The 144179-nt window shown below is 46.0% G+C and overlaps 1 protein-coding gene, 1 long non-coding RNA gene and 1 other non-coding gene across 4 annotated transcripts; all 3 read right to left on the reverse strand.

Annotated features, from left to right (window-relative positions):
* Positions 1-7022: 7022 nt before the first annotated feature.
* Positions 7023-10066, reverse strand: LOC135920420 (uncharacterized). Its single transcript, XR_010570255.2, has 3 exons — positions 9561-10066; positions 7940-8149; positions 7023-7120 (listed from the first exon to the last, which is right to left on the reverse strand). It is a non-coding gene; the product is annotated as an uncharacterized lncRNA (long non-coding RNA).
* Positions 10067-33775: 23709 nt separating this feature from the next.
* Positions 33776-97095, reverse strand: LOC135920423 (venom metalloproteinase antarease TserMP_A-like). 2 transcript variants are annotated; one of them, XM_065454687.1, is made up of 14 exons: positions 96981-97095; positions 95397-95563; positions 90740-90832; positions 83852-83972; positions 81704-81769; positions 73635-73762; positions 69514-69585; positions 66250-66374; positions 66058-66107; positions 63782-63890; positions 63568-63699; positions 57736-57886; positions 36155-36265; positions 33776-33904 (listed from the first exon to the last, which is right to left on the reverse strand). In XM_065454687.1, exons 1-14 carry the CDS (start codon positions 97051-97053, stop codon positions 33866-33868), a joined length of 1437 nt encoding a protein of 478 aa, XP_065310759.1. In that variant the 5' UTR covers positions 97054-97095; the 3' UTR covers positions 33776-33865. The 2 variants fall into 2 exon arrangements, with proteins under 2 accessions (XP_065310759.1, XP_065310760.1); XM_065454688.1 differs by having other exon boundaries at positions 95397-95560; positions 96981-97075.
* On the reverse strand, positions 44622-44696 carry TRNAS-GGA (transfer RNA serine (anticodon GGA)). The gene has a single exon. It is a non-coding gene; the product is annotated as a tRNA-Ser (tRNA).
* Positions 97096-144179: the final 47084 nt, after the last annotated feature.

A 144179-nucleotide genomic window follows, 5' to 3' on the forward strand; every position in this document is an offset into this window, starting at 1 on the left:
CGCCATGCACAACACTTGAAGTACATATTACACATTTGTAGCTAAAACCAAATGGCAAACACTAGCTCTTGAAAACATCGGGTAGTCATGCCCACCCCACTTTTCTGTCTGATCTTTCACTCTTTTTAGTCTTTCAATCCAATGCGCTGCACTGTCGCGTTAATGTTGCAATGTCACTCCAAGACATTTTCCAGAGGTAACGCTCCATTTCATGTTGAAAAAATACTCGGGTGCCTATGGCAAGCTGCCGTGCCATAAACCTAAGCACGTAGTCCAGCTGACAACACTTGCAGTTGCGGCACAAAGAGACAAGCTCTTTCATAGCTTTATCCACGCTGTCTGTATGACAGCAAAAAATTGCCACGTGATGTGAGTAGGCGAAAACCAGTCTCGATTATAGACTCGATTCCTGCACAGATTAACCCACAAATAGAATAAACTCAGTAATTGTCAAAGAAAACGGCTCTAAATACAAGGTAAATAAAACGGGCGACAAACAGCATCCTTGTTTTACTGATGACTCCACTCTTATACTGGCGCCTATTCATTACTTTGCAGTGCAATCTTTGTACACCATTCTCACTCCATGTGTTATCACTGCACCGGCTTTAATATGTTCTAAAAGCAAGAATGTGACATCATGGTCGACTCCATCAAAACCGTTTTCAAGGACGATTCGCATCAGAGTGACTCTGTCATGCATTTCATCGCAACATTACAGTATGGCCCTAGCAGTATGTATATTCGAAAAGATTAACCTGTCTTTCATATTGCATGTCTGATAGGGGTCCATAAGTTCTTTTATAACAGTCTGCAATCGTCGCACCAGTGCTCTAGCGTAAACTTTACAGTCCGTATTTGTCGTGTTTATCGGCCTTCAACAGCCAAACGTCTCGCACGGCCTTTCACTTTAGGACTTAAAATAACGTGAGATGCCCGAAAAGAAGGAGGCGCTTCCTTGATGTCTACATCTGCCTTATCACGCCGTGTAATGCTACAGCTATTCCACTTTTAAAGCTCTTATAGAAAGCCCCACCAAGACCATCAGAACCCGGCGACTTGCCGGCACTTAGTTCGTCAATCACATCCCCAACATCCGATACGCTTTTGGTCTGTCAAGCACTTCACAGACGTGGTGTGATAATGTTGGCGGTAATGGCAAAAAGTAAGTCTTAAATACTTCAATATCATGTCTTTTTCCACAATAACTTTCATAATAAGACTCAAATGCGTGCTCTTTTATTCCAACATCATTTTTGACTTCCCCTTAAAACCTTATTTCTGTTATTTCTTTGGAAACCGCATGTTTCTTCTCGTCGCATATTGTTCGCTTGGTAGGCGTCTCTCCCATCCATAAACTCTTGGCCCGTGCCTTTAATGCCGCCACACTGTACTTTTCGTCATCGATGAATTCAAGCTCAGAAATAAGTTCTTTGATTTCTTTCGAAAATAATCAACGCGAAGAGCTTCCTGTGCAGAACATGTATTTTAACGTAAGGTGCAATAATTTTTCACCCTCTTTTTCTTTGGGCTGGGCTACGCATGCTCTTTCAGTTGCTGCAAATTAAATGTCTCTTTTGAAGAGTTCTAATTCTGCAATGATGAACGCTGACGTAGTTGTGCTGAGCAAATTTTGGAGCTTTTCTTGAACTGCACTTGGGAAAACATCGTCTTGCAAAAGTTAAACATTTAGCTTCGCTAAATCGCATCTGAAATGAGATGTTTTTTGTTTCTTTTCTATGGTTGACACAACCAGGCAGTTATCACTAAAAATAACGTGTAACACTTGATAAGCTGAAAATAAAGGTGCAAAGGTTAACGGAGCATAAATTCTGTCTAGTCTGCTATGACACTGACCTTGGTAGTGCGTATACATGGTATGGTTTTCTTTTGACACCACATAGCCAAATGTCTTCAAGTTCTTCCCTTACAATTGAAACACGGCACTTTTATCACAAACACTGGTCAGCTTAGACTTACCTTCTGGAAAGCAAACACAATGAAATCACCCAGTAAAATGACATGCCTCTAGCAATTCAAGTACTGCTGAACATCACCAAAAATAGCCCCCGTGCTACGTTCAGGGCGTACACACATATTGCCCTCCAAGGCATCTGTGAAAAAGTAAAATCACAGAGGACCATTCTGCCTCCCCGGATGACGTGACGGCTTCAACTACAGCAATGCTGCTACGCAAAAAAATAAGGCAGCCCCCAGACCTACCCGTCGGTTGTAATACACATATGTTATATCTGGGGCGGAAAACGTCCACCATTTGCTCCTTGTATTCGTCAGTCGTAACTTTTGTTTATTGGAAGGCCAATAAGTGAATATTATTTTCAACAAGAATGCGGTGAACTTCGCATTGCCTTCTACACCTGCTTTGTCCACGCACGTTGAACGTCGCGACGCGAGGACCACTCGAAAGGTTAGCTGCCATTTAAAGAAAGCAGAACCTAACCCATTACCGCGCATCGCATGTCTCACATCTGCTACGATGACTAGACGGTCAACTGATGCGAACCATAGTTTTCTGGACTTCAAAGCCCAATGACGACGGCCGACGCACATCCTGCCCTCAAACCCTAATCCCCAGACCTCAACAATACTTTTGCTCTCCCAAGCACGCCTCCGCTAATACAACGCAGACTTGGCTGTCGTGCGACGCTTGACTGGAATGCCAGACTTGGGCTTGAACGCCGGTCTGCGTCCTGGGGTAGCTTTCGGTGAAGGCTCGTCACTCTCTCTCTCTCTCTCTCTTGAATATTTTCCCCTTGCTCTTCCGCCTCTTCATGAAGCCTCTTACCGGGCGCTCTACTTCACGTTGGCATCACGGTGTCACTGGGTTGGCGTCAGTGTCGTTCTGTTCACTGGTCATCACTTCTGCTGAGGGGCAAGTTTCTTTGGCCTCTTTTACCTCGACCTCTATCGAGCTAGTTCTGCCACGGGTATATTCAGCCATTCAGTGACTTGGCTTCGTTAACAGACGTTGCCTTCTTCAGGGGTGGTAACACCGAAGATTGGGCATTTTTCTCGTCGCCCGCGGCTTCTACTGCCTCTGCCGCGTCCATCAAATGATCTGTGACATCTTCCTTCAATGCTGTGCCTGTCACTGTGGCGTAGGTTCGGACGCACTGGGTCTCGTCGTGGCCGAAACGGCGACAAAGCCCACAGCGTAGGACACGGCACTCGCGTTTTATGTGCCCGATGCCACGGTATATTGGAGGCAGAGGGGAGCTCTGCTTGGGACATCCACGAGCGCAACATCATCCGCTACTCGCCGCTGGTGGGGCAAGTCTGCAGTGGTGACGCCGACATTCAGCATAATAGTGACAGAGCGGGTGGTTGACCATTTGTCAATGCATCCTTGAACCCACCACTTGTTCCTGGTGATATCAGTCACCTTTTCAAAAGGCGACAATGCAGTGTGAACATCGTCGTCAGGTACACTGTGAAGAAGCCAGTAGAGCTTGATAAGGACGCCTCGGTCACATGAGCCAACGACCGTACAGCGGTGGTCGGTGGTCCTGGACATCAACAACGTCTACAGCGAGAATATTATATTTTCCTTCTCCGTCCTTGAAAGTCACCGCCCATAGATGGCTCATTTGATACGCATCCAGCGCAACCAGTTCCGGCATGAGAGTCTGTCGTGCAGAAAGGGGTCGAAAATGTTCCACTCTGTAAGGCCTGGCCTTTAATGTCACCATGTAAAAAAAACTGTATGCAGGCACATGTTGGCAGCGATGGCAAAATACTTGGTAGTTCTGGCCTGGGTTTTCAGTTGACTTGATACCGTGGTCCAAGTGGGTCGCTGAAAGCGCTGGTGAAGCGCCCTACAATTCACGTCCGCTCACCTCGGTGGCTGAAGAGGAAGTGACGCCACGGTGGCTCCACGGTTCAAGCTGACTAAAGGTGTGCCTAGTGCGTCCATCATTGCACACGTCACGTAGCAATCGTCTGGCTGACTATGGTGTGGCCTAGTATTTACATCAATGGGCTAGTGACAGCGCAACCAATGGAGAGGATGTGGCGCCAGGTCATAAGTGTATAACACGAGCGCGTTCATGCGTTCTGAGGACAACAAATGGTACGATGTGTTCGCATTCCCAGTAGTGCGCAGTGCTGAGCCTCTCTGCCGAATGTTGACCATATAATAGAAATTCTTTCTACATTAAATAAGAAAACAAAAACATTATTGGTGCTTTTACCAGGAGAGAGACGCGACAGCATTCCTGACAATAAAAATTATGCAGTGTTTTCTTTTCTTGTGGTTTTATGTGAGCCTCCAAGGAACTTGTGGTTGAATTCTCACTAAACCTTTACTCGTATAATTTTATGACATTCTCTGTTTGAAATACATAAAGCGTTTAATAATCATATAAGAAGTCAAGGAACAAAGACACCAAGGACAACACAGGGGAAATTAGTAGTACTTACTAATTCAATTAAAGAAAATGATCAATTATTGGAATTTAAAGTGAACGAAAAAACACCTTACCTAGGTGGGGAAATGATCCCACGTCTTCCCATTACGCGTGCGTTACCCTACCGATTGAGCTAACGCGGCGCTGTTCCCCCATGTACCTTCTGGGGTATTTATGTGTTACTACTGGAACCAGCCCTGGAAGTGTCAGCCAGCGCCACCACTCACAAACGTGGGCGGCGGTTGTGGAACATACTTTCTACCGCAGGCGTCACGAGTACATGTGCGCCCTGCTAAAAAATTCATATGCCCAAGCTCCCACATCCAATAATCTGTCATCATCTTCTTTTTCATCAGCCTATTTTATGTCTACGGCAGGACGAATGCCTCTCGCTGCGATCTCCAATACGTTTGTCCTGCACCAACCGATTCCAACTAGCGTCTGCGAATTTCTGAATTGGATCCCCCCGCCTAGTCTTCAGCCGTCCTCGACCACGCTTCCCTTCTCTTGACACCCATCCTGTAACCCTAATGGTTCATGGTTTATCTAACCTACACATTACATAACCTGCCCAGCTCCATTCCTTTCTCCTAATGTCAAATAAAATATCAGCTATCCCTGTTTACGCTATGAACCACACTGCTGTCTTCTGTCTCTTAACGTTACACATAACATTCTTCGTTTCATTGCTCTTTGCATGGTCCTTAACTTGTTTTCGAGCTTCTTTGTCATTCTCCAAGTTTCAGCCCCAACTGTCAGCATGGGTTGAATGCATTGTTTGAACAGCTTTCTTTTTATTGATAATGGTAAGCTTCCAGTCAGGGTCTCAAAATGTCTGCCGAGTGTGCTCCAACCCATTTTTATTCTTCTGTAGATGTCTTTCGCATGATCAAAGTTTCCTGTGAGTAATTAACCGAAATAAACGTACTCCTTCACAGACTCGGAGGCTGACTGGCAATCCTGAAGTCTTGTTTTCTTGCCCGGTTACAGATCATTATCTTTGTCTTCTGCATAGTAATCTTCAACCGCTCTCCTGTATTCTCTCTCTTAAGGTCCTCAATAAATTGTTGTAGCTCGTTCCCAGTGTTGCTGAACGGACCATGTCATCTGCAAATCAAAGGTTGCTGAGATATGTGCGTTGGTTCTTACTGCTAAACATTTTCAGATTTATAGCTTGAATGCTTCTTCCAACTACGCAGTCAATAGAATCAGAGATTCTGTCTCGCTGTCTGATCCCTTTCGTTATAGGTATATTCCCACTTTCCTTGCAGGAAATTAAGGTAGCTGTCTAATCTCTGTAGATATTTTCCCAGATATTTACGTAAGCATCTTGAACTCCATGATTACCTAATACCTCTATGACTTGCCGGTATCTCTACTGAATCAAATTACTTTTTGCAATCTATAAACTCCTTAAAGAGAGGCTTATTGTACTCTGCGGATTCCTCGATTCCCTGATCGATGACGTGGATGTGATCAATAGTAGAGTATCCCTTCCTGGAACCAGCGTATTCTCTGGGTTGACTGAAGTACAGTATTGCCGTTATTCTTTTGGAGATTACATTGCTGAATAGTTTATTTATTACTGGTAGTTTGCTAATGGGCTTGTAATTTCTATTCCTTAACGCCTCCCTTTTTGCGAATTAGTATAATATTGGCGTTCTTCCAGTCGTCTGGGACCATTAAAGTCGATAGACAGTTCGCATAAATGGCGGCCAGTTTTTCAAGCAATATGTCCCCTCCATCTTTGATTAAATGAACTCGTAGTCTCCTGCCTTCTCTCCTGCCGCTTTTCCCGTTTCATATCGTACAATGCCCTTCCGATTTCATCACTAGTTATAGAAGGAGCCTCTGTAGCCTGTTCATTACCATTTCGATGGAGCATTCGTGGCTACTTTAGGTACTGTACAGGTCAATATAGAATTCTTCCGCTGCTTTTTCTATATCTTCAAGTTTGCTGATAATATTACCTTGCTTACCCTTACAAAAAATTTTAGTAACATTTTATAAACCGTCTTTAGACAAATGTTACTAAAACCTATCGACATTCTATAAAACGTCTTTAGACACCGTAACAACTTCCTAGTAACCTCCTGCCGACTATTGGCCACCGATATTGAATTGAAAGTATAGATATAAAATGTCGATAGAATTCTTACCGACTGCTTATTATCTTATGTCGTTAGAAAGTGTCAACTGTGAAGCGACTATTTATTGACCACCTTTATACATCCTAACTACTTGCTAGTAACATCCTGTCGACTATTCGCCACAGATAGTTGACAGGATATTACTAGATAGTCGTTAGGATGTATAAAGGTGGTTAATAAATAGTCGCTTCACAGTTTTTAGAAAGTACATAAAAATTTTATCCAGAGGTAATTACTTTTGCAATTATATATTGCAAAAGTAAGCTTTGATTATCTCTGAATAAAATTTTTATTTGCTTCCTAAAAACTGTGCAATGACTATTTATTAACCACCTTTATATATCCTAACGACTTGCTAGTAACATCCTGTCAACTATCTGTCTTTGGCGAATAGTGATTGCCAAGTGGCTAGGTGTGGCATGCAACAGAAGAAGACGGGTTTCCATTTGTGCTTGAACACATCCATTTAATATCCCCGGGCTAGTAAGGGGGACGAGTTCTCCAGCTGCCCTGGAAGTAGGCTGAAATGTTGCGTTGTGTAGTCTAGAAACGAGAAGAAAAAAGGCAATATATTAGTTTTGCTACAGTGACATGAGACAAGAAATGCCATGAGAAGTGCACAAGAGACAAGCTTTCAATCCTGTGAGCTATAAACATCTCCAGCTGTTTTGTGCAAAGTCCTAAAAATGCATGAAATGACTGAATTCGTGCATTAAAGCTGGGAGCGTGATGGATGTGCATAACACCAACAGATGCACGACACATAAATTCTATCGTACCAATTGTCATCTACAAACAAAACCTGTAAATCAACTTCAGTTTAATGAACTTCGATATTCGTATTGTGACTAGTACATGGAAGTTTCATGTGTGAATTATCTTAGGAAAGGCAAGGTGTCAGTCATAACTATGCTGCAGCTTTGCTTGGGCACAGGTACATAGAAGAGTTGATTTTTATGTTGCACTTAAGAAACACGAAATGATACAAGCAACATGTAAGCAGTTGAACAGGCATTACGGACGTTCTACAGCAAGATTACAAAATGCCTTTGTTGTGCAGGCAGACATTGTCAAAGTGAGCTTGTTACTAAACATGTTAGCTTTCCACAAGACAGGATATTATATTATCAGTGCATTCACATGACCAGGGCCTCTATCACAAAAATACACATGCCAACAGTAATGACAATTTTCTAGTTATGGTGGCAAAGCTTGCATTATAATATGCTATTATAATCAGGTTAATAGCTATTTTAGCAGGAAAGAAAGGAGTATACCCTAAGATAGCATTGAAATTAGCATGAAAGGAGTTTTGTTGAAAACTGCACAAAGAATATTAAGATGCTTCTTTGTGACACATACCTACTATGGTGTTGACCTTCTTGGAATCCAACAGATCCTTCTGTGGAAGGCATTTGACAGCCGCCCAAAGAAGGACCTCCCTTCAACGTCTTCTATTGAAAAAGGAGCTTTAAGGAGGCCCTCCGCGAAGTGAAAGCCTGAGTTGTTAGCATCCAGGCACAGCCTCTTCAGCAGGCCCTTTTCAACGTATACACCGTCACCGATGTCTACCTGTGAAAGAATACAACAACCAAAGATTCATTTTATACGCATTTGATCAAGGAATGCTTAGGAAGTAGGGTAAGGTTTGCAAAAACGGAAGTCGCTGCTTCTTGTTGATTCGGTTTAAAGAACAAAGCAGCCTTACGTATACCATACATGCATTGTACTGAGCTGTGTACTTTTACGTAAGACTAGAAAGTATTGGGAACTTCAATGCGAAAGAAAGACATGCATCTGCCTAGAACTAAGCAAATGTGTGCCACCCCTTGACACAGAGTGAGATCTGGTGCTGTTTTAGTGATTAGCAGACATTGAAAGCTTCAAGCCTCATCGAGTATAGGGCCAAGCTGTGCTCGATTAGTGGCGCACAAGTGCTCAAGAACTATCAAACAAGATGCAATTGTCTTCAAATACAATTCTGACTTCCCCTTGCAGGCATGCACTTTTAAATTTACTGACTGCACTTGGGTGTAAAGATTTTGTCTGACAGAGTGAATAAACAATATACGCAAGCAGCATTTTCATAGTTAGCGTAGTCTTTAATAGGTACTGATACCTTCAATTTAGAAAGCGCTGTATATTGGGCCTCATCAAACTAATTTCACAAAAGGTTTGTCAAGGTAGAAGCATAGAACTTTAGTCATTAGAAGACAGGTGAAAGTAGTTAATTATTGCAATTATTACTGAAAATAAATTTCAGACAGCTCATCCCAATGAGAAATGGATGCAAGCAGTTTGTACATGCCACATAAGCATTTAGATATCAAAAATAGGGATTAGAGAAAACCTTCCCTTAGAGGTTCATTATTACAAGCAGCCATGCCCTCGAGTAAGACATAACTTCTTTTTCTGTAGGCAGAAAGAGGCTCGAGTATTTTATTGACACATATATGTGCCCATGCATATATGTCATCTCTGTTGTAAACCTTTTTTTCATGTACATGCAAGGTGTGTTTATAACATCTCATTGTGCACAAAATTTGCGTAATAATTTAAAGACCGCGATTTTGTAGCGATGGTATTCCTTTGCGCTATTCGTTAGTAGGCTGACCGACGCCCCGGCCCGTGCTACGTACTGCAGCTGCCGGCCGTTAGCGGTGGGCGAGAAGAGTGATATAGAATCGAGGGGTAAGTATTGCTACAAAATCGCAGTCTTCAAATTATTACGCACTGCCGAACGAACACAAACTTTCAATGTGTTTTCATAATTGTGTGCCCATTCAGGCATAGCAATCAAGGCGGGTAGCAGAATGCAAGTACGCTGTAACATCAGAGGAAGCTTTCGCGAAATTGCTTGCTAAATGTGCACAGCAACATGGCTAACATACGATAGGAAAGCGCTTTGCTCTAGCTAGTTACACAACGCTCATTACGCAAATCATAAGCTTCAAGAACGCGCGCAAGCGCCAAACTTGCTTACCTTTCAAGACTTGGCAAACGCTCCTTCGTCTAACAGGTACAGAAGCACCGACGTTTCTCTGGCGCAAGCACTGTAGAACTGCCGATGAACTCCAGCTCCACAAAAGCACAACCTTCAACAGTCTTCCAAACACTACAATTCGAAGCCCCAGTACCAGACTTTTGACGAGAGCGCCGGCAGAACAGCTCGGCAGAACAGCGCCGGCAGCAGCTCGGCAGAACAAAGGCAGTTCGGACGGGAGCTGTACTAGGGCACTCACTGACGACACTGGTGGATCGCTCGAAACACACGGCGAACTAATGGCGTTACACGAGTCCGGAGGGTTTGGGATGGTCACTGCACACAACAAGCAGCACGTTTTGTCTAGGCACTTCTAAAATTTACCTCAAATACCACCTCACTGCAGGGAGCACTTACGACAACCAACGTGGTGTGTCGACCAAACAAATACTACAGTAGCGCCACTCTGCGGTTTTTTAGAAAAATGTATCTTAAATGAAAAAATTGCGTGTTTTTTCCTAATAACATTTGATAGAGTCTTTTAATAAATTTATTTGGTCCAGAAGTGTGTACTTTGTACTTTGTGATACGAAGTTTAAGGAAATGTATATATAATAAAAACTAAGCGGATGTTGCCTTCAAGATTCGCAATTGCTTCAGGTGCATGCAGGTTGCAAAAGCATGGCCTTCGAGATCAGACTGTCACTCAAAGGAAGCCGTAGTAGGAGGCGGAGAGGCATTTAGGCCCCAATAATTGGGTTTACAGTGCCTAGGTAGGCTTCCTTATTTATAAAGTGTATACGGGGACTTCAGCCGAACCATGAGCGAGCTATACAGACGCACGCGGTACGATTCGGTGTCCGATCCGACGTGCGGCGCTGCATGCTACGGCATGAGCGGCGCGTAAGCTCCGCCCACATCCAACTCCCCAGCTTGAGTTGATATCCACGTCGAGAAACGCAATATATACAACTCTGCACCACACTGCTTCGCTTTACGCGAAGGCTGTCGATAAACTTATGCCCCTGTGAGTGACAGAACACTTCACGACGGCGCGTTGTCCACTGACGGCTCCGCTAAAGCCAGCGATAGGGCCGGTAGGCATAGCTAGGCGGACGCTGCAGCCGACGGCGCTTGCGATCCAGTCCGAGCTCGTCGAAGAGTGCTTATTTTTGCCAAAACAATGAACACTGTACACTTAGGTCGGCCGTAATTAAATACAATTGGTTTACTCGACGCAGTCGTTGCGAAGGGCAAACGTGCAAGCGGCCTCGCTCAGACGGTCGATGTGTGATGTCTGCTCGCGAAATGCCCTCGCGTCGCGGCTCCCGATCTCACCAGTAGCTTAGCGCTAGTGTACAAGGCGCTGGTTTGCGTAACAGGCACACGTTCGAGATAATTTTACTGAACTGGTAACTATTTCATGTCAGAAACAAACTGCAGCAGGCAAGGAAAAAGAATAACTGCGAGAAACCGGAAAGCCAGCACCGCCTCCGTGGAGGGAACGTCAGAGAACGTCACATGCCAGCCGCGCTGCCAATGGCTGCGGCCAGACGACGGTGCAGTTGTCGGACACGTCGAACGATGAAAATCTGCCCGGTTTGTCGCACGCCGGACGTCCGATCCGGCGCTTCGGCACGGCAAAACACCTCGATTCGGGCTGCAGTTTCGGCGCGTCAGACGCCGGATCGGACACCAAATCGGACCGTGTGTCTCCCGCTTTAGTTGGCGAACACGAGCCGATCAGCGCGCCGTCTAGTGCGGTGGTGCATGGCCTACGGGCTTCTTTGACACCTACTGAGCACAAATTCATGATCACCGCTCATATACACGCTTCCCATGGCACTAGCTCTCGTGTTTTCGAGAATACGTGCCCACATCTTGAATTGGTGAGACCATATTTTCTCTTAGCGTCCGGTATTAGAAGCATTTTTTTTCTGTGAACATTCTGCTATCATCTGTTACTAGGAAGTTGATTAAAAATTAGGAAAACAGTTACTGTGCAAAAAAAAACATTTTTTTTAATGCAGCCAGTCTTTGCATATTCATTTATAGTTCAGATGCTGTTATATGTTCATTTTTCACTAAATCATTTTTAACAACTTTGTAGTAACCAGTGTTACTAGAAAGTTGATTGCAAATTGTGGAAAGTTACACCTGTCCATGAAACAACACTGTCTTGCACCAGCTATGTTCACTGAATAATTATAACCTTATTGAATAATATTCATGCATGTTTTGTAACTTGGGTTATGTACTTTAAGAACATAATTATTTTTATTACCTTCCTATTGAATCGTGTTTTTAAAAAGTTAAAATAGTGTGTCTTAACTTTCTAGTAACTTTCTTTTTACATACTGAAGTTAGAAAAGAAGTAACCAACTTTCTTTTGACAAACGTTACTAAAAAGTAAAAGTCAATAGGATGTTACTAAAGTTGATAGGATGTTGATAAAAGTTCTAAAGAAAGTAAGGAAGCATTTTTGTATGGGTATATTTCAGTGCATACACCTTGGTTGGTCTGAGGGCAAGTTTTCGTTCTCACTGATTTCATGCGGCATCCATCCTTTACTGTTTCCTCTGTTTTCTTCACGTTACAATTTCGAGCACACCTTATTTTCTCCTTGTTGATCAGCTTTGACAGTCCCGCGAAATCTAGCTGGCATCTTGAGTTGCACGCTTGCATTGTTTGTCATTTATTTATGAGGTCCTTTGTTACTCGGAAGCGATTACCTACTGGTTGCCTTGGTGCCTTACCTCCCACTTAAATTGCATCTCAAGCCAGCCTAGTTACGGTTTCATTCATTGCCTCTATGTCATCTTGGCACCATATTTGTTTGCAAGTGCCAACCTGAATTGGTCGGCTTCTACTCTTACTGCGTCTAGGTTGGCCTGTTTCTTCTTGACCAATTTTACTCTTTCTGTTTTCAAATTGCGGAGAATGCTAGCCCTCACTAAGCTAGAATCACTGCACTTTACCTCACCTAACACTTCTACATCCTGCACTTTTCTGGGATCGACAGAAAGTAAGAATTCTATTTCATTTCTCGTTTCACAATTCGGGCTTTTCCACGCCTACTTTTAGATCCAACGTTTCCCGAAGAAGTCGTTCGCTATTCGCAGCTTATTCTTTTCCGCTGATTCTACAAACATCTCGGCTCTAGCGTTCCTAGAATCGGCGCTGAAGTTGCCAATTGCTTGTTCACCATCCTGCTTTTTCCCCACTTTTGCATTGAAGTAGGCCATGACTTGAGTACATTGAGTTTGAACTTTTCTCTTCGCTAATTCAGCATCTTCCTAAAGCTATACTATTTCACCTCTATCATGACTGGAAGTCGGAGCATCGGCTTGCACTGACTTTAATATAAACTTCTCATTAAGTTTTGCTACGACTACTGCTACCCTTTCATTAATGTTGTAGAATTCGGCAATGCATCCCACTACACTGTAAAAGGAAATAACTCCGAGGTGGGAGTATAATGCTTGTCCTCTAGCGATCCCCCGGTTCGGAGTTTATTATGCTCCGTATGATCGGAGTAGAATTTTTACTCCGTGCGAGCGGAATTTTTGCGTGGAATTATGAGAGTTTATTTTTCTGTCTTTTCTTTATTTTTTGCTTTGCAATGGACGGGGTTTATTCGAGGTGCAACGGGAGTATAAAAAGAGGCGTCGCGTGAGTTTGCGCGAACATCTTTACATGCAGAGGCTGTTGGTCAAATTTCGAAATACGCACACGAGACCGCGTCAAATTCGACAAGTCAATGAAAGCACATATATCATGACATACATAAACATTTCACAAATACCCAATGCAGAAATTTGAAAGACATCCTACGTACACGCGATACTCAAGAAGCAGTGGTGCCAGTATATATAGCCACGATACTGTGTGCCTCGAAACCGCCTAGGGAGCAGCTGTGCTGTTTTCAGAATTGCGACTCACATGCTCGTTCATACGAGATCTGCCTCGCTGAAATTAACAGAATACCTTAATCAACGCAAAACTGTTAATACAGAATAGTGAGAGAGAAAATGTTAATGGCGTAATTTTTCAAAATTATCATGCCATTCTATGGTGCTGAAATGACTTCGCACACTGCCGGCGTTCGCGGCCTAAAAAGTTGTGCGTTAGTTACCGTAAGCAAGTAAAATGTGTGTGCGTGTGCTTCATAGCAAAATTAAATTTTTGCGATATAGTGGCAGCGTAGCAAGAAATTATTACGTGTGAGCATGACCCGCAGCAGCCGACGTAACACAAAAAAAATGCGCAGTCATACATTTTATACACCGCACTACTTGCTCTGCGTCCAAGCAATCTCTCTCGGTTGTGAAAAGGAGCAACATTGCTGATCTGCCGAGTGAATCCTTAAACTCGGAGCCAGCAGGCATGCGTCTAAATCAGTGTCTCGGATGGAGCGTAATGTTAATGCAATATCGGAAGCAACGACGTGACAAAAACCTATATGCGCGTTAACAATTCGATTCACATCGCTCAATAAGAAGCTTTATTTACAGTACGCATACTTATGTCCTGCCGGTTTTCTTCGGGCGAGGATATCCGTTCACAGATACATAAAAACAGTTGCTTGCACTCCGGTCTTTCTCACTGGCAACACAGCACCGCAACGCACTTGGGGTACGCCATTCATGCGCGACTAGCATGGATGTCGTCGCTTGAACAGTGGCTGCTGTTGCCACTGCTACACGGTCCTTTCAAACATTACACCGGACATTGTCAGCATGTATTCACAAGGACATACAAGTCGCATTTCACGCACTGAAGAACCCAAGCCAGGGTCACGCAGCACGAAAACGCAGTCAGAACCTGAACCGACAACACGAGCCAGTCAGCAGCTTCGAGGTATACCTAAGCCTTTCTCCGCACTTGAAAACGTTGCTCTTGCATTCATCGTTGTCAGCAAAGTGATCAGCGCTAACGTACTTGAATCTGAGCTACAGTGAGCTTCAGGCATGCCTATAACACTTTCTGGAAGGAAATACTGGAAACAAATTGACGAAACGCTGTCACGGAACGACACTTCACAGATGTAAACAAACCGTCAGCCATGAGCACTGCCGGCTCCGCCGAACGCACCCGGTCGCTGGCAAGGCGCACAGCCTCATGGGAAGCGCCGCGTGACCAACCAGTTTCGGCGGAGGGGAGTTTTTTAAAACTCCCTGTCGGAGTTTCACGGAAGAACAAGATTTTGAAGCGGAGTTAAAAAGCTTCATGTCGCCTTAATACTCCCGCAGCTAGCCAGTAGAGTGAAACGAGGGAATGGCGCTGTTTTGCTCCCATACATCGGAGTAAATATTTCAGGAGGGAAGGTTATAGCGCACATCAGCTGTTAAAAACTCCAAGGTGGGTTTATTTTCGTTTACAGTGTATGTATTTATGAATAAGGAATATTACTCCGCACTGCGTCTTATCTGCAAGTCCTCTGTAGCAGAAGGCTTGGCCATTTCTTCGCACTGTATAAGCTTGAACAGTTCATGCAACCTTACTAAGGCCACTGTGGTATAAACTTTTTTAAACAGGGTTGAAGTACCTCAGACAGGCTGGCCAACGTTTCGATAGGTGGACCTATCTTCCAGTAATACACTCTCAGACAAAAGTACACCCTTTGAGGTGTATATCTGCCACACAACAATAATCGACATCTGCATTTTGCGTTTCCTTTCTTGAAAACGCCGCGCCCCATACTTTCCTGTCGGGAATGCTATGTCATGCTGATAACGCGCATGCCGTTCGTTACTGGGAAGTACCGGGCTCGCAACGTTAAAGGAAATAAATGCAGACAACACAGATGACGTTTATTGTTGCGTGGCAACACGCGACCCAAAGGGTGTAATTTTGTTTTGGAGTGTATCCCAAGCCATACCGCATAGTACCTCAAGGATTCATGCTAAGCTATAGAGTTCCGGTGTTAAATCTTGCCAGGGTCAGTTATCATGGGCGGCCTGTGTGGGTTCAGGTATTCTTAGCAGCCTGTGCTGCACGACAGGTCTCAGCGCTACGTTGGTCAGATGCTTCGCAACTGCTGGGGACTGAAGGCCATTGGTTAATCAAATGAGTCACATGGGAGGGGGTGGCCAAATACTATGGAGGCCAATTCCTGTTCTGGTGAGAGAGTGTCTTTTGTTGAAGCTTAGTGGGTCTTCCAGGGAGGCCAATTCCTGTTCTGGTGAGAGAGTGTCTTTTGTTGAAGCATAGTGGGTCTTCCTAATTTGGTTGTACCTAGATTAGCATAGCCCCACTGACTTTCACCATTTTTGCCTTTGTCAGGCGCCACTCGGAAGGCTAGAGATGTAGTGTAGGTGAATCAAGCTTCCCATTTGATAGGTATTTCCTGCTCGTTTGCTCATGGTGTACATTCAGGCAGTCACTGGACCGCGAGGACTGAGTGCTTAGAAAACAACTGATGCGCCAGGTAGGCATCCGGCAACTTTCGTGTTTGCGTTAGTTTGATCAGCCAAGGCCCGCACACAGTCGTTGCACGGTCTGGCCTCGATCATGCGCGCTAATTTTGTTGATGGCTACAGCAAGTGATTTGCAGGAACTGGGGGTCAAGGGTCCCTTCTGGATCGCTTCATATGGTTCCGGATGATTTGTGCAATTCAACGGTCCCAGAGATAATCTGAGTATATAACTGCTGCAGGCACTCATGTTCTCACGATGTGATCTGGCCCAGGGAGGTTGCTTCGAACATGCCGTGAAGGTTCCATAATGTAAACAGCAAGACTTCTATACACTTTCAGCACATCCTTCTGAAGGGAAAACTCGATTTCTGAGAAAACAGTATGGTTGAAAGTATTGTGGTGCATTTTCATGCACCTGAATGCCGTCTTCTTTCGGTTTGCCTCTGTAGTGCAATGTGTGCTTTTATTTGTTTTTTACGGTCTTCGATGAAACATTAGTATTTGTACCCATAGATGATATTCCTTAGTTAATTATTTCTATGTCATTACTAAGCCTAATACTTCTAGTATGGACTTATGGCTTTCTATACGTTCATAGCTGTTGAATATTATGCTCCAAAAAGAAGAGAAGACGATGTGAGAAACGAGCGTGGAGCCGAGCGCACCTGCATTTTTTTGTTGTTGTTTTTCAAGCGATGAATAAAGAAGACGTTCTCTACTTCGGCTCCGCTTCCTGGTTTTCAACATATGGTGCCGTGACCAGGATTTCACATTTACAGTTGAAGACCCCTGACGATGAAGCGAGCTACCTGAAGAGGACGACCGACCGACGCGATCAACGAGACGACGCTGCGACAGAATCGAAGAACGATCTACGTCATCACGAAGCCTACCATTCCCGACGTGACGACATGGAAAGACTACGATGGAAGCGTGCTACCGTGCGAGCGGCGGTCACCAGGATCATCAACGACATGACAACTCTTATGCAGACGGAACCAACGCCATATGGTGATCTGACCGACCATCTTAACCTATTGAAGATAAAGGAAACTATGCTTACGGACCTTGATAACCATGTAGAAGAGCAGGTTACCGATGATAACCTAGAGGGTGAGCTTCAAAGCGTCGGACAGTATCAAGAATCTATCGTCTTCGCGAAATCCCGCACTGAACGCATTTTATCCGATTAGCAACCAAGGACTACGCGCGAATCTCACGCTGACTTTCGTCAAGCACGCGCACACGTTAAGCTACCGAAGCTCGATGTGCCGAAGTTTCATGGTGACCCCATTAAATGGCCAGAATTTTGGGATCAATATGAGTCTACTATTCACCAGAACCGATATATTACAGACGTAGACAAATTGAAATATCTTCGGAGCTACTTGATGGGTAAAGCGGAAGGTGTCATCAGCGGCCTGTCGACAACTAACGAGAGCTATAGCACAGCTATAGAACTTCTCAAAGAAAGATTCCGTCAGAAGTCACTGATTGTTAACGACCACATGCGTCGCCTGCTAAACCTACGTAAAGTTCGTTCTTGCAAAGATTTCGAAGGGCTTCAAAGGTTGCATGAAGAAGTGCAGACTCGCGTAAGAACCCTGCATAGCCTTGGCGTCCAAGAAAAAGAATCAGGAGTGCTTCTGAAAACTGCTGCAATACAAAATCTTCCGCAAGAATTCGTACTCCGTTATAGTAAGCGCATCTTGTCTCCGACAAATAGAGGCGTTACTAGTGTCAGGCTAAGTGAAATGTCTGTTCTTCTAGACTTCTTGAGTCTTGAAGTAAGAAGCCGGGAACTCCGGGATGACTTCTGACAAAAGAGAACAAGTGTCAACAGCAAAACGAAAATCTAATGAGCATTTCCAAGGTTCTGCACCTATGCTAACTGTGAAACTGACTACAGAGAGTTGTATATTATGCGGAGACAAAGATCACTTGGTGGATGTCTGCCCAACGGAACTAACATTAGACGAGAAAAAGCAGAAACTACGGAAATTAGGATGCTGTTTCCGCTGCGCTAGACAATTTCACAAAGCTAAGGAATGCCGAAACTGGAAGAGACTAAGCTGTGAGAAATGCAAGGGGCGACATATCACCACAATGTGCGACCCGAAATGGAAGCAGAAGAATACGGAAACGCAGACAACTGTTTCCAGCTCGTCAACAGATTCGCCAAAGTGCACAGTTCTTCTGCAGACCGCCCAAGTTGGGGCTCTGGGCACTGGAAGCAAATGCTTTGTAAGAATGTTGATTGATGGTGGCAGTCAATGCAGCTTTATCACGGAAGAATTGTCTAGGAAGCTAAAAGCCACTGTGTTAGCCGAAGAGCAGCTCACAATCTCGGGATTTGGAAACGTTTCAGCAACGCGGAAATATTATCGGAGAGCACGAGTCACGCTGTATAGCCAGTACGACTCAAACTCACTTGAAGTAGAGGTGATAGAAGTTCCCGAAATATGCAATGACTTGTCAACATTGACAGATACAAATGTCCTTGCAAAGTTGAAAAGCAAGAACTTACGTTCGGCTGACGTCAACGCAGTTCAAGTCTCGCCTGAGCCTGGAATAAGCGTCCTTATAGGTGCAGACTATTACTGGCAGCTCATCAGTGCTAGAATTAATCGACTGGACGACTCCTTGACCGCCATCGAAATTATCATGGGATGGACACTTCATGGAGATACCAGAAGTCCACCAAAGTTCTACAAGCCGGAAACCGTAAGGAACTTCAACATATGCCTAACGGAAGCCAATGTTTCCCAACAACTGAGGTCTTCCTGGGAAATAGAACATCTGGGACTGACTAACGAAGACAGACTTTCGAAAGATGACGAACACGTCCTGAAGAACTTTGTGGAAACAACTATTAGAAGCAATGGTGGTGATAAAGTTGAACTGCCGTGGCGCAGCAATTGTTCCCAGCCTAAAAATAACCGGGATATCACGTTAAAGAGTCTGGAGTCCTTGCAGAGAACACCACATCGAGAACCAGTTTCAGAAGGAATATGGCACTGCCATTAGGAGCTACTATAGCAAAGACTACGCTGAGAAGGACCCAATGGACAGTACGAGTGAACATATCACGTACTATATGCCACACCGAGCAGTAGTGCGACGCGACAGAACTACGACTGAAGTACGGGTGGTATCCGAGGCCTCTTCTCATGCTACGGAGTCGTCTTCACTCAATGACGTCTTGTGTACAGGGCCGAATTTGAGCCCCAACATCCTCGACTTATTGATGAAGTTTCGCAGCTTCAAGATTGGAATTTCTGCCGACATCGAACAAGCGTTTCTTCAAGTATTCCTAGCGGAACATGACGAAGACGCGCTTCGTTACTTCTGGTTTGAAGAAGGGTCTGCCAATACTGAAGAACTGCGCATGACAAGGGTTCCTTTTGTTGCCTGCAACAGTCCCTTTCTCCTTGCTGCAACTCTGCGACACCACTTGCAACTGGTAGAAGACAAATACCGTTCTACTGCCAAACTATTGAAAGATCTTCACAGAATGGCGGCCACTAATAGTGTGTCGGATACTGAAAGACAGTCATGAAATTTTTGGTCCGCAACTATCTGCTTCAGGAGTCCAGAAAACGAAGAAGCTGATACAGAGGCAGAGACAGTCAAAAGAGAAAGGGATGCCATGAAATTAAGTAAAGAGGATATGAAACTTTTCGGATTTTGTCTAGCACGGGATGACTTATTCTATTTAGTTGTGTGTGAAATATGTAACTCAGTCACAGAACCACAGGCTCTTCGAAATCACTAGGAGCAGCGGCACAGGAGCATTGACACCTTTGGTCGGGGTGACCACACTGCTGACACGGCCGTGCTCCACCCGGCGGCTAGAGGGAAGTCGTCGGGGCACAGCTCCTTGTCATTGTCGTCATCATCGGCATTTTCAACGTCATCGTCTTCCGCCCCGCGACACTCGAGCGGGCCTGTCGGACGCCCGTCGTCAACAGCAACGGCTCCATCTGGGTCCTCACTGTCAGGAATGCACAGCAGTGGGGTGAAAAGGCTAAAACGCAACAACCACACACTGGCCCCCGTTGTCCAGGTGGAGCGAATGCCACTTCCACGACAGCCTCAAGCCATGGCCGCCCCCAACAGCTCGCCAGGCCTTGAAAATGAATTACCTTCACCCCAGCAGCCACCACCTTTAACCCCTGGAGGGCTAGGAATGCTGTCTGGGCCGGGGCCAGGGCAGGCCAGTCACATAACACCCGACGCATGCACCAGCAGCACGTCAGCAATGCTGGCTGCGAAGGCTTCCACTGCGACACCTGCGCCCATCAGGAAGACACTTGCCAGCAATGGTTCCACCACGAGCAAAGCAAAGTGCTCATGGTGCCAACGGCTTTGCCGACGGCAAAGTTCGCTCATGCAAAATGCGCCCTTCTAATTGCAACACGTTGTGGAGACCGGCACAGATGTTGTACCACCTAGAATCTGCTGGACAAGCTCCATCTTGAAAAGAAACAAGCACAGGTAAATTGTTCGGCCGGAAGCTGTTGAATATTATGCTCCAAAAAGAAGAGAAGAAGACGAAGTGAGAAACGAGCGTGGAGCCGAGCGCGCCTGCATTTTTTTAGTTGTTTTTGCAAGCGTCGAATAAAGAAGACGTTCTCTACTTCGGCTCCGCTTCCTGGATTTCAACATTAGCAGTTAAAAATAACCTTGTAGTTCCTTCGTCTCTTAAAGGTGGGTTTTTCTTATATTTAACGGATCTTATGTCATTCCATTCCTTTTATTCCTTTCCTGCTTTGAACTTCTTTCTGCTATTGGTACTGTTTTCACTATGCTATTTGTTATGCACGCTATGTAAAAATTCTCGCGTATGCCACCTCGCGCACGGGCCCCCAGGGACCCCAGATTGCATCTGGTCGCTTATCACTGGGGATGACCCACAACGAACCCATTATAAATGAAGTTGTAATTGAATGGCAAACATAGATCTTCAGTCTTGAACGATAAAATAGGAAGCTAAGAGGTGTGTATTACACTCAAGAAGATGTGCCACATGTAGCTTCCTTGTTAAAATGTTGGCTATTTCTGGCCACATTTTGCCGCATTTCAGGCAAGCGAAGTGGACAATGGACACAACCAGAGCAAAAGCTGATGGGCTTTATAGCTGTCACCGTCAATCAGACATCCTCTTGGTGGGCAAAGGAATAACAACACAGGTTGCACTCTAAGATAGAGGACTGCAGTCAAGGAGTAAAATCACAGAGGTGCTCCTCAAAGTACTATTTTGCTCGCTCATAATATTGCAACGCTTGAAAGGCAAGTTTAACTACTATTTAAAAGCGACATTGTGATATACGTCATAGTTAGTGTATCCAAGACAACGTAAGGGGCTCATTCTTCTCACCTTGCAATACAGTGTGAGCATTAGCGACCCACTTGTGTCGACATAGTAAATATCATTGCGTTTTTTTGTTGTGGTAAGGGCAAAAACAGACAGACAGAATATGAATATTTGTTTAAGGTAAAGAAGGTACTAGTCTTCAGCTTCAGTAGATGCCTTACATTCGTGGTAAGTACTTACGGTGACGTAATCGCGCCGTTTCCGCTAGCTGCAGGTATATATATTTTTGTGGCCCCGTGCAACAAATTGCATATCAAATAGTTTTTCGTTGCTCAAGGACCATCGCGGCCTATTGTATATTTTCACTGTCTGTTTCATCCTTTTATCAATGGGATGGTATCGGCAGGTCCACATTTAAAGGTCAAGCAGTGTGTTGCTTCGAACACGTTCCGTGTCTCATAGCTTGGCTTACTTGCTCATCAATGGTCATTGCTCCTCATATAAGCATGGATATTTTTTTCTCATATCTATGTAAACATCTACACAGCGTATTTACAGATGTGGGAGAGGAAGCGTTGACTAAGGCGGAGGTCAGCACGTACAGAATGAGCAAGATGTGTCTTCAGTTATGTGGCCTCCATCTAATTCAAGTCTAAAAAGCAGTGTAATCAAACATGTATTTGTGCCTGATTGCTGTTCCCGTTTGTCCAGTAGCCTACACGTGCATGGCTTCAGCACCCTGCGAATACATAGATCGGTAAAAAAGAATGTACTTCTCATAATAGGCAAAGTAAAGAATGGACAAGAGTAATCTTGATGCCACCTGATTTATTTCCTTACTGATCAAAGGTTCTGTCTTCTCTGGAGTTCAGAGGAAAACAGTATGTAGTTTAGCTTGTAGCTACGACCAGTGGTAATATCGACAGACTTCTCCACTGCATGTCTAGAATGCAGGAGAAGGACATTGTATTGGTCATAGCACAGCAACGCGAAAAATCTGTCTCTACAGAAAAAAAATTCATTCGAATTGCTCGTTCATCTTCTGCACATAACTCTAAAGATCTCGCGCCATATTTGTGTGTAGTCGTCATTAACGACAATAACATAAAAAAGCACCTATGAAGAGATGTCGTGTAGTAATGACATAGAAGAAGACAGTAGCGAAACTGTGAATGAAGTAACTAACATTTAATTTAAGTATTCTTTAGCGAGCTGCCCAACCCTGTCACGCGGAACGTCTAATGCCTTCTATTTGCAAATACATTAGTAATTTGCTTAGACGAAAAGTTAATCGCGACACTATTGCGTGTAAATACAAAATCAAATGCACTTTTCAGTGATAAGGAAAAGTTTAACGTAAAAAATGAAAACAGAATACTCATAGATACCTGGGCTCCTAAGAAAATGCATGGGGAAGCTCATAGTAGCTCTGGACCAATCAAAATTTGATGGTGGGTCAACTAGAAGTTAGGAGTTCGGCCAATTTGAAATTTTCTGTTGGGCCACCTTGAATTTAAAGCAAACTTAGATTACAAGTGAGATCATCTAAATTTCGTGGTAGGGACAATTTGAAATTTGAACGTGGGCAAACTTAAATCTGGCCGCACGTCACTTGGAAATCTGAGGATGGGCCAATTGACATTTCGGGTTGGATCAACTTCAATTGTGGATGAGAGAAGTAGAATTTTGAGGGTAGACCAACTAAAATTTGGGAGTGAGCCAGTTTAAAGCCTGGGTGTGGGACTATTTCAGATTTTAGGCTGGCCCAATGTCCAATTGAACGCTGGTGAGTGTCCTCACGAGTTATGGACATCCCGCGGGTGAGTTAGCACGTTGGAACGCTTGGTTCGTCTTCATTGGGCTTTCTGGGGCGCAGTCAGAACGCAAGCGAGAGCTTGTGTGGAAAAGGAATGACTGCATAACACAGACTTGCGATATCGACAGCGACGGTGACAAACTTCGTGGCGATGCACTGTCCCTTCGCGCAGCGCCTCACGTGATACTTCGGCAGCTGGCATTGCCTTTCGACTGCAATGCTTCGTCGAGGCGCGTTCGTTCCCGCCATTCCGGCTGAATTGGTACAATGGCAATACAGGGGCCGGATGTGGATTGTCTACTAAAGCCCAAGCATTCTTTGCCACCGGAAAGACCAGAGGTCTTTCCGGTGGCAAAGCCGAATTTAGAGTACTTGCTTAATCCGCTCACAACGTACCGATTTCCTACAACAGCGCGATGCAACCGCTGACTACGGTATCGGCGAGCTTTCCTCTCTCCTCTTGCCTATCAATCTGCTACACGTCCACGTACTCTCGCCGTCATTGGAGATGCCGTCTTACCAACATGCTACTTATCCAGAGTTCAAGTTGCTGCTTGCGGTGTCTACGCGGATAAATTGGATGTAATTTTTGAGAGAGAGAGAGAGAGAAAGCTCTTCATTGAGAATGCTGAAAAATGCTGAATGTTTAGCCAGTGTGTTTTCTCCTACATGCTACTCTGCAGGCAACGGGACGAAGGATACAAAAGCCCCTAAAAGAAGGTTGGCAGAAGGAAAAAGAAACTAAAATAACAAAAATGCAGGTCGTATTATGTTATCAGTAGTAGGGTGAGTATCCGAAGCGACGCATGTAGACGGTGAATGCACAATGAAATAATATCACAGTCTTGAAGACACGACCTGCGTGAGTCATAGTTTAGACAGTAAACATTTATTCAATTTATGAGGAAATGAAATCCCGGGCTTTTCGCTGTTTTGATGGGAAAGGCTAGGGACCCAACATCCGTGTCAATGTCAAGAGCCCTTAGTCGAGCTCCTCCATGTTCATCTTATATTAATGTCGCTCGTCTCTGTAAGCTAGGTCTACCACGTTACAGTTGTCAAACCATGGACTTGTCTGGCCTTTGCAGAAAAGAATGTTATTCTTGTATGCAGCGTTCTGTCAAAGCCGGTGTTAGAGAGTCTCCAGATGCTGTGGTAGACATTGTGGTAGCCTTGATAGGAGTTCTCGATCGATGTTGAATAAAAACTTGAAATGTCTGAAAGTGTCTACGCCGTTCACTGAGTAGATATCGCTTCGCCAAAGCAGCAGCTTCATGTTCAGTGAAAAAAAAAAAGATTTGATAAATTTTGTACGACCAAGGCCTTTGCGAGCTGCGTCATCCGCCTTCTCATTACCTGCTATACCGCACCGTCCTGGAAGCCACTGAAATGCTATTGCGTGTACAGGGTGATATGCCAAGTGGTGTAGGTAGTGGTGTAGTGGACGAAAATGTAATTGCTCAATTTAGTGCTTTTCGTGCAAAGGCTATGCAAAGGCTGCTTTCGAGTCTGTAGAGATTGGTCATTGTTGTCGAAGTGGCTGTAGTACAAATTTTAGCGTCTATTTCATCGCGTACAGCTCGGATTGATGACGTTACTCGCTGCAAACGCTATGAGGATGTCTGGTCTCTGGAAGGAACGGAAATACCACAGGAAGAACTATGTTGCATAGTGGAGCCGTCAGTAAATATGTGCTTCGTAGTGGAGTAGTTCTCGCTCATGTAAGTCAGTGTTGTCTGTAAAACAGTGGTTTGAGGCATGTTCTTTTGACTCTATTCCAGGCATGTGCTGTTGAAAGCGTAGAGGCAATAGCATTCACGGAGGGAACTGTAGTGGCATGATCTGGGGTGCCTGTTGGGTGATAATGAGTCAAATTTCGCCAACAGCTTGCCCGAATCCGGAATTGTTTTGCATTTTGATATTTCTCAACAAATAATTGTTGTTTTGAACCACGTGCCTTAAATATATGCGGGTGGTTTCCTGAATTAGTAATAGGTGAAGAATTAAACAGTGGGCCCCGGCTACTATCCTTATACAAGAATACCCCTTCGAAAGAGCGAGACGAATGTGCAGTCTATTGTTAGGTGCTATTTACAAGCTTTTCTTATTAGTTGGGGAGAGTCGCGGCAGGATAGGAAGGCAATGGTGCAGGAGGCCATCAACTTAAATATTGGATGCATCCCCGTCGACCGGCAGTCTCTAGCCCATCTGGGTCCAGAATGAAAATTATTAATTTGGGATACGCAGGAGATTTTCCAGCGTAAAACATTCACTTCCGGTGCCCAAGAGAGGTTACCATTGATCAAAACACCGAGAAAGCGATGTATCCGTAGGTTGGGAAGGGCTCGATCACCAAGAATCCGTGGGTAGCCATCCACGCGCTTGCCAGTAAATGCCATAGTAAAGCTCTTCTCTGGTGATAGACGTAGACCCCGCTATGTAAGGTACAATGACATGTTGAAGAGCGCTCTTTGTAGTCGCTGCTCAATTACTCGAATAGATTGTGACGCACTCTGTATACAGATGTCATCATCATAAAGCGTGATGTTTACCCCAATCGGTTCTCTTCATAGTTATGCTTCATAGTAAAGGGCTATGGACTGCCCCATGTGGAAGTCCTTTTCAACAGCATAGCAAGCTGTCAGACCTTCTGTAGTTACCATACAAACCTGCCTTCCTTCGAGATAGGTGGATAGCCATATATAAAAGCGTCATCCAAGGCCTAGAGATTCAAGGGCCTCAAGAACTGAATGATGTAAAACAGGATCGATGTGGGCTTTCATGTCAAGGAACATGACAATTGAAATATGTCCAGTAGTTAGATGCCCTTCTACGCAAGAAATCGCGGGTACTATATTCCAGCGGTGATCTATTCTGCTGGAAGTCATTTATTTCTTTTGGATAGAGGCCTCGCGTTTTAGGGAGCCATGGCATTCCCTTATGAATCATTGTTTCCATTAGTTCCCCAACAGAGCTGAGCAGCGCGATAGGTCGGAAAGATGCGTAGTTCGTGAGCTGTTTCTTAGGCTTGATGACAGGTACAAGTTAAGCGAGTTTCCGTTCGGCAAGCACTGTACAATTTGTCCACGAAGTATTGTATATTTCCAGCAGTCGGAGACGGCAGTGGCAGCAAAAGTGCGCTATAGCTTGATAGCTGACTTCGTCGAGGCCGGGAGAAGTCTTTTTGTTGATGTCATCAATGGCCATTGAAAGTTCTTTCATGCTGAGGAGGAGGACCATTGCATACATAGACGTACGCGGATGTTGTCTTTCAACTGTAGACACGCTGCATGTACCGTCATGCCCACATCCAGAAGTAAGCCTGCAGAATTCTTCTGCGGTTTCTTCTACGGTTACGCCTTCGTGTAATGAGAGACCGATGAAAGGGTATAATTGCTGGGCTGACATTCGCAATCGTCTGCTGACAGGACAGATAATAGCCACGGGTTTACGTACATCCCGCGTCGCGGAGAAATCTCTCCACTGTTGTCGACCCAATTTCGTGAGATAGCGACTTATTCGACGCTCTCCTCGTAGAAAAACGCACAGTTCTACAAGATTCTTAGTAGGCACTTCTTTTCGCTCCGCACGTCTTCGGATAGGGCGAAGGTGCTCATACTCCTCACCATTAGCAGGAATGTCAGTGTGCCGAAAGGTAGTACACGATGTTTTCTTCAGGCAACGGGCTATTGTCGGCACAAGTTTGCGGTGTCAAGTTGCAGCTGTAATACCTCGGCAAGAGGTATCTCTGGAAGCAACCCAGTCTTTGCGTTTCATTTTTACTTTTATTGAAGGCATTTGAAAACGAGAAGCCGACATCAGAATCGGGTAGTGGTCACTGCCCGTTGCCTGGAGGTCAGTGCACCACTAGACATTTGAAGAAAATACTTTGACACAAAGGACAGATCAATGCACCTGGTGACTCGTGGCCCCTTCAGGTAAGTAATGCTACCATGTTTCAATGGTCCGTGAGTAAATTAGCGGCCTATATCCTCGCCTACAGGTGCGCATACTGCCCGAAATTATTTTATGGGCGTTAGCATCACCAGAGATGATGTGTGCACTAGCTGTTGTTGAGATTAAATTTACAATCTTGGCGCATCAAATACTGTCCCTTGTTCCAACTAGGCAGCTATTAGAGTAAACATCTGCTTGCCAATGATTGTCTTTGCGCTGATGTACTCACTCGTATTATGTGAGGAGACAACACTCTTGGCTACATGAGCGTCGTTGCGGAAGCCATCCAGTGGCTGGCTTATACCATTCGTCGGCTGCGATTGGAGGCAATCATAACCACTTATCCGGAAGGTCTGGTCTACACGGGACTCGGATATTACCACAGAAGGGAATTTGTACGAATGTGCTCAAAATCAGAGTTTCGAACGCATACCTGGGGCATTCCACTGAAATACAGTACACGATTTTAGATGACTGTTTGTGGTAACCGCTGACCTGAAATTACTAACTGCAGGATTATCATGAACAAGAGCTTTGATTGCCCCGAATAGCATAGGTACAATCAAATTTCCGATATTAATTTTACTTGTTGTCGAGGGCGAAGGATGTATATACACGTCCCTGGTGTTCCGGAGTATGGTGGTAGGTTGGCTAGATGTTAGCTCTATTGAGGTCTTGTGCAGTGACTCGGTAGATTCTGTGGATGCCCGAACAAAGGAAGCATACTTCTTTTTTTGGCTTTTGTACACGTTGTGTTGTGTCAGAATCGACAAGGCTCTTTTTCCGTGTCGCTCCGCGGTGAGACAGGTTGTCGTCGACAGACGTCGGGGTCTTAAATGCTAGCTCTGGATTCGGTCGGGCTCTCGTCGCGAGGGGTTTTTCCTTGTACTTGCTCGACTGCATGTGCAAGTGTACCTGCCTTTTTCTATGGGCAGTGTCCGTACGATGCCGAATAAAGTCCACGGCAGTTAGCACATCGTGGTTGAGCAAGAGCGCAGTCTTTGTGTGAGTGTGAATGAGGTGCAGCACATACCCTGCAGCGTATAGCACTTTTGCAGTATTTTATAATATGAGCATGCCCCTGGCATTTGTAACATTGCGTTGCAGATCCCTTGTACGCAGTCGCAGAGTCGCTGCTTTATCCAAGACACACTTTTTTGCATGGGAGAATCCTTGGTGAATTCTAGAGCCACTCATCTTCGACTTGTTCCTGTGACGATTTCTTCCTTATTAGGGATGTAGAAAACTTGCCTACGAACTGACAGGACGCCTTGTCCCGAATACTCAACAGAGACTCCTTGAACAAATCCATAAGTGGCCGAATATGAAGATCGGAGACGAGTCTGCTCACTGTCCCTCCTAACGTAGTGACAGTGAGCAGGTGATTATTGGCGGTGAGCGACGATGCTCTCGCCATGCGAATACCGCCCCTATTTAGACAATGACTGTTTTTTTTTTCTTTTGCTGTTGACCTGATCGATGGTGCCAGAGTGATCTGGTTTAATTCCCAGAGGAGACACTCAGGTTGCATTGGCTGGAAGATTACCGGATATTCCAGCTGGTCGTTGTTTCTTGTACGCGATAGCCGTAGAAATTACCTGTTCGATTTCTACGGCAACATCATCTGTCGATAGGTTTCTATTCACCTCATCTAGTCGTGGACTCTTCTTCTCATTCGGGAGACAGGGCAGGCCCCGCTGTCGCCTCGTTTGTCATGGCCTTCATGAGGACTGCTTGGAGCACAGCAGATGGCAGCCCACCTTGAAGCTGGTTCTGTGTACCATGCCCACTGGGGTGCTTGAAGGGAATCACCCGGTTGTTTGTGATCCTGGAACGATCAGCAGTCAACAGCCTATATCGAAGGTGTAGACGACAAAATGTAGTGACAAAAACTATTCACAAACTGGCCGAGAAAAAGCAGCTAGCTTGATAACCACCGTCTTCTTCTTCCTTCCGACTGTTGAGGCTGTGCCTTCGATCGCTATGAAGAATAGTGTGCTCGTACTTCGATGCGTACTCTTAGTGACCCTTTGAAAAATACCGCGTATGGGATTCAAGTATCTCCTAATCTGGTGTACTACCCAGTGGCGTATGACTTGCCTTTTTAGAAGTCGATACTAGTCTGAACATGGATGCTTTAACAGATGGCACATCGCACGAAGCCCGAGTGTACGGTGCTCCATGAAGGCTAGTTGCCGTTTACAAAGCTTATAAAGAAGTTACTGTCTTCGTAGAAGCGTCAAGCCCAGGTCAGCATCCTTAGTAAACATGCATCATTGTTTTATTTCGCCCAAAACGCTAACGAAGATCGCGTTCCAACTTCATGGGCTCGCCGCAGAATCGACAGGGGTTCCACGTTGGAGTGCAATAACACTGCTCAACTATTCGACGACATGCTAGCGAACGACGTCCTCCAAGGTACCTCATGAGCTCGGGCTGCGCCGGTCATCCGCGTGACACAGAAAGGTGGGTCCTGGGGGTTTTACTTCGACTACCGTCGTCTTAATTCTATGACAAAAAAGATGCATGCAGTTACCCATCCCCCCTATCGATGACGTTATCGACTGTCTTCATTTGTCATCATACTTTTTATCTGTGGATCTCCGATCGGCTACTGGTAGATACCCGCGAATTCCGGCGACAAAGAGAAAACTGCTTTTGTGGCACCAAACGGCTTGTTTGAATTCAACATCACTCTGTTTGATTTGTATAACGCGCCTGCGACATTTGAAAAGTTTATGGATGCGGTACCGCGCGGCCTGAAATGGGTAATTTCTTTCTGTTACCTTGACGACGTCGTAGTGTTTGGCCTTACATTTGCAGAGCGCAACCATCGACTTGTCGTTGTTTTCACGGGCGTTGAACAAGCTGACCTTACACTCGACTCTCACTTTCGACAAAGAGAAGCGCTAGTACTTGGACATCTAGTGAACATGGAGGGTATGCGACCAGATTCACAAAAGGTTGCTGGAGTTAGCGACATTAAACACCCACAGTCACAACGCCAGCTGAGAATGCTTTTGGGTATTTGTTCGTACTTCCGACGATTCGTGCCAAACATTGCCGATACTGCCTACCATTCGACTTCATTGCGGCTTAAGGGTAATCCTCTCACCTGGATAGCGGATTGCATGTAATCGTTTCGTCAACAGAAGTTCCTACTCTCTGCCGGACCCATACTTCATCATTTCGACCCCTCAGCCGCAACAGAATTGCACACAGACGCAAGTGGAATCTGCCTCGACGCTGTCCTCGTCAAGTGTTTCGGTGAGGCCGAGTATGCCATTCCTTACGCCAGACGTTCATTGAGGAAGGTTGACGATTATTGAACCGCCACTCCGCAATATAGCCACAGTGTCGTTCTTTCAGTCCATAAGTTCTGCCCATATCTCTACGGGCGCCGCTTTAGGATCGTTACTGATCGCCATTCACTGTGTTGGTTGGTTGTTTTCCGCGACCCAACTGGTTGCCTGGTTCATGGGCGCAACGTTTGCAGGAATTTCATTGTGCAGTCCGCTACAAGAGTGGCTGCCATCATGCAGACGCTGACTGTCTCTCGAAGCTCTCTCTACCAACAAATACATGTGACGCTGACAATTTCGCTGAGTTTGTGGCCACTATTGACAACATTCTTTTTCCCGGCCTGGCGACCTTCCGGGAAGACCAGCGCAACAACTCATGCATAGATGTCCTCCTCGTCTCAGCTTCTCAGCGGGCAGGTAGCAATGGCTTTGTTATCCAAAGATAGCCTATCTACAAAAAGAATTACGCAGCTGCTGGTATCCGACTGGTGTCAGTGGTCCCCAAAGATTTGAAAACACACCTGCTCCGTGCTATGCACGATTACGCGAAAGCTGGGCACCTTAGTTTAACCAGAACCTACTACCGCATTCAAGGTCGATTCTACTGGCCTATGGCCTAGTATGCAACAGAATCTAGAAGAGTATGTGGACAGTTTGAACAAGTACCAGCAACTCAAGCGTCGTGATACTCTCCCGGTCGGACTCCTTGAAACTTTGGCACCATCATATCTCCATTCAAAACGGTTGGAGTGGAACCGTACCACCGACATTAAATCTTCACGTCGAGCGCACTAACAGCGCACTAAGTTTGACCAACATTCTTTCGACATACGACAATTCCAGATTCAAAAATTAGGATTTCATCATTCATTTTATCACGTACACTTACAAACACTGCAACATGAAACTACCAGCTACAGCTCCTTCTATTTTTTTTTAATTTTAGAGAACCAGCGTCTCTGCCTGTTGCTTCTCATGCTGACTCTTTTGTCACCAAGACTCTTTGCCGCGCTATAGAAGCACGCCGCACAGCTCAGCTCCATACGTTGGCTTCCCAGCACCGCTTCAAGATTAGCTACGATTCACGGCATACGAATGTGCCATGCGATAAAGAGGACATAGCATGGCTTTGGACACTACTTTGCAAGTGCGGCCTGTGCCACCAGTTTCCGGCGTGCTACACCGGACCTTTCCTCACCACCAGTCGCCTAAGTGATGTGACCTATTCGATTGCTCAAATCGTGTCTAATAAACACCGTTCTAAGAAGACGCAGCCTGTTCACGTCACCCATGAGAAGCGCTGTCACACCCGTGGCTCCGTATGCACGTCACCTGTGACCGTCACCGTGGCTTAGCGGCAATAGTCTTGCGCTGCTAAGCATGAGGTCGCGCGATAAAATGCCGCCCATGGCGGCCACATTTATATGGGGGCAAAATGCAAAAACGTGCGTGTCCAGTGCATTAATGGCACGTTAAAAACACTCTGGCGTTGAAAATTATTCCGGAATTCCCACTAGGCGTACTTCATAATCAAATCAGGGTTTGGCACGTAAAACGCCACAATTCTTTTCCGTGCACGCAACAGTTAGTCGTCGAGCGTGCTTTGCCTGTGAAGGGAAGAGTGCTGCGCTCAAATGAAACCAAGAGCGTAAGAGCACGAGGACGACTTGCGCTTGTTTTTGGATCGGCTCGGTGTCGGGGTGGCGACCCTATCCTCTTTTGATCAAATCATCTTCAATGAAACACGCCCCATCGTAACAATATAATATCCCGTGTAAATACAAGCAGTCCTTTGTTTCGGTGATGAAGCGCGTAAATATTTAAATACTGGGCTTCATGTGCAATAAACACAACATGATTATCAGGTGTACTCCGCGGAGGTGGCTCCAGATAAAATTTGAACACCAGCGAATTTTTGAAGACAAACGGCAACGAAATTTTGTACCGCGTAAAAATTCTAAGTAGTGAAGGATAGTTTAGATGTAGAGGGGGCCCCAGTACAGTAGCTCACGATTGAAATGCGAGTGCAAGCATCAGCAAAAACTCGAAAAATAGGCGTTTTTGATACCGGAAGTTACCCGCCGGGGTTGCTCAGTGGTAATGGATTTGGGCTGCTAAACACGAGGTCGCGGCCGCATTTCGATGGAGGCGAAATGCGAAAACACCCGTGTACTTAGATCTAGCTGCATGTTCAAGAGCCCCAGGTGGCCAAATTTCCGGAGTCCTCTACTACGGTGTGCCTCGTAATCAGAAAGCGGTTTAGGCACGTGAAACCCCATAATTTAATTTTAGTTTTGATACCGCATGTCAAAATTGCTGAGATGGCTGCTCTGCTAACGTAATAATGCATCTCAGCCGAACTGAGCTCGGCTGAGATGACCTATTATTTTAAACCACGTTGTAATAACCTTGGCTTTAACTCATATGGGTCCGTGGCATCACCTCTGCGATAAGGCGGCGCCCAAGGCTGCCCGGATTACGCCAAAAATCTGATACACGGCGTGCTCAGACTTATAGCGACATCCACAGCTTGCACGCGTCCTCTGCTTAAGGGCTGCTTAAAAGCTGCTAACAAGAAAGCAATACTATTACCAGCCTTGAGGCACTGCCAGTATTGCTTCGCCTTTATATATTATTCTTTTGTTACAAATTTAGTGACATTCAAATTTGGGTGGAGTACGCCGTTAACGTGCACTAAAATACACAACCATTATCGGACTTCGCCCTCATCGAAATGCCGCCATTGCGGCTAGGATCTGTGATGTACTTTCCTTAGATAGGTAGGTAATTGCTGCCTGCGATTGAAGAAATAGTTTCAGCAAACACTAGAATAACGTAGCCCTGAAATAAATATTGTTTCTCTCTTGTGGCGGTCAAAAAAAGAACATTTGTAGACATTGTGAAAGATAAGGTGACTCAGAGTTGGGGAAATAGGATAACGCTTTGTTCGCCATGGTAGAGTAACTTAAAAGAAGCTCCTAGAATTTCATGCGGCTGAAACAAAACTGCAGTTCATATGCAACACATCTTTATGCAGATCATATACTTAGCAGAAGTTTTCGCAGTACACAGTCTTCCAATGCCTCGGTTTTCGTTGATATTTGGATCATCGCAGCTGCAGGGATGTCTTCTTTACCGGCTTCCTGCTAGAATGTTTCACCACCACCTCTGAATGACTTTCCGTCATAATGCAATTTCTGGCACTGCGGCGCGTGTCCAAAATCACCAAAAAGTGCGAAAGACACTCGAAAACAATGGCGCGATTGTTTGCTTATTATAAAGCTATCTCTTGGTAGACGCATATTTTTTTTAGCTGGCCAGACTACGGCGAACACATCAGCGAGAACGAAACTCCTGGTGTGCATTGATTAGCTGCGAAGCCAAATCAAGATAAACAAGCAAAGTTGCTTTGAAACAATTTATTGCCGAAGGGCTGAACACGTAGGTTTGTAGAAATGACCAAGAAAACCGGTGTGTAATGGTGTCTTCAACATCTACCAGTTATAATTTCCACATACTCCTCTTCTGCAGGTCTGCAATAGAAGGAGATAAAATGGTAAGGCCGAGAGAACAGTAGGACGTAATAATCTGTCAGTGCTAAGAGATACTACTTAGACAGGCTGCAATTGGAAGACGTGATTACTGCAAACTGCTAAGAGCGAATATTTTCGGTATATAGCGTTCTTACCTGAAGTTAGCTTCACCAAAATAAAAAAGGTGACGCTAAATAACACTGAGTATAATTTGAGCTAAAAATGCGGCCGTTATACTGACGCAGCAAGTATAGAATGAACGCACGTGCTCATATATCTCCGACCCAGTCTCCCTGGCTATTCTGCAACTTTCTTCCTAATCTCACTCGGGTCTATGGCGCTGCCATCAGATGAATTTGCGCTGAATAATGCTTATAGATGCCGGGATATAGACAAACTAGCTTACACAGCGTGAATGGTAACTTGTGGACGGGAAGTTCCACATATCTTTTATGATTTTTCTTTATGAGCAAGACTTGCACGCTATATTGAATGATATCTTCTCATGTGGCAGCGATTGCGACCAGAAAAAAAGACTCGCAGCACCATCGACTGCGATAGCAAATGCGTATACAGGCATACGAAGTAAGGATACCAGTTTTATCGGCCGTATTCGCTTCGAAGCTTTCGCTTCCTGTTCAAGTTAACAAGAATGGTGTCAGCGCACACAGGCAAACATGAAGACGTCACATTCGATGACCGCGGACACTCGCTATCAAAACCCTCGCGTAAGGAAGCCTGGCTGTAACAGCGAGTGAAGTGACTCTCGTGCTCCGTATCGCTTCAGCGCAAACTAAGCGGGAAGAACGCAGCACCCACGGAGGTATGAGCCGCCGTGGCACCTAGACGCAGCCCGCGACGCATGTCGGTTTCAAGATGGGGCGCGCGCAGCAGCGCAATCGGCCATTGCTGCCGAAGTACAAAACCATCCTCCACCATCTTCCCCCTCGGTTGCATGCGCGCGGTGAATGATGGCGCGTTTCTTTACAGTTTCCAAATAATTTTGCTGCATTTGAAAGAAAACGTTCGACGCTATTGAATGTTAGAAAGCAAACCTTGATTCATGTCCTGAATCGTTTTACAGTAATTGCAAAAAGCTAATAAGATTGCAACAAAAAATAGAAGTACGAATTTTGCAAATCCCTAACTCTGCACCTAGAACACACACTGTACTTCTGTGATGTGATGTGTAAACTCTACACCCAGAACACAGATCCCAGTTCTGTGGACTGCCTCTGCCAGAGCATCCAAAGCCGAGAAGTTTCCTACAATAATTTATGTGTTATAGGAATCTTAACAATGTTTACGATTAATCTACAGAAATCCTAATAAAATATTAGTGGTGTATTTGACAGTCGCGTAAGATAGATCAAATTTGTCCGCTTTACATGTATTATTTATTGCCTGCATTTTAAAGAATTTCGATATTATTTTTATTGCCGAGTCATTGAGTTGTAGACGTGACAGTTTAGTTTTCTTAAAATTTGTCGTTCTGAACAATATTATTCATAATGTTGTTCTGAACAATATATATTTATCGAAAAGTTTACGGCATAGATAGTAAGTTCACTTTCTGGCGTCACTAGGTCATAAATTTTTATTTTACGTGCTACAACCCTCATCAAAGTTGGTGCAGTGGTTGCCAAGAAAGCGATTTCTCCTTTTGCATGTATTCAGATAGAAGGCCCCGAGCTAAAGTTTCCTCTGAATTGGGAAGAGAATTGGCAAAATTAGATCAAAATTTCTTCCTCTCTGGCTTGGAGCCTCGATCTGGCTCATTGTGACTTCCATTTTTGTGTGTTTACAGGATCGAATGCTAAGCCAGCAATAGCAGACAGCAGAAGTAATCCGTGCGGTTGTGAATGATTATGTAAGAAGGAGTTCTATCGCAGATGTATTGAAGATTCTCAGCCGGTGCGAAAGAACGTTTAAGTGGAAATTGGGAATATGGGCTATGATAGATGAATAAAGGAACACACAGAAAACAGAAGTGATAAAAAAAATCAGCAATGAAGCGCAATCTTGAAGAAAGAGTGTTTTTCATTACGTTCTCTATGGAATTCGGAATTTTCGCAAAACATGTGTTTTATGCTGAACAATCTTAGCACGAAATTATTTTCTCAACAACGATAGGGAGGCTTGCTTTGAGAGGAGCTGGAAATAAAGCAGCTTCGTAAATAATTTTGTCTCCTTATAACAATGCAGAGAAGCCTACCATTCGAAATTGAGCACTGAAAAAATTTGTCTCACCTTTCCTTTGGAACACTCCATGCCTTCCAGCATGTTTACCCTATTGCAGTATCTTCCCAACTCTCCATTCACGCAACAGTTCAGTTTGCACCGCCTGCTAAGAAACTCCGGCTGTAAAAGATAGACGCATTTTTAAAATTATTTCTTCATGATTTTGATAGCGCTATTGCCAACCCTACTTATTATTTGTACAGCTAAATTCCTTTAACCTGAACGTGCACAGTGCCATTGTGGAACAACATAAAGCGAGATTTAGAGAAAACATAAGGTGAAGCAATATGACTAGATCATTCGTCGAGAAGTTTTATCGCGTGCTGTGTGCCAGCATATCACATTGTTTTGCATACACTGTTACTCACAATCCCAGCAATGGTCCTCATTTTGAACTACCCGCACGAAACAGACCAGTTCGCGTTATTTCCACGAGACCTTTGTCTCCAGCGCTGTCTTTGAACCGGCCACTGCTGTCGTCAGTATCCGTATTCCACAATAGCTGGCACTACTCTGGTTCACATTTTCATCGTTTTCTCCCTTACAACAATTCTATTCTCGCTATGAATCATGAAATCGTTAATACAGAAATCAAATCTTTAAATACAGCTTGACGGAATATATTGATTTAGTGTATTTTAGTGCCCCAGTGAGAACACCACCACAGTGTTGAATTTTATGCCGGTATTGCACATGCAAAGGTTGTCCATCCAAGTGTAATATTGACAGGGGCGCTGGTTGAAATTCCTCCGGCGACCGCTTTTCATCGGCTAACAGCAGTAGATGTTGGTTTTCCTCGACGACGCCTTCGACGTGTGCCAGTGTTTCGATGCACACGGAATGATGACACTGCAGCAAGGCGGAATGACGACCTAATCTTCAGGCACTCTCAAGGCATAGGAGTTAGAGAGATCTCCGGCGATATCACATCGTCTTACAATTGCGTTATCAACTAAGGCTTCAGGGCGATGATTACGCCATGCTGGCTGAGGAAGTCTACGCTGAGAATTACGCCTCGCTAGCACTGTTGGAGGATAACGAGGGCCGCAGGGTACATCTGGTCATAGACCGTCATTCTTGCCCTACGAATTCCAGTCAGACTAATCAGGTGTGTTCCAGTTGTGTGGATTTGGGGGCTTTGCCATGCAGTCTTGACTCTTTAACTTGGTGGCCAAAGGCTAACTCAAGACGAAGTAGTCGGCTCCTTTGTCCACAGAAGCAGTGACTGTGTGGTCGGTGGTTCTTTTTCTAGCGTTACGCTCAGGTCGCGGCGCCGAACCGCGGTTGCTGCTTGTAGTTTTCTAGATATGGGCTAACTGCGTGGTCCCGTATTGGGCCAGTGTACTGTCAGTGCTGCAGCCAAAGGTGACGGCGAACGAGATGGTCCTTGAAGGCTCCACAAAGTGACGGCAATGTAGTCGCCAATATCACGAGGCCGTTGACTATGACTGTAGGCGCGGCGTGTTCACGGCGAACGCTCGTAGTATAATTTAACGTAGAAGGATCGACATTTGGGCGAGTTGGTACTGGCTGAACATCTTGAAGGGGCAGCGCAAGATGACGAAGACAGAAGGCAGGAACAAATAGAACAGCGCTGAACTCATAACTAAGTTTATTTGAATGCATACACAAACGTATCTACTACAACCTCTAGCCACGTGCTCTCCCATCGATGGTGTCATTATCAGTGCGCATTCACTGCATTGCTCTGAGCATGGGTGCACTCCAATCTACGAAGACACCACAATATTTTCTGCGCATAGAAATCAGACTACGAGGGAGATTATTCAGGCCTACTATATCAGGATAAAGGTTTGCGTTGTGGAAGCATGTCATCGTTAAATTTGTATGACAGTGAATTTGATTTTTTAAGCCGCCTCATAATGTAGCATTAGATTACAGGGTTTTACATTTTTGCCTGCGAGCTGATAATAACGCCATCGATGGGAGAGCACGTGGCTATGGGTTGTAGTGTATGAGTTTGCGCATGCCTTCGAATAAAGTTAGTTGTGAGTTCAGCGCATTCCTGTGTTCGTGCCTTCTGTCTTCGTCATCTTCCGCGTTTCTTCGCAGAGGTATCAGAGCGGGCAGTGGTCGGGGCCGCGCCAAATGTCAGTCGTTCTTGGAATACTGCGTTGGGAGACAGGTGGGCGTGCTGGCGGCGGAGGACGACGTAGTTGAGGCGTTTTGGGTCTCTGGCACGGGTGCGGAGCGAGACCATAGTAGCGGGCAACGGTAACGTAGGTCGTCGCTTCCAGCTGGGGCTAGTGCGTTCTTACCCCACACTTCCACCAAATATCACGTTGCAGTGGCGGTGAAGAGAACAGTAGTAAATCTGAATCACGAAACTAACTCTTCATTTGGCGAACATGTGCCTACAAAACAGGCTACGCTCAAATTATAATAACATGGCTCAGCACACTCGGTGACAGTCGGATACTGATCTGCGGGTCAAGCTCGTCGGCTTTTATACATGACTCGACAAAGGTTCCATTGTAATCACTTGTGCTTGCGTGCTTTCCATAAAGTGCTAAACAAGTGGGGTCGTGCATACAGTCGGATTACAGAAGGTTCGATGAAACAAACAACGTATGGAACCATCGATAATGTTCGAGAAAGTTTTCTGATGCATGCAGGCGCGTCCTGGGCCGAGCGATCACATACAACCTTTTCAGTCGGGGATAAGTGGTCACGCGAGAAACGCAAATTAGTACATGTGTGAATATTTCGTTTCAGACCTCACTCCCACAAGTTAAACCATACATCATTCGCCATCTTTATACATCTTTATAACACCATTTGGAATTAAACCTAAAAAAGAGTATTATTTACTATTTCCACCGTTACTCTACATAACGCCATAGCAAACATGCACTATAATATCCGTGCATGAATGAAGCTAATTTTCTGATGCTTCTGCACACATGGCCCTCTGTTGCTGAGTAACATTGAAATGTCATTCTGTCCCATAGCCCCAGCCACTTAACTTACTGGCGGACTCCTTGATTTAAGATGTCATAACGCTGAAAATAAAGCTCGATGCTTTGAAAAATCCTTCTTGCAAAGTAGGCTGAGAGTCGCTCAGGAATTGTTCTACGGAAAAATAATATATTAAAACAATTATACCCATACATCTACAAAAATAATGGAGCTGAACAAACTATCATTGCGATCTGAAGCTTCAGATTATGAATTTCTTCTCGGGCACACAATTTAACATCCCTCACAACTTGTTTCCAAATACTTTCCACTTTACAATCATGGACGTGTTATGAAGTTTGGCCGTGTTTTCTCAACATTGTACAGCTGCACGCTTTTATGCAGATCGTTGCAGGGTTCCGATGAAGAAATGATTCTCGTCGTAATAATATTCTACAAGCTTTTTTTTTTCTTTAGAAGTCAAAAGTACAAAGAGTAAGCTACTTTGTGTATCTGTAGTTTTCTAGATAACTGGATATATGTTCACATATGTAAATTACCTCAAAGGTTCTACACTAAATACCCTAAATACGGAGGGGTCAGCAAACATTAAAATGGGTAATTGAAATGTAAGTTTACTGTCGGCAATTTAAGATCCAACGCTTAACAGTACACAAATATAAAGCATGCGATCAGGTTAACTATCTTTAGGCGTTCATGTCTTCTGACAATTTGAAAGATTCTCGTATAACGCTTGGTAAATTTTCATGAACTTAGGGAATTATTCTGCAGCGTGTCCTAGCTAAAACCCACCAAGGTTTTAATAACGCCGATGTGCTATTGGGCGTAAACTAACTTAGTGGTCTTGGAGATCACGTGACCTATCAACGGCAATTTTTTTTCGTTTTGCGAAGCCATTTCACATAAACTAATTTAATAACTTCTTAAATCTTCACTACAGCAAGAAGCTGATAATGTGAAATATTGTAGATCGCATTTACAAAGAGTCCACTGAAGTGTCTACAGCTAAGTACCACTGACGGAGCTTATTGTAGTTGCCCTTAAGGAATGCCCGATAAACACAAAAACAACCATGTAATACCACCACTAGTTCAGCGCTCCCACACGGCCGATCAGGAAACGACATCGGTTTGTCTCTGCGGCGCTGTGCAGGAGAGCTTTGGCGTTCGCAATGGCCGTAAGGAGTGTGACATCAACTGCAGACGCGTGGTGAAGAGGAAGCGGGCGACGCTTCTGTAGGAAGCGAAGCCTGGCCCACATGAAGCCTTTTTACACGCAATAAAGCACGTCGCGTGACATGCACATGTCTGTTCCGCCAAACTGCAGAGTCATGGGCGCAAGGAGTGGCCGCGGGAAGGGCCTATATAACAGTAATAACAGCGCAAAGACTTGAACAATATGAATTTATTTGCCGATTGCAGTGATAGCATCTCGGACACTAGGCTACAAAATGAAAGATGAAATACAACATAAAAAGTGAACGATGCGTTACGGTATTTAGCCCTGAACTATATACAAAGGAGCAATGGCGTCCACGTCTTCAGGTTCGCTCCTGTTTTGGGGCAACAAGTACACGACAGAAACGGTACACGCGTCATGACGGACATACACTGTGTACGTATATGCTCTTCAAGAGTGGTCTTGACTGGCGCTTCCCTTTAGTTACCCCATTAAAAGATGTGCTCAAACAAGTATACATTTGAAGCGACAGAGCACTGACACCTTTCAAAACACAATCCACTGTGAACGTTCGATACAAACAATTGCAAATACACTTTTTAGTGCGTCTCGTATGGTGGTCTCGGCTTTATATACGCGGTCTTTACGTATCCGCACAAAAAATGTCGAGAGGTGCCATATCCAGTGACCTTGCAAGCCGTGACATTGGTCCCTGCCACCCGATACATAATCCTTGGAAGGGCATGTCAAGCCATCCTTGAGTTTCGCTAATGCTGTGGGGGAGAGGAGGGGAAGGCGCACCATCATGCAGGAACCAAGCGTCCGACGAATCCTTAGGTGAAGTCAGTGGCCAAACATTCCAATAGACCATTCAAAATTCTGTCGACGTAGCGCATTCCGTGGAGCGAGTGCTCGTACAAGACGGGACCAATAATCCTTCAATCGAAAATTCTGCCCCAGAAATTAAATAACCGCTGGTACTGGTGAGGGGATTGTGCCAACCATGCGGGTCCTTATGGCTCCGAAAATGGTCGGTATGGAGGCTGACCGCCACATGACATTGTTGAGGAATCCTCGCTCAACGTCGCACTTGATCAAAATCCAGTTGCTGAAGTGCAGTCGGCTTTGAAAATAATTCTCCTCAAACTTCTGGTGATGTTGAAGCTGATACGGCTGAAGCTTCGCCTTCTACAAGATGTTCCCGACATTTGAGTTTATACCTGTGTACGTCAGCACTTGTATTACAAGAGCTAACGTGAGGGTACACAGTCATGAACGACAGGATGTCTGTCCCCGCGTCTTCAGGTATAGTTGAAGTCCTGTGCCTTCTTTTTTCAACGTTCCCGTCTAAATTAGCGCCAGGTAATTCTTCATTATAGTGGATGCAGTTAGCTTCCCTCCACTGCACCAAGACTGGTATAAGTTCACCCGCCGTAGTTTCTCAGTGGCTATGGTGTTCGGCTGCTGAGCACGAGGTCGCGGGATTGAATCCCGGCCATGGCGGCCGCATTTCGATGGGGGCGAAATGCGAAAACACCTGTGCACTTAGATTTGAGTGCACGGTAAAGAACCCCAGGTGGTCGAAATTTCCTGAGTCCTCCGCTACGGCATGCCTCATAATCAGAAAATAATTTTGCCACGTAAATCCATATAATTTAATTTTTTCAACTCGCATAACCTGCACGCATTCCTCCTATTGCCGCCCGCCGCTCCCAAGGCAAGCACCACACTTGGCTCTTTCTGATTTCTGATGTGCATTCTTGTCGTTTCTATAAGACATAATGAAAAGATGCTGTCGTGTCAATACGTCTCTTTTTTGCTTGCATGTCATTTTTCCAGGCTCAATCTCGTGCCACGTCGCGTTGGGGAGCTCAGAGCGAGCAGCGGTGATCAAGGTGTGTTGAGCTTCGCCATGACGTTGGCATAAACATTTTACCACGTGTACTTGCTTTTCTTTCATGGGTGACCACGTTTCAGCAGCTAAGAAAGGTTAACCGTTACCGCTCAGCGCAGCAAGCACTTGCATGTATGCGAAACTTCTCGAATTCTATCGACGATTTTATCCGTCGTCTGTTGTCATCGAACATTGTGTAATCTTAATGTATGCGCGACGCGGATTGTGTAGTGCTTTCTGAGAGACAGGCGGGCAACAGCGATCATTGTGGAACGTTGACTCATGTATAAAAGTCGATGTACTGGACCCTCAGTCCCGATTTCGGCGATCGCTGACTGTGCTCGCAGCTATAGTTGTGATTTGAGTGCACCTTACTCTTTTGGGCACACGTGCGTCCAATAAAAAGTTAGTTTCGTGATTCACAGTTTTGATACTTTTTTGTCATCGTCACTACATCGTGACGTCCGATGAAGGCGCTTTTGCGTTCATCTACCGGACACCCAGATGAATCGATCACACACTGAAGACAACACCACCATCCCTCCTAACCATCGGGCAAGCCGCAGGCTACAAAACCTGCCGCCGGAGCGCTCACGTCTACTTGAGATGATCGCAAAGATCGTGGCCAAGTCAACAACCACAAAGGCAGTCCTACACTGTAAACGCAAATGAGCCGAAAAGGGCATATTAAGGGATGTCACCTCCCTTGAGACAACGTGCCTGAAAACCGTGCTCCCTTACAGTGGTGCAGAAATGTTCAGCGTCCTCCATTTCGCTCCCTCGCAAAATGGGGGTGAAAGAAGGAGAAAGAACCTCAATTCTACATCCTTATTAAGAGGGAGTTTCGAAGATAGAGACCTCCCTTTAGCGTAAACGGAGTTCTCTGTTTCTTATTTTATGCGTTATTTTATTTTAGTATACACATGTGTGAGAAGGAGACGAGAAAGGAGAGATATATTGTCCAAGTGGTTGCTTTTCTTTCTCTTAATTCTGCAAATTTATACATTTCCAGAGTGCAAGCCAGCTTATTTAGGGCGATATAAAAGACGATTTGTTCGTCTCGTTGATCACAATGTCCTGTCGCGCTGCCAGAACCACCGGTCGACCTTACGACCTGACTTCGGAAGCGCGACCATGCAAGACTTCGACGGCTTCGGCCGTAGAATGTCGTCGCTTCTGTTTGTTTTCCCATCAACTAAAAGTGATACTGAAGGCAAAGCCCTCGAAGCGCCACTGTCGTCGGCGCCGGTGACGGCACCTGTTTTGCTCTAGCTTCGTAGTTCTGCGCGTGTGTCTATATGCGTTCTTACGAGAGAATTACGGCGGCCGTCGGAGAGTGTTGCGTGTAATATGTGGAACCTCACAAGAATACCTGCCCCCTGCGCAGCACGGCGGTGATCGGCCACCGCGTAGCCATCGCCTTGTGATCTGTGTACTACAATACACTTTTGTGGTTCGCGCGGCCGTGCTCGGGCATTCCCTACTGCGCCACGATATGAAAGCGGCTAGTGAAACCTCGCCCACAGTCCTCACAAAATCGGAGCGCGTACGGTGTGGACTGCTTTGGAAACGGCGCGTTTCGGATTACCGCTTGCCCAGTTGCCTCATGTTTCACGCGGCCTTATATATTCAGCTGCGGTGGTGAGTACGGCGCGGACCCATTGCGTAATGCACATAATGCTCACACCTTTTATGTTGCGGTGTTGAGACCAGTCGGTCCGCTGAAGAAAACTCAAGGAGCTAGTGCCGCACGAAAAAGAGACATTGTTTTGTTTCTTTCAATTTCTCCCGTTTTACGTGCCGGAACCACGATCTGATTACGAGGCACGCCGCATGCAGTTGGGATCGACTTCGGATTAATATTGATCTCCTGGGGTTCTTTACCGTGCACAGCCACGGCACGCGGGCGTCCACCGCATCGAAATGCGGCCGCCGTGGCCAGGATTTGATCCTGCGACCTCGTGCTTAATACTAAGCACAACGCCAAGGACACATAGCAACCACGGCGGGTCAAAGAGTGTTGTATTTTCGTCATGAGGTGTGTTTGATAACCATTCCCTAAGTGTCGATATAGGTTGTGACAGCGATTTGTGCCACAGCAACATTATTTCTAAGGCGGCAAATTACTGTTATGCAGCATGAACAATGCAAACAGCCAGCCTGTTTCTGTGTTAAATGGAGGCATGCAGTGTGTGCACACAATTATGTTCATTTTATCAGTTTTGTGAAATAAGCTTAAAACTGCATGCATGCATTTTCACTGGGAAATCTGTACCAGCACTTTCTTGTACCAAATTGTCTATGCACAGAAGTTTGTGCATTAGAAATAAATTTCAGGCAGTTACAGCATACAATTTCTTTTTCTTAATTAATAAAGGGAAAATTAGACATCCACCCGTTCATAGCAATTGCTACAAAGGAAGCCCATACGGGTTCCTGAAAAGCCTCAGAGTTGAAGAAAATCGTCCTGGTCCGGGACTCGAACCCGGGACCACCGCCTTTCCGGGGCAGCCGCTCTACCATCTGAGCTAACCAGGCGGCTAGCAGATGGCAGGGCGAAGTCGAATTTGTCGACAACACACGAAGCAAAGACAAGTGTTTGACGTAGTAGTTCAGCAGAACTAAAGTCTGCAGAACATGTCTAAAGTGAGCTCCATCATCAGGGCAGCTAGGGCTCCCAAAAACACAAGTGCCAAAAATCTGGAGGCTCTTGGTATTCACAACACATATGAAGAACATGCCACAGCAGTGGTCACGCCTCAGACAGAACGTCTGAATTCGACAAAACAAGGAAAGGCCCTATTGCAAAAGGTGGCCCTGAGAGCGCAGTATGGCTGGGAAAAAACAGTTTCGCTACCCAGACAAACAAGAGAGAAAATTCTAGTTTCACCAATCCCAAAGAATATGAGCACGGAACACCACCAAAGCAGGAAAGCGCAATCAAAGGCTTTACTAAAGAAGTATGAAAGAAATCCAGACATATACTACACAAATGCGTGTAAAGTGGCAGCAGACAAATTCACAATAGTGGCCTTCAATCGGTTCACAGTGATAACAACCTCCATTCGTAACCCTTCAGCCTGTACCATGGATGCAGCAGCCATAGCACTGGCCTGTCGAGGTGCAGACAGACAGACAGACAAAGAACTTTAATGACAAGGTCCTGAGAAGCTTTGCCCTAGGGCAGAGCTGCGGGCTGCTCTCACGTGGGGACTGTTAGGCCGAGCCTAACGGCCGCATCGTGGGCTCTCTGGACAGCCTAAGTTTGACGTGCATATTCTGAACGTTAAGAGACGGGAAGATAGCGGTATGGATTAGAGAGAAAACGAGGACAGCCGATATTCTAATTGTCATTAAGTAAAATAAGTGGAGCTGGGCAGGCCATGTAGTGGGTAGCCTAAGTTTGATGTGCATATTCTGAGCTCTGGATGGCAGAGCTCCCAAAAGAAACCATCTGCATTGGCTATGGTGTACCTCTAAGGCAGCATGCTGTTCGTTAATGACGGGTACCGTCCCACGCAAAACTCACAGAATTGCACCAGGTGGTAATTTGGTGCCCGGCGCATTCTGGACTCGAGGGAAATGAGAGGGCAGACCGACTGCTCGGGCAATAAGCATCCAAGCACTAGTCGGTCCTTTCAAGGAACCCCCCATTGACCCACGTGACACCTTCGAAAACCAGGCAAAAGAGAGACAAAAATACAGGCGTCCGCACCCCAACCTTATGGGAGAACAGGCCAGGGATTAGTGCTGTGTACAGACTAACACATATCTACGCCTACAAATACTCAGTAAGATACACTCTGCATTCTATGAAAGTATGTGTTCTTGGTGCGGGGAGCTGCCAACTCTTGCCCACGTAACATGAATGTATAAACTACAGTCTCCAAATTCCAATTCGCCCCTTACGACGCAAGTGCCAAGTAACAGACAATGGAATGTTTGGCTTGCTAGTGAAGATGCAGAGAGCCAGAGAGCTCTTCTTGATCAAGCCCAGCAAACCACAGAGACCAGTGGAGCCCTGGACTGAGGGACGCACCGACCGCCCAAACGACTAAAAGAAATAAAGTTTATACTACTACTATTTGCCCTTAGTGCTATCAGCCATCAAGTTTACGTGCAATTACATATGAGCCACATGTCACTTGATTCACTCAGTTTCCATCCAGAAAATGCACTCTTTGTTGGAGGGCATGCATGATTGATTGTGCATTATGCTAATAGTCATTGATTGTAATATCATGCTGGCACATTTGATTCTGGAACTGTAATAAATTTCCAGACATTTTATTGCTTTGTCATAATTTTTGCACCTCGTTAGACACAATCTACTAAACACACAAAAAACTCCCTTCAACCTCGTAAAATTCCCAAAAGGTGCATAATAAACTCCCGACCTACCTGTAAAAGCTCTAATAAAGAGCTAAAATGCACTCCCAAAACATCTGTTTAAAACTCCCTTAATAAAACAGCTCCCTAAAGCTGTAAAAATTAACTCCCAAACATTCTCTTATATATTCCCATAAAAAGCAAAAATTCAACTCTCAAAATTAACCATAATTGCTCCCTTAAGCAAAGCTCCCAAAATATGGGAACAGTTGCTCCCATGTTTACACCTAAGCACTCCTACAAGGAGGCAAAATAATTTCCCAAAGGTCTCCTTCAACACTCCCTTAAGAAGCCAAACGTTTCCGAAAATGTACGTAAGGACTCCCATCGTTTCTCCTATAAATTCCCATAAGCAGCAAAATAAAATACCCATGTCAACTTGTAAAAGCTCCCAAAGCTCCTCATAAAAAGTTCCATAGTGCTGGTGTCCAAAAGAGGAATGAAAAACTCCCAACGTTCCCCATAAAGACTCCTGCAACCGCTCAGGGGTTGGTGTTTAAAGGAGAATTCAAAAACTCCCATAATTCCCCATAAAACCACCAAACACAAGGAGGTGAAAAAAAACTCCGTTCGAAGGGAGGATCTTGTCCTCCCTTAAGGGCTTGAGTTATGCAACGAGGCCAAAACTCCCTAAAAGGGTCAAACCTGTTTACAGTGTAGCGTCACACGTGCTGCAACAGCCCAGGGAGGCACTGACCTTCCCCGGAGCCTCGTTAAAGACCCGGAAAACAGCGTGGAAACGTATGAAAGCGTCGCTACATTTAACGCATTGAAAAGTGACGACAAACGGTTCCTTCTTTTCTTTTGATTGAAAGACGCCGCAAGTACGTGCTTCGAGTATCAAGAAACCCCATTACATAATGTGGTTTGACGTGCCAAAACCACTTTCTGGTTATTGATTGACGCCATAGTGGGGACTACGGAAATTTTGACCACCTGGGCATCTATAACGTGCACTTAAATCTAAGCACATGTTCGTTTTCGCATTTCGCCCCCATCGAAACGCGGCTACCGTGGCCAGGATTCGATCCCGCGACCTCGTGCTAAGCAGCCCAACACCATAGCCAGTAAGCAACCCCGGCGGGTGAATCAAGAAGCAACCTTACCAACTTGGGGACAATTTCGCCGCGGCTTCCTACATATCTCCATGAGTGTCATGCACAACGGGCGAGCGGGAGTTCTGCTGGAAACGCAAGGGCAACTGCCCAAAGAAACCACCTTCATCTTCACGGAAGAGATGGCTATTGTTTTCCGACACGCCGACCCGAAAATGTCCGACGAGAAACAGTCCGCTTCCTGATGTGGGGCGTAAAGGTAGAACATTTCGCTGGACTGACCGCAACTCCCCTAGGACCATCGCTTCGTTTTTGACAGAGGCAACGACGAGTAATAATGCTCTACTAATGTGCACCCACCAATACAAACACCAAGTGTTTCCAACGAAGAAATGAATTCTAGCACTAGGCTGTGATGAGTTCCCAGGGACCATTAGAATCGTCGAACGCGATGAACTGCACAGGATGATCCCTTCGACGCATCTTCAAGTAGCATCCATTGCTGACATCGTCCGAGAGGAGATTAAGCAGTTACTTATAATACCTGATCCGCCTCCACCTCAAACGAAAGCAATCACCAACGCCGCTGTATCTCGCCGTCATGCTCCCCATCAGCCTTCGTGCCAGGGCCCGGTTATGTCGTAGTTTTGTCGCTCGCCGCCGCAGGCACCAGCTTGCCCTCCCGTCATCCAGCGCAGCTACCCAAAGAAGACAGATGTATTACGTGTTCCAGATCACCGCCCGCTCAGCTACCACTGCGGAGAAGTGGGCAGCGCCCACCGCCAGAGCCCATACCGCAGCTTTGTACTGCGGGGCTTCACCATCAACGCGCCGCGTCCACGCTGGCGAACAGCCTCGTAATACTACATCGCCACAACGGAGAGGATACTCCGACGTTCTTCGCATTTGCCGTGACCAGGACGCTACCTGTAACCGCAGCACCAACCGTACACAAGACCAGCCTTTGGCCGGTTCGTAAGCCGATGTCTGGAAAACAAAAAGCAGTAACCGATGGTGGTGCGTTTGTTGTACGTCGAAATGCCGAAGATCTCCCGCCGATGACGACGACGTTTCAAGTTATATCTTGGTCATGTAGGAGCGACAGGCCGCCATCCCGGCAAAGCGTTGAACCCAAGAATACGCCGACAGTACAAAATTTGATAACGAGACGTGCAAGCTACAAAATAATGTGATGCAGCCATGAAGCGACGGCACGACCCAATCGCAATTCAAGACGAAGGACCACCAACCTCGGCATGCGTTTTAACAGCCACACCCTGATTGCTCTTGTGAACACAGAAGGCGACTACTCCGTCATCGGTGGACGCTTGGCCACCAGGCTGAAAAAGTGATAACTACATGGGGTGGCGCGCACATCTAGAATTTATAATGCTGGCTGAAAGCTGCGCAGAAAGAGTTACAGTGCATGACCGGACTTACATTGCGACCTTCGTTATCCTTCAAGAGTAATCACGCGACGTGATTATCGGTTTGGACTTTGTGAATCAGCACGGTGCAGTCATTCACCTAAAGTCGAAGTCGATAACCCTGTCCATAGACTAAGCGATACCACCGGACATAATATCAGTCATGATCCGCCCGGGCTCGGGAACAAGGGAGGTCTCAAGACACCCTCCGTTAGACGGACCCTCCGCAGTGTGTTGGTAACGAACGATGACTGACCTCCGAGCAGCTGTGCTCGCCAGCGTTTATTGGTGTGGTGGCCAATGTTGCTTAACTGAGCCTGGCAGGCCACCGAGCCTGGCCTTTTGTGAGCCAGCTTGTTTGTTAACAACGAAAAAACTTTTAAATTCAATGTACGAGGCTCTGCCTCTGTCCTAGCCGGGTCGACAGAGCCCGCTAGCCAGGCGAGTAACGGTCCGGTGGCCTCCGCCGTCGAGTACTCCGCCTGGGCACCGGTGTTGACGGTGCCTCGCTCCATCCGGAGAGTCCGTGGTCGTCGGCCTTGTGAGTGGTGCGGTTCTTGACACCGGCCCAACGGGTGCCTCCGAGGTGCGTGGTGCTCTGCTGGAAGCGACTGGTGTTGCCGCTAGTCCTCCTGCGGGCTGAAACTCGGGCGTGGCAGTCGAGGGTGCTGCCCCGGTCACGAGACGAGGCCTGACATGGTCGGCGTGTCTGTGCCGCGTGGCCCCATCTGGCATGTGGACGAGCAGCGACGAGGCGCTGGAAGGAGACCCCACCTCTCCGGCGGACCAAGGTGGGCCAGGACGGATGTTCCTGACGAAATCTAGAACTCCCAACTTCGGCAAAGGCCCAGGAAGGCACTCTTGGTCACCAGCCAGCTTCTGCTTCAGCTGCTTCAGGAGCACTGTGGATTGGAGATCCGGATCTTCGACGGACACGCCAGGGAAGGCACGCTTGAACCGTTTCCCCGCCATGACAGAAACGCTGGCCCCTGTGTCCAGGTCCATAGAAATGGAGTGCCTGCAGATTTGGACGGTCAGCATGTACGGCGGCACAGACGACGACACAAATACCAACCCACGTCGCCGCGAGCGGCGGCGTTGGACGGTCCTTGGGTCCTCGTCGACAGTGTCACGATCCACCCGGGTTTGTGAGCAAGGGAGTGCTCGAGGCACCCTCCGTTAGATGGACGCTCCGGAGCATGGTGAAACGAACGATAACTCACCGCTGAGCAGCTGCGCTCGCTGGTGTTTATTAGTGCGGTGACCAATGTTGCTGAACGGAGCCTGGCAGGCCACCGAGCATGGCAGGCCAACGAAGATTATGCCCGAGGGGGCATCACATGCTTGTTACAATATCCAGTCAGCGTGCATTGAGAGTACTTAAAAGCAAAGTCACGATGCCGCCTCGCTCTAAAAGCATCATTTCCGTCGGCACCGATACACCCGCAGACGTAAAAGGCGTCATTGAGGGCGGCCTACCTCGACTATTCAACGGCGAACTTTGCGTTGTAAGAAAGATCGCTCGACCACATGGACGAAAAGCGAAAGTAATGCTGACAAAGTTCAGCCATGAATTCAAGCACATCGAGAAGCGTATGACGATGGCATTTGTCGAGAAAATTGTGGCAACTGGGAATGAATTTAGCTTCTCGGATTCTCTCGGATTTACCTCGGTGGTGAAAGTGCGGGATTCGGTCTTCGACAGAAGTCCAAGTCTTCCCGTTAGTAAGCAACAAGGGAAAGTCTGATAGAATGGAGAAAGATTTCTTTTCGACATCATCGTGTAATACACAAACACCAATTGCAAGACGTCGCACAATAACCGTATAAGCTCCTCGACTACCCCGCCAGAGCCCTTACAGAGATTTTAACGTCAGAACGGGAAGCTATTAGGCCACACGTCGATGAACTAATGCGCGTCGACTTCATTCACCCGTTGAAAATCCCCGCTTGTCCTGTGGTCTTGGTGAACAAAAAGGACGGCACCCTGCGTTTCTGCCTCGATTATCGTCGGTTCAATAAAATCAAAAAGAAGGGCGTATACCCCCTTTCAAGCATAGGCGACGCATTAGAGCACCTCTAGAACACTAAGTACTTCTGGTCGATGCATATCAAGACTGGCTAATGCCAAATTGAAGTCGACGAATGGGAGCGTCATATCCCTTTCTTCGCGGATCGGATCCGGATCGCGAGATCCCTATAGAAGCCGTCCGCCTTCATCACGCCGGACGGCCTCTACGAGTGCAAGTCCATTCTATTTGGACTATGATCGGCACCTGCAATGGTCTAGCGCGTGATACACATGGTGTTCACAGGTTTGAAGTGGCAGACCTGTCTCGTTTACTTGTATGACATTGTCGTCTTCGCAGGGAATTTTCATGATCATCTTAGGCAGCTTGGAACTGTACTAGAGGTCATTGAGTCATCAGGGCTCACTCTGAATCTGGAAAAGTGTCGGTTCGCTAACGATGAGGATCTGTTCTTGGACCACGTCATGAGCAAAGTTGGAGCCTACTCTGGTTAGGAGAAGACTACTACCATTGCTAAATTTACACAGCCCACCGGCAAGAAAGGGGAGTGAAGATTCCTTGACTTGTGTGCCCATTAGAAGCGCTTCGTCGAGACATTTACCTTTCGCACGAGATCAGACGCCGCGCTTGTGTGGGAAACGCCCCAAATCGAAGCATTCGAAGAGCATAAACGACGCCTGCAGTCACCAACAGTACTCGCCCTTTTTGATGAAGACGCCGACAGAGAAATCCTCACCGATGCAAGTAGCCTAGGCTTCGGCGCTGTCCTAGTCCAGAGGAAAGAAAGATTTCATAGAGTCATTACTTACGATAGTCAGTTGTCGAAAGCAGAAACCTGTAACTAGAGAAATATAATGCCTTGCCATAATTTCGGCTGCCACGAAATTCCGTCCTTACCATTACGGCAGGCCCGTCAAAGTCGTAAGCGACCACCGTGCCTTGTGTTGGCTGGCGAATTTAAAGGACTCTTCACGATGCCTTCCGCGTCGGAGTCTCGATCCAAGAATTTGACGTCAACGTCGTCTACAAATCCAGACGCAAAAATTCTGATGCCGACTGCCTATCACGCGGCCCTATGATGACAAAGTTGACGATGCTTTCCTATGAACAATAAGCGCGGCAGACTTAGCTGAACCAGAACAAACAGACTCGCAGCCAAACAGCCTCGTCGAGTATTCAGGAGGCCACACCGCCATTGTCCCTGGGGCATTTAGGCAGGGGTTGCCTTTGTTTTCCCTGGAAGGCAAAGTCCTCGTAAGGCAGAGCTTCTCCCCAGTCCGCGCAAATTACCATCTCGCTCTGGACGTAGCAGTGCGACAAGAAATGCTGCAAGCCTTGCATGATGACCAGGCAGCCAGGGACCTCGAATTTTCTTGTGCCGTCGCAAGCATTCAAGAGAAGTAATACTGGCCGCACCTCAGGTGAGGACATGCGCTGGCTCAGCGACACAAGACACCACCAACAACGACAGCAGTACTGCCACAGCCAACCAAGCCTCCTTGCCAACTGTTCGAACAAAATGGGATATATTTATTGCGGCCATTTGCGACGTGAACATCCGGAAATAACTGGGTCGGCGTGGCTACCGACTGCGTTACGCGCTTCTCCGAAACAAAATCCCTGCCTAAAGGTAGTGCGACTGTAGTGGCGAAGTTCTTCGTAGTGAGTATACTGCTACGAAATGGTGCCCCGGCACTGCTCATCGACAATTGCGGAACGGTTTTTGCACCGGAGCTCACTCCGGCTATTCTGCAACACATCCGGACAGGCCACAGGAAGGCAACTACGTACCACCGGCTGATGAATTGTCTTACGGAGAGGCTAAACAAGATCCTCGCCGACATGTTGGCAATGTACATCGACGTCGAACACACGACTTCGAATGCTGTCGATGTGTGCGTAGCCTTCGCTTTTAACACCACCGTGCAAGAAGCAACGCAGATCACTCCATTGAAGTTGGTTTGTGGAAGGAGCCCGACGATGACTCTTGACGCCATGCTGTACTACATCACGGACGATCCAAATCTCAACGACGCTGCCTATCCCAGCTCGCCGAAGAAATCCCACAGCTCCATTGCCTGCGCATAGAGTCAGAAGGTGACCGACAGCCAAACCTATCCAACCTATCCAAACCTATCTCTTCCTGTCTCTTAGCGTTACGCCTAACATTATTCGTCATATCGCTGTTTGTGTGGTCCTTAACCTGGTCTCAAACTTTTTTGTCAATCTCCAAGTTCTCTGCCCCCATTTGTCAGCACCGATAAAATGCACTGATTGTACACCTTCCTTTTCAGCTTCCTGTCAGGTGCTGACAATGCCTTCTGTATGCGATCAACCTCTGACGATGATACGTGGAGTACCACCAGCCCGGCGACCGTGCTTGGGTTTTTATCCCACTGCGCCGATGAAATCTTAGTGAGAAGCTTCTGTGACACTACGTTGGACCCTACAAGACCATCTGATGAATTGGCACGCTGCACTGTGAGATCGTGCCAGACGGCATTTCGCTATCAAAGCTACGCCACTCACGACCTGAAATAGTCCATGTTGTGCGACGTAGGCCGTTCTACCATGGATAACAAACTTTGTAACAGCGTTTTTGTTACTTTTCAAGCACTGCTCTCTGCCGCCCCCTCCCGCGTTTCGCATCGCCGTCGTGATTCGCGGTAACCAAAATTATGATCCGCGCGCTGCTGTAGCTGCGCGCGCTCCTGCCGCCATCTCTCGCGCGGGGCGCGAGTTGTTTTTCTTCGCGAGAATGTTCTCCGCTAGTTATAGAGTTTCGTACAATTATCACTAGAGGCGCTCTGGCGCTAGTGTCTACGGGTGCTGGAATGGAACTGGTTGTACCAGCATGGGAATTATGGGAAGTACATCATCATCATCATCATCCGTATCATCAGCCTGTTTTATGTCCTCTACAGGACGTAGGCTTCTCCTGCAATCTCCAATTACCCATGTTTTGCGCCAACCAATTCGAACTAGCGCCCGCGAATTTCCTAACTTCATCACTCCACCTAGTCTTCTGCAGTCCTCGGCTGCGTTTTCCTTCTCTTGGTACCCTTTCTGTAACCCTAATGGTCACACAGTTATCTAACCGGCGCATTACGTGACCTGCCCAGCTCCATTTGTTTCTTTTCATGCCAATAAGAACATCGTTTATGCCCGTTTGCTCTCTGATCCAAACCTATCTCTTCCTGTCTCTTAGCGTTACGCCTAACATTATTCGTCATATCGCTGTTTGCGTGGTCCTTAACGTGGCCTCAAACTTTTTTGTCAATCTCCAAGTCTCTGCCCCCATTTGTCAGCACCGATAAAATGCACTGATTGTACACCTTCCTTTTCAATGATAATGGTAAGCTTCCTGTCAGGTGCTCACAATGCCTTCTGTATGCGATCCAACTCATTCTTATTCTCCTCTAAATTTTCTTCACATGATCAGCGTTCTCTGTGATTAGTTTACATAGGTAAACCCACTTCTTCACAGACTCTAGAGGCTGACTGGCGATCCTGTACTCTTTTCCCCTGCCCCGGCTATTCGTCATTATATTTGTCCTCTGCATATTATTCTTCAACCCCACTCTTAGGCTCTCTCCTTTAAGGTCTTCAATCATTGGTTGTAACTTGCCTGCACTGTTGCTGAAGCGAACAATGTCATCGGCAAACCGAAGGTTGCTGAGATATTCGCCGTCGATTTTTGTTCCTAAGCCTTCCCAGTTTAATCGCTTGAATACGTCTTCCAAGCACCCAGTGAGTAGCATCGAATAGATTGTGTCGCCCTGTCTGAATGCTTTCTTTATAGGTATCTTCCTCCTTTCCTATATTTCATCCTTCTCGATTCCAACGGCTTTGTGAGGTCATTTTGAACAGTGTATTCTGTAATACGTAATTAAATAAACATCATTCAAATTGTTCGACGGCAGGAATTGAGCGCAGAACCTCTAGCACAGAAGCCGGACAATGAAACCATTAGGCCACCAACGCCTGTAAGGACAAGCGATGTGAAACGCCCTTATGAATGTATCGTGGGCATCAGACACCTTGAGATGCTTGGCGCGTTTCTATTTGGCCACCTTGACATGCTGAATTATTGCAATTGGTAGCGATTGTACATGTTCGGGAAGTCTTCAGCACCTCGAAGAGTATAGATTGCTCTGAAATTTACGACAATAAGATTTATTAACGTAATGTACAGAGCCACAACAACATCTGAATCCACAAGGATGAAGATCAGATCAATCCATGTGCTTCCCATCATTTCCCTTGGTAGGACAACGACTGCACGACCAGAGTTCCCTCTTGTGTATTGTGGGATCAAAGCCGGTTCACGTGTTCTCGCCCATCCTCCGCGCAGCGCTGTTGCAGGGACTAGGCCTGCAACAGCGCTGCAACAGCGCTGTTGCAGGGACGTGTTGTCGCCCAACCTCCGCGCAGACTGTTGCAGGGAAGTAGGGGCGCTAAAACGCGCTTGTTCTTGCACTTCCTGAGATCTCTTTAAACGAAGTACTACAAGCTTCATCAATAGCATTTATTTTGAAATACTTCATTCGGCCATTTATAAATGTGATCTACAATTTTCTTATTTCCACTTTCTTGGTGAAGGCAATATTTAAAAATGAATGTAAGCAGTAATACTATTTCATTCACTTTTTAAAACGGGGAGAATACAGCAGACTAGGCAGCGCGATTCTCAACACCACTGAATAAGTTTTAGCCTCCGAGCACATTGCGTCGTTTTTACAGCATTCGTTACTTTTCGCAGAGAAACCCTGTATATATGATGTCCCTCGCAATTCAAGCCAATCATTAAATATATACAGATGTCACGTTGCTGGACAGAAACAAGGTAATGTCGTCTGCCATTGCTTGGAGATACTGAGATTATATTTTGCATTCCGCCTAATTAAATAATTTGTCTTAATTACCCATCCTCTCAAATATATAATTGGATGAAAAGCGTCAATGAGAATATTGTAGAGCGAGATGAAAAACTCCCGATGCAGCTTTCTGCTGCTCAATACGTGGTATATTAAATTCTCTTTAGAAGTCTGAAAGACGCCCGCAAGTAGATGCAAAGTGCCTAAAACTGCCACCCCCAAAGCAATTTTGCGTGCATTCGCTGGCTTCTGTGATGCTTAGAAAAACACTTTTGGGGAGGACTATTTATAAAATTAGACGGAATGCAAAATAAAACACCGGAGTATCTCCAAGCGAAGGCAACCAGCATTCCTTTGGTTGTTCCTGGCCAGCTACGTGGCAGTTGCATATTTTTAATGTTTGGCTCAATTTCTGTGGGACAAGCGGTAGAAAGAAGGGCAACCTGCACTTTAAGAAAAAAAACGCGGAAAGAACAAAGGAAAAGAAAAAATGTTTAGTTTTAATATGAAAGCAATAATTTATCGAAAACGTTATTCAACATTATTTTAACAAATAACCTTTTGTGGTTTGCGTTGGTAGACAGAACATTTGTACACATTTGCAGAATGTGTTTCAAAAAATGTAAAAGGGAAGTGAAAGTTTTCGCATCAATACTGCGAGCGAAATGACATTTGGTTCTGTAGTTACTATTCCCAACTATCATTTGTGTGCAGCTTCACCGGTGAAGAACAGGCCAATAAATTCGATAGGTGTGAACCAATTGGTCCTAGGTTCTGGAAAAAGTTACAGCTGCTTTCCCTGCGCGACATCAGACCCAGAGATATACGCTAGTGGAGCTGATTCATGCATGTGTCACGTATTGCCACGTGTCATGCACACGTAGCATCTTCAATGTAGCGTGCTAATGTGTACTTGCATTACTTGTTGCAAACGGATCCTGCCATTTGACTCTCTGGCATTGCACAAAAGTTGAAACCATGTGGGAAAAAAAGATCTTTAGGAAGTAAAGCAGTTAATCAATTCTTTCAGTGAAATCCCTGAACTAACAATCAACAGAGAAACTTTGTGAACCTAGAGAAAACGTGATAAATGGACCGCGACAATAGAAAAATGTATGTTAGTAAAACTGCTATACTTTTTTGTTGTCATTTAATTTTAAAAAATAAGTTACAGCATGTTTATTAGCAGCGTTTGTGGCACGCAACAAAGGGCACAACGATAAAAACAACCAGTATATGTCAAAATTATTTATTTATTCGAGAGAGGGCGAGGTCATTGGCTATTGCTTCATATTCATCCAGCCCAACCATTCCTATCTCACGTGCACTAGCTTACCATCAACAGCGTGGCAAGTTGTCCGAGTTTGCAGACGACGGTATCAACATCGCAAAACGTCAAAATAAATGGCACACACAAAAAGGACATATAAAAACAGTGCTCTGTATAAAGACGCATCACTGAATTAGTAAGATCGCCATTTGCTTAGAAAGCGCGTTGTTGTTCTGAACGCATAATGATGGTGCTCTTTCAGAATGAACTCGATCCTTATTTTTCCAACTGGAACAAATTCGAGTTTTACAAACACTTCTTTATTGCTTGATTTCCCTCGGTAAGTAACATGTGGTGCTGACCACGAGATATTGTGCAAAACGTCCGAATAGTGAGTGTATATTGCGGTGCCCTACAACTAATCCAAGCCTGCCGGCCCTGTTTGATCGTGTTGGCAAGGTCGTTAGTGACCCTTCTGCGATGCGGTTGGAAACATCTCGATACGACACTGTCTCTTGGTGCAGCTCACCTTCTCTGCAGACACCTTCGTTCGTCTGCCCTTCACCTTGAGCATCCTTCTGCAGTAATACTGCGCCCGTACTGACTGGCCAGGATATTTTTTGTGTCCAGCCATGTAGTTCGTCTTGCTCACCTCACTGAAACAGCTCAGCGGGAGATTACTGCGCAGAAGAGAATTGGAGATCTATGGCTATTATTAGTTTACAGGGCGCGTAATATTGATCAGCGACAGCAATTCACGGCATTTAATTTCAAGCACAAAATTGTCGTTTTCAGATGCTGCAAATATTGATGGCGCCAATCGTATTTTATTAGTTATTGTCTACGTAACTGCGCTAGTCATACAAGGAAACAAACTGCTAATTCTAAGCATCAAGGCATTAAGCGGCATGGCATGAAGCAGCAAGGCAGGTAGTAGAGCAACACGGCATGAATTGATCTTATAGAAAAATTTGGCATGCAGGCAAGTAAACAACAACAGGGAAACGGTGAGCAAAAATGCCCTGAGTATCGTCCGTTTCAATTTTCCAGCGTCAGTTTTATTCTGCCTTTTATCTAGCATGTATGACGGAGCACTGGCATGAGAATGTTATGCCCTGGTTATCCCATTTCATTTCTTTAATTAACTGTATTCTCCATAATTAAGGCTCGAAGCCTGAATTCCACATGATCGAGTCGAAGTTTATTCAATTGTTGGTTCCACAACATAATGAGACGGGTATCTTTAATGGAGTCGGTCATCGTAATGTGGAGCTGTCATGGGGCTTCGTTAATCAATTCCAGATTTTGTTGTATTCCTCGACAAAAAAGCACGAAAAATCGTAATAAAGGCAAATAGACATGCGCAGTAGTTGTTGTAAAATTGTATTGGAAACGCGAACTCGAAATAATTGTTAGCGTATAGACAGCACTTGTTACAGCCATGCGTTCAATAACAGATACACACAATATGAAAAACGCCAGATGAATAAAGAAACATATTTACTAGGAAAAATTAGGAGCCAATCTTAGCTAAGCGAGTAAATGTTTTTTGTGCATATGCAAAAATGACTGGACGCTAATAATTGTTTCACTCCATCGTATCGTTTTTTATGGCAAAAGCTACTGAACAATGTAGTAAAACATGCCCTGGTTGACTTTATTATTTAGGAGAACGAGGCGCCCTATAACGTAAACGTTTTCCATGGTGGTTTTATTCCAATATCCTAACTGAAAATAACGTTACCGCCAACGCAACTATCCGGGGCTGGCCCGCAGTGTTGTCTGAACAGACCAATGAAATGCTCTCCTCGTTATAAGGTCTCTTTTTTTGTGTTTAAAAACGAACACTGCCTACATTGAGCGGTTTTTCTTATCTAATTGCCTGACAAGAGACGAGGAGCACGCTCACGTGGAGAGGGTATCGATGGGGCCGAGCCTGCGCAGTGAAAATAGATAACGGGCTGAAAGGGTGCTGCCGGCGTCTGCGATTTCTATGGTTCCCCCGTACTTAGCTTGGAGTGGCTGATCGAAAATCGCGGCTGCGTCCAATGGAAGGCTAAGAATGCCGCTAAAATAGATCCTCAGCAAAGAATAGTTGGCAGGACAATGTCGTATACGTGCCGAAAGAGCCCAATAACGGTACACTGCCACGCAAAAAGCTATATTATAAATACTTGACTTTTATGAAGTAAAAATGGGCTCATGTAAACATTTCTGCGGTCGTTACGAATCGGCAGTGGTATAACAGTGGCCATTGTAATGCGAATGCAGTCGGCGTAAGATTGTAGATCACCAGATGACGGTTCCGAGGCGAAGACCTCACGAGGTACGCGAAGTGTCGTGCTGAAAATCAGTGCTGCTGAAGAACACTGTGCATCTGATTTTAGAGCTGTGCGAAGACCTAGTAGAGCTAAAGGTAGTGGCTCTGTCTGTGGAATTATGGAGTCATGGGCACGAAATGCTGCTTCTCGGTTGACGGTGGAAGCATTGTACCATGCCATTGGAACTTCGGTGATAAGCTGTCATTCGTATGTGCGTTGCACCCAGAAGACGGGAGAGAGCTGGAAAGAGGGATGAGTCAAATTGTTTTCCTCTGTCTGTTGTTATGGTGTGTGATACGCCATAACGAAGAAAGCCAGGTATTTAAGATAGCCTGGGCTACATACTCTGCAGCAATGTGAGAGAGGGGCATTGGTTCAGGCCAGCGTGCGAAGTGGTCTGAGTAGCCGGAGATTGCCGCGTTCCAAAAGAAATAGAATATGGCTGCCCGCCGATGGCTCAGGCCTTGGCTACTCGCACCTGCCGAACAGCATTGACTTACTATCGTAAGTCAATGCTACTCGCACCTGCCGAACAGCATTGACTTACTATCGTAAGTCAATGCTGTTCGGCAGGTGCGAGTAGCCAAGGCCTGAGCCATCGGCGGGCAGCCATATTCTATTTCTTTTGGAACGCGGCAATCTCCGGCTACTCAGACCACTTCGCACGCTGGCCTGAACCAATGCCCCTCTCTCACATTGCTGCAGAGTATGTAGCCCAGGCTATCTTAAATACCTGGCTTTCTTCGTTATGGCGTATCACACACCATAACAACAGACAGAGGAAAACAATTTGACTCATCCCTCTTTCCAGCTCTCTCCCCTCTTCTGGGTGCAACGCACATACGAATGACAGCTTATCACCGAAGTTCCAATGGCATGGTACAATGCTTCCACCGTCAACCGAGAAGCAGCATTTCGTGCCCATGACTCCATAATTCCACAGACAGAGCCACTACCTTTAGCTCTACTAGGTCTTCGCACAGCTCTAAAATCAGATGCACAGTGTTCTTCAGCAGCACTGATTTTCAGCACGACACTTCGCGTACCCCGTGAGGTCTTCGCCTCGGAACCGTCATCTGGTGATCTACAATCTTACGCCGACTGCATTCGCATTACAATGGCCACTGTTATACCACTGCCGATTCGTAACGACCGCAGAAATGTTTACATGAGCCCATTTTTACTTCATAGAAGTCAAGTATTTATCCGTCATGACGCTACTCGCCCTGCTTTACAAGCTCCTTACGGCAGTCCCTTCAAAGTCCTCAAGCATGACATCAAATTTTTCGCACTTATTATCAGCGGACGGGAAGAGACAATTTCGATCGACCGCTTCAAGCCAGCTCATCTAGACTCTAAACATATAACTGCTGTTGCATTGAATAATTGCTGAAATCACGTGTCACAGTCACTCGCGTCACAGCACTGTGAATTACGCAGGCGCACTTATGCGGATGACAGCGACTTTCCGGCTGGGAGCGCGGCGCCCGCAAGGAGACGGGCGCACGGCATTCAGCTTAAAATTTGAGCTCTTTGTGCGGCGCCAAGCAGTGTAATAATTTTCTGATGGAATTGTTAGCGCACGTTGTATGCACTGTGGCCGTCAGTTCGAAATTTCCATGTCTGGTGATGGGGCCCTTTACACATTGTTATACAGTGGTACTAGAGCACGAAAAACTAAAGTGAGCAGTGTAATAGTTCAATTTAGTGAGGGCGGAAATGAGCCGCAATCCAAACAAACGTATTTTCATAAAACAGTCATATGCAAAGGAACCCAAGAAAAATAACACACCGTAGGCAATTAGCTATCAATTGCACATGAAAACTGAATTAGCCACGTACCTTCAGCATTATGTAGACTAAGGCCGTTCCATTTTTTAATATTTCACGAGCAAAGTGAACTTTCTAAACAATCGGTACAAAAGGCACATCCCCACTGAAACGTTCCGGTGTGCGCATCACTAATTTCATACTGTTTCGCTACGACTCTTATGGAAATCAAACGGTATTCTTGTGGAATCCATATAGCGTGCGTAACAAAATCTCGAATCATACGGAATTATTGGAATGCCACACGGAACTTTCAGTCGGCATTTAGCGAAAGTTAATGAATACGCATGTGGTGTTGGATTCCCTTGTAACCGGCGTTGAAATGTTTTTATTCAAGCACATCTCGTTAACACAGCAAACTATCATATGGCCCCCATAATTGTTAAAAATGCCTTGGCGCATTATACCCCAAATTTAGTGATTTCTTGTTTAGTGAACGGGTACAAGAGTGTGTTGGCGCATGAGCAAATTCGTCTAAGATACGTGCGAACAATTTTTAGTGTCTATAGGGGTCGATCCGAGGAGGCTTCAGATAAAGAAACATAGTTTGATTGCAATAGCAGTTATCTCGTTCCATTTACGACCACGTCTAAGGTCTTCAGGGATTGCCAGTCAAAAATTGGTGGTTGCAGTCAGTTCAGTGTAATTATACTTTAAGAAGAGTAGTCACACCTGAGGTCTAAGATGCATTTCTACTTACAGAGAAGGCAGAAAAGTGCGTTTCGTACGTTCAGTCCGCACGAAAACTTGTATTTTCTTCTTTCTTTGAAACTGATTGGTTACGTGTAAGGGGCACGCAGTTTCTTAGGGCCGCACAAGGCCAAGACCCGCGCATGACTATCTATAACGTGCCGCCAAGAGCACACTTCCTTCTGCTGAATGGGATAGAATATCTTTGACATTTTATACTTCAAAGAATTGCTGTCAACACTTCATAAGGTTCGAGAAGGTTTCAAAGAAGCAATGGTGCCTCTTGCAGTGATTATCGTTTGTTTCTACATAATTTTTTTGTTCTCCTCAACGCTGATGGTGAAAGAATATAACAATCCGGGGTTTCGATAATAAGTTTCGATAATTTCGAATAAGTTTCGATAAATTAAGTGGAGCATATTGGCAGAATGTATTGTTACATATTCTAGGGTTATGTGAGACAATGCATTCTTTCGTGTTAGCCCTAATTGAAGAGGCCGATATCGAAGCTGATTGGTAATAAACATTTTAAGGTTGTTGCCTAATATCGCAGAAATTTTGGAATGCAGCAGGCCCGTAAGAAGGGGGACCACTGTTAGGCTGGGTGTCAAACGATTCGGAATCCTAGTTGATTTTTTATTAGCAGAAACTTTAGATTGCTGACAACGGCATGATTTCTCTGCCTATGAATACAGTCTCTTTAATAACGGCGTGAGAAGGATCTTTTATACAGCGATAGCTGCGTCACGCACACCGCCCACTGTGTGAAATAAATATATATGGAGCAGAAAAAGGCCATATTGACCAGTGAGAGCAGGACTGGCTGTGGGCAGATCACCTTTGCTTTGCCATGTTTCCCGTGTGCCATTTTGTATTGTCATTTAATTATATTTTCAGCATAACAAACCTATCAGCCCTAGCACACGCCTAGCTGCACTGAACGTGCTCGTTGCAAAATGGCGCGAAAAGGTGTAACTACATCAGACACACTGTCCATATTTCCCGGAAGAGTTCGAAAACACGCGAATTGTGGAGACATGGATTCGTGCAGTGAGAATTTTGGAACGTTTGAGGTAATGTCGGTTATTAATAAAAACATTGTTCTTTGCTGTCATGGGAAAGCACCGGACGCTGCAAAGCTTCCGGTGCGCATCACGCCAGCGATAATTTTTTTACACTGTTTCACGTAACACTAGACATTCCATTCTACCAAACCAAGCTGTTGGAGAAGCAGGGGCAGCTAAAGTGTTGGGGTTGACCGACGAATGGAGAGCACCGCGTATTCGTTTCTAGAAGGATTACGATGATTTTTCACGTTTCACAATATCTAGGACTCTGCCAATGCCACACAGGAAAAAATATTTCCATAGCTGTGTTTCTCGCTACCTCTAATTTTGTGCCATGTTTGCTATCTTGCCATGTTAATTAGATAATAAATATTGTATTCAATATCTTTGGCTGCCTTAACTCTTGTAGTACTATAGACTTCATGGGTTAACAAATAAAATATCTGAACTTACTTCACAACCTTTCGTATGTCTTCTTCACTGCACTGTGAAAGCCGGTATTTTTTTGTGCCTCCGTCGACATAGCTCATGAGATATCCTTCCGCCCAAGGGCACTTCGGACTACCGTCATGTGGCGATCCCAGTCTAGGTTGTGCAAGAAGGAACTCGTCGTTTTCTTTTACGAAGTAGGAAGTTGTTGACTTATTTGGAAGAGAAACAAACTTACATATGTGCGAGTTCGTGAGCCATTGTTCTCACTCCAGAATAGGTGGTAGGTATGTCTTCGCCCATTCCGACTCGGTACTTACGGCACACTTCACCTCTAAATGCAATGCCTCATGGGAACAAAATAGTTATTATATTAGAAAAAGAAACTATTTTTGTAGTCTACTAACGTGTCTGCATAAGAGACTTCTTAAGTACCACGCTAAAGCTTTCGTAAAAGATGAAAGCGAGGAGCTCGGGGTTGCATTGAGATCTGGAAAGAATTAATTTTTTCGAGGTTTGCAGGCGAAAGTACAGTATTACCCGATTTGTACTGTAAACGTCAAGATTGTCTGCTAGCACAAGGCAATATATCCAGATGATCTATTGAAACATTGTTACGCAGCAAAAAGAAAAACGATCGCTCAAAATGTAGCTGCTGTTTATAATCGTGCGTGTAATGCTCTACATTTCTCCCAGTACTTATTGTTGTTCAAGAAGAAATGTTCGCTTTTGTTTTTATTTACTGCTCCCCCATTATCGCATACCTTACTTCAACACGGTAAGCTTTGCACCTTTCACACATTTTAGGCGACATTGTTGACTCATGCTCTGAGTAACCGTAGACGCTAGCGTAGTTATAACAGCAGAGCTCCGTTCGAAATGGTTTGGTCATTTTGGGTGTTATAGAATGTTACTTTAATACCATGATGCGCTTTTCCTGTACAACGTTTACTGCTTGTACTGACCATTTCATTGATCTTTATGCAGTAAATGTAATGCGCAACCATAGCGCTTCTCAACGGGAATAATTCTAGTAATGTATATTGCAAATGACGCGCACTAAACATGCCGAACAAGTTTGTTTCTTAGCATTTACCATTTCAGAGCTAAGTAGACAATTACTCAAATAAAAGTCATTTTTTTTAGAGATGCAGCTTTGCGCCTATAAAACAAACACCTCTAAACGAAGCGACCCATATAACGAAGGAATAATACTAATTCTCTTCCTGTTTTGTTGTGAATATTGCGATGCGTGACCTTTACGACGGGACCTGTATGAAAAATTATTTGGAAGGCGCCAATCACTTTGTTATAAAGAGATTCGACTGTGATTCTATTTAAAGCAGAAAAACGGCGTGAGTAGAGGAGTGCAATGCAAGACTGATGGAGTCATTGAATAAGCACTGGGTACTGGTCCCCCACCATCACGTTTTCTTTTATTACCCTGATACCTTGCATTCTGGGCCTCTTTCTAAGCATATTGTGATACCCGAGCGCCTAAATAAAATCAATGCTGGTCAATCTTGCGGAGCCTGTGCGCTAGCTATTAAAATTCAGAATTAACTGACCACACCGGCTCTGGCAGTGTTGCTATATCATAATGCGAGACATACAGCATAAGTACAGTTTATATCTCTAGTACTCTTGAACGCTTGCAGAATTTTTTATAAGATGTAGATGTGTGCGCGCTGTTGTTCGCACACAACTTGCGCAGAAAGCTGGGTGTGCCAAATGATATTTATTTTCGGGGACGTTCCGTTCTAAAATAGGGAAAAATAATTTCCCTAGGGTAAAACATTTGATTCCTTGATGGTGGCGGAAAGAAACAAAGATGAATAAAACCTACGGGGACACTAGCTGCAGTAGGGCAGAGGGAGCAGAAACTCAGGAAGGAGCTAAACGTTTTACAGCGAAGCTGTATACCGCAACCCTCCCAGGAAAGTGTCGCGTCGTAAGCAAAAAAACTACCATACGTGGGCCGATCCCGCAGATAGTGCAATACCGGGCCGACCCGCTGTGGAGGTGAAGCAGGCGTTAAGCCCTCCCCATACGTGGGCCAAATTATGACGAACGTGGTAGGGTTGGCGTTCCGGATTGACTCCGACCATCTGATGTACATCAACGTGCACCTAAATCTAAGCACAGCTGCATTTTTACAATTATTTTCATCGGCAAGCGCCTGTCGCGACTGGGGTCCAGGTCACCGCTTAGGCGACGCGGGGGTTATTGAGGCAACAAATGGCTATGGTTAGAAAATTGGGATTCGTGGCAAGGGAGGACTTTCAAGTTCTTCCTTTTTGTAGTGAGAACAATATGCACAATTAATTTGTTACGCGCCGGAATAATCATTCGCACTACTAAAACGGTAATGGTACGGCTGCTTGTTGATACACAGCTCATTAATGGATTGCCGCACTTCGTACGCCCACGGCGCCCTTTCCCATTTAAGCCATTGCCAAGGAGGAAAACAAAGCGTGCAGTAACGTGCTATTCATTCAACGCACTTCGCCTTACCTGTTATGGCTGACACCATTTTCCCATTTTCAAAGTCGACGATGTCGAGGCTGCAGGTAAATTTCGTGTTTTATCAGAACGTTTCACATCAGAATGCAACGCTATAACTGCATGAACATTAACTATGTAAATGGGCACTCCTTGACCTTACGCTTACGCTAAGACAGGCAAAAGAATGTGCGGTTTGCTCACCCAGTCGCAAGATATACCAGGTCAGGATTCCCTGGCACTTTCTTTTGCTTGTAATATTTTCCCAATCCATTCAAAGTCGGTTCCGACTCCACTGTGCCTTTGCCCACTTTCGCAAAACTGTCGTCCTGTTTGAAAAGACAAAGCAGTGTCTTACGATAGGTGCACACCGTAATTGTCCATATTCAGCCCTCGGAAGTGTTATGGCGGCTTTCTTTGAATCGCTAAAATGTATGGCGGGTTTCGAGATTAGAGTGCTCAATAAAATCTACGGCCGAAACTAGTCGCCGCCAGGGAACACATACGACAGGAAGGACGCCAGGTTTATTTTTTAAGCATTTTGTTGTAGAAAAACTTTCTCATTCATAGGCAAGTGACGTGGTGGTGGCCACTATGCTAAAAAACAACAAAGCGTGTGTGTGTATACACACACACGCTTTTCCCATTGCCCTGTGTGTGTATACAAACACGCTTTGCCCATGTGTGTATACACACACACGCATGCCCATTTGAGAGCTATAGCGATCAAATGGGCATGGTAATTTCAAATCACGGAGAGGGAGTTGCGAAGAAAATAAGTTTCTTATCTGGAAGAGACAAACATGGCACGCTGATACATGCATCGTCCCCTCGTTAACGTAATAAGACTCTGTCACACCTCCGTCAGTTTGATCTTTAGCTACGCCTATAAGCATGGATTTAAATGTAACAGCGTACATTTTCTTATTACGGCACATAAAGTGGCTCCAACTAAGATTATGCATTATTCTAACGGAACGATTTCACACGCAGGCATAGTCAAAAAGGAGAGCGCGACCACTTGAAATGAATGAGTAGCTTACTTCGAGAAAGGACCAAGTGTATGAGGATGAAAATGGCCAGTAAAGACAGAGTAAGCACGCTGCACACGCGCTCCCGTCAACATACGCTGCACGCAGGCGTTCTATTTCTTTCTTTCCTTTATTTTGTTGACAAGAGTACCGAGATACCTTGACCAGAGAGTAATCGCGTTCAAGTCATGGGGTGGTTGCAGTTCACTGAAGTGCACCTGATAAACCTGTCTATTAACCTGTTGTGGATGGTCGTCGAAGAACGCAACCTGCTGCAAAATCTAGCCTGCTCCTTCATCTTCCCAATGATCAGCTGTACAAAGGTTCTACTTTGAGGTTCGATTATTTCTTATCTTCTTGCTTATTTTTCTTCGTCTGCTCTTGCAAGAAATAAACACTATTTTTTACTTACTTATTCATTTTTATTTTACATACTTTCCATGCCCGAAGAAACTACAGAAAGGAGCAGTAACAAAGCAAAATAGTATGCAGACGATTACATAAAGAAAAAAAATAGCGTTATGTGATAGCGTGGAATGCAGCCACTTTCATTAAACATGTATCTGCGATGTGAATGATGGATGTATCAAAGTGGTTCCAGTCTACACTTGTGCGTGGTAAAAAAGAATCATGGCACTTGTGCGCTCGGCAGGATGGAACGGCAACATTATATATGTGGTCAGATCGCGGTAGAATGTATAAAATTTGGGTGATAACATCATTCTTCAGCACACGGTTGGAGTGATCAACTTTGTCGAATAGGCAAAGGCAAGAACATTTCCGGCGTAATGAAGAGTCTTGAAGATTGCGGGGGTTTTTTTGTTTTCTTCATACATGTTACACTGCAATGGCGGGTTTCAAAGGCAAGGGTTAGTGATGCTTCATTATTATCGCAAATGGTAGTTGCGTATTCCAGTTTTGATTGAATTAGAGTTTTTCGAGCGTAACTTTTACGGAACTAAGCACGGTAGAAATGTTATGACGATGATATGCTAACATGCGATTAGCATTAGCAGTAATATAAATAGCATGTATATTTCATGACCGATAATTAGTTATGTGAATGCCAAGTCATCTGTGGGTGTTAACTGATGCAGGCAAATCTATGTTTACACTAATTGCCGTTGCTGACCGCACGTGTTTTGCACTTCCATTTACACTTCTTAGGGTAAGTTTCATGAGTAATTTGTTAGAGCAGAGTGATAGATTGTAGAAATCCCATTGCAGGAATATCGAACGCCAGGGTTAATAATCTTGCGGTGTGTTACGCCGTCATTTGTCAATACATTAAGTGATCATAATTTACAAACTTAATATAATAACATAAATGTTAAAAAATCAACAAGAGCAAAGGCCCCAAGACAGATCCTTGTGGCACACCGGATGTAACTGGTGATAAAGCAGTTGAATAGGTATTGGCTCTCACATACTGAGTTTGATTGGAGAGAACTCATAACTCCAAGACAACACGTTTGGGTCAATATTGAGCTGAATATGTCAATGGATAAGAAGGTCACGACATGACTGACTCCAGTTGCTCCAGAGGACCATTTCCTTTGTCTTCCCTTTGTTTGTCTTGTGTTTTCAATCTTGCGGTTTTACGTAACGTACCAAATGCCTCTATTAATAGCGTTATTGCTTTTTCATCAATTATTGCTTTATCTTAAATAGCATTTTGATTCTGCTTCCCTAATTTTTGGTTACTGCCGCTGCCTGCTATCTAACCCATGAAACGCCGCAATGGCTGACAAATCAATAGCGCAAGCGCAAGATCACACAGTGCAAATTGCAACAGCTGCTCTTTGCCCCCACTGTGAGGTCAATCGCGATTGTATGCATAACCGTTTACAGAGTCTCCCTCGATGTTAGGACATGCAACCTAGGAGGGCCTCATCAGATTCCGAGCTGGAAGAACGGACCCCGCATATGTGCAGTTCTTAACTTAACCGAAGCAATGGAAACCTCAGAATGACCGCATAATGACATGCTTTCGAACACGTCTTCCTACATTGCTTGAACTGTAATCGCATAAACATTAGCAGACATCATGACATGGGTTCTGCTGAAAGGTATTTCTGCTTACCTCTATGATTTCTAACGCTGCGCAATAAGACGTCCATTTTTTTTTTAATTTGGCCACCGTAACTTTCGCATTTGAGGCAATCGCCGCACTGTCTCACTCCTAAGAAGGGCCCGTCCAAAACCCCGCTCGAATTCCGTGATCTGCGTTTAGTCAGCGCAATCAGCACATTTTACGATCAGCTTGATATACCCAACGATCAAGTCCATTATGACAAATGTGATTCTTGGCACCCTTCATAATGAGCCTAAACGTTAAAGACTTGTGGTATTGCCTGATTCCTTATTTTGAACCGAAGCGTATAAGATCCACTTTGCGTTACATCACATGCAGTAATTTTTTTTTCAGGGTACTTACCAAGCTTCTGCTTACTCCGACAAGCTTGAACTTTATTCTTGGATTTTGCATGTCCAGGTACCTTAAATTTACCTGAAATAAAGCACATTTTCCTATTGTCAGACGACAAAATCTCAGGAATTCGATCCATTTGTTTTTTCAAGTTTGTCAGCATAGAAACAAGTGCTAAGTATGGGTGAAAGTCTACTTTAACATACCGGAAGTGCCAAAAAATATCTCACATTGCACGGCTCTATTCGCAACTCCTGAAAGTTATATTTGCTGGAAACACTGCACAAATAAAAAAAATGTCGCAACGTTATCCAGCGTCGCGGCGGCCCGTCACGACGGCTCTGTCAAGTTTATGGACTGTAGTGCCAATCACCTCATTTGATCAGTCTCAGGGTTCCTGAGTCGGAACCATAGGAATAGTGGCGCATTACGTGCAAACGTCCGGCTTGCTCGGCGGGCCACATTAGATTTTAAAAGAAACTTTCAAGCGAGCTGGGATTGACGAGGGGAATTTACTCTGCCCACCGGGTCTCAACGAAAGGTGCAAGCACATCTCCACGGCGTTGTTTTTCATTTAGAGGTAACACGCTAGACTGCTTTCGACCTTCATAGGAAACTCCGCGCGGCAACTCCTATTGCAGTATATAAGATATAATGTCAAAACATGTAGGCAACACTGTCTGTCGTCCTTGCAGAAGCTAAATACGCAAACTATGTGCGCACAGGCCGAGGGTAAAGAGATTGAAGTTACTTTGTGAGTGTCATTTGACATAAAAGCAAATGAGCATTCCGTTTGTAAGTTGGTGTGTGCCTTTATTTGAGATTGTCTGCGTCCGATGACTGGCGCTTCTTCGCGTCCGCAGTAGGAAGAGTTCAAAACAGGGCTCGGGCTGTAAAACATAGGCGGCACCCGCCGCCCTTTGAAAGTCTCAAACCAAATGGAAAGTTGAGAAAATAAGAAGTCAGGAATGCCATATCGGTTTACGTTGCGTCTCTTCCAACAGCTTGCGGGAAGTTAGTGACTGTTTATTTTGGGCAAAATCATTCGTATTGGTGTAGATGCATGATATGGAAACGAATGAAACCATTTGTAACAGAATTCAGCCACATACACAGTGAGGGAAAGCGAACTAGCCAATCTGTGCACGGGTCGAATGCTGAAAAGCTGTAATGGGCACTGCTTGCAGTCGCCCATGAATTTCTTGCGATCGAATAAATTGACATCTCAATGCCTTGAATTAGAGCCGTATAACGTAAATCTTTTGCATCCTGACTTGATTCCAATCGCCTGACGTCAAAGTTCCGTAAGTACCGACGAAAGCATCTGGCGGGGAACCACCGCATTCTTTGAATGCTCTCCTCGAATGCTCCCCTCATTTAGAGGGGGCCACTATTGTATTCTTTCAAAGCGAATAGCACTGCATACCTAGGGCCCCATAAAGTAAAACTATTATAATACGTTTTTATTCCAGTCGCCTGACGTCAAATTTGCGTAACCGCCGACGCATGCATAGAGCGGTTACCCGCAGGCTTGTCTGAATGGACCAATCAAACAATATCCACGTTTATAGGTCACTTTCGTTTGCTTTAAAAACGAATATTGCCTACACTGTGCGGCTTGTCGTATCTAATTGGCTGACAAGAGGCGAGGAGCACGCTCAAGCGGAGAGGGATTCGATGGCGGCCGAGCCGTACACTGAATATTTATAACCGGATGAACATGTTGGTGCCGACATCTGCAATTGGTCCGCTTTCCCTTATTTAGCTTGGAGTGGCTGGTCGAAAATCGTGGTGGCACGCAACGGAAGGTTAAGCATGCCGCTAAAATGGATGCGAAGAAGAGTTGGCAGAGCAAGGTCGTAAACGAGCCGGGAGTGCTCGAATACGTTACACTGCCAAGCAGAAAGTTTTATTGTACGCAAATAGACTTTGGCAGACGCGAGTAGCCAGTGCCTGAGCGATCGGCGGCAGCCATCTTTTATGCCTTTCGGAACGGGGAAGCCTGCGGCTATTCCGAAGAAAATACAGTTTTCTTCGGCACATTAATGCATCTTTAACGCATACACGTCACATTGACACGGTGACTTTCGCAGTTTTGTGACGTCGTGCGACAGGCAGGTGAAGCGGACGCGGCCCCAAAATTTTTGGCCAATAGCCGAGGGCTATTGGCGAAAAGGTGTCGAATCAGAAATATTTTTTTTCTTTCGTTAGGTCTAATCGCGAATAATCAGCGTGTCACGTTATATCAGATGGGGAGCTATCGTGGTTTCCGTGACGTCGCGTGACAAACAGGTGAAGTGGGCGTTGTCCAACAAGTTTTTGACCAATGGGGGAGTTCTGATGGCAAAATTGGTGGAGAAAAGTTTGGAATAGCTTTACGTTATAACGCCCCTAGATGTGTCTTTCTTATCTAACTCGATGATGAAACGCAACAAGTGCACAGAAATGTATAGGATTTCCGTGAAGCCGAGCTGGCTGTGTCAAAGTATACAAAATCGATTGAATCATTTTGGCATCTGCGATTGGTTTGCTTCCCTTTGCTTAGCTTGCTGTCTCTGGTCCAAATTCGGGGAATCGTTCAAGGGATAGCTTTAGATGCCGCCCCCTTCCATAATTGGGCCATCAGCGAATAAGAGTTGTCAGTACAACGCCGCATGCATGCCTAAAGTTCTCGAGAATATTCTATAGCCACGCAAAGATTTAATTGATCCGATAGAACTGTATTGTCCCCGGCAGCTCCGATCAGCAGTTCCAGAGTGATCAGCCTGGAGTTATCTTCTGTTCCTTTCAGGAGGAAATATGCTCTGCTTATTACGAAAAAACGTTATTCTGCCAATTAACCAATCTTTAGTGCGTACACGCCACTTTTACGTGTTAAGCTTTTGCGGTTTGGTAACGTCGCTTCTCAGACAGACGCAGTGGGCGTAACCCGCAAATGGTCAACCAATACAGAAAGAGTACTGGTGAAAAATGTCTGGAACCGGAAATAACATTTTTTTCGGTGTCCGGCCTAATCATGCATACTCCGTGTGCATATTCATATCAGACGGGGATTTGCCGCAGTTTTCGCAACTTCTCGCGACTAACAAGCGCTTCCGGCGTTGCCCGAAATTTTTACCAGTCGTGGAGGGCTAACGTCGCATTTCGGAATAATTTTACATTATATCGTCATTAGAAGACAGCGTATTGTGCTTGCATCGCAAAACTTAGGCACGTTAACAAAACGGCATATCACCTCGCGTCATAGCATGCTATAATTTACTTCGCGCCTTCCATACTAGTTATTTCTTACTGCTATCGCACCTACGGACAGAAGTACATTAGCGACAATATCCCTGCTACTTAATGCACTAGCAGCACTAAGTTCGGACGGAAAACCCAACAAAAATAAATTAAACTTGGGTGCACATCCGTGTGTATATATTATAGTAGTAAAGCTCTCTGATTCTGCAATTACTCTGCAATTGGGAAAGCGTGCATGGTGTTCAAAATGTACCAAAAAAAACGAATTGTCCACTGATGGCAGAATGCCGTCCTGAGTGAAGTTTTTTGAAGAAATCGCGATAGTGTCGGTTACCTTTTCGGAATGCACAAGTCTCTTATCCGTGTCGCCCTGCGGTGAGCGTCGTCTGCTTCTTTCACGAAACAATAAAATTTTAAATTGCTGTTTTTCTACCGTAACGCCACGTATAATGACGCAGAGCACAGGTTTTCGGCATCCGTCTTGTTTTTCTATATTGAAATTGAGCGCCGCGGTATCACCGCCACTTGCGAACTACGACTTAACTCCTCAGCGCATGCGTTATGGCAGAACCTGTACCGTTTTAAGACTGAACATTTATTGGCTAGTTCTTGGCACGGTCGCTAAGGGCCGTAAGAAAATGCCCAGCCGCTCTCGCTATTCCGCAAAAAATAAAAGAGTGTGGCGGCGCAACCACCCACTGCCCCGTCTCAGAGGAGACGCTCATAGTATCTATTCATCCATCAATCGAAAATATAGTGTTTTATAGGACGCCTTTGTTGAACTCGAACATATATCGTGGTCTTCTATGTGTATAACTAACCACATTCGCTTTTACTTTGATAAAAAACTAGAAGCAGTAACCTATTTACAAAATGACCATACTTACTGCATTTGACATGACAGCCAGATAGGCGATTAAATCTTCATTCTTCTTGAAGTTCACTTGGTGCGCGTTGTCGGAAATGGCGTGGAGTTCCACGATAAACAAGTTATTCTCCATATCTCGTGCTTCCGCTATGCGTTGAGCCGTCGAGGAATAAGATATAAAGTAATAGTAAAGGTTAATATATATGTCTGCATTTCGGCGTGTCTAAAAATATAAATATATCATTTTTTTGTTTTAACTATATGTATGCATATAAAGAAGGAAATAACTGACACACTTAAAAAGACACGTCATTACAAACGTTTTGCCCGTGGCACGGGCTTCGTCAGACTCAGCAGTGTGTTATAAGGGACGCCGCTTACGCAATCGCATCCATTGTTGTAAAAACAAGCATTACAGTTATAATGGTTAAACTGATTGCACGTGCTGACATTAACAGCCCACCTTTTGTAAAGACGGTCAGATAGTGTGTCCCATAAATTATTAGAATAAGCACACATGTCGTGAGTAGCATGTTTGTAGAAAAATGGAAACTGTATTAGCATCAAAATGAAAGGCTTGAAAGAATGAAAAGCGCTTGAAACTTCAAATATTATTTTAAAAATGACGCTTGTAAGTATAAAGGCGTGTTCACTTCACTGTGACATCAATGGAATGCAAGAAGGTTTATCCGTACTTTCCTTAATATCCGAACGAATGGCGTTGAATATGTTTAACAAGAATTCACTAAGTTTTCTCTCATGATGCAATTTCAAGCCTTACTGTAGCATTGTGGCGTTTTTCAATCCTCCGACATTTTAACAGGCATGCGACGCAGCTGGCGAAGCGAGCGGAGGCGAGCGCAACCACAAGGAAGGTGTGTGACGTCATACCAAACGGCGGCGGCAAAAGGCGCGGCGCTGCGCAGCCGCGGAACACCTGTAGCTCGGTGTTACTAGTGGCGCATGCGCAGTAGTGACTAGGGAGGGAGAGAGAGAGAAACATCCGTGGCAAGGCGGGCGTTGTGATGTCATGTGCCTCCTCGGAGCACCGCCACGGCGAAATTGCAACTTCGCGGCTAGTAATGTTTTCGTTTTAAAACACCTTGCTGCAGGTGGGGAATGATCCCACGTCTTTGCATATCGCGTGCGATGCACTTTGCAAGTTATCTCCCGTGGCGCCGTTCACCCTTCCACTTTCTTGGGTAATTATATTTTAATACTATGATTAACACTGGAAGTGTTAGCCAGCGCCACCACTCACATACATTGCCGGTGGATGTGGACCATCCTTTCTGCCCTAGGTGATACGGGCTCCGGATCTTTTTGGTTGAAGGCAACTGGTCAATAAACTCACACATGTGGCCTGAAACTATCAGTGTTGCCGGATTCGAGACTCTCGTTGGGTAATGCATGAGAAGAAATGGGTCTAACCGAGGGGCCAGATTTCTGTAATCATATAATAAGAAGTCAACAAATAAAGACACCAAGGACAGCATGGTCAAATTACTTGCACTTACTATTTGAAGTCAAAAATTATAAATTAATGGAACTCAAAGTGGATGAAAAAAATTGCCAGTGGCTTAGACAGGATATACGTAGCGAAAGCTAAGGCACAGCATGGTTGGCCTTGTTTATTCTTGACTGCAAGTCCAGGGTAGTCTGGTTGTCTAGCTATGCTGGGGCGTTTTAGCCAATCGTTCGGCTCTCTATTCGTCTGTTTCCTGGGCGATTCATTTCCTCTTCCTCTCGTTCCGATGTCGAATTCAGGGGCCGAATCTTATAACGGTTCGGAATACGAACCATTCGCTTCGCCACTTACGTTACTTGATGTGCCACTCCCAAGCCGGCGGTGCAAGAAGGGGAGGACGCAACCAATAGATGAGAGGGTGCCACCTCTGAAGTGTACGTCACTATATGACGAGCTAATCGAGGAATTGCAGAATGTTTCTGCTTGCTAAACAAATGTAAAACATAAATTAAATATTATACGCCAAGTTTTGACGTATAAACTTGTGGTGCCGGGCGTTTACGCAATGCAGAAGTAATTTATTATTGTCATTCTTTTTCATGCTCAGCCCACAGACGGTATCGTAAGCGTAAATGAGTTGGCCACGGAGTGGGCAGAGCTCAGCGCTATGTCGTCTGCTACCAGGAGCTCGCACGATGCATGCAACAGGAACGCACTACCAGCACTTCTCAAATAGATAGCGCGACAAAACCGTGAACTGGTTCTTAGGGACACCTTTACTAGCCGACTATATAAGTTTTCCTTCTTTTTTCGCCCTTCGTCATCGGCTCGGACATGACTCGCTCGCCGCCGCGCTGCCGCTATCCCTGCGATCTGCCCCATGGCACGTCGCGTGATAGAAGCAATGGTACTTAAATCGAACATTACGGTATACGGGCCCTGCGTTTCCTGCGCGAAGTCAAATTGAAGAGTGTGGTGCTGACGATGCGCGCTGTGCCGTCAAATTGAGAAACAAAGTATGGCACTCCCGAAATAGAGAAAAAAGGGCAGCCAAATAAGAGAGCTCATATCTACAATACCTTCCCGTCCTGACTGTGTAGTTTTATCAGCCGAATGAAGGAAGCGCTGAACCAGCCTAGGTTGAACCCTTCTGACTGCTGAACGGCGATCTGCTCGCTATTCACACTGGCGATAGCACTGGGAATTCGATCTCACCGTGCAAATATCTCCTTGGCATTGACTTTGAAGCTGAGGTCACGGGAAAGCTGACCCAGCCCTTCAACGGGCCAACACAGTAACTGCGAGAGCAACTTTGTGGACAATGTCGGCAGCAGAGATCTAGGCGATTCCGACGAATGCTTCGCGTCCGACTGAGCTCTGGGAGCTGCAGGCCGGTGGCAATGAACCCCAGCGCGCAATATTCCTTCCTCTGCGTGGAATGGCCACTCGTACGCTTGTACCCGAGTCTCCTCCATTTGATAGCGTAGCCTGCAAAAGGTCTACTTAGAAACCCAGCAAGGGCAGTGCAACTCATTATCCGTCACTTCTTCGAAAGCGTATCGCATTTCCAGCCGTGGTCGACACCGAAAAAGCAACGCCAAGCAGACGACGAAGGCAAGTAATAGCCTCCGAATCAACCAACGCACGCGTGCGCGACGCCCGCGTGTCTCCGGGGACGCGCGACCGGCGCGCGCGGCCAGGGTCACAAGCCAACAGCCCAGCCACAGCAACGGAACCCAAAGCGGACTACCCCTTCGCCGGTTCCTACGACCGGTTCGCTTTGAAGATGATTGACAGATGCGTGACGTATTCGAAAATTGCGATACCGCCCCGCTGCTTCTGACGACCTGTGACGTAATCAAAATTTTGGCCAATCAGGTGAGGCCAAAGGAACGGTTCCCCAACCGAACCGTTATAAGATTCGGCCCCAGGCCTCTTCCTTCTTATCAGAATTATCGCCGTCCAACTGCCACCTCAAGGACATGTTATCAGGCATCCGACGCAGCTGGCGAAACAAGCGGAGGGGAGCGCAAGGACAGAGAACACTGTGTGACGTCATACGAAACGTAGGCGGCGGAAAGGTGTGGCGCTGCGCAGTGGCGGAACACCTGAGGCTCGGTGCTACTAGTGGCGCATGCGCAGTAGTGACTAGGGAGCAAGAGAGAGAAATATCTGCGGTGAGGCACGCGTTGTGACGTCATGTGCTTTCTTGGAGCACCGCCATTGCGAAATCGGAAGCTCGCGGGCAGTAAAGTTCGTTGGGGGGAGAGAGAGTAAAGTTCGTTTTAAAACAACTTCCCGTAGGTGGGGAACGATCTCACGTCTGTTACGCCCTTTTCCATATAGAGCTACTGTGAGCCGTTTACGCTTACAATTCCTTGGGTCATGTTTCACTACTTGGTATATTTATTTGTTGGCTTTTTTTTTATGATTACAAAAAGCGGGCGCCATGGTCAACCCCCACTTCCCGTTCGTTATATAACGAGGTTCTCGAATCCGGCAACATTGATAATTTCAGGTAGCATGCACGGGATTATTGACCAGTTACCTTCATACAAAAGAATAGCGTACTCATGACGCGTGCAGCATAAGGGTTGTTCCAAATTCACCGTCAAGGTCTCTTAGTGGCAGTGCTGGCTAACACTTGCAGGCTCAGTTCTAGTAGTAAAACGTGAATACCCACGAAATCAGACGAGCAAATGACACTGGGGTAGCTGAGTTGGTAAGAACATCGCACGCGTAATGCGAAGACGCGGGATCTCCATCGTTAAGTTGTTTTTCTCATCCACTTTCATTTGCGTGTATTTCCATCAAAAAGTCCAAGTACTTCCCCTAATGCCGCCCTTGGTGTCCTTTTTGGCTTTCTATGGCACGATTATAAAAATAGAGTTATTCAGTTAACCCCCTTTCTTGTTGCTCGTCGTGGCATTCACGAACGTCTATTCCTTCCACATTGGAATGGCCGACAGCCCTGCTTTCGAAAGCTGTTGCTGCGAGGAGACGATTAGTAACCTCCTCTGTTACTGTCCCCGTTACACTGTCCCAATAAAGTGCTCGCGATCTCGCTCAAGAAAGTGTATGATCGCCCCTTGACAAAAGAATAAGCTCTCAGACACTGGTCCAGACGGGTTTTGGCCCGCTAGGTCTTAAGTATCCTGCTGAAGTCCTTAAGGGCTTGTGAATCGTGCGATCGACATTCACAATTGCAGCGCGTAGCATCGCGTTACTGTGTGAATACTTCTCACTTGAATTTTGTTCGTTTCTTCTATCACCTTTTGTTCCCTCTAACCCGTTCCCGAGCAAAGGGTAGCAAGCCGGTACTTACACTGGCTAGGATCCCTGTCTGTGCTTCCCTATTTAAAGCGCAGCTCAAAAGCGCCCGTTCCTGCATGGAGCATTGGCGTGTCTCGGTGGCAGCGTTATAGTTCGTAAGCGAGCGAACGAGCACACCCGAACGAAGAAACCGAATGCGGAGGAAAGAATGAAACGAGAGCGCGCGAGGAGAAAAGAGGTGGAAGAGGCTACAGGGAAAGCACGAGGCGGCAAGAGGAGTTGCGGGAAGGGGGGGGGGGGGGCAGGCAGAACGGCCTGGCGTATGCGCTGAGTTGCCAGAGGCCGCGGTATGCGCTGCCGTGCGAACCAGGGTTGCTGTGCTCAGCATCTGATGCTGAGGTCAGTGCGCAGTACCAATGTGTGTGACGTTTATATGTTTGCACCTGCAAGGCGCGACGGCGAGCGGCTACAAGTAATGCTCGATGCGACAATCCATGGGGATTGACTCCGCTGACACTGATAGCACGATTTCCCCGCGACGAAGGGGCGCTCTCGTCGTTGGTGGAACGAAAGTGTCAGAAGGAAAGTGTAGTGCCGCGGAAGACAGGCTGTTCGGCGACGATGGTTATGACATCACGCGTGCACGTCGCATGTATGGAAACGAAGCGCGCTCATCACAGCATTCTCTTCCTATTATAAACTTATATAATCATAGCAGAAAATATTGATACGCGAAATTAAAACACGTGCCGGGCTGCGCTCAAATTTCCCATTACGGAGTACCATAGTTGTCGGTGAATTTTTCTATATATATATCTCTCTCTCCGATTTCCCCTATCTTGAAGTGGATCATAGGAGCGCAAAGGTACTGAGCTGAAGAAAATACTATTCGACTTCTAAGTAAGGAGCAGCGCAAAGTTTGTCGTGGTGTCACAAGACGCACAAGACGCAATGATGTAAGTAAGTAAGTAAGTAAGTTTATTTTCGACCATCACGTCATACATGATGATGCAGGGGGACCGAAGTAAAAGCTGTCTTTCAACAGCTTGACAGAGCAACGGCCCCCCTGATTTCGCAGTAGCATACAAAGTCATAAAAAAGAACATACACAAACAAGAAACACTGCCCACGGCGGTCACATTACACCACATAGCAATATATAAACATATTACATAAAGGCTGCATCTGGTACATAACTTAAAAAAAGAATTAAGTAATGCTCACATGGCAAATAAAGAAATGAAGGCTTTTAATGGTTTACACAATGCAATGACATGGCAAAGGCACTTTAATAGAAAAAAAAACAGGAATAACACCGAGTAACACCATACTTCTGTAAAGCGATTCGGCTTTCGTTGCATAAAGAAATAACAAGAAAAAGCTTAGGAAAGAAAGTAAGCCAAGAGTGTCCGAAATGTGGCATTTTGAAGTATTATATCCTGTCTCAATAGGTCATTAAGAAGTTGTGGAAGCCGGTGTTCTAACGTTTGTAGCCCATATGTTGTTCGAAATGTTTTAATTTCCCACATATCCTTATTTCTTGTGTTGTAGCTTTGTTCACGCCTTGTCAGGCCTGAAAGAGCTTGAATAAAAGATGTTTTGCTTAAATGTTCTTGTTTAAGTGTTCGGCTGAGGCGATAGTCGTAGATTTTTGTTACTGGAACTATTTTGTGTTCTAAATATATTTCTCTTGTATGATGCAACGTCGGTAATTTCTTAACAATCCGCATTGCTTTTTTTTGTAATACAAGTAATTTGTTCAGGTTTGCCTGTGTTGTAGTTGCCCAGATAAGGCTACAATAGTTAAGGCGAGAATTAAATAAAGAGTAATAAACTAACATCATAACACAAGAGGGTAATATTTCACGGTTGCGATAGAGCAGACCAATTATTTGTGATAATTTGGAAGTAATGTGTCGTGATACGAAGAGGCCAAATGTCGTGATTGTGCGTTTAACGTGCTCTTTCAAAGTTGAGATGACGGTTCGCGTTGATAAGGCGAAGCATTATCAATTGCAGCTAGCAGATTTATATGGTAAAATCCAGAGCTAAGGCAACGAGCTGACTTATGCTCGTGGAGTACGTCCAATCTCTGTCATTGGCTTTTAAGTACGACAGCAGCACGCTTATGATTTGCGAAAAATAATTGAAAGGATTGATGTCGATATTTTTCATGTTTGATAAACTTCTTTGGGTAGAGTTATGTGTGTGAGATAGTGTACCCACATAAATGCACAGTGTGGTCTGCGTAACTCATGAAATATTCTGTGATGTTTCTGTGACGTCCGTGCAAGCTCTCCTCAGCACGGAACTCGTACATAGCGGTGGACGTTGCACTTCTCAAGAGATTCTTTAGAGCTATTGGAAATTGCACTAGTGACGAAGATTACATTGGAGTAGGGTAACTGAAAAAAAATACTCCTTTATGTAGGCTCGTGAAGGCGAGCCATTTAGTGTATACATGCGTTCTCACTAGAACAAGCCATGTTCGATATCGTAAGATTCGTGCCCTTATAGGCTCTAGGGTCGCATGATACAGGAGACTGGACATTATGACAGACATTGATTGGGGTGAGCCTCCATGATGGCTTGGTCAGGCAATGTTAGAAGAGCATGCATGCAGTGTTTGGCTTTGGATTTCCGTGTTAGAAGGCTGCCTCGCATTTTCGCTAACTGTAATGGGGTGATTGTATACCGATGAGAACAGACGAGGAAACGGTAGATGCCTTATTTCACCCAGAGGTGTCGATTCTATCTCGAGAGCAAGCTGCACAGTGACAATGGAGATGGTGCTGATGATGCTCAAACATGGCACGGTTTACTCACAAACGCGATTAGGAGAAGGTTAGAATGACAGATGGAACTGAAAGACAAGTAATAAATTTTATGCGAGAAAAAATGCAATAAGACTAAGTAGAACTGAATGATAGTGTGTTACAGGGCACACAAACGAATTGAAAGATAATTGGATATGAGGTATCCTAGAATGACAGATAAACGCCCGGATTAACAAAGAATTCCGTGGTCGTCCAGCCTAATTGAACTCACTTCACTAATCTCCCTTAATCTCCCTCACTACACTAATATAAACCATGGCCTTGGACAGCTTATTGTAATGAAACTTAAGATCGGTGTAACCCACTGAGTCAATAACGGTGTGCTAAAGCGCATAATTATATCATTTTTTTCTCTCTTCTGAATTTCTTCAGCAGTTACTTACATGGAAATGTTGTCTAGAGAAACATTACTGATGGTAATTTTATCACCTCTCTTCTTTTATGATCAGCAAAAGTGATCAAGCAGGTAGAGCTGTCGTTGCCATGATTACGAAATAAATTTGCACTCACGCTCATGAGGCTTGAGGCGACGCCTATTATTTTGATCATCGCTTTGCGAACGCTCTAGCATCCGACCTGAAATTAGAAAAGGAAAGTTGAACTGTGAAGTTAGCCAGGCAATGACAATAGCTTAGCGACAACTTCTTACAGCAGTTACAAACAATGACAAGTGAAATGCACGTCTTCTGACCGTTGGTTTCGACATTTTAGCGGACATTTGGCAGTAGAACGCGGATTATATATATATATATATATATATATATATATAAACGAGAAGAAAGGGGGTTAACCGAGGGACTCGATATTTATTAGTCATATAATGAGAAGCCAACAAACACTGACGCCAAGTACAACATAGGGGAAATTGCATGTGCTTAATAAGTGAAATAAAGTAATGATAAATTAATGGAAATTAAAGTGGATGAAAAAACAACTTGCCGCAGGTGGGAACCGAACCCACAACCTTCGCATGTCGCGTGCGATGCTCTACCAATTGAGCTACCGCGGCGGCGTTTCCCCATCCACTTTCTTGGGCATTTATGTGTACTAGTAGAACCCTGGGAGTGTTAGCCACCGCCCCCACTCACAGACCTTGGCGGAGGACGTGGAACGTCTTTTTTGCCGCAGGTGTCACGAGAACGTGATCTTTTCGGGTGAAGGCAACTGGTCAATAAACCCACATATGCTACCTGAAGGCATCAATGTTGCCGGATTCGAGACCCTCGTTAAGTAATAAACGAGAAGAAAGGGGGTTAACCGAGGGACCCGATATTTATTAGTCATATAATGAGAAGCCAACAAACACTGACACCAAGTACAACATAGGGGAAATTGCATGTGCTTAATAAGTGAAATAAAGTAATGATAAATTAATGGAAATTAAAGTGGATGAAAAAACAACTTGCCGCAGGTGGGAACCGAACCCACAACCTTCGCATGTCGCGTTCTACTAGTACACATAAATGCCCAAGAAAGTGGATGGGGAAACGCCGCCGCGGTAGCTCAATTGGTAGAGCATCGCACGCGACATGCGAAGGTTGTGGGTTCGGTTCCCACCTGCGGCAAGTTGTTTTTTCATCCACTTTAATTTCCATTAATTTATCATTACTTTATTTCACTTATTAAGCACATGCAATTTCCCCTATGTTGTACTTGGTGTCAGTGTTTGTTGGCTTCTCATTATATGACTATATATATATATATAGAGAGAGAGAGAGGTATCTTTTTATTTTCAAAAAGAGCAGAACAATCGTAAAATAACTGTGTTACCTATTGCCAGGATCCGAGCAGTAGGAGGGACAGCAGCAGGGCTACTACATCTCTCAACCTCAAGCATCAAAAGCATCCTGGCTTGCGCTTCGAGAGAGAGGCGTACTTAAGCCTGTCTAGCCAAAGCTAACCGCCGGAACTGCTTGAACAACAAGGCACTCAGCGCCACCATGAAATGACCATTAGTATTGATTTTTCATAATACGGCTGAGCAGAAGACAACTAGTTACACTAGAACATGTGGAAAATGCTACCTCAAACTATGTATCTTATTTTCTTCACCGAACTTGAGCGTTAATATATACCTTTGTCCAGATTACAGGCTACTGAAATGTTTTATGTAGTCATGTCCAATCTGTGTCGCCCTCTCAGCTCGTCTCATATAATTTGAATCGCTGACTTTACATCCTAAATTTCGCTGTCCCCTCATGCGACAGTCTTACGACGCTGCACTATGCCGAAATATGCATTCTCAAGGCAGTGCAAGACGTACGCACTCGATAAAAAACATGCACACAAGGTTAGTGCTGCACCTTACAGTCACGATATCACATTTAAAAGCATTCCCAGTATGCCGAATCTCCGAGGAATACACATTTATAGGTACGTCACTTGCACATCTAACTGTGTCCTTTAAGGAAATGCTTTTGTAAACTCACGCACGACAGAATCCCAGCTCTTTTCCATTGTGACTTCTGGCTTGTCCAGGCATATAAAATAGCCAATAAGCGCACACTGAGGCACTGCTAGCTATTTCACGTAATTGTGTGCTGAACCAAGTGATGGGCCAAAGCTGGCTGATGAACTCCACAACCGGCATAGAATATATCCAAATTGAGTGTGGTCTACCTCTCGAAGTCTCAGCAACAAGAAAGAAAGATTCCTTACCTTCCCTGAAAGGTCCTAGGCTCTCGTGTACTTCATATACTTTGTGCAGCACCCGTCCTCGCGACGACCGTTCGTTTCCAGATACTGGCTTTATCCTCAGCTTGCTGTTGATCACACCCTCCTATGGTTAAAATATTCTGAACGTAATCAACTGCAGTCAAACATGCAGTAAAACACATAAAAATAGTTTTCTATCAAGAATCAGAGCCAGACGTCACAAGCGTAGCGCAAATCAAATATCAGAGAAAGCCAATGGCGACCTGAACTAAGGGCGCCTCCCTAGGTTGAATATTGATGAATATTGTTGAAGAAAATGAAAATAAAGTTTATATTCTCTTACTACCTAAATTGTAATATTCAAACCTTTCGAATTGAAGATTCCTAGATTTACGTAGGATTTCAGGTACTTCAGCACCAACGGCAACTGGAACGAGTAGTGATGTCATTTTCCATTTGCTGGCTAAAATATTTTGTGGACCTCCAAAGAATTTAGTACATTCTATCTTCACATGTGGATTTATTGGCGGGCGATAAAGCAAAGGGGCCATCATGTGGTTCTGTAACTATTCGTACTTTGTCATTCTAATTGAGAGTACAGGGGCCCATGTGGTTATACTCTAACCAAATGGGCTCTCGGCGCAAATTTTAACAGCAAATTGCAATTTAAAATTGCATTCTTTGGTTGCGCTGAATTAGCCGCTAGGCTTACAAACGAAAGAAGAGAGAAAACAACGAAGGTTTATGCTGTACAGATGATGGCGTCAATCTGTAGAAGTTACTCTTTGAGGGACATTGGCCAGAAATTGTGTTGCGCAGGTGAAATTCACCAACTGATCATACGTTTGATGCTCGATAATTGTACAGAATAATAGCCAGAATTAAGGAATGTATTTGAGCAGGCAGAACTGGAAGGAATATTTTTGTGTTTTAATCAAACAGAATCAAGGGAACCATAAATTTATTGGTAAAAGGAAATAAATAAAAACAATAATTGGAATAATTGAGTGAGAAATAAACGTTCGATGGCATGGCACTGCATACTATACTGTATGTGTGCCCTGGTGTAAATTCTTCAAAAGATAACATCACAGTAGCCTTCAAGGGAGGCCAAGCTGGCGCTGCATAATTCCCAGCGGCCTCTTCATCAGGATGAAGAAGGGCCAAGTAGAGAAATATTATTAGTACATTCGGTTTAGTTACGCTAGAAGAGATATAGTGAATAGAGAGGCAGAGCAGGTTGGTGTTTATCACATTTAGCTGTGGAACACAAAAACGCTGCCTCATGAGCGTCTCATCCACCTGTAGTGCTTTACAAAATTTTCCACGTCAAGCAATTATTGTAATAGGGCTGGCACATTGGATTTTGCTGACAAAAAAAAACTATTCCTGCGCAATCTGGCCGCTGCGATAAATCCTGTATTTTGAGGTACACAAAACAACATTCTCGGTAGAGAAGCCTTAGCCAGAAAAACGGTCAGATTAAGTCAGTCCTGTTCATTCGACCTTGCCTAATTTCACGTTTTGCCTAATTCGAACGCACTAGAATGTCCCAGCGAGACACCGTACATTGCTATTAAAGGGAAACTTCATTAGTTTGAACTCGACATAAGCTGCTTCGGTCAATGTGATCCTCACCGATGCACACCAGCGCCCCCTCAACTGCGCAGCGGCTACTATACGCTTCAAAGCACAAGATATTTGGCTGCCAATGCTACTGCGTCAGCAGGTTGCAGAGCAGTTCTGCAGAATTCCGCAAGGTGGACAGGCTCACGAAATAAAAAAAAACTGACTTCCACCCTTATGCAGCACGCCGCTGCAAAAGAAACTCGCACGGCTTTCTCAAAAACACAGCCTCGTAGTTGAAGAAAAATTCGTCCCGGTTCGGGATTAGAGCGCGGGACGAACACCTTGCCTGGGCGGTCGCTCTATAATCGGAGATAACCAGAAGGCTAGAATGTCGCAGCGCGAGGGCGAATTCATCGAGAACTCGAAGCACAAGGACAACAAATGGGGGAAATTGGTTGTGCGGAGTGTCGCAAGGCGGAGGAACGTCCATAAAGGAAAAAATTGGCACGCGCCCGTATGCAGCACAAAGCTACAAAAGAAATCCTATGTTCGAATTCCGGACCTGATCAAATTTTTCTTCAAGTACTAAGCCATGTTTCTGAGAAACCCATGTGGGTTTTCTATGTAGCGTCATCCTGTACACGGCAGGAGCGTAGCCAGCTTCAGCCCCCCCAATGAAATTTAATCGTGCTGTCATTCATCGCCCACCAAAACTACCTCCGGAGCCGGAAATCATTCTGCATTCCGTCCATAATGTCTTTTTCACGCTCGAAATGAGATATCAGCTCGAACATTGCAAGCTCGTGCTGGATTTCCCCGCAACGCCCATCAACCGGGAGTCACCTAACTCAAGGAGTCCCATCCGAGCACAAAGTTTCAAGGGCGTTTTGATGCCAAGAGGGCTTATCGCGGCCTCTCGCGGTGGCTGCGGAATCTATGAAGTGCCGGTATTTCAATTCCGAAAATTTGTGGGTATAAAGTTCTCATAAACTATTGATGCGAAAAGTGCTTTGACATTTCTGAAGTCGTGCTTTAAATTTTCTGTTCTGAAACTTTGTGGGTTAATGTTCGTATAAACATTGACGCCAAAGGTGCATCAACCTTTGTATAGTCGTACATCGGACCGTACTACAAGACAAGCCTAATCAATACAATATCACACAAGTTGACAAAGCACGCAGCGAGGTCCGATGAGAAGAAGTGTTGTGGTGCTTCATTTGTGCATTATGTCACAGAAAAGAATATCAGTATTTCACCAGCACCAAAGCATCCATCTGAAGACACTAAAGCCAGCAAAGGTACCTACGTTAGTATTTAATTTTTCCACTTTGACTTTTATTCGCGAGGACGTAATGATCCTCTTCAATTTTTTTTTTGTGTTCTCGCCGCCCACAGTCTGCCAGAGCCAGCCAGAGCGCATGAGTTTTTCTCGTGTTGCCCTACTACCACGCGTTGCCTATCGGTGCATGTTCGTTTTTCTCTCGCCGAGTGAATTTTGGCCTCAGAGAGTTTTGGACGCTTTCTGGCTAGCAGACGAGAAAAAGAAGCAATGTTCGCTCGCCGCCATCACTGTGGGGACTCGACGGACTGCAACGCGTTCGCGTTTCTCGACTTTTCTCGTTGGTGTAGGGTGCCTAACAATATGCGTATGGTTCTCTATGAAGCAAGCGTCGCACGTTTCGCTTAATATTCCTTCGGTAGGCACATTAGGTGCCCAAAGTAGGCATTCGATTTTGGCCAACCTGCTTTCCTTCATTTGCTTTTTTTTTCGTTGTTCCGGCCCCAGAAAAGAAAAAAAAAAAGAAATTGTTGCGGCGCAGCGAATTGCCGCATGGTGAAAGTTCAATTTCGTTACCACTTCTTCTTTTGCGGAAAGTAATGGGCCACAGGACGTTTCAGTTGCCGGACACTCTTATAATATTGCAATAATAATTATATCGACACTCCAGGCGCACTCCTGCTGTCGCCGTCGCCCTCATGTTCCGCATAAAGTCCAAGGGCGATAACATCGTGACCGCTCACCGCACGCTGCATGTGCGAGTGAAAGCGCACGGCGAGACGGGCCATGAGTGAGCCGACGATAGTAGCTCAGTCTTGAGCGCGCAATGGAAAAAAAGTGGGGAGCAATTGCGCGGCCTTCCGTTGCACCCGATACATCGAAGGGAGTGGAGAGAAGGGGGGGGGGCGATCTTAGCATTCTGTTATCTGTGAATATGTGATTACCCAACATGTTTATTTTCCTTGTTTGACGCATTAAATACAGTGACTTTTTCTTAGATACGTAAACTTATTGCAGACCTATACGTATATTCAGATATCTTGCCGCGAGGTTTTGTGTATATGTGCATATCACTTTGTTTCCACTGGCACTTTTTTGCTCTTTATCAAGCTGTGTCTTCGCACTTGTATATTCCGTTGTATCCTTGCATTTATAATGTACGAGGGCGAGTAAAAAGGTAGTGAGCGAACCCACGCTGGGCATTAATGGTTCGGTTAGTTATCTGCGAAGCATTCACGTAGCACACAGGCGTCTTTCATTTACAAAAAGTGACACGCAAATGTAAGGATAAATGTTCTTTCTTTCTCTCATGCACTGGATTGAACATGGTTTCGCGACATAATGGACGCCCAAAACATGAACAGCGTGGTGTCGTGAAGTATTTGACAGCTGAAGGTGTTTCCTCCCCAAAAATAGTCGCCGTAGGGCTGCCATGTACGTTGAACATTGCATTTCATTGGCCACTGTGAAGTGTTGGAGCGAAAAGTTCAGAGAAGAACGTGAAAGTTGCAGAGACGATCCAAGACCGGGCCAAAGCCACGATGCAATCACCCCCAAAACAATTGCTAAGGTTGATGAGCTCATTAGACAAGAACCGAGGATATGCATCGATGAACTGGCAGAGCGTGTGAACATGAGTCGCCGTTCGTTCAAACCATAATTCATGAACATCTCGATTATCAGCTAATGTGTACGCAATGGATGCCCGAGGTTTTGAATCACCGCCAGAAGACGGAGAGGTTCGGCGCTGCCTTGACTCATCTGATCCGGTATCACAATGAGGGTGACAACTTCTTGTCTGCAGTTGTCACCGGGTACGATTTATGGTCCCACTATTATGAGCCGGAAACATTCGAATTCACCAGCCCCAAAGAAAGCAAAGGCTGTCATTTCCACTGGAAAGGTGTTGTTGACTTTTTTTTTTTGAGATCGTCAGGGGCCATTACTTATAGAATTTGCTAAACCTGGAAAGACTATGAATTATTTCCGATATTGTGAAACGCCGGAACGGCTGCGAGTCTCAGTCAAGAACAAACGACGTGGAAAATTCATGAATGGGGTCATCTTGCTCAAAGAAAATGCCCGTTCCCACGTCATTGATCTGGTTTAAAAAAAAACGGCAAAGTTTAAGTAGGAAACGCTGCAACATCCGCCATACAGCCCATACCTGTCGCCGTGCAAGTTCAATATTTTGGCGCAGTTGAGAAAGCCGATCAAGAGAACCAGACCCACGTCGCACGATAACGCGAAAGAGTCAGTTAGTACATTTTGAAGCAGCAACCCAAGGATCTTTATGAGACGGAAATCACGCGACTCGTTAGTCAACGGAACAAAGTGTAAATACTCATGAAAACTACTTTTGGGGTGGGAAAAGGCGTTAAAAAAGCACCCCGTTTGCCACATATTCGCACTGGCTCACTTTTATTTCACTCGCTGTCGTATACTTTGCACAACTACGGCTTTTTTATATATGCTCTCTGTTGCGACTATAATTTAGTTGCAAAAACAATACCCGACTGGTCACCACTGCTCCTGCACACTACACTCGAAGAAATGACATCATCATTGAGATTTTTCCCTGGTCGTTGCATATGTAGAAAAATGCAATCAAGGTTCTTGAATGACAAAGTTTCATTAAAATATTTGTCCTCTACTTGTTCGTTTCACGGCCTTTACATTTTTCGTATCAGCTCCATACACTGCTTGGCTCTTTTCAAACTGATATGGCTTTAAAGTTCGTCTGATAATTTTTTTTATTTATTAAATCAACAGAGAACATTGAAGCATTGATACCACTTATATCGGGCCCAATTGTTGGGACATACAAGTGTATTGTTTTGTGAAAAGACACAGATTTTACTAGTCTTGACAGTGCGTAGCGTTCAAAAATTGGTTTGCAGCATTTTTGGCAATGGCAATGCAGTTATTATTCACGTATTTGCTCCCTTGACAATTTCGATGAGGAGGAGGCCAAGCTGCAACGTAACGTTTATGCTTCCGCAGGTTGAAACTGTTTTATCGTAATTTATCTGTATCTTTTGGTGACCGACGCTCATTCCTCAAATGAAATAACACGTTGACGTTTGTTTCTTGTCGCGTGACAATCAGCAAGTGTTTCAACATGTCGGCGCTCTTCGCCCAGACTGGTTAGGTAGCAGTTCAAGAGCAAGAAACAAAAGGTTATTAAACATTAAAAAAAACTTGAATACGTTTATTTTGATACCGTTTCTTCATTCGACCTTTTCCATATATCGACCAGATTTTTTGGTCATGCATGAGTTAAATTAAGGGGAGTCGACTGTATTTAGAACCAACCTTTGTGGCCAGCTGCCCAGAGTAACCGCAGTAGTCGTAGGTGAAGGCAAGCTACATGTACGATTTTTTTTATGAGGCGATATACTATCGATGCAGAATGCAAAATAAATAATGATAATGGATGTTTTCTCATCACGGCTACCGAGACGGTCGGCTGAAGTTTGTGCTGTGGTTTACCTACCAGTACAAGTTCAGATAATTTAAATGAAAGTAAAATATATCATTTAGACAACCTTTGTGTTACCTTCGTCAAAATAAAGTGGCGTGATATATCAGTGCAATCGAAACAAAACTTACATTATTTTGAAAACAAAGCCGATGAAAGGATGAAATAAAAATTGTGTCCCAGTATAAGCTGTTTTCGCATTTGGCATCTTAAGAACTCGTATAAAGGACGTCAGCCGGCAGTGATCACTTGCGTCAACTTGAGTTACGAGGGAAACAAAGAGCGCAGTGACTACGTCGATTGGCGCACAAATGTTCTTTTATGCATTGTTTTAACGCCTGCAGATAAAGCACACAATATGCTCTACACGAGTAATGCAAGGGCAAGGCAGATACCAGCTGCGTTATACTATTGCATCGTGACAGCGACAAACATCAAGGACACAGTCAGTGAATTTTACAGTTATTACCACGTGAGGGTGCTGAGGCATATCGCATCCTACTTATCCATTGCTTTTAAACAAAAATTTGTCTAAAATGCTCACATTGAACAAAATACTTACGACTTGCACGAAACCATCTTGGTCACGTATTCTAACAGAGGATTGCTGATGTGTGTCGTGGTACAGGCTCTCTTGGATAGACGATGTGTCTACCTGTGAAGAAAATTGTTTCTGGCAGCATTAATTCATAACCAGCGAGTATAATTTCTTGCTTCGATAAAATTGTTTAGAATCTTATGAAGTTTTGTTACCGGATATTCAATCTGCTCGCGCCATGCATATCGTAATCATAGGTGTTGAGGAATAATGTTCCTTTCTTGGAAATTAGTTGCGGAGACTAAAGTGATTGGAGAAACCACGAGTTGGTTTACCGATATGCGTTTTTAGTGAAATATTTCAGTTAGATGTAACAACCGCGCTATGAAATTGTATGTATGCTCCAAGTTTCATAACATAAGCTTTTCTGTTCACTCCACATCCCTGTAATTTACCTGCCGTCCATAAGGCGTCAATATCTGAAAAATATGATAGCATCAAAAACTTTAAACAAATTATTATATTTATAAATTCCTGTAATGCACCTCTAAGTATTATTCTAGTGGCCTTGACAAATAACTTCCATTCACTTACGCATTCTCGAAATTCAAGGAAAATAGTGCTTCTTCGGGGGTGAATCATAAAGTCTTTGCCTCTACTGTTTATTAACCCAAATAAGTACATTCTACGTACCTTATACTATTTTTTCACATAGTCCCAACACCGGTTCAGCACTCAATTTGAGATGCCCCTAAGTTAGTATTTATCCGGCTCACTGTAGAACCAACATCGGACTGTTGTCTTTGCTTGATCGTTGCACGTGGATCACTGCCCGGCCAGGAACTACTTGAGCGGACCGAAAACGTGCAAATCATTAGGGGCGAGGTCCTGGCTCTATGGCGGCTGGTCCAAACTCACAGTGAAACGACCGCAGCTTGTCGGCAGTCGGCGACGCACGCGGCCTCCACGAGCACTCACAGTCGCAGAGACCTTCACGGCTGTTTGCGAACTCGCAACACCACCACCTCAAACTTCTCAAAGTGAAACACCTTTCCCCGTACGTGGGCTGCATGTCTCCGTGGGTTTTATGCGTTGCATGTTGCAATCACTCAGTTCAGCCCTTGGGTGCGGCCGGGCAGCCACCATTGAGGGTATGAGCCATTGCTCATTGCTGCGCGTCTCATATGTGGCTCTATTCTCTTTTAAGTTTGCTATGTTTGTTATTAAGTTGCTTCTATTTTTATGCGTTGCATATTGCAATCACTCAGTTCAGCCCTTGGGCGCGGCCGGGCAGCCACCATTGACCTTTAGCGCAACCACGTGACATGACGTCACGACAGCTTGAGGAAAAGCTGGGCCCCAACTCGCGCAATATGCAATGCATTCTTGGCTTAACCAAGCTAAGCCTGGCCATTTTTTGATGGGTGTTCGTCGTTTTCTCCATAGAAAATGAATCACACGTCGTTGTTCGTGCGCCGTGGACATGTGAAACATGAACGCCATCTCCGGTAGCTCCGCAGCGCCGTACCGCGGAGCTAACGGCAGATAAGACTGAGCCAGTCCAATAGAGGCCCACCGCTGAGAATCAATATGTTGATTTCGCATATACAGGCGTAACTTCGCTAAAGAAAAATAGGGACGACGGCTTTCTGATTCGCCCTCCTAACTCACCTATGCTTTCATTTCAGCATAGGCATTCAGGAATTCTTCGGGTTTCCTTTCTAATATCTACTTCAACTGCGATTTCATCCGGTACGTTTGAAACGTACTGATCAAATAATAAATAATTACACTTCCCGAAATTGTGCCGTGGGCTGTGCAGAGACTGCGTAGTGGAGGTCATCGAAATAAGTTTGTTCACCTGAGGTTGCTTACCAATACCTAAATAGAAATACAAGAGCAGGTTTGCATATCTTCCCCTATGAAGGCCACCACAACAGCCGGAAACAGAGTACGCCGTCTCGTGCTCAACCTAAAGCTTTATCTTCATTGAGACTTCACGGTGGGTAAAAAAGACTAATGTATTCAGTGTTGCTGATAATTATTGGTGCAGCTAAATTGAACACATCTCGTCTCAGTTTTCTTGCAGCCGCTGATGTCAAAAGTTATTAGGCGAGAAATATGCCGCTCGCGAATAGATACGAACACACTGTCGGCTTAGCGTTGGCCTCTAAAAACACGATTCTCCAACGCAGTGTAGACATGTTGGGGCCAACGTTGTACTCTACATTTATTACGACGTATTGCTAGCCTCATTTCAGGAACGTTTGCGGTAGGCAGAGACAGAGAGAAGGAGTGAGAGCTCTTTGTTATAAAAACAGATTTCTGCCGAAACGTATACAACCGTGGTCATGCTACTCTGTATAGGGAGGTAGGTTCCTGCGTCGCCTAGTTTGGTACATGGTAAATAAAATATTGAACACCAAAGTATTGTATAGGGGGATGAAGTATTGGCCCCCCTAAGCAACGGTCCAGGGTGCTCCTATATATATATATATATATATATATATATATATATATATATATATATATATATATATATATATATATATGGGCTATAAACGCAGGGATACTTGTGCCGTGCGTGCGCGAACCAGCACATACATAAATCTGGCGGGTGCAGCACGTTTCATAGGACGAGCGCCTATGCTCCGTTGACTCGGCTCTGCAGATCCAGTCGCACAGACTCGGAAATGAAACGCAATAGCAAAAGTATATCTTTCCACCATCTTTCGAGTGTGTCACGTTACATATCAAAAATTTGCTTAAAAAAGGTAAGAGCGTGCGAGCTTGTACAATTGTTTCCACGTGGCTGCTGGCGCTTTAGGACGGCCTTATGGTGCACCATCTCCGCGATCGGCGAAAGTCACAACAAAATAGAGTGTATCGTTACTTAGCCCGGCTACCGCAAATTAGGGTCGGGAAGCTGTCACCATCATAATAATCTCGTTGCCATCGGCGCCGTCTTGCTGCTGTCATGACGCGCACGAAAGCATGACGCACGCACATTCGCTTGATGCACAGAAAAGCAGTGTTCCACCTGGTAGCACTTTGCAACACGCTAACCCGAGCAGGGTAGATACTTGGCTGCAAAGTGTCTCACGTAGAATTGCTTCCTACTGTGTGTGGATGTTGCATCGTTCTTTTTTGTATTGATATATGAAGCGCTTTCTCTGCCTCGCAGTTGCGCCTTTAGTAAATACCAATTAAAAACCTAAAGTTTCCGTCAGCACCATGATTTATACCTTCGCGTTTTAGAAACTTCCTGGAAGTAAATATTGATTCAGTGCGGGAAGGTAAGCTTCTAACCGTGATAATTTATAATGGGGCAAACAGATAAGCAATCCTTTGTTTAAGTCGTCGCTTAATCAGTTTCATTGAAGTCCAGAAATTCATTTGAAATAAAATTATTTCAGAAATATTTTCCCGCAACAAGTTCTTCAAAGCGTTCAACATAAGCGAAGATTTCGGCAATCAAACATTCCGTTCGCCGGGATTCCGCTCCTTCAACTATTTGCACTGCGAAGGGTACGGCGGTGCAGAGTGTGCCCACAACGCTGAGCCTACTCAACGTCACCGTGGCGCACCGTTCAAATTTGATTTTGGATGATCATGTAGTCGCCAATATTTCCAATTTCGGCACCTATGACTCGCGAAACGTGGTTGTCCTCAGCAAACGCTGGGACTCTCAGCCACGGAACAGCCACAAGCTAGCTAGCGGACCACAGCTACACGTAACTGCGGCGTTTGCTTTGTGCATGACATAGCTAGAGTGCGCTCTCTCGCTTATGCGTTCTTGTCTGGCTGCGCTACGTGGTTCGGACCGGCTTCATCCCGCACTAGCTTCACCCACGGATAGTGGCTTCTTCGAAGTTGCGCATGTTGAAGCGCTATCAATGGCTCATTACCAAGCGAAGTTTTCCAAGGCGCCTTACCAGGAGCAGCCAGTAGGGAGCGCGCGCTGGGAAATGCACATGTGATCTTACTTTTAAGTTTAACGTGGTTGGAGGCTAGAAGAGTGTCCTAGACTAGCTGAAGTTAGCGAGACCCGATCGCTGCTGCACCAACAAGCAGGATGCAATAATATTTTTTCCTGCGTGGACGGCCGAGCGTGAACAGACGATGGTCGGCTTCTTCCGGAAGTAGGTAATTATTATCAAAATTCGAATGCAGATTTTTTGGAACGAAGTCCTTTCAATAAAGTACGTTAATAAATATGTACAATAGAAGTAGGAAGAATCAGACTGATCCAAATACCTCTCCCGATTGATGTCACCTTTGGCGAATAGCAGCCACGTATGGGAAGCAATTACGAAATAAAGCGTCCACAAAAGAGTGAGGAGCGGGGCTCCTGTTGAAAAGAGGGCGTTTCGGAGAAAGACGACTTCGCAATGCGCTTGCGAGCTGCACGTGCTGCGCAGGACAGAAAAATCTGGCTGAGATGCTCTCCGCAGCGCATGCGATCCGCGGATTGTGTTATTTCACCTTGCCCTAAGTGTGGTTCAGCGGCCCCTTTAGATACCAGCCTTGCTAGCTCCATATGAGCGGCACTGGCAATGTAGCAACAAAGCTTGAGGTCGCTCGTCGTAGTATCATGGTTAGCATGGTCTCCGCATAGTTCTGTTACCTCAAAACGCGTACATTTAAATAAGCATGCCGCCTCGAACCTTCCCGTACTCACCATGTCAAGTTCGCTCCCTTGGTCACTGGTCGTAACGAAACGGAGTTGATCCGCCAGCACGGAGCTCCGTTCAAGATGAAGGATGATCTTTTCATTAATACGAAGGACTAAGTTCGACGTAGCAGCCCGATTTTGCAGTAGAGTTGGATAGACGAAGAATTCTTCTGCTTCATTTAAAAAATGCAAGCAAATGGTATGTAAGCAAGCAATCATTTCTTAAGAGAATCATGCTAAAAATAAAGCACTGAGCGTCACGATCAGATACACTTTGACGAAAATTGTTGTTCCTGTTAGCGTATACAGGAGACCGTTCCGAAGAAATGCTATCTTATATGATCATTCTCATTGATAATTTATTTGTACTGCGGAAGGAAAGGCAGCTAATAGAGTTTTCTGATAACCTAAATAGAATATGGTGCTGGCCTAGTTGGTTTAACTTGCAGGTTTACCTGGCGCACAACTTCGGCGGGGACAGCGAAGTAGACTTGAGAAGCGCTAACTAGTAACGATTACGCTTCATCGCTCAAGCATATACGACGCTGAAATCGTTCATGACGCCATCATTTTATCTCATTCCCAGTCGACTGTGTTTTTCTTCCCCAGTCAACCTTGCTGTTACTCTAAGTGAGCGTAATCTACCTTTTCTATGTATTGTACTATTTGCGAACTGCAATTGCTATACATAATCCACACTAGAATATGATCTGCTAGCGTTCCTTTTTAATCCATGAGGCACTACATTTAACTCCTAATACAAGCAGATATATGGCACAGAAGTGCGACGCGTATTCTGAAACGATAATATTTGAAGTAACTTACAACTGATTTTTTGTTGAAAGGCGCGACACCAAACGTTACGTTTTACAAAAGCGAATTCGAAGAAGCTCCTTCCCGTTGTCAACGCCTCCGACAACGATGCAATACCGTCAACATAGGTGAACTTATTACATGTGGCGCCAATCCTGCATTATATTTGACATCGTGTAACATCTGAAGAGCAGCTTTCATAAGTGGTCACCAGGGATCTTACGCTTACTGTGCGCACACATGAAACACACATTGAAATACACATGGATTTAGCAAGCACTACTACTGAGAAAATCATTACTGGTGCGCAGATTCTCGCACCGGTAGACAAAGTTGCGGTGCATGTATCGTTTGGCGACACATTCGACTGTTTTCCTTCACGGCAACTAATTAACCCACTCATCAAATACATCCCAAATCACCTTAACTACGAGATCACTATACAGTGGCACATATCGACAAAACAGGAGCACCCAAGCAGACTTAATGCATCCGCATAAGTTTTAGTAAATTACGAAAGCGTTTTGCAAGCATTCAAACACCAATCAGATCCACTCATTTACAAATGCAATTACTGCATCAAACGATAAAACCGGGTATACATTTCATAGCAGGGATAGTCGAAGAACAGTCGCCTAGGCATGCACAATTTGCAATCAATAGGAATACAGATATACTGAAACTTCTGAGTAGCTATATTTACTGCCCTGTTAAGGAAATAGTGATGCATAATTACGAATTCTAAGTGGCTCTCTCCGTGACCCAGCTGATAGTTACCTCCATAACAAGTGAGCAGAAATTGTAGAAACGCTAGGAAGTGAAGCATTTTTCTTTGATCTGAAACATACATTTAGTGCAAGCTCTGGTTTTATCCTAGTCATATGATTACCTAGAATATATACGCTGTGGTCTGCAAGTGCATATGGTTCTCTTCTAGGTTAATAGGCCAAGGGGTTGAAAAGATCAACCTCAATCCCGACGTCTGACTGATGTAGGCGCCGGGTTGTTCTTTTGTGCTCCTAACATAATAGAAGGGCACTAAACGCAGCCTGTAGAAAATTAACGCGGCATCGAAACCAAAAGGTTGAATACACCTTTGCGGCAAAATGTCTGATTCGTTCTGTGAAGCCCTATGCGGCTGCCCCCACGGAGACGTGTGTTATCTGGGCTGTATACTATACCAACGCCTCTCCCTAAAATCTGCTTCGGGCAATGCCAGATATTGCGCCTTCCTGAATACACAAAGTGCGTGCGTCATTGGTGCCCATCTGTATGAAACACTCATTCCGAAAAAGCTGGCAAAATTATTTTGTTCTACGCAATAGATTGTGCAATACAAATCAGGAATGACTTACGTACGCTTCCTCTGATCATGGTATGACTATTTGACTCATGACTATTTGGTAAGCCACGAGAGCGGAGTTGCGAATACTGTACGAGCGCAGTGTTCCTTGTAAGGGCACGAGCTAAGCGATGCGGTGCTTATTTCGATGCCACCTGTCGGATGGAGCCGCATGCGCTGTGCAGTTTCTCTCTGAACCGCGGATGTCTTAGCACCTCAAAGGTGGCGCTTCTCATCTTAGGGCGTAAAATTTCTGTCACAATGGTCCTCACCATATGTGCAACAGCTCAAACCATATTTAGAAGCACAAGCAACAAAGCCACGGCATTCTGTCAATGTAGATATGACAGGAGCGCTTTGATTTCACACTTCAATTCCTTCCGCTCACATTGTACGAGGACTTTCTTTTTGTAATGCATTTATATAAACAATCTATTCGCATTCTTTCAGATAAATCAATGTACCCGGCCACACTACTGTCGGACACAGCTTAAAAAGCTATTAAAGCAGCTAAAGAAGGACAGTGACACGGAAGCCCAAAAAAGAAAGAAAGATCTAAAGAGGCCGGTAGTCATACCATATTTGCATAAAGTTTCTGACAGATTAAAAATTAAAAATTAAAAAGGGTAACTTGGAAGTAGTGTTTTCTGCACTGGTTACGCTACGTAGGCTCTGTACTGTCGTAAATGCCTTCCGTCCGCGAACTACTGTGTGTTCGACCATGCACAAGAAGCGTTTTTGGTCTGGCGTTGTTGGAATTGTTTATTCAATTCCACTATCATGCGAGAAGAGATATATAGGCCAAACTGGTTGCTGCCGTCATGAAAGACTAAAAGAACATGATTACAATGTGCACTGGGCTATACAGGGACACTTAGGAATTCACTGTCACGACTGTGGATGTAAGCAGAATTTTTATTGGCCTCAAGTGCTAAAAAACCACCGATCGTAACTAACGCGGGAGATCATTGAAGCTGATCTCATAGCAAGGGCTGGCAGCACGTGCGTTAGTACGCCATCTTTGTGCCTATCTCCACAGGAAGCAAGATTTTTTGATCAGTTTAACCTTGCATGACAGAATCGCGCGTTCTGTGACTCGTGATGGCGTAGCCTTCTATTGGTGTGACGTATTGGGAAGTCTTGTGACATGTCGTGATGGTTTCTTGTAGCTATATATTTCGTGGAACTTGCCAGTAAACCACTTGGAAGTCAGCGCTGTGTTCCTTTGTCTGGCTGGCTCGGCTTGTTTCTTCCTTTCTTCGTGGCGCTGTTCCAGTTTTATAATTCAATACCAACTCGCCAAATCCTCAACCTTAGTGAACGTCATCCATTCACGAAACGAGACGTACGTGAATACGCCTGTGGCAGAAAGGATGTGCCACATTTGCCGCCAAGATTTGTTAATGGTGGCGCTGGCTGACATTCCCAGTGGTTAGTACTAGTAGTTAAAAATAAATACCCTTGAAGTCAGATGGGAAAACGGCGCCGTGGTAACTCAAGTAATAGAGCATGACACACGTAATACTAAGACGTGGGATCGTTCAAAACTTGTTGCAACTCGTGTTTTCATCGACTTTCATTTCTAATTATTTATCACTTTAATTCAATTAGCCGAGTGGTGATGTAACTAACGTAGCAGTGGTGACGCGCGCCTCCTCCGCTGGAATTGGTTGGCTTATTCGGCGACAGAAGAGCCACGCAGATCCTACGGTCAAGGAAACCAAGCGATGTTTAGAAAAAACAAGAAGCTTTGTATTTCAAATAACAACCCGAAACCTGACCAACCGTCAAAGTGAGAGCCAACAGGACCAAGGACCGAAATGTCAGCGAGCTGGAGAGAAGAGAATAGGGCGAGAGTGCTCGTGCCAGCCCTGAGCCATCTCTGTCATCTTCGAATGTCCAACACCTTTCGCGCACTCACTGACTTTATAAACCCTCCAAACATAGGCAACTCTTGGCAAAGGTTCGATAGTGTCTCGAAGTTAGGAAAGACGAAAAGTAATGGCAGTGTTTGGACAACCGCGATTTTCTTCGCTCGCAAGCTCCTGTTCACGTCCCACAAGTTGACAGGATAACGACATGGCAGTCACCGTGCAAGACTTCCACCAAGCTTCTCTCCTACACAAAAAAGAATGTCACTATGTGCGCCTTCTATTGAACACGCTATGAGGCTCCTCTCATCGTTGAAGCATTGGATGCGCTCATTCGGTATTATGCGCGCGGCCCGCCGCCAACGTTCAAGTCACGCGACACTTCTGTGTAGCTCATTCCTCAGCCCGTGCTTCACAGAATCGCTTCGTTCACTCATGACCACTAGAGTTTTTCAGAGGCAGAGGCAATCTTCTGGCGTAGTAAAACCTCAAAAACATCGTCTCAACAATTCCGTGCAAAGAGCCCTCGTTTCAGAAAACGCACACCTCCTACTACGGGAAACGAGCCGACGTCGTGCAAACGTTACCTCTACCGTGAGACTAATATACCGTAAGACAACTGAAAGCATGCATTTCGCGTTCCAGATGCATTAGGTTCAAGTCCAATAACTGGTCCTGGTGCTTCGTGATGCGCGAACTGCACCCACTTGAGCAAAATGATCAACATGTAATCCTATAAACGACCAGGTGCTACGATGCATGTAGACATCATCCGGAACGCTTCAGCCAGCCTCGCCTACCTGGGCTATGCGGCACGTCACCGGACCGCTACACTATTCTATGAAGTTGACAAGGTTTCCAGAGCCATCTTGGAACATTGCGCTGACTGCACCTTCTTATGCTTTTCATACATCCGCTTCCTTTTGCTCCCACTCTTGTGGTTGGCAGTGCACGCGCACTCAGGGTAGGGGGAATATCTAAAGGGTTCCAGATGGAGAGTGGCTGGCAGTGACGAACGACGAAGAATGAAGGCAGTGTACCGTCGACTACATTTTTCTATCGCCTCCTCTTTCCTTCTTTCCAATGTTATATATATATATATATATATATATATATATATATATATATATATATATATATATATATATATATATATATATATATATATATATATATATATATATATATATATATACCTTTTGACGAAGAAGATCGGCAGGCTGAAAAGCCCCGTTGCCATCGCTTTCCACGTACCCTGTTCGTTCGCTGGCTGCGCCCTACCTGCTGGTTCTGAGTTTGTCGCTGCTGCTCTACGAGCCGAATAAACCCCCTTTACAATTGGTGCAGCTGCTGGGTACAACCAGAATTCTGGAACTTCGTAATCAGACACTGCAGCCCGTCTTAATAATGCCGGAAGAAGGACCACCACAGCCACAACCCGCTGCCCCGGTGACTACCGTGGCCTGCCCCGGCCCGTTGCGGCAACGCGACTCACCCATCTTCAGTGGTACAGAAGACCATGACGTCGAAGACTGGCTCACTGACTACGACCGGGTGAGCATCCACAACCACTGAGACGACACCAAAAAACTTAATTACGTGTCGTTTTACTTGAGCGGTGTCGCCAGCGTGTGGCACCGCAACCACGAACGTGATCTGACGACATGGATGACCTTCAAGACTAACGTGACAGAGGTATTCAAGCGACCTGCGGTTCGCAAGCTCCACGGTGGAGCTTGCGAGCAACGTTTGCGTGGCCGTGCGCAACAGTGCGGGGAGACATTTACGAGCTATATAGAAGGTGTTGTCGACCTCTGCAATCGCGTTGATGTCGCAATGCCTGATGCCGAGAAGATCCGCCATATCTTAAAAGGCATTGAAGACGACGCCTTCCAGATGCTGTTTGCGAAAAATCCCTCGACAGTCTCTGAACTCGTCAGTCTGTGTCAAAGCTTTGACGAACTGCGCAAACAACGCGTAGCCACCCGCCAATCTACACCTCAGGCCACTTCAATGTCGAGCTTAGCTGCTGCCCCGGATAAGACTTCGCTGCTGCTACAGATCAAGGAGTTCGTCCGTGAAGAGGTGGCTCGTCAGCCTTCCTTGATTCCACTTGCACACGGCCAGCCGAGTACTCCGTTGGCGCCCGCTCTCCAATCTATCATCAAGGAGCAGGTAGCCGACAACATTTCGCCTTCTCTTCAAGAGGCTCCGACGGCCGCTCCCCTGACGTACGCCGAAGTACCTACGGCCCCCTTCGCCCCCCTTTCCAGTTCGTCCACTGGTGAACTATGCACGACCTCAACCATTGGCGCACGGAAGACAACCATCCGATTTGTTTTTATTGTGGCCGAGTTGGACACGTGGCACGTCACTGTCGCCGGCTTACACAGAACGTCCCGAACAATGTGCGTCCGTATGCGCCCCGTTTCCAACAACGCCGCAACTATTCGGACGCCTTTGAATCTCCTTCTGCCGTCCACACCGCATTCTCCGCCGCTCGCCGTTCACCTTCTCCTCACCGCCGCTCGCTTTCACCCATGCACCGGCGGCGGAGCCCTTTGCGCCAGGAAAACTAAGTATCGCAGTTCAGGAGGCGAGAACTGTGGTGCCAGTGAAATGTATAAGGCCTCACACTTCTCCGAATAATGTTATTGAAGTCGCAATCGAAGGAACACTGAAGCTAGCACTTATCGACACCGGCGCTGCACTTTCAGCGCTAGATGCCCGTATTTGCCGCAAGATCGGAAAAGTGACGACGCCGCTTTCTGAACTGTCTCTTCGAACTGCCAAAACGCAGCATGTCGAGCCATCCGGCGCCTGCACTGCTGGTGTCGTAATTCAGGAGGCCCTCTATATCATAGGATTCATCGTGTTGCCATCATGTTCACACGACGTCATATTAGGTTGGGACTTTCTCTCCACACATCATGCGATCATTGACTGCGCCCGCGATCAAATCGAGCTGTTTCAGTTTTCGACCGATATTATCACTGACCATAAGGACCATTGTCGCAAAATCGCTGTTTCAGACGACACCGTTATACCTGCCTGGTCTTCCACTCTTGTCGGTATCTCTTGCGAATCTGTAGATGACGGCACAGTACTCTTCGCTCCGTCTGAACTCTTAGTTCACCGCCGTTCCCTACCACTGCCGTTCGCCATCCTCGAGTTCACAGCTGCCGCCTCTCTCATGTGCGTCTCCAACCCATCGGCTGAACCAATTACGTTACGCCGCCACGAAAGCCTTGCCAGAGCAGAGCCACTGACCTCATCTTCAATATTTGACACGATGGACGACTCCACTTACCTTGCTGCTCTCGAGGCATCGCCTCCGCAGTCACTGCCCGTTCTTCTACGCCAGCTATTACCAGTGACCTTACGACGACGCAGCGCGACGAACTTCTTCGCTTGCTCCAAGGTTTCTCTTCTTCTTTTGACATCACTCGGCCGCACAACGACTGTTTCGCACGCTATCGACACTGGGAGCCATGCACCAATTCGACAGCGTGCCTACCGAGTATCAGCGACTGAAAGACGCATTATCAATGACCAGGTGAACGATATGCTCAATCGCAGTGTCATCCAGCCTTCTAGTAGTCCTTGGGCGTCACCAGTCGTCCTAGTTAAAAAGAAAGACGGCACCATACGATTTTGCGTCGATTATAGAAGGCTTAACAAGATTACCCGAAAGGATGTATACCCGTTGCCACGTATTGACGACGCACTTGACTGTTTGCAAGGAGCGGAGTTTTTTTCCTCCTTAGATCTCCGCTCTGGCTACTGGCAGGTGCCCATGGCTGACGCTAACTGTTCGAAAACCGCGTTTGTAACACCAGACGGCTTGTATGAATTCGCATTGTATGGGCGCATTGCACAGACCGTTCGGTCTGTGCAATGCGCCCGTCACCTTCGAATGCATGATGGATGGCATACTACGCGGCCTGAAGTGGCATACTTGCCTCTGCTACCTCGACGACGTTGTCGTCTTTTCTCCTGATTTTCCGACCCATCTTCGGCGTTTACATCAAGTTTTGACCTGTCTCCGTAATGCTGGTCTGCAGATTAACTTAAGAAAGTGCCAATTTGCAGCTCGAAAACTGACTATATGAGGCCACGTTGTCTCTAAAGAAGGCGTTCTTCCTGATCCTGCTGAACTTCGTGCCGTATCCGAATTTCCAAAGCCCACAAACTTGAAAGCACTACGCAGCTTCATTGGCCTATGCTCTTATTTTCGACGTTTCGTTCGCAATTTCGCTACTATGATCGCACCACTAAACCAACTTCTCCAAGGCGACAATGAACTTTCTGCTTGGTCGGAAGCCTCTTATGATGCCTTTACGACTCTTCGTCACCTACTCACGTCTCCGCCAATCTTGCGCCATTTTTGATCCCAGCGCACCTACTGAACTTCGCACTGACGCCAGTGGTGTCGGCCTTGGTGCCGTGCTCGCACAACGCAAGAACACTAATGCCGAATACGTAGTCGCCTATGCCAGTCCTTCCCTCACGAAACCTGAGGCCAATTACTCAGTAACAGAAAAAGAGTGCCTGGCTATCGTATGGGCTGGTCACGAAGACGACGACGAAGTTCGAAGGAGGCTTGTCGGCTTTTATGAGTCCGTCTTTTTCGAAGCTTCCGAGCCTTTTTTGGTCACCTAGTGGTGTATATTTGATATCATCGGATCCGTGAAGAAGAGCAGATTCAGCGGATACCTGATTTTGAGGTGGGCCACCCCTTTTTTGGACTTCATTGGAACTTTCGTGCTCATGCCACGCTGGCCGAGAGCTAGCGTCTGGTAGACCTAGCGCGGCATGGCAGCAATGCACGTTGAAGGGGACGTGCTCCCGGCGGACTTTACTGAAGACCTGGGATGGCGGACAGTGTCCAACCGAAAATCTAGAACTACGAGGAGGCATGGATTGGGTGATGGCGGTTCGCCAAGTGAGATGCCTGAACGACGGGGCGCAGGTGAACGGCGCGGAGGCTCGGCAATCAAGAATCGCATTGTGAAGGCGTCGCGCATGCCACCGATGCCACAAGAACACATCAAAATAGTCATTCGCCCACGGGGTGGACTGAATTTGGAGAAAGTTAGCTCTACAGCGGTGGGCAAGGCAATCGTAGAGGCGGCAGGCCTCGGTATTGAACAGATTCGGGAAGATGTTATTTGCCCGAACTTTATGCAAAATATCTTGGTGGCTAGTACGCCAGACAGGCGCAACGCTGAACGATATGTGAGACTCAGGTCAATCAGAGTGGCAGACAAGGATTTTGAAGTCAGTGCGTATGAGACGGCCCCACACACTACGTGTAAGGGGGTCATTCGCAATGTAGACATTATGGATGGCCCCGCGACACTTGAGCGGAACATTGTTAACGATCGCAGTCCGCTGGCTATGGCGGTCAAACGAATCAAAAACACAGGATCAGTCATCATTGTTTTCGACGGGTTAAATGTGCCCAATTTCGTCAGATATGGGCCAACTCTGGTACGGTGCTTCCTGTATCGAAAGCAGTTGGATGTATGTTATGTGTGTGGCAAGCTTGGACATCGGGCGGATGTCTGCCCAGCCCCCGATTGTTTTGAATGCCGAGGATGCGGGGCTCGGAACCCTGAAGAGGATCACAACTGTGTGCCTTGTTGCAAGCTTTGTGGCGGACGACACCTGACCGCGGATAAACAATGCAGACAACGATACCAGCTTCCCTACGTCGTGCGTGTTCGACGACAGGAGAGAGTCAGGGCGGAGCTAACGGCGGAACAGGAGGCAGACGAGATGGTGCAGCTGGTGAGCGCCCGCCAACGCTCTAAGGGACGCTCGCGCTCTAGGAGCCGCTCCAGGTCGAGGCAGCGGCCATCTGGAACTCGTGCGACCAGGAGCCGATCCGTTTCTATGGAGGCGCGGGTGCGGTTTCCTGCAGCTGGTGGCGGCGGCGGCGCAGCTGGGAGCCAGACCACCTGGGCTGACAAGGTCAAGGGTGGCATCAGCGCCGGCCGAGCGCGCGAGCAGCGCCAGGAGCATGTGGATGGTAATAAGGATAGGGATAGGATTGCGCAATTGGAGAGAGAGAATCGTAGTTTAAAAGCAGCCATTGACGGGCTTATCAAAGAGATAGCTGAACTTAGGAACGGCTTACCTTCCGGAAACAGCGATAGCTTAAGACAGACTAGGAAACATGATGACTCGGTTGAGGTACCCAGGTCTGTGGAGGTCGTGGAACAGAATATGGCGGACGAAGAGACGCCTGCTCCGAAAAAGAGGGCCTTATCCTCGACCGTACGGATTCAGGGCAAAGTCGGTTCCGAGCTTAAAGCAATGATGGTGACATTGCAAGAAAGTGTAAATCAGATCATTAGTAGACTGGAGCGGATAGAAGAACGGGAAAATATCACGGATCATAGATTAGGCAAAATTGAAATATATCTAAACGAGACAGTGGTCCCTGTTATGGAGCGGGAGTGCACTCGGCCGCTAGCCCAGCAGGGTAAGTCGCCGAGTGGACTTGAGCTCAAAACTAGTTCACCAAATTTGTGTGGTCAAGATGGATCTATTAAATAGTTCATTTAGTATTTGGCAGTGGAATTGTAGGGGGTTCAATCATAAGAAGGCGTCTCTGCAGCAGTTTGTTAGAACGCATGGTGTCAAGCCTCAAGTTATCATGTTACAGGAAACACTGACGTCTAACGTGACCTTAACGAATTTTAAAGCGGAAGTTAAGGATAATGAACAGGACAGAGGACTCGCTACTCTCATTAATAGGAGGTTGGCGTATATTGGGCATGATCTTCACATGGCAGATTGCAAGATTGAATATATTATGGTGGAAGTAATCTTAGGTCGGCAAAAGTCATGTCAGATGAGCGTTTACCTGCTAAACCTGTACAGTAGCCCCCGGGACACGAAGCAGAGTTTCAAATCTCTCTTGACCAAGGCAACCAATCTGGCTAAGGATGCACCGTTGCTTATTGGAGGGGACTTCAATGCACCATATCATGTGTGGAAGTATGCTTATAGCACTATTAAGGGGGAGAGACTATGGCAGCAGGCACTAGACTTGAATTTAACTCTGATTACAGACCCCTCGTATCCCACCAGATGTGGCACGTCGACATGTAGAGATTCGACACCTGATCTCACTTTTGTTCGGGGGGTGGTGGATTCGTCCTGGTCCAATTCTAATATAGATTTTGGTAGCGATAATTGCATACTTATGATTACTTTGGTAGTGGCTAATAAAAAGGAGCGCACATTCAGGATGGTTGACTGGGATGCATTTAGGAAAATAAGAGCGCAGAGAATCGATGATGAGGGAAATGAGTTGACCTTGGAACAGTGGACTAGTCAGCTTAAAAGTGACGTTGAGGCGTCCACTAAAGAGGTTCAGACCGATATTGACACGGAACACATGGACAGTCGCCTGGCACATTTGTTGGGAGCAAAGCAGTCGATGTTAGCGAGATGGAAGGGTCAGAGATTAAATAGAAGGCTTAGAAAGCGTATAGCAGTGGTTAATCAGGAAATTGAAGACCATTGTCGGGTACTGTGCAAGCAGCAATGGGATGAAGTGTGCAATTCTATTGATGGTCGCATTAAGAGGGGAGGCGCCTGGAGTTTGCTCAGACATTTACTAGATGAGACCAACACTAGGTCTAATCAGAGGACTGTGATAGGTAAGCTGGTCCATCAGGCGTGTCGGGACTCCACGGAGCAGGAGTTGCTAAAGGATTTGGCTCAGAGATACCTTCCGTTGGAGACCTGGCACGATACACCTGATGTGGTTTTGGAATATAGTGGAGACGAAAATGCAGCTATAGACGCGGAATTTACTGAAAGTGATATAAGGATGGCGCTGCAGAATCTTAATGGTCTATCGGCATCAGGGCCGGATGGCATTACGAATAAAATGCTACGGAATTTAGACAAGTTCCTTACGCGGCAGATCAATTGCCTATGGAAGGAAGGCTCTTTCCCGGAAGAGTGGAAACTGGCAACTACTGTTCTGATACCCAAACCGGGGAAGGCCATATGGCTTGAAAATCTCAGACCCATTTCCCTGGCGTTGTGTTTGGGAAAAGTCGCTGAGCATGCCATTTTAAATAGGCTAACGCGTTATGCTGAGGGCAATGGGGTCTTTCCGCACTCGATGATAGGATTTCGGCCCGGCCTCTCGACTCAGGATGCTATGATCAGGATTAAGCATCAGATCCTTGACCGGCGAACAAGGGATACTAAGGCACTAATTGGACTTGATGTGGAAAAAGCTTTCGATAAAATCCGACATTCTGTCATTCTACGGGTGCTATCGGACTTGAATTTGGGGCAGCGGCTTTTCAATTTTGTCAAGGCTTTCCTTACGGATAGAAAGACATGTCTCAGGTTTGGGGAGATAAAATCGGAAGTCGTTAAATTGGGTTGCTGTGGTACTCCGCAGGGATCCGTACTCTCGCCTATGTTATTCAATCTGGCGATGTCGAAGTTGGCTAATAGACTGGACACTGTCCAGGATATTGGCTATTCTATCTACGCGGATGACATTACTATATGGAGTGTTGGTGGTAGTGATGGAGAGCTTGAGGCTAGGCTGCAGCAGGTGGTAACGCTTACGGAGGAGTATCTGGGTCTCATGGGGCTCAAGTGCTCCTCTAAAAAGTCGGAGCTGTTGATCTTCAAATCTAAGAAGCTAGGTCGTAGGCCGAGGGGTTGGGTACCGGAAGCTGAGCCTTGCATTACAATTCATACTAGGGAAGGGTCGGTGATACCCAAAGTTGAAGCAATCAGGGTCCTGGGTTTTGTACTTGAAGCGAACGGATCGAACATTAGAACCATTCAGCGTATTACCAAGAAAACGGAGGAGGCCATAAGACTTATAAGAAGGATCTCTAATAGGCATAGGGGTTTAGGAGAAGAAGGTGCGATGCGCTTAGTTCACGCATTTATTATGTGTCATTTCTCGTATGTGGCAGCTATGCTAAATTGGAATAGGGGGGAGAAAAATAAATTGGAAGCATTAATCAGAAAAGCCATCAAGGCTGCGCTTGGTCTGCCTATGACTACGTCAAACGATATGTTGTTACGACTGGGTTTGCATAACACTTTAGATGAAATTGCTGAGGCTCAACGTACCGCACAGAGGGAGCGGTTGCCAGGTACACCACCGGGTAGATATATATTAGAGTCAATTGAAGAATCGGTGGCTGTGTCGCACGGTAGGGCGCCCCTACACGAGTTGAACGTGAACCTTAGGGCAAATATCATGGTTCGTCCATTTCCGCGGAATGTGCACCCCGTGCACAATGTAGGGAGGCGGGTCGCGAGAGCTAGGGCTTTGTTGCGAGAGGCAAAGGATCAGGAGGAGGAGTCTGCGTTTGTTGACGCTGCATGGATTAATGGTAAAAATGCTTATTCGGTGGTGGTAGTAGATGGCAAAGGGAGCGTTAGAAATGCTGCTTCCATTTATACCAAAGATCCGGGGGTTGCTGAACAGGTGGCTATTGCTCTAGCACTAATTGATTCTAGAAGAGTTTTGGTGTTTAGCGACTCGCGATCTGCGATTACAGCCTTCTCGAGAGGACTTGTTGCGGAACCGGCTAACAGACTGCTGCAGGGTAGGGATATCACTTCGCATACCGTTACTTGGTTCCCGGCGCACATGGGGACAGTGGAGGGAGCCCCGCGTAACCTCAACGAGGTGGCGCACAGGGAGGCACGAGGATTAGTGTGCCGTGTACTCCCTGAAGGGGCTGGATCTCCCGCTCCTCAGTACAGGGACCAACTGTTAACCTACAACGAAATCACCAAGCACTATTACTTAGGGCGCAGGGCATTCCCGTTGCCACATCCTAAATTAAATAGGCCGCAGGCGGTTACATTAAGGCTTCTGCAGACACAGACGTACCCTAACCCTGTCATCATGAATAAAATTAATCCGGACTGCGGGGTTTCAGTCTATTGTAGTAAGTGTGGGGGTTTGCTCGATTTAGAACACAAGTTTTGGCGCTGCTTGGCGTTGGCCGGTAATGGTTCTCGAGGTGAACACTGGTGGCAGCGAATGCTGCACAGTGAAGTGCTGGCGGACCAACTCAGGGCTGTCCAGAGGGCCCGTGTGATAGCAGAGGGGCTCGGCCTCTCTGTACCGACGTGGGAGTGGCCCGCATCAGTCCCAGACTGATCCCTCAGGACCTAAATAAAGTTCTTCATACCATACTATATCGTATGGGCTCTTCAAAAATTTCTTCCATACCTCTACGGTCGACGCTTTGACATGGTGACGGATCATCACGCTCTTTTTTGGTTGTCCAACCTAAAAGACCCGTCGGGCCGCCTCGCTCGGTGGGCCCTCCGAATTCAGGAATATGATATCCGTGTCGTCTATCGCTCTGGATGCAAACACGCCGACGCCGATGCCCACTCGCGCTCCCCAGTTACTTCAGACAGCAGCACTTCTACCGACAGACATGACATCTCACCACTTGACATCCTGGACATGGCATCGGAGCAACAAAAAGATCCATGGATCGCCATGATGTTCGACTTTTTGTCAAATCTTCCGGCAACTTCGGCACCTCGAGTGTTACGCCGACAGGCGCAGCATTTCACAATCCGGGACGGACTTTTATACCGCCGCAGCTACTACAATGACGGCCGCAAATGGCTCTTAGTAGTGCCTCGCCACCTACGACAACAGTTCTGCTCCGCTTTTCATTCTGACCCGCAGTGTGGTCACGGCGGAGTGTCAAAAACTTACACACGGCTTCGCCTACAATATTATGGGCGAGGAATGTACATCTTCGTCCACAAATACGTGTGCTCCTGCATTGCCTGCCAGCGACGCAAATGGGTCCTGCATCTCTCCACCACACCTCTCCAACCACTTCCCTGCCCAGCTCAGCCATTTGACCGTGTCGGCATTGATATATATGGGCCTCTTCCATCTACTGGCGCTGGCAACCGATGGATTGTTGTCGCCGTAGATCATTTGACACGGTATGCTGAAACCGCCGACTTGCCTGCCGCATCAGCAAAAGACATCGCCTTGTTCATTCTAAACAACTTCGTTCTCCGCCATGGCGCACCTCGTGAACTGTTGAGCGATCGGGGCCGCGTATTCCTCTCAGATGTCCTGCACTCACTCCTATCTGAATGCCAAATTATTCACCGCACTACTACTGCTTATCATCCACAGACCAATGGCTTAACAGAACGATTCAACAGAACTCTTGGTGACATGCTATCAATGTATGTTGCATCTGACCACTCTAACTGGGACCATGTACTTCCGTTCGTCACTAACGCATATAACACTGCCTCTCAAGCCACTACTGGATTCTCACCATTTTAGAGCGCAGCTCTTTGGCGTCCGTTCCTGGGTTTCGCGTCGTCGTCGGCGTCGGCGTTGTCGTCGGCCTCGTAACCTGCTCCGCCGCCGCGCATGCGCGCTGTCGGCTCTCCGGGCGAGGGAGGATGATGGAAGGGAGGAGGAGAGACTGTGGAGGAGGGCTGGCTACACAAACGGCTCTTTGGCGTCCGTTCCTGGGTTTCGCGTCGTCGTCGGCGTTGTCGTCGGCCTCGTAACCTGCTCCGCCGCCGCGCATGCGCGCTTTCGGCTCTCCGGGCGAGGGAGGATGATGGAAGGGAGGAGGAGAGACTGTGGAGGAGGGCTGGCTACACAAATGGCTCTTTGGCGTCTGTTCCTGGGTTTCGCGTCGTCGTCGGCGTTGTCATCGGCCTCGTAACCAGCTCCGCCCCCCTTTCATCCCCCCAGCGCTAGCAGCGACCGACTGATACCGCTTTCGTGAGTCCGCTACCGCACTCACGAAAGACGTCGTGCACTTCCTGCAACTCGCATTAACCGTCCATCGATCCAAACCGATGTTAGTAGTGGGGAACTTTAATGTTGACATAAAGACAAACAGCAATTTCCTAACACTTATGCGGGAGAACATCCCGTTCCTCTCGCTCGTAACGCGTCCCACGGCTGTGACAACCTCGCGAGGCACTTGTATAGATCTCGTCTTTGAGAATCAAGCATTGGTGTACCAATCGAACATATATCAGTCTATTTCTCCGACCACAAAGCTTCCTTCATGACTGTCAAGAACTGTTAGTGGAGTCTTTGTTAAAGGAATACGTGTGAAAAATAAACAAAAAATTCTGTGATAGCGCATACATGGTGTTGCTCGATTTCTTTGCCTCAATCTATCGAAAAGGTGAAACAGCTGATTTGCTGCGCTCAAATTTCGCATTAGGAAGTAACGTAATCGTCGGTAATTTTTTTTTCTGCTTTACGGCCGCCATCCCTCCAGCACCTTTGATACGGTTCTCCCGTACCGGCCGGACCCTGCCGAATGCTCACCTGTTTCTACGGTTGCTCAGCATGCCGAGAAATGCCGCCAACTGGCCCGTTCGTTGACGTCTGCTCAACAGTGCCGCCAGAAAGAACGCCATGACCTCAATCCTCCCCCTCACCCCGTCCCCGTCGACTCACTCGTGTGGCTTAGGGTCCCGCCTGTTGCTGCTCCTGGCCTTTCGTCCAAGCTCCTCCCGAAGTACCACGGGCCCTACCGCGTGGTTGCACAAACATCACCAGTGAACTACGTGGTCGAACACGTATCACCAGCTTCCGACCTGCGTCGTCGGGGGCGAGAGACTGTGCACATTGACCGGCTGAAGCAGTATTACGATCGGCCCACCTCTTCCTAGGTCGCCAGGATGGCTACTCTTCAATTCCGGGGGTGATTGTGACGAAGAAGATCGGCAGGCTGAAAAGCCCCGTCGCCATCGCGTGGCTCCTACCCTGTTCGTTCGCTGGCTGCGCCCTACCTCCTGGTGCTGAATTTGTCGCTGCTGCTCTACGAGCCGAATAAACCCCCTTTACAATATCTATATATATATATATATATATATATATATATATATATATATATATAGAGAGAGAGAGAGAGAGAGAGAGAGAGAGTATTGCAGAGAAGGAGAGACGAGGCCGTCCTTTCGAGTGCCTTATTTACTTCTGCTTCCTCCTTTCTCGCGCCCGCCGTGCGAGCGCTCGTGCTCAAATGCAATTCGTCTCTGCACTCGGCCACGCTGCAAGTTTCCGGACTGATTTGCAACCAGACAACTTGGCATGCCGTCAGTTAGTCCGGTGAATGAGTTCATCACTGGTAAGCCGTCCAGCATGCAACAATATTTTCTGGTGGGCGGCACTGACCCTTGGTTATGCAGTGATCCCAGGTCTCGCCGACGATTGTCCCATCGCCTTTGGGAACGCACGGCAGGAAGTCTTGTGTATTGAACAACGGCTTTGCTGAGTCATCGCGTGCGTTTTTGCATTGCTGCGGCTGAGAGATCACTGCTATCCGATGTGCTGCAATTCACCAAGCTCGGAAAAATTCGGGCTACTGGTGGATTTCTTTTTTTGGCCGAAGGTGGAACAAGGGGCGGGCCCTTTGAAACTGGTGGTCCCGTGCGCGTCTGGTATCTTGCGATTTCTTCTTCTGTGTCCTGCGCGCCTTGTAAACTCTCGGCGAATCATAAATGTCTCCGAGTTCGCCCAACGACTACTGTGAAGTCTGAGTGCTGGGAAGTTGTTTCAACAGGGTCAGAAGTACTTCATTTCGAGTAGCCGTAGACTGATTAGTATAGTCCTTGAGCGGTGGTGCTCCACCATGCGATCTGCACAAAATACGACATCCACATTTCACTTTAGACTAGTCGGAATGAACGCAATATGCGTAATGCTCAAAATTATAGCTAATGTCTAACTATTGTCCTCATTTCCTATGCGCATTAGTTAGAAAGGTATACTATAGCATGATTGATCCTTAATTGGGGCCTCGGGGGTCAACCGCTGGTAAGGTCTGCATCATCAACATGAACATCGTTTCCGGCAACCGTCATTCTCGGCTGAGCCCATACTATGAACTGCGAAGCCTCTAGGTAGCGGGTCAAATCAAGGGCGGTACTCGGCCGAATGCTTTTAATGCATAGCATTATAGGGGGAATTGTTCCTAATATTTTGTCTGCCCAGCAGTGGCCAAAAAATGTTATCCGATCCCAAGGACAGCGCAATACCCGGCCGACCGTGGCTCGGTGTTGAGAAATTGTGCGTTAGATTGATTGGAAGGGTAGCAGGCGCACAAAATAGCAAATTACATTATGTAAATAATGTGTTTGCTTTAAATGATGAACTACAAAACAAGCACAGCGATTTCTCTTACTCTCCTAGCCAAGCATTGTGAAACTAGCAATCTTAAGAGTAAACTAGCTAGGTGGCTCCTATCTAAATACATGTAAAAGGAGAATTCCTTTTTCTGGGCAACTACTGCACCACATTTATGACGTTTGTTGCATTTAAAAGGAAGCCTTAAAATTTAGTGGCTGTTGGTTTCGAATTCTTCATCTAGGTCATAAATTCTTTACAGAATATTGGCGAAAATCGAAAATGTTCAGAAAACGAAATTATGAAGTTTACAGTTCTGTAACTCGGCAATAGAAAATTATATCACAATTGCCTCAATTTCATCTTATAGTATATCTACAGCGGACAAAAACTGTTTGTCACACATGAATCTCAAAAGATTTTGTAATATGGAATTACAGCTTTTGCAGAACCCTTGAACACGACGTTACAAGGTCACGTAAGATATGAAATGACATATTGAATTTGTCTGCATTTAATGATCTGATGGGTGCCGTTTACACAACCGGGATATCTGACCTTGTTGCAGATCTATTAATTTGTAAACTTCGGGATTCTATTATTGCCAAACTTGCGAATCTCTAACAAAATTCAGGGCTTAGATTGAAATTCCGCTTACAACAGTCACTATAATTTACCTTCGCTCTCAAATGCAGAAAAATTTTATGACTATCGGTTCAGGAGTGATCTCCGAAAAACGTTTTTGCGTTTTGCATGTATTTGAATAGGCTGCATTGGAGTTGGGCCCGAGCTAAAGCTTCCCCTTAAGGTACCCTACAGATGACAGCTCTCGGTCAGCTGAGTCACTTGCTGTCCGAGCAAGCTGTATGCGGAGAAATCTCTGTGCACTGAGCAAGCCGATTTTAAACAAAACGCCCGCGTTGATGCTCTTTCTAACCTATATTGTGCCCTTTCTCACCTATAAAGTTCCTGACCTATATACTACACCTGTCACGGTCTTGTTCAGGACGTGAAAAAAAACATTCACCTATGCGTGAAGCCTTCTGTAACCATGCGGCTGAACTATAGATTTGCCCTTGAATAGAGTAGCTTCTCTTCAAAAAACAAGGCACCAACACTGGAACAAAAACGTCATCGCCGAAGGCTGTGAACTACAGATCGTGTGTGCGCATGACGCGTGTTTGCTGTCCTGCAGTGCTGATCTACCATTGCAGCAGATACCTTCATTCAATTTTATTGCCTTAGGTGCTTGAATGGCATCACACACATTCACACATGAATATGTCGAGCAGTTTCTTTTGTGGCAAAATACCATCTGCAATTTTACCTTTTAAATGCCCCTGGAGGTGGTTCACGCACGTGTGTGAACTTTCCAGAGCCTTACACTGTAGAGCTATCAATATTTCTGCAGTCTTACGCAAGTATTGTGTTTCCATTTATGATACAGCAGCGCGAAACATTGATGCCTTTCTGCATGATGCGCTACAAGTGACATATAAGCCCACAAGCATAGTTCTGAAGGTATACTGAAGTACCGAGATTCGAGGAGGACAAGAACAAACACACACACAATAGTATTAGCGCCTAATAACTAGTGTTTGATATCATGTGCTCGCGTAGTCGTGCTCGTCAGCACGCGACACATACGGGAGTTGCGTTCCGACGCTATTACACGACTAAACGACTAAGCGACGATATAACAGTTGTGTCTACTGTGTACAGCAGACAATACTTAAAGTTTCTCAATGCGTGGATTTGATTTGAACCCAATACAAAAACACTGCATCTATTTCACATAGATTAAGTAGCAGTATTTGCACACACAGTGTTCAATAAACATACATTGCCGACAAACATGAAACATTTACCACTGGGCACACAACAACTGCAGAAATCTGCTGTAACGCCAAGAGTGGCTAAATATTGTGCGTTGTCTTTATTCGGGAGGAGCATGAGAATGCGGCTGTTTCGCTGCCTGCTGCTGTTTGTGCAACCATCACCTCACCGTAAGCAGAACTCGCGTCGGCAATTACAAAACTGGCAACGTTAAAATTAGTTATCGACAGTATTAGCTTAACGCTGTCCTCATGCACCACTTCACTCCCATTGCAGACTCTCAGCTAATGCAGATCACTGCGCTGATTTGGCATTTAAAGCGGAGCTTTCATTGCTTATTTCTTTGCCTTTACCGCTGCTGCTGTTGCTCGCTGCTTCTGTTGGCTGCTCTCTTGCCGAATAGGTCTTCCTCGAATCAACGCCTCCTTTATAATGATGCCTGCCGCGTGCGCCGAAAACCTGCTGCCTTTACCTTTCCCCTTTTCCTCCTTTTTACTCGAGGCGGTAGCTAGCGATCGTTGCGGTGGTCGCTTGCAACACATGCGCGCATGCGCACATCACCGCATGGCAGTGCGGCCGGCGTGGCCGCCGCTACCGCCGCGACACCACACCGCCCCAGTCCCCTTGGCGAAGATAGGGACGTAAGTGGCGTCATCTCTTGACAACTGACCGCAACTCAAGGCGCGACGGCTACAATGGGTAAGCGAGCGACGCCGCAGGCATCTTTCTAGAGGAGGCGTTGCTCGAATGCATGAGTCATAGCGAGAGCAATATCGTGGTCTTGGCGTTGTGATACCATCAACATTGGTGTTGGCTTCTAGCTTCAGTCTCGCAGGACTGGCCAGTAACGAACACAGTTCAAACAGCCACCGGATAGAGTACAAATTAAGGCGCCAGACATAGTGGAAACAGGCACCGTATATAGTGTGAATGCGGGTGGCCTATTGTGCTAGACGGCGTGGAAAAGGACACTTTTGCAGGGCTTATGGGCACAGAGCGCTAAGCCATCCAAAAATAGCGAACGTAGCGTTGCACGCTCAACATCCGCATGCTGCCGGTCGCGAGCCCACGTTGTTTCGTCCTCTTCGATGAGCCGTGCGACAACGATCTCCACTATTCTACGCGGCCGACAATATCGCTTGAACCGTTCAAGAAAACGAAGCTCGTTGCAATCTCCTATTGGGCCTTTACGTAATCTCACGTACATATCGTTCCCTTTAAAGATTTCCACAACTTCAGCTTATTCCAAAAACATAATGTCTAACTTGTCATTTCAAGTAATCGCAAGGTTGCCTTGCAAGTAAGCTGCAAGGTTATCACTATATAGGCCATTATGTTTTCGTCTTTTTCACAAATAGGCCGCTGTAGGCCTCCCGAGCCTGTGCGCGTTGTCTTAAGATGTTTTCAGTTTTGTATCAATATCATCAGCAATTTGAGGCGTTGTGCCACTCATTGCAGAGTTTCTACGAGCTGCTGTGCGTGCTTCTTAGTGTCCCTATGCATTCTTTATACAAGCGCTATCAAACGTCATTTAGATATAGTTGTCTACATCACCAGCCGCACAATGTGTCTGTGTCACCTCCCGAGTTGTCGCTCACTTGATCTCGAGAAAGAGCAGCACGACCCCCACCCGCCTACCCGCCAAAAATTTGCTAAGGAGTGAATAATTAAGCTTTGTCCACATGACCGTTTACTACTGCCTCTAACTCTGTTAGCAAAGTGCCGAGCTGTTCGAAGCTGAAGCATCCTTTTTCTAATGTTTTTCTAATCCCCGACAATGGTCACATAATACGCGAGTGCGTGCGCCAAGTGCACGTGCCATTATGTTTTCGTCTTTTTCACAAATAGGCCGCTGTAGGCCTCCCGAGCCTGTGCGCGTTGTCTTAAGATGTTTTCAGTTTTGTATCAATATCATCAGCAATTTGAGGCGTTGTGCCACTCATTGCAAAGTGCATGGCGACATTCGGCGTCTTTTTCGATGCTGCATAAATTAAGCTTTTGGTAACATCACCGTTGCGAATCGTGGATGCAAGACGACGCTTGCATGCTTTGCACTGGATCCTGCGACCACAGTCACGCACAAGGTGCCCACTTGTTGTGCACTTGAAGCATCGACCATCTACGCTGAGCATGCTGCGTTTCTCTTCAAATTTAATGTCACTGGTGCGACGCTTGTTCCTGTGGTTCTTTGCAAAATATAAGAAGCATAGTTAAGTCTTCTGCCTTGTTCTGAAGCACCCTTGCAGAAAAGTAGACGCCATATCGAATATCTGACTATGTTGAAGACTTGTCTCCTTCATCATTGGTGTGGTAGCCCGAGCGCACTTCTCCCTACATTCGACTTCTACTTGAAAAAATTTCCGCAGGCACTCTAATTCCTTTTCAAATGAGTGCTCACTGTTATGTGTGCTTAGCCATGGGGTAGTGCACTCGACCCTCTCACACTTTTAATAGGCTATTACCACATCCTAAGGTATACCTTTGAGGAGTGTTTCACGTAACATTGAAGTGTTTCATTGCACGTTAACCCGTGGGTTTGCAAGTGCTCTTCGATTGAGTTGAATCACGTCTATCTTCCGCAAGGCTTTAACGTGGTCCGAAGATATCATTGATCCGAACATATGTAGGTTGTCTAGGAACTTCCGCTCCATCAAATTGCTAATTCTGTGGCGCTGTTTTGATACTCCACGTGCGTCGCTGTAGCTTGATTCTGTCGCTCGAATTCTGGCAACTGCTTGAGGAACAGTTCTGAAGAGCAGAAAAAGCAAGTATTGGAAGCGATTCGTTTCAGACAACTTTGAGTTCTTGTGAACAGAATACAGGAACAGATTCCAGAACCGCTGCCATCGGGTTACTGTCCCATCGAAGCGTGCGAGTTTTAACTGTGGTATCTTGGCGCCATACTCGCGTTGCGCACGTGTCGTGTCTGTCAAAAAAAGAAGCCGATTGGTTCACGTCAGAGACAGTCGGTGGCTTTGTTGATGGAGGCGAGGAGCAAATCTCGAACGTCTTAATGTTGAGCTCGAGCAAAGTGGAAGCGCTGATAGGAGCGTCTTCATATGCCATGAAGGCATAATAATCTGCTGTGACTAGCTCGTTGACCATGAATGCTGCCAAATCTGCGTTTAACACAGACAACTCTAACTTTGTCACCTTTAACCGGCTATGCGGGATATGAAAGGCAGAAAGGTCACACTGTACATATTGAGAGAGGGAGAGCTCACCTCGTTAATGATTCTCGTCCTTTGCCGTCGGCAAGAATTACGCTTGTTCTTCATGCGTTCCTTGAAGGTTCGGATGCAGAGGTATCTCCCAGACGATGCCGCGAGTTGCACAGGCGGTGGCTGGCTTCCGGAGTCGTTCGGCACCAAAATACGATATGAGAAATGACACTTTAGCATGGTTTCTTGGGGAAGAGAACCACGGACGTCGCGATTCGAGGTAACCTGCGCATTCAGGCGATACGCAGGAGCGTGGACATTAAATTCAACATCAACACAGCCTGATGACATCGGAAGCATGGTTGTCATTGTCATGCCATTGTGGTCTTTATATCACTGTCAGTTCTTCATGGTCATGCGTGTTATGTGCATGATCCAGCGTAACAAGTTTATGTTGAGTGAGGGTGTTCACATTGGAAATGTTCACCTGGGTCGTGCGTCTTCCAGTTCCAAACTGTCGCTAAGCAGCAACAGCCTTCATCACAGACGCTAACGAAAGCTTCGCCTAAATCGAATCCCGCAGTGCAAACATACCATACCCATACAAAGTGAAAACTACTGCTATAGCGAATCGAGGTGGCTCGGGGCGTCAGTTGAAACACATGAGCCAAGACATAAGAAACTTTTAGCCTCTCCAGTATTCCGGTAAAGGCCCGTGGAATAGGAATTTTACCCATGTGGCGGAGGCGGAAATGAGAGCATCCCGAGTGGTGCACCCATGTGGTGGCGCAGAGCTCAGCCAGACAAACGCCGAGCTAACATTGCAGTAACCGAGTCTATTCTTTTTTGCTGCTTATATAAATTTTCGCAGTGGTGCAATTGTGTCGCGATTGCTGCCAAAAATTTGCTCCAGAAGCGAAGTACGATACCGTTGATGTAATAATAGTTTAGTGTTCATGTCCAGGAATTCTGGACATTCTCCTTCGGAACTTCACGCCAATGCATACATGTAATCTAATGCGATTTTATTTTTGCCAAAATTGTATTTGAGAATATTGGCCGAGGGTCAAAAAGTTTCAGCTGACTACAACAAGAGGGTAGTCCCTTCTAAAACACATGCATTTTGGTACTTAGTCGGAACATTGGCGGTGTGTTAAAGCAGTCGAAGCAGGTGTATTAGGTGCATAATAGCTGGACTAGGATAGAATCTGGTCGGAAACTGCCGCCATTCGACACACTCTTTTTTGCTTACTTTTGGGTGCGGTGGCAGGAATGCACGCCTCTGGAATCTATGGTGTTGTGCAATTTCGTGAAATCTGGTCACTCGATGTTCCCACTCCCACTCATCAGTAGTTGGTGAGGCGGCGTTAACCGAGGCTCGGTTCGTAAGCTCTCGAGACATGCGGGGAGCCGCCTCATTGCTATCGTCTGGTAGTTTATGAGCGGGTGTCCAGATGAGATCGACACTTTTGTCGCGGTTAGTAGATAATTTTAGGAGTCGTTGCGCCTAAAATTACCTACTTTTTGTCTTAAAGCATTAGTGTTTTGTTTTCCTTTGTAGTCTTGGGTACCATAATAATAAATGAAGCATGCATCACAACATGGTCACTTAAACCTGTAACGAATGAAAGGGACAATAAACTATCAGAATGGGATGTAAGTAGAAGGTCAAGAATGTGACGAATGTCCGGTCACTCTTGTAGGCGCTGAAACAAGTTGTATTAGTTGAAATGTTAGGCACGCCTCAACGAAATAAGCTTCCCCATCGGACTTAGACAAAGTTAACGCGAAATCAGCCCAGGAAATAGTTGGAAAATTGAAATCCCCCAAAATATTTATTTGAGCTTAGGGTGGGTGCAAGAAATTGTAGTCATAACATTGCGAAATTCTGCGACGAAATACGCAGTTGCGTCGGGAAGCTGATAGCAGACACCGACAAGAGCAGGAGGCTGAATTGCGTCGCACAGTACAAACAATGCCTCAAGTGGTGACTGAATATTAATAATAGAGCAGCATAAATCCCTGTGTGCAGCTATGAGCACACCACCACCACGCCTGTCTTTGCGGTTCCGGCGGAATATGTCAAACTCTGGAAAATAGGACGAGAGTTCAATATCAGAAACCGTCGAGTTTATCCCCGTTTCAGTAAAAAGAGCAAGTTTAAATTCAGTAGATTCAATGATATTTCTATCTTGATCACGCTTTGGAGTGGTCCTCCTGACGTTTGTATAGATGACGGAAATAGGGATGGGGTATAACCAGGTCAAGACAGGACGACAGTGCTGGATCAGTTCATACAGTGAGGGAGCGTGGTGTGGTGCTGACATGCCATCTTGATGCCTTCAGGACTCCGTGGCGTGGTCCAGGCGGGAAGGTTCAGGCCCTCTCGTGGGCGCCAGATGATTGTCAAGTAATTTTGGGGCAGTAATGGGAGCATGGGTATTCGAGTGACCGATGGGGGTCGCGGTTGGAGGGGTGGCTTGGTGAGAGTCGATGTTTTTTTCCGGAAGCTAAACTTCGTAAGAGGCGTCCGCCCACCTAATCGAAAGCATGAGTGTGGTCCAGCCGAAGACCTTCGCACAGTCCGGCGCTGATGACCCAATGATCACCAGTGATCACCAGCGACGGCACAGAGCACTTTCGAGCATGCACAAATCCCACTTTATGACGAACCTGTACGCGGACACTGGCTCACTGTTAAGTACGCTCGAATGCACAACTTCAGCCACTGGGAATGTGCAACAAGCTATACGCACAGGTATGAGCCTATTCGTGTTCGTTCTCCCCGTGTGGCATTCTACTCGCTTTAAAAGAATCATTTTAAATCTCTCCGGTTATGAGCGCCATCGAGCTCACGTGTCACGCGTTCCCCATGCACAGCAGCCCGGTGTTTTAATGCAATGCGCCCCGAATAAGCACGTCCCACCAGGGCGCCACTCTCAGTATTCAGACAAACCGGCGCGCCACATACCTCCCAGTCCTCGCCAGGAGTCCGTAGTAGCGAACACCCTACATTGTTGAGAGGCCGCTAGCATGTTTTCATTTTTCGCCCCCACGTCACTGACACCACCCGCTGTAGAGATGATACGGTATGATACGCTGTTCCAAAGGATAGCGACTCATTTTTTGTTGCTCGTCTGAATATTATGCACTGCCCTTTGACAAGATCAAACTCGCGGTCATTCGCGCCTCTGATATCGATCGCCAACGTTTGCATTCATGCGCAGAGCATGCGCACTTCGATATCTCTCCTCGCGATAAGCGATCGACAGAGTAACGGCGAGCGCATACAGCGTCTGTCGCGCCCTGTTTCCGCCACTGTTTAGGTTTTTTGTTTTGGCGCTGGTGTCAATTCTGAAAAGGCTTCATTGCAAGGTGGATGTTGTAAAAAGGTTTCAGGCCTTACATGTCCCTCGGCAACTTCGGCCAAACAGCCCATCATGCTCTCCTGCACGTGTACAACAATTCTTGGTGTTAAGTACCGGTTCCTGCTCTATGGAAGTCCCCAACCCTGTCGTAAAACTGCACAAACCACGCAAATCACCCTTAAATGTGGCATCTTCACTCCCATTTGCTTTTGCCTGTTCTCCAGGAAAGGTGACGGAAAGGGGGGTGCTGACATGTTTACAGCGGTTTCTAGAGCATTAAGTGGTATACCCTAACTCCATGTAGGTTTCCGACGGCGGTGCTGTTCTATAGACAATGCCACTGACCTTGTCTCTTCCGTTTAGCAGGAAAAATACCTTAAAGGCATTGTCAATGGCGGCGTCCTTGGACGCTAAAGGCAGTTACGGCAACATACCTCATCAAGCCATCCTTGACGCCTTCCACGATGTCCGCTTAAGTTGCCTTGTTTTTCAGTAATTAGTGAACTAATTGAATAACATGTCCTTCTTTGTGCAAACAGAGGATGGTGCAGCGTTATACCATAATACGTACCATGGTGTGCAATAAAGTGGAGTCTTCAGATCAGCGCTATTTAATCATCGACCTGGTTCATTGCCTTACGGGTTAATCTGTCGATCTATGCAGGCGATATATGCATTTGGCCATCTAGGGTGATGTGTTCGTAGGTGTGCGCCAGACTCTTAAAAGCCGCAGCACTAACAGAATATTTTCGAGCCAGAGGTCTGGAGGGGACCTCCGGGAAACGCTTTGCGGTTGCCTTCACATGCAACTAAATGGCACCGTACATCATCAGAATAATTGGACCGCCAATTACTTACTAGGAGGCTCACCGATTTCTGAAAGTGTTGGTTGATCATTACCCGTGCTCATGTCATGTCTCCTACCTGAAGAATGAACTAATCATGATTGCCAAGGTTTTAATGTTTCTCGGGGGCAATTGTCGCGTGACTGGCCGCTCGAGGCACTTCGCATTTTTTCGCGGGCTTCTTCCAAGCTTGGAAAAGCATTTTTATGTAGCACGTACTGAGCAACAGAAAGCTCTATGGAGGGTTTTACATGTCACTATACAATTTTCTAATTGATATTTGTCATCTAATTATATTGTTAGAGAAGTTCATTTATTATTTAGGACTGATTATGCAATTAGGTAGAATGTGAGCATCTCCAAATGGCGGCAAACAACATTAGCTTGGTTGTGTCCAGCTACGTGGCATTCGCAATGTTTAAACTGTCTAAACTTAGCTAGGACACCCTGTGTATGAGCGAGAAGAGAAGGAATAGAGAGGCCCGATTTTTATCGGTCATATCATAAGAAGAAAACAAAGACACCAAGGCCAACATCGGCAAAATTACTTGTACATAATTCTTGAATTAAAGAAATGATAAATTACTGAATGTTAAAGCGGATGAAAAAATAATTGCCCGCAGGTGGGACATGAACCCACGTCTTTAATTTACGCGCGCGATGGTCTTACCAAATGAGCGGCCGCGGTGCCATTTTCCCATCCACTTTCTGGAGTACGCATGTTTTACTACTAGAACTAACCCGAAGGCGACACAAGTACGTAGCAGGTAGCATGTGTGGATTTATTTGCCAGTTGCCGTTACCGACAAGGGTAATTCGGCACACAGCCCTCCTGAGAGCTACCGTTTCCATGCTGCGACAGTTGTGCCCTGAAGCCCTACGGCAGAGACGTCCACCGCAGACCCCCTTGCGAAGCCTGCTTTTGCCGCTACTGGTCTTGAACACTGCGTCCGTAAACGACATCGCATATTCATTACCAGAAGACGAAACAACTGCAGTCGGTGACGCGGCCCCCAGTCTCGTCATCGGTTGGGCAGATGAAGGCGCCAGCTCCATTTGAGCTTGTGGGAAACCTCCACCGGACGGCCTCCGGGCTCAGCATTTAAGAAAACGATGTTCAGCATAGAACGACGGCCCCCAGAAATGATGTTCGAGGTCAGGTTTGTTTCCTAACGCGCAGGCGTACTTCAGCGCGCTCGTGAATAAGAATGCTAACAAAATAACTAGTGAGAGCCGGAAACTGAGCAGTCGCAGTTCATTTCCTCTTGTATTTCACTGAAACATGCGAGTTCTGCGCCCCGCAGCGTTTTCACATTTCAGTTGTTCAATGTTGTTTTAACTGCCCCTAAAGACCGCAGCTTCCAGCAAACAAAAGTGAGCCATTTCATAAAGTACATCCGTGCTCTGAAGTCCACTGTCTGTAAGTGGACACAAAGCAGAGATTAAAGTGCGTGGGTTACTGCTGGAACATTATTGTGGTCTTCATCAACATTCTGAGAGAATGCTACCTATGTCATCGTGTAGCAGACATACTCTCTTTTGCGACCTTTCTCAATGTTGCTTGCATTTATTCCACTTCTCTAAGGGGACTTTCTATTCACCGTACTGCCAGACCCTTTTACACGATATTCAGTCGACAAGATGCTTGCATGCACAAAATCGGCATAATCATCACGTCCTTTTGAATAACAGCGTCCTCCTTTGCAACACGATTTCACTGTTGGGCGCTGTAATTAGCTGTCTATGTCGATCGCTAGCTTCAGAAGACTGCTCTGAAAGCGTGCGACTTCTAAAGGAGCGCTTTCTAAATCTTCCCACTTGTTGTCGTTCTATACCCACGTGGCAAGCTAGCAAGCTCTTTCATTTCCTCATCGCTTTGCTTTCTTTCTAACTTTATATCTCACTCCATTGCAAGCAATGCTTCGCAATCAGAAAGTGATAATTTGAGCTCACACGGCAGTAACAGTTCCGTTTCAATGTGCTCCGACATTGCATCCGAGGTTAGGCAGAATAATGATTGTGGCAAGCTCGCCAACTGTGATGGCTCGAGGGCCCAGGAATTCAAACGCATGAAGTCAGCGAAGCCGAAGACACAAGTTTATGAACTAGAACAGCTGCAAGAAAAGCACAAACGGTACTTGATGTGTCGCAAGATGTAAAACAAACGGGACACGTGTCGATGAAATGGCAACCAACCCTTGTAGAGATTATGCAATGGTTGGTTAAGGTAAATGAATGTTGCCTGTAGATAAATTGGGCCACTGACGTACAATGCGTCGTGACGACCGAAGCGACGGGCACTGAGGCGTTGAGTTTCTTGTCATCGCGTTACTCAGGCATCAGAAGCGTTCTTGTGAACTGCAGGCCGGCCCGGCCTTTGAATACAGGGCAGCTTCCTGGCGGACTGCTGCATCCTCCCGGGGCTCTAGTCGCCCTCGCATAGTGCGATCACCATTGTTACGTTTCGCCTACGACGCGCGCTAAAGCCGGCGCGGATGCAACGTACGCCGGAGCTTCGTTCAAAGCGGCGGACATTTTGGCCCGTTCGGAGCGGCCGCGACGCATCCCCGCCGAGCGCGTCCCGGCATGTTCAGTGCCACGTGTCTTTGTGTGTGCGTGTGTGTGTGTGTGCCCACGCTTGTCAAAGCGCGGCAGCCGGGGAGAGGAGCTCCCCAAGTGTGAAGCGAGGAGGTCTGACCGGCGCCGGCCCGGCTGATGCGTCACTACACTCGTCTGTACATGTCTCAGTCCGTCCGTGCCTCGCTGTCACGTGGTGTCGTCCCGTGACCTTCCTTCTTGCCCGCGACGCCAAGAGTATAAGAGCAGCTGCCCCCGGACGCCAGAAGAGAGGCTCCGATTTCTTCCGTTGAGTAACGTGCTCTCCCGTCTCTCTACTTCGGTCGACCTGACGGCCCGCTCTTTGCGATGCTAGAATAAACAAGTTGTTCTGTTAGCAGTCGACTCATGCTTTGCCAGGACCTTCGGATGCTTCCAGTGGTGCCCCAGGCCGCCAGGCCAACGCTACCCTTGGGGCTTGCGACCCATTTGCAACAACGGGCGCCAGCGGTCCGATTGCAATAACGGGTGTCAGCACTGAGGTTCCAACAGCTGGTGGCAGCGCTGAGATTCCAACAGCCGGTGCCATCGGTGCGGTTCAAATAGCTGGTTGCCAGCGGTGAGATCGCGACAACGGAGGCCAGCAGCGAAGATATGCGGTTGACTGTATGCTGAGCAGCACAACGACCATCCGGGAGCAGTGCAACGAGCCCTGTGTGATGACTGGTTGCCTGCAGCGGGACGACTGCGCTGAATTCTTGGCTGCGAGGTTTGGTGAGTGCGGGACTTTCTTCTTCTGAGTTTTGCCAGGCTTTTGTTAGTGTCAGAAACAGAGCTGGTAATTGTGGTTGTCGTTGCTGCCGGGTTCGTTTGCGGCAAGACAATAGTAGGCAGTAGAGAAAGCAGCATTCAGAGCAGCCATGGATTTGAAGTCGTTGCGCAAACCGAAATTGTTGGAGCTTGCAAGAGAGTTGGGTCTGGATGTCTCAGACAAACTCAGAAAACCAGAACTGCTAAGGGCTATTCTTGAGTTAGGAGCTGAGGATGACAAGCTGTCGGAATGCCGTGAGACCATTGAGGAGAGGGAGACGGCAAAAAGACATGAGCTTGAACGAAAAGAGAAAGAAAAAGAAGAGCGCGATCACGCTTTCGAAATGAAGCATCTCGAGGTAGAGATGGAACGCGCTCGTAATGGAAATCAGGCACACGGTGCAGGAGAACGAGTATTGTTTAAAATGACTGACCTGATGCGGCCGTTTAAGCTTGGAGAGGACATTGGTTTGTTCCTGGTTAACTTTGAGCGAACGTGCGAGAAGCAGGGGTTCTCTCGGGAAACGTGGCCACAGCGCTTGCTCACTTTGTTACCCGGCGAGGCGGCCGACGTAATCGCTCGCTTGAATAGAGAGGAGGCAGAGGATTTCGACAAAGTGAAATCGAGTCTGCTAAAGAAGTACAGGCTGTCAGCGGAGGCGTTCCGTCGGAAGTTTCGGGAAAATGAGAAAGGTAAAAGTGAATCATATACAGAGTTTGCCTACAGGCTTATGTCAAACATGCAGGAGTGGCTCAAAGAAGAGAAAGCGTTTGGTGACCACGAGAAAGTTCTGCACTGTTTCGGGCTAGAACAGTTTTATAGTCGGGTACCTGAGAACGTGCGGTACTGAGTCTTGGATAGGCCAGACGTTAGTACAGTGGCTAGAGCCGCTGAGCTAGCCGAAGAGTTTGTGACGCGTCGGGTTCGCGGAGCTAAGGACGGCCAAAAGGGTGAATTTGGCTCCAAGTTTGAGAGGCCGAGGTTCACGCAAATGAGAGCAAAGGGGGACACACGTAGTGCGGACGCGAGTGAAAGCAGTCCGACCGAACGTAAGGAGACGGCGGCAGCCGAAGCCGAACGCAGAAAGCGGTTCGAGGCGAGGCAAGCGCGCGTGTGTTATACGTGCCAGAAGCCGGGTCACTTTTCGGCGCAGTGTCCGGAAACAAAAACAAAAGTCGTGTTTTTGTCATTAGGCAGCACTGACGAGAATATGAAGCTTCTCGAGCCTTACATGCGAGACCTCCTCGTGAACGGGAAAGAGTGCCGAGTGCTTCGCGATTCCGCAGCTACGATGGATGTAGTTCACCCTTCTTACGTAGAACCCGATATGTTCACGGGCGAGTGCGCATGGATCAAGCAAGCCGTGGAAGCTAATAGCGTGTGTCTGCCCGTAGCAAAAGTGCTTATTGAAGGTCCTTTCGGAGCACTTAAGACGGAGGCGGCAGTGTCATCTATGCTGCCCGCCCAGTATACGTACCTATTTTCGAACAGGTCCGATCACCTCCTGCGCGAGAAGGGGCTTTTGTTTGGTGAGGCTAGCGTTCAGGCCTTAACCAGATCGAAGGTTCGGGAGCTCGCTGCAAAGGCGGTAGTTGCGGGGCCGACGTTGTCGAACGATGAGAAAGGGTCGGAGGCGCAGCAAGCTGATATTCAGAGCACGCCCGAACTGAATAAAATTGAGCCTGTAGCGTTAGAGGCACCAGGTACTGGAGAAGAAATTCCCGATGCAACAAAGTTAGAAGAGCTATCTGCAGATTTGCTCGTCGCGCCTACGTCAGACGGACTTAATAGGTTGCTAAAAGTGAGCCGGTCGGCTTTGATAGCCGAGCAAAAGAAGGATGGCAGCCTAGAAAACATACGCTGCATTGTCAAGGAAGGTGTCGCCAAGAAAAATGCTCGCTTCGTGGAAAGAGGTGGGGTCCTGTACCGGAAGTATATAGACCGCAGGGGAGTGGAGTTCGATCAGCTGATCGTGCCTCAATGCTATCGTCAGGATCTGTTGCGCTTGTCGCATGGGGGTTCGTGGTCCGGACACCTAGGAGTTAAGAAAACTAAGGACCGTCTCTTGCAAGAGTACTATTGGCCAGGGTGTTTTCGGGACGCAGACCACTTTGTGAAGACATGTGACACCTGTCAGCGGGTGGGCAAACCAGGGGACAAATCGAGGGCGCCGTTGAAGTTGGTACCTATCATTACGGAGCCTTTTAGACGTCTCGTTATTGATACAGTGGGACCTCTGCCGGTAACAGCCACGGGGTACAGACACATTTTGATTGTGATCTACCCAGCGACAAAGTTCCCTGAAGCAGTGCCGCTTAAAGAACTAAGCTCAGTTGAGATAGTCAATGCACTACGGTCCATATTTGCGCGAGTTGGTTTTCCTGCGGAAATCCAATCAGATCAGGGCACAGTGTTTACTAGCGCTTTGACGACAACTTTTCTTGAAAAATGTGGGGTAAAGCTGTTACACAGCTCAGTGTACCACCCACAGTCGAATTCCCTTGAGAAGCTCCACTCCGTCATGAAGCGCGTGTTGAGAGCATTGTGGTTTGCACAACAAACTGACTGGGAGCTGTTTCTGCCTGGGGTGATGTTTGCATTGAGGACCGCGCCGCATGTGGCTACAGGGTTTTCGCCAGCTGGGCTAGTGTACGGTCGCTCGCTGCGATCTCCGCATCGCGTGTTTCGAGATTGATCACTGCCCTCTCCAATGGCTGCAGACCATCTGTTCCACAAATGGCCGCCTCCTGCGCTGGAGCCTCGCTTTGCAACAATATTCCTTTGAGGTGCGTTACAAAAAGGGGAGTCTCAACGGTAACGCCGATGGCTTAAGTCGAAGCCCCTAACGTGGGAATCAGCCTCAAAATTGTTTGTTATTGATGTTTTTCTTCCTGAGGCAGGATTTTTAACATATTGCTTTTGTGTAGTGTTTCAAAGTGATGATGTGCTTTCTAGTGCAATTTTCCGATTTGTGGACGCGTTCTGAGTGCTTCTATAGACTACTGTAAGGAACTAGGCAGTAGTATAAAAGCGGAAAGAGCCTGGCATGGCTTAGTGAGGGTTGTGCCGTGCTTGCTGACTGAGCGGCTAAGTTTCGGCGCAGTTCTAACGCTTGCTGAGAAAGAGAACAAAAATGGCAACTCTCCTGAAGTCACTTTGCAGTGTCCTGTGTGAACCTGAACGTGAGAACGAGGCCTTCTCGGTGCGCTGCGCTCAAGAAACGCCGAGGGACGACCGACTTCGGTTATGAGCATCATCGAGCGACATCCCTCCGGACAGCGGATGCAGTCCCCTGACCATCGGGATCTCCCTCCCCCGGCGGGGCGGTCTGTTACGTTTCGCCTACGACGCGCGCTAAAGCCGGCGCGGATGCAACGTACGCCGGAGCTTCGTTCAAAGCGGCGGACATTTTGGCCCGTTCGGAGCGGCCGCGACGCATCCCCGCCGAGCGCGTCCCGGCATGTTCAGTGCCACGTTTCTTTGTGTGTGCGTGTGTGTGTGTGTGCCCACGCTTGTCAAAGCGCGGCAGCCGGGGAGAGGAGCTCCCCAAGTGTGAAGCGAGGAGGTCTGACCGGCGCCGGCCCGGCTGATGCGTCACTACACTCGTCTCTACATGTCTCAGTCCGTCCGTGCCTCGCTGTCACGTGGTGTCGTCCCGTGACCTTCCTTCTTGCCCGCGACGCCAAGAGTATAAGAGCAGCTGCCCCCGGACGCCAGAAGAGAGGCTCCGATTTCTTCTGTTGAGTAACGTGCTCTCCCGTCTCTCTACTTCGGTCGACCTGACCGCCCGCTCTTTGTGATGCTAGAATAAACAAGTTGTTCTGTTAGCAGTCGACTCATGCTTTGCCAGGACCTTCGGATGCTTGTAGTGGTGCCCCAGGCCGCCAGGCCAACGCTACCCTTGGGGCTTGCGACCCATTTGCAACAACGGGCGCCAGCGGTCCGATTGCAAAAACGGGTGTCAGCACTGAGGTTCCAACACCATGCTGATTGATTATGGAGCCCTTTCCACCGATGGTGCCTGCTACCCTGCCGCCCTACCCGACGCTACCACCGCACTTTTTCTAGGTCCTCCACTGCAATTCGAAAAGAAACTTGAATTTTATACACATGCCCCTTTATCTTTTCATTTTGTCTTTACTTTCATCTCCTTTTGTTCCCATTAGCCGTTTCTCCAGCACTTTCTCACAGCATCCCACCCGGTTCTTAAACCGACTAACCCTCTTATTCCTCCCTCTCTTCTTTATCCTCTTCTTTGTTTCTTTACCTTTGCTTCTGCTGTATTTTCACAAACGAGAAATCCAGTAGTGGGTTGCGCTCTCACGTTTTGATTTCTTTTAGTGTTTGTTGGCGGCACTGCGATGCAGCGACGTTTGCGGTAAACCTGCACTTGCGGTCAATTAACAGATATATAGACGTGGCATGCAGGAGGATCATTGTTGAGAGTATTGTGTAGGATCCTCATCCTCCCTGTGTTTTCAGTGTTCTCACAAAAACTTTTCAACCTTTATTTTGACATCTTGCTCAACTTCAAATACCCTACCTGGAGTTATATATGTAGGGGTTTGAAATTAATAAGAGTACACAAGTTGTTAAACTTATTCCCTGAAGTTATGCATGGACCAGCATTGCATCGGCGAGGTTATGCGACTTTTAGTGCTTGAAGTAAGGGGGAGCACTGTCACTGCGTATATGCGGCATGCAAAAATGTCTAAATTCCCCGTCAGACGTTATCTCGAGTAAAGCAGGAAGGTAAGCAGCTTTGCAACACTGCTTAATGTAACTTATGCGGTGTACGAGCACGTCCCCACTATGTGCGCTACCTTCCGTGCGAAATGGCCGCAAACGAATCACCGCAGGTGCTATAAATTAATGCGCCAGCGGCGTAAATCGTGGTTCAAGTCCGAGCAAGAAGAGACATCAGGCTGCAGTAGAATGCTGGCGCATTCGGGAAGGAATGTCGCAATTCATTCTATCATTACGCCCAAGCGCATCTCCAAAGTCGCAGCTTTCGGGCTCCTCGACGATTAGCATAAACGCAGCAGAGATGCGTGCGCAAGCAAAACCTGTCCGAAGAAGAGCCCATCTTATTAGGAATCTCGATGCTCGTTTGCTTAGCATGAAGGCAACGCACAACACACCTTATCGTCACCGTTGACAGACGAAGTGAGAATCTCGCCAGCAGCCACAATGCGAAATAATGCCATTAGAAAGCATATCTCGTCGTAATCATAGTACCTCCGTTGAAACTCCGTTGTATCCCTGCTATTCTTGCTGCCACTTGGTTGCAATGGCTAGCCATTGAGCAGCCGCGCTCCACGGCCAAGCTAGCAGACTACTTGCACCACTGGGTGAAATATGCTAAACACATACCGCAGAGTGGGTCCACAAAGAATGCTAATCACATTAGTAGTGTCCAAGTGCAGATATGCCCTGATAGGCTTCGAAGATGCACTAATTGAACAAGAGCACAATCTTTTGCAAATCTGCAATCTTGCAATCTGCAAGATTGCAAGATTGCAATCTGCAATTTTGCAATCTTTTGCAGCACGGAAAGGAAGCGCTCGTCGAGCTCAATGACGGAAATGGTTAGTTTACTTGCTTCTCTTCAAACTCCCTTCTTTGTAGACTAGCATCTACTTTGGTAAGAGGGAAAGCCTACATGACATGGTACTTGCGCCTCCGGAGGATCGATAGCGCCAGCCTCGCAAAAATCGTATAAGGCTCGCTGAAGGTCAACACGTTTTCTACTGAGTCTATGGAATCGATAGTTCATTAGAAGCCACTTGCATGCATTTCATCCCCTAAAGTGACTCAGGTTTGGTGGAAGGCGGAGTAAGGTGTCGTCCCCGGACTGAAATGTTTATAAGCAGCCGCTATTCAGGCCACGCCTATCAACAACTCAAGCTCATAGCTAGCTGCCGCCCTCAAGCTAGCGCGCATCGGAGACATAACATTAGCCGCACTAAGTAAGTATGATGGTCGGCTAAAGAATGTTCGCGTGCGAAAGTCATCCCTCAAATGTGTCATCAATGGCCTAACGGTTTCTGCTCCGGAAGAACTAGACCATTCCAATAGCTATTCTCTGACTCATCACGATGAATCAACGTCCCGAAATAGTCATGCCGGAGTTTTCAAAAAGCATGCGCACTGTGTGTATCTAGCTACTCACGAAACAGAAGTAAGCCAACATGGGACTAAGCACCTCATCGCCTAGAGCATTTCCTAATAAAATTATAATATACTTCATTCAGGTGGCGTTCCAGTTACCTCCATCTCTCACAAGAGTGTTTAAGATGTTCAAAGTGGAGCAAATTATACAAGGCCTTCTGCAGAACTTTTCTAGCTATTCCGATTGGAGTGAATATTACTTCATTTCCTGAAGAGTATTTTTCTAGGTAGTCAAATTAGGCTGAATATTCTCAATTTCTTCAAGATGCTTCTACGTGTTCAAACTAGAGTGAACAAGAATTCCGCAGTAAAAATGGTACTTAGGTGGCGTTAGGATGATGATGATGATGATGATGACGATAACGAGGAGGAGGAGGAGGAGGAAAATACGTCTACATTCCTTTCAAGAGTTTTGCAGACGGTTACGGTGGAGTGAATACTGCTTCATTTCCTGAAAGCGATTCTTGAGTGTTACAAGTGCATTAAATAATACTTGGTAACTATGAGAAGGTTTCTCAGGATACTTCTGCATTGCTTGTGCTTGCAGGTGCAAAGTTTTGGGCCCATAACTGCTTCTACAATAACGTAAATTTAATGCTGACTTTTCTCGATGTAATTTTTAGACGTAAAATTTATTTATAATACTCTGCTGGAAATTTATGTAGAATAGTAGCATGATAAGGGCACCTAATTATATATCTAGTCAGTCGCATATTGATGGCTACGCTACTCTGCTGAATAAACATGCATGGAAATGCGAGCTCAACACATATATAACACGCGGATTTGCGTTTTCGCGGTTTCTACAGCATGTGCCCTTTATACGACTGTGCTTCAAGCTAGCAAGACGAAGTTTCTCTCGCACACATCTAGCAAATGAAATTTTGGTATGATCGCCTTCTCGCTCATCGCTTTGTTGTTACCACTTTTCTTTGTGTTGTGATTTAATGAAGGGAATAAAACTGGCGGTTTTTCGGATTTCTGTATGAAGCACGTCTTATTATCTATAGACGCTAAATTATCAAAAATGAAAAGAAAACGTAATTCTGCCGTTTTACGTGTGAAAACCACGCTGTGGTTATCAGGCACGTCGCAGTGAGGGACTCAGGAATAATTTTTACCACCTTGAGTGCTTAAATGTGCGCCCAACACTCAGTGAAGGGGTGTTTTTGCATTTCACCCCCATTGATATGCGTACGTCACGGCCGGCAGCCATCACGGCACTTGGCCTTACGAGTGCAATGCTAGAGCCACTACGACACCACGGAAGGCACATTACAACATCACCCCAGTTACGAATCGTGAGCAAAGCACTGCAATATAGGAATAATTGCAACGAATAACAAGACAATGTAATTGCAAATATATATATAAGATTTAGCAAGTACCCAAAGTGTAAAAGTATCACATCAACCCTGACCAAAAATTGGAAATATGTCATCTTGAACGAGCAGGCGCGCAAGGGAAGAACGCAATGCAGATGTATTGATAAGATGAATTGCTTACTGCACCGAATTGCAGTGCGATTCGTAGTCAACGCTCCCAACTTATACAATACTCTAATAAACCTTGATTGAGCTTCACTCACTGTTGTTTCTCGTGTGATAACGACAATTTATGCACAATTACTTCTAGGCGCTTATGTAGAGATTAGCGTTGGATCTCACATACTCGACACCCACAAAGGTGCAGCGCACCGCACTCAAGGCCAGAAAGCTCGATCGGCGAAGTTCGGTAGTTTGTTTTCTATACCTCGATCACTCCTCTCAAACACCTAAAAAACGAATCACAATGCTTAAGTGACCTAATTGGGTCAAATACGATCTGGCATGCGCAAATTTATTGCCTTCTTCAAATCGCCCAGAACACTCACTCAAAAATACGGACAAGAAACATGTAGACCTAACAGGGTGTCATGGTCCTCAGAACATTTCGTGCATAATTTGGAAAAATGTTCCTGCACGTGCGCAACAAAGGAATTTTCTAACTAGTATACTCTCATCAAGATACTAGGAGAACGAAGTCCAATCGGACGCCTCTATTACGAAGTGCTTTGGGCATCCCAAGTCATTTGTTAGACAGGCCATTTCGTTGGAAATGTCGCATACCGCACCGTTCACAATAAAACCGCGACAGAATTATTCCTTTGTTATGCAGGTTACTTCGTTTTAGATGCGCTCGACTGTATTGTTTCGATTCTATGGTTTCGTGTTGAATCGTTTAACCCTGCACTCTCCTTACTGGGCGAGGGCTTGTTGGCACCACAGGATATTGAGTAGTAACAACACATCCCTGTTGGTTACCAGCTGCATGCTAACAATGGAGGCATGCAATTACGAGAGTAATTCACTGAAAGCCTTCGCGCTCGTGCTTCCACCATGGAGAGTGACCTCGCTTATAAGGAGAAGGGTTGTCCATGCACGAGAGTATTTGTGCTAAAAAAGAGCCTAGCACGGCCACTGGCTTACACGTTATTGCAAGTGGTTTTTCTTCGATGTGCGGCATTCTGTAAAGTCCGTGATTTATCCGAAATCGGATTGGAATGGTATCGTTCGAAGTCATCGACGAGAAGGTTCGCCTAGCTTTATCATGAGAGCTCGCTAAATGACACTATGAGCAAACCGACTGTCTCCGTATCGCTCAGCGCTCCAACATCCGGAAGCACTTGATTTGCAGCCACGCATCGAAGTACGCCTTCTCTAATCCTGCCTCTAGAAGTCAATACAAAATATTTCGGGCGGTGGGGGGGGGGGGGGGGGGGGCATCGGCATGCTCAGGAGAAACGCGAGAACGCCTCGTCTCAACCACAATACCTATGCCATATTGTTCTTCGCAGCATCCACAGTGATAACGGCAGTAGGCGCTCGACAATCTGGTAACCTCTTGGTACGGACAGTCTGGCTACATAATCAACGTTCGAGTTCCTTATCGCCCGTATTGACCGCACTGTGACATGATGGCAGTGCCCCGCTGCAATCCTGCGGAGCCTGTCACCGCAAGACACCCCAAATCTCATGTCAGCATGCTTTAGGAGTGCTTTCTTTTGCAGTTCTCCCAGTGTTTTTTTTTTCTTGTTCCTCTTTCTTTGGCTCGTGAGGTTTCCGTCTGTGTTTTGCGGCGCTCTTTTTTGCGGGGAAGGTCTTCCGCCTCTTTGATGCGCGCCAGTAATGAGCGCAAGGTTGGGCGTGTAATGAAACCATCTTATTCTTTTTTATTCATTTTGTGCGTAATGTTGTATTTGCTTGGTCCTGTGTTGTCTCTTCTACCACTTGATCTTGAGTTGTCGTCTGTCGGTGTGACTCCTCCGCTTGCAGTGCTTTGTCTGGATGCGTTGAATCTTGCTTTGCTTGCTCTCGAGTTGACGGCACATGACAGCGTTTAGATTTCGCAATCACAGCCTCGTGCTTCAAATCTAAGTTGGTCCGTCATGTAAGACAATGACTCATACCCCCTTAAGCAATGATTGTTACCCCCGTGAACGCGGCCTCCCCATTACAACGGCAGAACAGAAGTGAAATTCTACGCTGGAATGACGAGCGGCAACGGAGCCAGCTGTGTAAGGCGACGACGGCGACGAACGCGGGAGAAGCTTGCGCAGTAGCGCCGAGGGACGCCAACGAGCCAACTGTGGAAGGCGACCACGGTTGAGTCATTGTTGATGATGATAGTTTAAGTGAACTCCGAAAACAATGGCCCAGTGTCTGCATAAACCCGCATAAACAGCTTCGCTGTCGAAGAACGTAGCTGTGAATGAGCATCTCAGTAGCTCTGCAATTTGCTTCTTTGAGGACTTTAAACACAGGTGCGTTTAGATCACTCAGAAGTGCTAAGAGCTGCTGAGGTCATGTGATGTCAGCAATTCGCGCGGAATCTTGCATGGAAAAACAAAACGACTCCTCAACTGAAGTTCCACTTTCAATAAATATTTAGACAATGTAACGTGTTATCGGGGAGAGACGGAACCAACAAGCGAATAAGAGAGTTTTTATAATAGACATTAACATGTTTTCATCGAACTGAAGAAATTGGTGACCATGGTGACAAATTTGTTTTAAGTAGTCCAAGCGCACAGTCATTTCAATAAAACAAAAAACACATAATGAAAATAACTTCCCGGCTACCGTTCTTCAGTCACCAAGTCTGGCACATATCCTATTCTAAAATTTGTCGCGTGAGTTGTTCATGCGTGCAGTGGCCTGCGTCTGTTTTCTTATATCTGTGGCACAAGAAACCGCCAGTATCAGAAGTGAAGAAAACTGCCGACAGTTTTAACTGCTTTTACGGAAATGCATCCCAATAGAAAGCCTGGAATAGCCGAAACTTCCATGAACTCCAGAAGTTTACGTAAATTTACGGATGTTTTGCGTTTTACCGAGGTTACAACACAGATAGAGGGAGGTACGCCTTGGCACAAGGAACACAGTCTTCTCCAGTTTAGTGCATTTGATGAAATTCTGTGGAGCATCATTGTAAGTAGCATGGTGAATAGTGTGAATTAATGTGTCTATTTTTTATATATTGTCAGGTCCAGAGCAACAAACAACTGCTCGCACAAAAAAAAATGTAGACATTTTTGAACGCTGCTTGGTTTTCTAAAGGACAGGAAGAAGAGAAGAATATAAGAAGCGTTGTGGTGTGTGCCCTTCTCGTCCTTCTGTCGTTTAGCGCTGTTTTCTGCCCTGATATTTTAGTTACATTACGGCGCACTCTTTTCGACACATCCGATACAACTGCATATCACATTTAGGACGTACTGCTCTAGTGTCGCCCAGGCTTCACAATGCGCCCATATCTGGAGTTCTAATTAGCGCGACAATGCAATTTCTAGGGTTCTTTGCTCTTATCGTAAATGGTCAAGATGTGTCGACCACGCACAATTCGCATTTACTTTATATCTGATCGAGGGCAAATGCCTACAGCTGTAGTCTTCACTATTGCCTCTTCACCGCTCTCACGATCTCGCCGTGGGCATTCGTTGAGATGCCTTCACTCATCCCGTCGACATAGCTTATATCACACTATGTCAAATTTCCTCACTCACGATGTTGGGAGTTTTACACTCAAGCAGAATTTTATTTTTCGACATTTGATGCGTCAGGGAAGCTAGACAGGCACGCACCCACCTTGCAAGTGTCTCGTATATACACGAGTCCTTCATTCCACTATGGGGTTTTTCCATAATTAGGAGCCAAACTGAGGCAACGGCACTTTTCATTCGGGAAGACTCGATTGCGCTTCCATCATAGTAGCACCAACCAATTAGCTGTTCCGGTCATCTGACACAGATACTGCCTCCTTTCCACCTGGAAATTGCTTTTTTGTCTACAGTTGTTTTTCTGTATTCGTATACTGTGACGTGAAAACGAGTTGTTCCTGCATTTAGCGCAAATAGCGGCACTTTTACGCAAGAAAAAGAAAGCTACACTGTTGTGGCCAAGTCTCGTCAGGCAAACGCATTTACAACGTCAAAGGGACTGGGCATTGCAAAATCGCTTCTTCCTTTATGCTTTCGAGAAGAGTTGAAAACACTCTGCGAATCATCAATGTACTCGAAGAAACAGAGAATAATGCCACAATTTCAAGCTCGCAACAATGGACCATATACACCGACGTTAAAGGCTGCGTTTCCTGTAATCACTTTAGCGCTCAAGGCGGCTGCAAGGCGAATGCCCTCTACGGATACAGGACGAACACTGATCAAGAGTTACTGCAGTGGCCATGTGCGGAAAGCCGAGTCCGGAGGTGGTGGTGTGTCAGTGGTCAGAATGACCGCGCACGCATTTCTTTTCGTGCAAGCACCGCTCCGTTCACATGTCCTATTTTGCTTCCGCGTGCGAACCGTTAGACCTCTGCGTTTCCAAATTACCGCCCCAACTGCAAACATAAAGCCAGGCTTGTACATGTCCGATGGGCTCGACAATCCAGCTAAAGGTGTGTGCCCTTGTTCTTGCCGGGAACTGAGGTCTGTGAGATTGCTCGTCCTCTCACACCTTTCGGCATTTGCTCCAACCACTATCACTCTCTCTCTGTTATAGTTTCTTTTTCGCGCTCCTCACCAAGCCATCTGTATAGTGCAAGGGCCATTCCACAATCTGTGCCTTGGACTGCCTTGGTATTTTACACGGTCCTCTATACAACGGCAGGGAGCCCACAAATTAGTCTCTTTTATCCTAGCATTCTTCCGTGTGCGTGAGGGTAGAACGACCGGTTTATGTTTTCATTTCACTTTTGCTTCTTTTTATTGTTTCTTTCATTCGCACACTTCTGGATTATACTTGCTTGCTCTCTGTGGTAAGTATAAAGGACTATTCCAGCATTATGCTTCACCTGGATGTGCCTTTAGTAGTCCCAAGTGCTTCCGAATTCGAAAAAAATAAACGCGCCAAGGTGCGTTCTCTTAATCACATTTAAGCAAGTATTCAATAGTGTCGCAGACAACAGAAGTAGCAGCGGAACTGACGTGCTTGCTTCGTAATTGCCACTTATTCTGTGAAATTGTGATCATATTCTTTTTTGGCGCCTATATTCCAATCTGCCTGTAAATTTGAACTTTCTCATTAAATTCCGTGCTTTTAAGCACCCAAATAACTATACGATTATGAGGCACGCCGCGGTTAATTTTCGGAGTTAATTTTGACCAACTGGGGTTCCCTAATGTGCAAGTGATTCTAAACACACGAGAAGGAGGAGGATCAGGAAGAGGAGGAGGAGGAGGAATAAGCTTTATTTTGGGACAGCAGATTTTACACCTATGCCTCTCTACCTAGATGACGGCTTCGAGCCCTCGGCCCCTGGCGGCATCTTCGGCCTGCTCGATTGCGTTAGGTTGGCCTTCCGGAGCACAGCTGAGCTACGCGGTCTCCACAGCTCTCTGGTGTTGTGCATTTTTTTCTGTGTGGGTGTCCGAGGACAAACACAAAACATTTGTTGTAGGTTCGTCCTTTCTTGACAAAACCTACATCTATCCATGCAAAAGTCTGGGCACTAGCGGTGGTATGCCACCGGGTTCGGATATGTATCTGTTCTTAAGAGGCACCATGCTGTCACTTGCTGTCAACTTAGCGAGGAGTATGCTGGCGGGAAACTGCCCCTTCACAATTTATAGTGTTTGGTGATCTCGTTAAAGCTGGTCATCCGGTCTCTCTCCTTTTCCAGTATTTGCGTGTCACCTGCTCGGCCCGTTAACTCTCGAGTCAGGTTGTGCTCTACTTCGTTCCCGGAAAGGGAGGCGTGTGCGGATGTCCAGATATTATGAATGCTTCGATCTTTACGAAAGTTTGTAAAAATACTCAGCGCTTCCGGCGACAGTTTTTTGCGTTTTGCACCAGAGCTGCGACTCCGAGCTGAGAACCGCAATGCCTTAGCCACTGCGCTACCCCAGCAATGAATAAGTGCTACTCGAGAGACAATGTATAAATATTGAAGCAACCTGAAGAAGATGGAGATAGATGAAGAAGCGTAAAATGGAAAGAAATAAGTGGCTAATTGCAACGTGCATCATATTTTTATCGTGTTATTATTATGTACGATATGATTGCATATTTTGGCGCAGCTGATAAGAGAGACCACGGTGTTGGTGGCATTCTTTGTTGTAGCCGTTTTTTTTTTTGTAGCCGCTTGGTGTTCAAGAAATGCCAGGTCGAAGACAAATCTGCCATCGACCTTCCTGTACACATAAACACAGGTGATCTAGTCGGCATTGTCTTGGCTAAAGCCTCCTTATCGTCCAACAAACTTCCCTATAAAGGGTGAGCAAAAGTAGCCATAGCAGTATCCTTATTTGGAGAACTTGTCTTGACGCGGCTTCATAAATCTCTTAGCATTAATCCATCTCCATTTAATGTGCAATCAGCTATTCTGCAGTCATTGGACCTAGATCAGCAGAAAATGTTGCATCAAAACAAGCTCATCTAAACAATAATGTCCGCTGTGAAGCTTCGTAAGAGCCGTCCTTTCGAAAGTGTGCCACTAAAGGTATTTGGTGACTCCTCTGACAGTCCAGAAATTGGGACTCTACCGTCGCTCTGCATCTGCAGAGCTACGGTAGCAAACAAACATTGGGCATATTTTGTCCCTCATATAGTTCGCCCACATAATTAAACATCGTCTAGAAAAGTGTAGCTTAAAGCATGAAAGCATAGAAAAAACGAGACTAACAAAACGCAGATAGGCAGAAATTGCATTTCGCGGTAGCGTACAAAGCTTCTGATACATTTTATTACGCACATTGCTCGCGCACATGATAAAGAAGTGTAGTTTAAGGCATAACAGAGGAAGAAAATATGTGCGTCACGTCACACAGGTATACAGAGTGGCATAAAGTATGACACATTTTTATACCAGAAACTGCATGCTTAGGAATTATCGAAACTTATCCGTTTGCGTGACAGTGCCCTCAGGAAGAGAATTCCACAAAAGGATGACTTGTGGCAAAGCTCGCAGATTAAATACATCAGTGTTTCCGTATATGCGATTGAAGCTTAACTCATTATTCATTCGTTGTGTTATACAACTTGCATGTTCCACCAGCAAAGGCTATGACTTCATTTGATGAACATACGTATGTAGCAAAAACAGCAATGCCATGTCACGACGATTACTTAGTGCAGTAAGTGAAACATTCGGCGTGATTAGAGTTATGCTTGACTCTCTATCGTAATTGCGGGAAATTATTCAATTAGCTCAGTTTTGGATGGCTTCTAACTTGCAGAATAAATATTCATGATAAGGAGGCCATATAGGGAATGTGAACTCGAGCTACGGATGGACAAATTTCACGAAGGTTAATTTGCAGATGTTAGACGGGGACTTACGTAGGTTGCGACAAATGTATGCTAGTGTTTTTTTAAGCATTAGCGCATATTGTTGTTATATGAGAGGTGATATGGTGCGAGATTAACACCTAGACATTGGTACAGCGAAACTTCCATTACTGGTATAGAACTTCGGTTGGAGCTGGTTGGTACATGATATTTTGAAGGTGAAAAAACCAGCGCTATACCCAGGTCAACCAACATAGAAGAGAGGAGAGAAGCACTGGCGCTGACTATCCACTAACCACAAGCACAGGTGCTGACTGACCAGTTAGTCCGCACCAGTGCTTGTCTCGACTCTTCTTTGTGGTTTGTCCAGGGTGTTGCGCTGAATTTTCACCTTCAAATTCCATTACTGGATTTATATTTATACAATAGGAAAAACATGATTTAAAGTGTTTGCGTGTGAAAGTCATTACTTTGCATTTAGATGAATTAAGTGTCATTTGCCAAGTGTTGCACCAGTCACTACGCGCTGAAGGTCACCTTGAAGACTAAGGTGGTCCTCAAAGCTCGCAATTGGTCGGTATATTATAGTCATCGGCGAAAATTCGCGTGCAAGAAGACAAGTTGTTGGGCTGATGGTAGATGTAGATTAGAATAACGAAAGGTTCTTACACACTGCCCTACTGTACACCGGAAGTTACGTAGGTGAGGGTTCATGTTTATTTGTTCACAGCGGTATATTGCTGACGATTAGTTAGACAGTTACGGAAACAAGATAGCATTAAACAGTTTAATTTATGATCAGTTTATTCGCAAATAAGTAGCAGTGAGGCACATGGTCGAAAGCCTTAGAAAAGTCGACAAAGCTACAATATGTTTGAAGGTTGTGGTCCATGTGAGAATCTACGTTAGTAGTGAACTCTAGTATCTGTGTCTAGCGTGATAAACCTCTCCTGAAGCCGTGCTGGTTAGCAAACGAAAAATTATTCGATTTAGGATGGTGGTGTATGTGAGGTGCTATAATATGCTTGAGAATTTTGCAGCGTATGCACGTTAATGAAATTGCAGAGTAGTTCGCAGGGGAATGTTTGCTGCGACTTTTCTAGACAGGTACCACTTTTGCAATTTTCCAATCAGAGGGGAGCTGGCCGGATGATAATTACTGGTGGAAAATATGGTACAAAATTTTGCTTGCTAATGAATCCTTATCAATTCTAATGCATTCTGATCATCCTAGACAGCGCAACGCCACAGCCCCTTAGCTACCGCAATAGCTAACGTCCATGGTTAAACCTTGAGAAGTTGAACATTTATGGAGGTTGCGCACACGTTCTCCATAGACCAACTCTGCGCATTCACAGGCAAGATTTGCGGGAAACATTGCTCAAACAAATAAAATGCGAAATCTGCGTTATTAAATTTAGCTGTTCGAGAAGCTTTTCAGCAGAAAAGCTGCATGGGCCTCTTTTGTTAAGTTAGAAAACGTTAGTTCGTGCTAACATGACAACTACTAAGCTCAGGGCACATGGGATTTCTCATATCATGTACCGGGTTTAGTGGCCAGGACCAGCGACTGCAAAAAGCACCAATATTTTTCTATTCGAGATATTTTCTGGAATATTAGCGGAGTTCACGGTTTCTCAAAAATCTTGTTCTACGTATCCAGCACCTAAGGAATAGACGGTGCATGCATGCCGAGGGAACGTGTACTCAAGGAACCCTTTCAAGTGTAATAAAATGCCGGCTCAGCCTGTCTTCCACTTGTATATATACAAATGTGAGGTCGACGACCGCCTTGCGTACAAAATGAATCTAGGCCATACTCACTGGTCGTGCACAAACTACGGCTGCGCATGTGCGCCTCCGGCCCTTCTATAGCATGGGACGAGGTTTTCGCTTCGCACCAAAAGCACTGGAGCGATATGGCTTACGTCTGGTGGGGACTTCGACCCGCCGAAGAGCGACGTAACACCCTGTCGGCGGCTTCATTTTTCAACGTGCTCTTGCGACGCCTGAAACACGAGAAACCACTCAGTGCCCTACTTCCTCCCGTTTCTTTTTCTTTCATTTCACTGCTTCGACATCGGCTGCAAAGTGGTCGATGACGGAAAACACTTAAACCAGCGCATCGAAGCCGCCTGGCGCACTGACCATGCTACACGGAGTTCAATGTAGTCGTGCTAACACTAAGCTCACTACGGTTTAAAAGAGCCGTCGACAAATGTTTGCGTTCTGTCGTTTAAAAGTTCTAAAATTTTGTTCGCATGCTGAAGTTAAGGGCGAAGAGAGGAAGTAACACAGCATACAAAGAACGAAGCCTAATGTCTCTGTTCTTCATAAATACCAAGAGCCCAAATTTAAAAAAGAAGCTTTCTTTGTCGCTTCCGCCTGCTTCGTGAGCGATAGTGACTGGCTCTTGGCGTAGTTCTGCCTATCCAATTCTTTAAGCAAATCTTGCCCGGAGCTCATGGCCGACAGCTTCTCTGAACGGGCACTTCGCCTCAGGAACGCGGGGTACCACACACATGTCCTCGTAGGCGTTGCTAAAGCCCTGTTGAAGCGTATGTGACCACAAATAACTAATGCATCTCAGTCTTCCACGCTTTACAAAAACGTCGCTGTTATTCCGCATATACACGGCCTATCGCATCGACTGAAAAGGATTGGCCAGCAGGCCAATGTAAAAGTGTTTTTGTTCCGCTCCCGATAAACTGCAACCTTTGTGTAAATTGACCAGTGTGTCGGCCTCCAAAGAGCCTGCTTGCAAAAAGAGACATTAGTCGAAGATCGTTGCATGTGCAGAAGGAATAGTTTATAATCTTGTTGGTTTAACTATGTTAGTCAAAGCGGGCGATGTCTTATTGACAGGGTACGGGAGCATCGCTACAATGTGGTAGAAATTAGGAGGGTTTTGTGGATGTCTACTGTAGAATTTGTACGCGTAATCAGGCAGACGCCACTAATACGGTCACGTGTAAACTGGTGTATAGTGCATGCTCAATCGTCAGCAGAAATCGCAATCAGTAAGCTCGAAAAATCATCGAAGCGAAATTCATTGACTGGTGTGATGATACTCGTGTGTCTAAATGATCCAT

Source organism: Dermacentor albipictus, chromosome 2 (genome assembly GCF_038994185.2).
Source record: "Dermacentor albipictus isolate Rhodes 1998 colony chromosome 2, USDA_Dalb.pri_finalv2, whole genome shotgun sequence".
NCBI lineage: Eukaryota > Metazoa > Arthropoda > Arachnida > Ixodida > Ixodidae > Dermacentor > Dermacentor albipictus.

What these genes read in the sequence shown, in the direction of transcription:
- LOC135920423 (XM_065454687.1), bottom strand. Translation starts at nt 97,053, where the DNA reads ATGTATGTTTCAGATCAAAGAAAAATGCTTCACTTCCTAGCGTTTCTA. An exon ending in AAGGGAGCGAACTTGACATG is followed by an intron (nt 90,833 to 95,396) that starts GTGAGTACGGGA and finishes TTTTCTTCACAG; the next exon opens with GTAGACACATCGTCTATCCA. An exon ending in TGGCTGTCATGTCAAATGCA is followed by an intron (nt 69,586 to 73,634) that starts GTAAGTATGGTC and finishes GCTTTATTTCAG; the next exon opens with GTAAATTTAAGGTACCTGGA.